At 36.3% G+C, this 130,216-nt stretch overlaps 10 protein-coding genes and 1 long non-coding RNA gene across 42 annotated transcripts; 5 read left to right on the top strand and 6 right to left on the bottom strand.

The window, feature by feature from the left end:
* Positions 1 to 7,854: 7,854 nt before the first annotated feature.
* On the bottom strand, positions 7,855 to 12,359 carry VhaAC45 (Vacuolar H[+] ATPase AC45 accessory subunit). Of its 2 annotated transcripts, none has more exons than XM_073992312.1 (5): positions 12,209 to 12,359; positions 11,979 to 12,151; positions 11,806 to 11,908; positions 8,959 to 9,217; positions 7,855 to 8,902 (listed from the first exon to the last, which is right to left on the bottom strand). In XM_073992312.1, exons 1-5 carry the CDS (start codon positions 12,296 to 12,298, stop codon positions 8,205 to 8,207), a joined length of 1,323 nt encoding a protein of 440 aa, XP_073848413.1. In that variant the 5' UTR covers positions 12,299 to 12,359; the 3' UTR covers positions 7,855 to 8,204. The 2 variants fall into 2 exon arrangements, with proteins under 2 accessions (XP_073848413.1, XP_073848414.1); XM_073992313.1 differs by having other exon boundaries at positions 12,199 to 12,312.
* Positions 12,360 to 33,796: 21,437 nt separating this feature from the next.
* Positions 33,797 to 36,498, bottom strand: Gnptab (N-acetylglucosamine-1-phosphate transferase subunits alpha and beta). 2 transcript variants are annotated; one of them, XM_073957315.1, is made up of 5 exons: positions 36,351 to 36,461; positions 36,113 to 36,290; positions 34,715 to 36,043; positions 34,468 to 34,658; positions 33,797 to 34,377 (listed from the first exon to the last, which is right to left on the bottom strand). In XM_073957315.1, the coding sequence occupies exons 2-5, from the start codon at positions 36,221 to 36,223 to the stop codon at positions 34,092 to 34,094; spliced, it is 1,917 nt and encodes a 638-aa protein (XP_073813416.1). In that variant the 5' UTR covers positions 36,224 to 36,290; positions 36,351 to 36,461; the 3' UTR covers positions 33,797 to 34,091. The 2 variants fall into 2 exon arrangements, with proteins under 2 accessions (XP_073813416.1, XP_073813415.1); XM_073957314.1 differs by having other exon boundaries at positions 36,113 to 36,498.
* Positions 36,499 to 52,259: 15,761 nt separating this feature from the next.
* DCP1 (decapping mRNA 1) lies at positions 52,260 to 54,834 on the top strand. Of its 8 annotated transcripts, none has more exons than XM_073955276.1 (2): positions 52,260 to 52,324; positions 53,596 to 54,834. In XM_073955276.1, the coding sequence occupies exon 2, from the start codon at positions 53,652 to 53,654 to the stop codon at positions 54,804 to 54,806; it is 1,155 nt and encodes a 384-aa protein (XP_073811377.1). In that variant the 5' UTR covers positions 52,260 to 52,324; positions 53,596 to 53,651; the 3' UTR covers positions 54,807 to 54,834. The 8 variants fall into 8 exon arrangements, with proteins under 8 accessions (XP_073811377.1, XP_073811380.1, XP_073811381.1 ...); XM_073955279.1 differs by having other exon boundaries at positions 52,304 to 52,328; XM_073955280.1 differs by having other exon boundaries at positions 52,310 to 52,367.
* A 381-nt stretch (positions 54,835 to 55,215) lies between these two features.
* Positions 55,216 to 61,214, bottom strand: cnk (connector enhancer of ksr). The gene is made up of 5 exons (XM_073955274.1): positions 60,909 to 61,214; positions 60,485 to 60,803; positions 60,259 to 60,422; positions 58,040 to 60,178; positions 55,216 to 57,964 (listed from the first exon to the last, which is right to left on the bottom strand). The coding sequence occupies exons 2-5, from the start codon at positions 60,540 to 60,542 to the stop codon at positions 55,577 to 55,579; spliced, it is 4,749 nt and encodes a 1,582-aa protein (XP_073811375.1). The 5' UTR covers positions 60,543 to 60,803; positions 60,909 to 61,214; the 3' UTR covers positions 55,216 to 55,576.
* Positions 61,215 to 64,749: 3,535 nt separating this feature from the next.
* Positions 64,750 to 68,509, top strand: LOC141386558 (Golgi-specific brefeldin A-resistance guanine nucleotide exchange factor 1-like). Of its 2 annotated transcripts, XM_073955272.1 has the most exons (4): positions 64,750 to 65,629; positions 65,692 to 65,753; positions 65,896 to 67,357; positions 67,417 to 68,509. In XM_073955272.1, the coding sequence occupies exon 3, from the start codon at positions 66,436 to 66,438 to the stop codon at positions 67,066 to 67,068; it is 633 nt and encodes a 210-aa protein (XP_073811373.1). In that variant the 5' UTR covers positions 64,750 to 65,629; positions 65,692 to 65,753; positions 65,896 to 66,435; the 3' UTR covers positions 67,069 to 67,357; positions 67,417 to 68,509. The 2 variants fall into 2 exon arrangements, with proteins under 2 accessions (XP_073811373.1, XP_073811372.1); XM_073955271.1 differs by having other exon boundaries at positions 64,750 to 66,046; positions 66,112 to 67,357.
* An 8,869-nt stretch (positions 68,510 to 77,378) lies between these two features.
* LOC141386559 (uncharacterized) lies at positions 77,379 to 77,854 on the top strand. Its single transcript, XM_073955273.1, has 2 exons — positions 77,379 to 77,653; positions 77,714 to 77,854. Exons 1-2 carry the CDS (start codon positions 77,404 to 77,406, stop codon positions 77,791 to 77,793), a joined length of 330 nt encoding a protein of 109 aa, XP_073811374.1. The 5' UTR covers positions 77,379 to 77,403; the 3' UTR covers positions 77,794 to 77,854.
* Gint3 (GDI interacting protein 3) lies at positions 77,796 to 79,744 on the top strand. Of its 3 annotated transcripts, none has more exons than XM_073955268.1 (6): positions 77,796 to 78,332; positions 78,394 to 78,488; positions 78,548 to 78,971; positions 79,028 to 79,176; positions 79,231 to 79,359; positions 79,449 to 79,744. In XM_073955268.1, exons 1-5 carry the CDS (start codon positions 77,796 to 77,798, stop codon positions 79,331 to 79,333), a joined length of 1,308 nt encoding a protein of 435 aa, XP_073811369.1. In that variant the 3' UTR covers positions 79,334 to 79,359; positions 79,449 to 79,744. The 3 variants fall into 3 exon arrangements, with proteins under 3 accessions (XP_073811369.1, XP_073811371.1, XP_073811368.1); XM_073955270.1 differs by having other exon boundaries at positions 79,418 to 79,744; XM_073955267.1 differs by having other exon boundaries at positions 79,231 to 79,380.
* A 6,145-nt stretch (positions 79,745 to 85,889) lies between these two features.
* Prosalpha5 (proteasome alpha5 subunit) lies at positions 85,890 to 87,205 on the bottom strand. Its single transcript, XM_073957399.1, has 3 exons — positions 87,056 to 87,205; positions 86,865 to 86,997; positions 85,890 to 86,545 (listed from the first exon to the last, which is right to left on the bottom strand). The coding sequence occupies exons 1-3, from the start codon at positions 87,164 to 87,166 to the stop codon at positions 85,950 to 85,952; spliced, it is 840 nt and encodes a 279-aa protein (XP_073813500.1). The 5' UTR covers positions 87,167 to 87,205; the 3' UTR covers positions 85,890 to 85,949.
* A 7,892-nt stretch (positions 87,206 to 95,097) lies between these two features.
* On the bottom strand, positions 95,098 to 96,250 carry LOC141387686 (uncharacterized). The gene is made up of 3 exons (XR_012408598.1): positions 96,129 to 96,250; positions 95,833 to 95,971; positions 95,098 to 95,760 (listed from the first exon to the last, which is right to left on the bottom strand). It is a non-coding gene; the product is annotated as an uncharacterized lncRNA (long non-coding RNA).
* A 4,021-nt stretch (positions 96,251 to 100,271) lies between these two features.
* Positions 100,272 to 104,593, top strand: Fem-1 (protein fem-1 homolog B). Of its 4 annotated transcripts, none has more exons than XM_073957677.1 (9): positions 100,860 to 100,873; positions 100,944 to 101,003; positions 102,129 to 102,396; positions 102,600 to 102,727; positions 102,792 to 103,604; positions 103,676 to 103,896; positions 103,959 to 104,061; positions 104,119 to 104,245; positions 104,304 to 104,593. In XM_073957677.1, the coding sequence occupies exons 1-9, from the start codon at positions 100,871 to 100,873 to the stop codon at positions 104,465 to 104,467; spliced, it is 1,887 nt and encodes a 628-aa protein (XP_073813778.1). In that variant the 5' UTR covers positions 100,860 to 100,870; the 3' UTR covers positions 104,468 to 104,593. The 4 variants fall into 4 exon arrangements, with proteins under 4 accessions (XP_073813774.1, XP_073813778.1, XP_073813776.1 ...); XM_073957675.1 differs by lacking the exon at positions 100,860 to 100,873 and adding an exon at positions 101,769 to 101,865 and having other exon boundaries at positions 100,975 to 101,678; XM_073957676.1 differs by lacking the exons at positions 100,860 to 100,873; positions 100,944 to 101,003 and adding exons at positions 101,590 to 101,714; positions 101,769 to 101,865.
* A 178-nt stretch (positions 104,594 to 104,771) lies between these two features.
* On the bottom strand, positions 104,772 to 110,246 carry Tsen15 (tRNA splicing endonuclease subunit 15). 17 transcript variants are annotated; one of them, XM_073957678.1, is made up of 5 exons: positions 109,971 to 110,246; positions 105,388 to 105,417; positions 105,250 to 105,331; positions 105,009 to 105,183; positions 104,772 to 104,947 (listed from the first exon to the last, which is right to left on the bottom strand). In XM_073957678.1, the coding sequence occupies exons 1-5, from the start codon at positions 110,013 to 110,015 to the stop codon at positions 104,875 to 104,877; spliced, it is 405 nt and encodes a 134-aa protein (XP_073813779.1). In that variant the 5' UTR covers positions 110,016 to 110,246; the 3' UTR covers positions 104,772 to 104,874. The 17 variants fall into 17 exon arrangements, with proteins under 17 accessions (XP_073813779.1, XP_073813794.1, XP_073813781.1 ...); XM_073957693.1 differs by having other exon boundaries at positions 109,831 to 110,245; XM_073957680.1 differs by having other exon boundaries at positions 105,388 to 105,790; positions 109,831 to 110,242.
* Positions 110,247 to 130,216: the final 19,970 nt, after the last annotated feature.

The raw sequence follows: 130,216 nt of genomic DNA, 5'->3' as shown, positions 1-130,216 counted from the left end.
GTAGGGTCTCTTGTGGATTGGTCTCACTCCATATGCGGCAATTTTGCTTATTAACAAATCCGTTAAGCCAAAAATGCGCCTCATCGCTGAACACAATTTTGCGATAAAACAACGGGTCATTTGCGAATCGACGACTGATTTTCAAAGTAAATTTGGATAATTTCGTAGCGTTGTTCAAGCGTGAGTCTATTCATGATGATTTGTCAGAGTATACTGAAACAAATAAAAAAAAAGTTTCATCAAAATGTAATTTTTTGTGTTACTTTTTACAATTTAAAGTTCTATCTAGCTTAAAAAACACCCTTTAGTTAACGATTTCAGGCGATTTTAACAGCTAAGTTCCTACTCAATGAACTGGAAACTGCAATGGAATACAATCCTGAGTCCAACTTTTTGCTTTCCTACAAGCCGAAGCCGAATTGCGCTTTAATGGGGTTTTTTCATTAACATACCCTTGTTGTTGGTTGCCACCGTGGTGCAATGGTATGCACACCCGCCTTGCACGCTTAAGGTCGTGTGTTCGATTCCCCGGCCATGCAACATCAAAACACTTTTCAACGGTGGCAAAATAACCCTCAGTAATGTTGACGACATTTCCTGAGTATTTCAGCCATGTAAAACTTCTCTATAAAAGTGGTGTCTGAGACACGCCGTTCGGACTCGGCGATAAACTGTAGGTCCCATATCATTGAGCTAATATGAATCGGGGTGCACTCATTGATATGAGAGAAGTCTCCCTTGTCCCTTATGGGATGTTTGTGGAACAATTATATATATACCCCTGTTGTTGGTAAAATGTTTATATACTTTGTTTCATAAACATATTTGCATTATGCATCTATTCTAGTCTTTATTTTCTATGTCTTTGACAATCTATAAATTTGCGCTCTGTCAAAGAAATAACTAAATATTTAAATTTGGAGTGGTTTATTGTTGGCGACTGCTATTTTGGAGATTATTTCTTAGAAATTACTTCTTATTGGCGCTATGGCGTGTTTTCTCATTTGAGTTTGGAGTGTTTGGCTGCTTCTTGGCTTAATCAAAATTTGCTTTCTGTTGTTTATATTTTTGGGGTTATTTGTGAAGACACACACGCACATCAGTTCTTAAGTTGCCGTCACAATTTGTCTGCAATAGGTGTGTCTTTTCACGTACTAAATGTTGCTGACACATTTTTTCAGCAACTTTTTCTTTATAGAACTGTCAAAATCTGCAACATTAGTAATAATTATTACTAATTATCACTTAAAAAGACAAAGCTAATGTGTGCAAAGAGCATATTTCCAAGTCTAAATACAAGGTTGGCTGCACGAGTTGTCCAAATTATTTCCATTTGGATTGTGTTGGAATCTCTGAGACTGAGGCTAAAACTAATAAATCTCTCAGATACACTTGTGTAGCCTGTGTTCGAGCTGCTGGTGGTAGTGGTGATTTGGGACTGGTGAATCATGGGTCTGGAGTTAATTCTGTTGATGATGAGTCCCGAGTTGATTCTGCTACTTGTGCTTCTTCTTTGCGCATTGCGGTGGAGTTTCGATTGGTCCTGATAACGTTATTGCTGATAACTCTGATGATCTTCGTAGGCTACGAAACGTTTTGATGTTGTCTATGAAGCAACATATGGAGAGGTGTTTGTCGGAGTTTAAAAGCAAAACCGATACCTTGTATGAGCTATACAGTACCCAACTGGCTGAAGTGAAGAATGATGTGTTCTAAGAAGACTATGGTTGAGCTAAAGAGGGATGTTGCTGAAATGAGAAATACAGCTGCTGCTACAGAAAAGAGACTTGCAAAAGGAATTTGTGAATTATAGGTCATTTAGATATGACATCATTAGCCAAAAAGTTGCAAGCTGGCACAAGAAACAAGGTAGATGCATCGGCGAATTGCTACAATAAAAATAATTCAAAATTTGTAAACAAGGCGGAGAAATTTAATTTGTTTTGATGCACAAAGTTGATTTTAATCAACCAAGACTAATATTTACGATGTCTAAACGATAAAATAATTCCTTATTTATTTTAGTTATCATTTATTAGCATAATGTGCTATCATTTTCAATATTAAACAATAAATTAGTAATTTGTCGCATGTATTTTGAGACAAATTCAATTTACAACAACTTCTTTTGACGTTTCAAATTCGATCTGATGGGCTGATGCATCTACCTTGATAATTGTGCTATGAACAAAAATCAGCTGACTGCCATTTAAATCCTCCAAAATATATATCTAAATGCAATGAGATTTGTACTGGATTTATTAAATCCAGTCGAGGATTTATGGCTAGTCTAAATGACCTATTAGAGTCTTATAGTAGCTTGCTTCAACGCAGGCCTCATAGAGCTGATAAAATTATACGGGGCTTTCCGGATAATATTAAGGATCGAAGAGGCAAGGTAGTTAGAGTTGCAGCGGTTGCAGCATTGTTGCTATATATCTGTTCGTAAAGCGGTGCTGGTAAAGTTTAATTCTATTCCCACCCGTGATTGCCTTATGCGTGATTTTGTGAAGAAAGGGAGTATTACTCGGAAGGAAGTTTTGGATAATTGCTGCATAGAGTCCAGAGGGTTACTCTGTATTGCGATGCGAAAGCAAATGCGATGCGAAAGTTAAATGCGCTAAGAGTACAATTTGGTACTCTGTATCACAAACGCAAACGCTTCCGCAAAATAAACTGAAAATATGGCCTGCTTTGTTGGCTAATGTTGGTGGTGCGGTTCTGTTTTGGTTCCTCTGTTATTTATTACGTTCATGAATGACATTGTAGATTCAGTTGTTGATGAAATATGCGGACTATTTGTATGCAAATGGTGCCCATATGTTTTTTAGAGTTTTTAGCGTATCTGACAGGGAAGCACTGGTGAATTCTGTTTTGCTGTCTATATCGATGTGGATTTCCTCAAACTAAAGCCGTGTTATTTAATCATCCTGGAGCTCCTACTCATTTTAACATCTGTGTAAACCTGTGTCTGTGGAGTTCGTTGGTAAAATGAAGTGTCTTGGTGTCATACTGTATCGCAAGTTGGACTTTAAAAAGCACATTGATATGCTGTTATCAATTATTTCTTGAATTGTTTATTATTTAGGGTACGGTAGCCAGATAATATAAGACATTGGGCTATGGGCTTATTTATATATTTCTTTGTGAAATAAATTAAATAGGCTAGATGCAGGAATGCAGCAAGAAAAAATACCGCAAAACCAAAAAGTTTGAGGACCTGGTGGCTTTTCAGAAGGCGGAAGTTGCCTTAAGCTGATATTAAACAGCGAAAGATACAGAATTTCGATAATGTAATGCGAGATTTATCGTCAACGACTTCGGGGAAGGAATTCTGGAGGATAATGATGAATGTTTGAAAATATAAACAGAACAAGCCGAGTAATCACTCCAGGGATGAGGATCAGAGACGTCAATACCTTCGAATACTTTCTGAACACAGCACGACGACTAGTGTTCAGGTGTCGACGCCGATTCAAAGTTCTAGCCTACTGCCATCGTTCACCTTCGAGGACTTTCAGGCATTCAGTAAGTCCAGGAGGACCGCATCAGCGCCGGGGCTAGATAAGATTTCGTACGAACTTATTCAGAGCTTGTCGTTGGAAGCAAAAAGAGACTTAAAGATGTTATGTGAGATATGGAACAAAGGAGAGATTCCAGAAGTTTGGAGGGATATCAAGATATGCCCAATCCCGAAGAGAGGCAAGGATCCCACGGATATCGCTAACTATTGGCCGATCTCCTTGCTAATTGTTCCCTTAAAATGCCTAGAAGCGCTTGTTAAGAACAGCTTGCAGGAACATGTGGTGGGTAATTTTCTACTGCCAGCAAGATCGTATGCTTTCAGACCAGGACTCTCCACATCAATGTGCATCAACGATCTGATCAATGAAGTTTATGCCGGAAAGGCTGCTGGTAAGCGCGCCAACCCCCATCATATTTCATAATATGAATAATTTTGGAATTTATAATTATTTTTATACCCTCCACCATAGGATGGGGGTATATTAAGTTTGTCACTACGTTTGTAACTACTCGAAATAATCATTGTAGACCCCACAAAGTATATATATTCTTGATCAGCGTGCAATTCTACATCGATATAGCCATGTCCGTCCGTCTGTCCGTCTGTCCGTCTGTGGAAATCACTCTAGCGTCCGAACGGATTGACGTAGGTTGATGAAATTTTGGGAAAATATGTTATATTTACGTAGGACTTTTGGTATTGAAAACGGGCTATGTAGGTCCACGCTTTCGTATAGCCCCCATACAAAATGACGCGTGACGCGTCGTCGTTTTAAGGAATTTTTAAGATATTTGGCCCATTTTACCGCCGAATTGATTGTAATTTGGTACTTTGTGTCTCCAGAGGCCAAAAAATATTCCTACCAAAGTTGGGTTATATAGGTCCACGTTTTGGTATAGCCCCCATATAAAGCCCCATATAAAGTACGCGTCATTTTAATATATTTTGAATGTATTAGACCCATTTGACCACAGAATTGGTTGAAGTTTGGTATTTTGTGTCTTCAGAGGTCAGAAAACATTCCTACCAAAGCTGGGTTATATAGGTCCACGTTTTGGTATAGCCCCCATATAAGGCCCCTTATGAAGTACGCGTCATTTTAATATATTTTGAATGTATCTGACCCATTTGACCAAAGAATCGCTTGTAACTTTGTATTTGTGTTTCCAGAGCATAAGAAACATTTCTACCATAAAATTTTTATATAGGTCCACGTGTTAATATAACCCCCATAATACGATATCTCCCGATTTTCGATATTTTGAAGGTTTTAGCCTCATTATCACACCGAGATGGCTGAAATTTGGTATTTAGTCTTCTTTAGGCGTATAAAACTTTCCCCCAGAAATTTGTAGGTATAGGTCCACGCCATCATATAGCCCACATAGAGCGGTACCTTCCGAATTTCGGTATTTTGAAGGTTGTGGCCACATTAATGGCTGAAATTTGTGGTGGAGGGTATAAAAAGTTCGGCCCGGCCGAACTTAACGCTTTTCTTACTTGTTTTAATACAAATTATTTGGATTTCTATTCTTTAGAAATTGCCTTTTAACGGTATAAAATGTTTTTTGGATATCACCAAAGCAAGGTATAACAAAATATACCTTCCATGAACTTTTTTCGCAATACCCTGAAAAACACAAAACTACTTGCATTCTCAATCATATCTTTTGAGATATGATAGATCTTCGCTAAACTCACAATTTTCCCTTTAACGGGTTTTTTGTAGCATTTGTAGTTTTCAAGAAAATCTGCGGTGGCAAAACCGCCCATGTTACCATACGTACATATGTATCAATGACGCAAGGAAGACCTAAATCCAGTTTCAGCAGGCCCAACATCATCGTTTAGTGGATGAAAGCATGGGCGTAGGCAGGTATGTTCCGGGGGTGCGGTGGGATGCAGCACAAACATTGCGGCAACTCAAGAAAATAAGTTACGTATCGTAAGTGTATTCTTTCGATAGCAAATTCAATAATAGATATTTCCATTTCCGCATTGAAATTCATACTTTTTTACAATTAAATTAATGGCTGAAGGTTCAAAACACTGATATTCAATGGATTTGACAAACATTTCTGTAGTTTCAGTTATTTTAATTGTATAATTTTCTCATCTGGCAACGCAACTACGGTTGAGTTGCTATCCATAATCGACCCCTAAATCTTTGTTTTGTTTGGTATTAGGTATAGGTAAGTCGACTTCATGGCACAATCATACAGGTAACCGCAGCTGATGTACTGTGAGCTGTCAATAAAGTTGTAATTGAAAACACAATAGCTATTATAGCTCACGTGGTGGGCACAATATCTATCACTTCCAAAATGGACTATTTCGGTCTATTCGTTCAAGTACATCTTCATTAACACTTTTGAACTTCAAACCAAATACAAAGACATAAATACAACAAGATAAGACATTTTGTTTGCTATCATTCTTCAGTGAATGGCTTTTGAATTTAACATAATGTTATATCACGATATGGTGATATAACATTTTTTTCTTTTATACATTTTTACGTATTTAACCGAATTTACCGATCCAATTGACATAGAATTATTCTTGAATAGATCCTTGAATTCATAAATTTCGTTTCTGATACCATTACATGAAATGTTCCTCCTTGGTTGCGATTTTGAATTAACTGCAACCTGTTAAGGGTAATGTTTCTATACAAAGTTTCGTAAACATTTTTTTGTTGCATGCATTTTGTCTAGTCTTAGTTGTATTTATGTCTTTGCCAAATATATTTTTTGTTGGCAAGTACATATTAATTAATTCTCCATACTCATCGATAATAAGGCAATCAGTCCTTCCGTTTTTGTCAACATCGAGTAACGTACATATATTTAATGTATATTTATATTTAGAAACAACAGTACAATTTCAAAACTACTTTTTATACCCTCAGCATTTATGCTAACGAGGGTATATACACTTTCATACGGCCAAATGTGCCTCATCGAAATAATGGTTTTAGACCCCAAGTATGTTTGGACGAAATGTGTTTCAGACAATTTGGAGTCGATTGAGCCATGTCCGTCCGTCTGTCTGGCTGGCTGGAGCGCACGATAACTCTCGAAGGGATGAACAGATTCGGTTCAAATTTTGGCTTTCGTAATATTTTGCCCAAACTTATTTTAAGTTCGAAGATGGGCTATATCGGTCCACTCCTTCCGGTACCTCCCACACAAAAGTTCGAAAATGTTCCGAAAATTTGTACGCACGATAACTTTTAAAGGGAGTAACCGATTTGGTCCATACTTAGCACATCGTGAAACTTGTACCAGACTTAGATAAGGTTTCAATATGGACTCAATCAGTCTACTCCTTCTGGTACCTCCCACACAAAATTTTGGAAAAGTTCAGTTTAGGACCATCTCTCGAATTGCTTTGATTTTTGTTCTAGCAACTTGTATTCACGGCCCCCTATACGGCGGTACAAGTTTCATTAGGGGCAAGTCCATACTTCCTGAGAAAATAGCCTGAAAGTTGCAAAAAACCCCTATGACACCACGTGTGTTAGTTGGAGCGCAAGATAACTCTAGAACGGATCTGCCGATTCGGTCCAAAATTTGGCCTTAGTAATATTTTGTTCAAACATAGTTTAAGTTTGAAGATAAGCCATATGGGTCCACTCCTTCAGGTACCTCCCCCACAAAAGTTCAAAAATGTTCGGAAATTTTGTTCATACGGTAACTCTTGAAGGGAGTGGCCGAATTGGTCCATACTTTACACATCCTAATATATCTAATAGATATAGATCAGGTTCAAATATGGACTATATTTGTCCACTCCATCCGGTAACTCCCACACAAAATTTCGGATAAGTTCACTTTAAGACCTGATATCGAATCACTTTGATTTTTGTTGAAGCAACTTGCATTCGCTACCTCAATTACGACGATAAAAGTTTTTTTTAGGGGCAAGTCCATACTTCTTGAGCAAACAGCCCGAGGAATGTAAAAACCCGCTATGGCACCATATGTTGTGGCTGGAGATCCACTTCCATAACGGTCAATGTCGATCCATTCCTTTTAGTATCTCCACCGCATAACTTTTGATCTTTAATCCTAATCAACTTTTTTGTCGATTCAAACGCCCAAAATTTTTAAAACCCACTAAATACATACGTGTTTTGGGAAAAAATTTTTCAATATACACAGGCTGAGGGTATATCTCTGTCGGCAAAGCCTTTTACTTGTTAACTTGTATATCCCTAAGAGGCAAATGATACTACAGACAAGAGTTAAAAATGTCAATATCTCACCTCTAATAGTTTCGCAATCATTTTGGTGCTTAAAATAGTATATTCAAAACTAACGTCGTACAATTTAATAGTAGAACAACCATTTTTTATTAATTTCAAAAAATTTTAATAATAAAAATAATACAACAAAGAAACTATTATTGAAATACTCATTAGAAGAAGTATGTGTTTTTACACTACAACACTCACAACGTGAAACCGACTACATTTTGTAAAATATTATATATTAAATGCGGCAATTCCATTGTATTAAATTTAGGATGCTGAACTAATTTTAATGCAATGAAATTACCGCAAATAGACACACTCATTTTTTGTATATAATTGGTTTTAAGGGAACAAGAGGAAGAAGAAGAACTTCAAATAGGGAATGAAAAGAGAAAGTATGTGGACATTTGTTTACATGCTTTACTCGCTGGCATTTATAGTAATGGTTTTTCCTTTAGGATCATCAAACCTGTCCATGGTGTTGATATCCATCATCCAGCATACTCCCACAAAAGTGATAGTTAACAATAAGGCAACAATTAAAAGTCCAGATAGAATTCCTCCGGTGAAGAAACCGACACAATGCCAGGCATCACCAAATACGAAATTTTCATTTGTAGTACTTCCGAAAGGTGCTTGGAACTGTAAAGAGTTCCAGTTTAAGGTGTATGTACTGGGTTCTTCAGCGGTACCTCTTCCATTGAGAGTCAAATTTCCACAGAAGTAGGAGAAATCAGTGGGAGCATTAACGTCATTACTACGGAAGGTTATTCCATTCCATTGAACATTAGTCATATAGAAATAACCACCAACCAAGGTCACGTCGAAAGTTAATGCAGGGGTTGATGTTAGAGTGACTGACAAAGCAGTTGTGTTTACTTTCTTTACTTCCATTGAAGTTGGGGTCAAGACTGTTGTGGATTGGTCTTTGCTGTTTACTACGGTGAGAGTTGTGTAATACAACAACAAATCGGCGCCACTTTGGAAAACAACACCATTGCTGTCGGCAGCTGCGCGACGTTCACGTTTCAAAGCCACTGATGATGTTTGTGGAGCAGTAGTGTACACGAAAATAGCTTTGCCGTTCAATTGATTTGAAATTGAAGTTATTATAGCATCTGCAATGTAAAAGATTAATAAAGTTGATATAGTCCAATGGTGTCATGTAATTTACCATGTGATTCCAAGCAAGCAGCACGGTTCGAATCCGATAGATCATCAAAAGTAACGAAAACGGTTTTTCCTTCAGTTAATTCATTACTCAGTTTTCCGGTAGTATCAACCGAATTGTATTCATATTCGCCAATCGATTTCAAAGCATCAACTGGATCTTCAACAGAGGCGTAGAAAGTTTTTTCAGGAACCTCTTGTAAATGGGCGTAGCATGATTTCGATGTAAGATCGTTAGTGCATGAAAAATCTTTAGTGGTCAACTAGGGGAAATTTTAAGATAAAAAGAAACATGAAATTAGTACAAAACAGTTCATACATACAATTAAAGATGTTGTAAAAAATAAGAATATAGATACAAAACTATTCTTCGCTTTATTTTAGAGCCAATGTATATTTATGAGGTTCATATACCGTAGAATTACGATAATGCCTACCACCATAAAAAGAAAGCCTCAATTCAAAATAAACTAACGGAACCTTAAAGTGGATTCCTTTGCAGTTTAATACCGGGAAATCGAAAAATCCGATAATTGTACCAATTATGGAAAGACCAACGTTCTGAAACAGTACATAAATTAACAAGTGAGCCAAGGCTATAGTCGAGTCGGGCCCGACTATGTGATACCCTACACCACTACCCCTGTGGATAAGCTTTTGACTGGTAAAATTCTAAATATTAAAATTGTTATAGCTTAGCGCCTTTGCTCTGAATGTCTTCATTAATACAGGTTAAATGCGTTAAGTGCATCGTCAGTTTAACTCAAATAAAAAATGGAAAAGTGGTATGTAAGCCTTATGTACGCCATCTATAGGCTTCTTTCTCTGTGAGACCCCCATCAACCCTCAAAATTTTGTAAGGAGCCGATCAAAATACCGACCTGTTGTGTGATTGCACTAAAAATGGAAAAAGGGATGCATTACCGACTATTGCGATATCTCTGTTGTGTGACCCCCCTATGACAACCTACTTCACATCGTTGTAAAGGTGATATTTTCTACTTTCATTGCCAGGCTTTGCTTTTAATATACCTCTTACAGAAGAGAGATATTCGCTTTGAAATAAAAAAAAAATATTATTGGCTTAACTCTAGTTTAGTAAAAACTCTACCCGGTTATTGGACCCGAATGTCCGGGTATAAAACCCGGGTTAGACCCGGCTCTACTGAACCGATTGCTACAAAATGGGTATCATTGGAAAGCTTATGGAAATACCTAAGTGGCGTTCATATGATTCATATTTTCAGGTGGTCAGGTGATATAACCCGAAACTGATTTTTGGATCCGGATTTTTCCATAAAACCCTCAAAAAGTCGAAAATGGGTCCATTATGGGTGCCCGCTTAATGTATGTCAGATTATACAGTCTGTCGCAAAAGTTAGTATACACCGTTGAAACCAAAATGTATTAGGGATAAATATCACTATAACTTATTGAAAACAACAAACAATTAGTTTTATTTGATAGACAAGAAGGTTGTCTTCCGTAATAATAATTAAAAGTGAGCAATATTTGCAGACATTAGCAAATGTACGGTTCGAATCCCAACAAGACCAAAATTTATGTCGCAAAAGTTAGTATACAACGGAGAATCCTCGTGGAATTGTGTAAAAAACTCTTGATATATTTGAACAAAATGAAACTAAATCTGAACTTAAGATCATAAAGAGTATATTAAATGGTTTTAATGGCAGTTATAGTACTTATAGTGACAAGTCCAACGTACAGTGGATCGTAAATTCCACAAAAATTGGTCATCTACAAATACATCAACTGTAGCGACAAAATTCCGGGTGTTATGTCCTGTTTATGGATTTTAATGTCATGAAATGCTCAAGAAAGCTTTAAAGTTTCAATATGGGGTGATCTTGATCGAGTTTCGACTTGTCCTGTTTGAAAAAACGGGAATTTCTTGAAGGAAACCCATACTTTTGAGGCCATTGTCCTTTTGAAACATGTAATAATCCTTAATCCTTACACATAAGGACTTTCCTTTTGAGTTAATTTCCTCACAAATTGTGCCCCTTTTCATATTCCCACCAAAAATAAATAGTAGGAGAACCTCAAATTCGCTAATACATTTTGGTTTCAACGGTGTATACTAATTTTTGCGACAGACTGTAGATCGCTCATTAAGCTTTCCAATAACTGCAAGAATAGCGTCAAAGACTAGTGTTGGGCAATCTCGTTCATTGAGCGGATCGATCTTTTTCATTCCGTTCACCAAAAAGATCCGGGTCGTTTACTTCGTTCGTTGGCTCTTTTTCGTTCAACAATACATTTGACTGTATTACTTTCTTTTGAAGTCGTTCGTTCTCTGTTGCATATGACTCCGTCGTTCTTTTCACCGAATCGTTCTTTTGAAAATGTTCGTTCACGAATGACACAACTGTTGTGTTACTTGCTTGTTTGTGTGCGAATGGGGGTGGTTTTGTTTCTGAACGTAGTGGTGGTGGTTTTGATATGAAAGAACCAGATGAACGAATGATGCAAAAGAAAGATATGACCGATATGTGCTACTGAATGAGGTGAGTTACTGAGCGAGAGTAGCTCTCTGAATCATTGTTTGTTTTGTGTGGAAATTTGTGCTGCTTGCAGCGTTTGTTTAGAGTTTGTTGTTAATTTTGTAAGCAGTAATGACTCGTCCATCGGGGATCTAATGAACGATATAAAAGAATGAGCTGGATACGAATCCGTTCGTTCTTTTCACGGAATCGTTCCTTTGCCGGTTCGTTCATGAACGACACAACTCTATCAAAGACTAAACGCTTCAAATTAATAATTACCAATGATGATTGATATTTTCGGTCGCAAACATTTTTGCACTTTATGTACTATATTATCTACTTACGCCATTTTCGAGGAACACAACCACTGTGTTATCTTTCTTCTGTGAAGCAATAATGCCAGAAAATTCCGATTTTGGTACAGTTGTTAAAGCGGGTTTAGCTTCGCTAAAATATCAGAGGAAAGATAGTTGTAATCATTGGAAGTCAATGCATTTATGACGCAGTTTAAACTTACCTGTTGACGCCCCAAAGAAATACGGGTGCTTGCTCGGCTAATGCCAGACTCACCAGACACAACACAACAGCCACAGTCTTCATATCGGTCGTTATTTTCTCTTTTAGTTTCCTCTTTTCCCAACACACTCCAATATTCCCACAAAAAATAAATGAGTATTTAGGAACTGAAAACTAATAGAAAATGGAATTGTATTCGTTTGTAAAAAATAAAAACACACAATTAAGTACACTTCTGTTCCATAAGAAAAAAAAACGACGTCGATCTACACTGTCTAACAATGAAAATTCTTCGTATTCATATGATCTTGAAACAGTCATGTGATGACATAGACGAAGATTGCCACCTGTTCAAACTGTCATGTGTTATGTCAAATAAAAGGTGAGATATCACAGAGTTGTGTTTGGTAAAGAAGTATTGCCATAAGTAAATAATCGACTATACACAAACAAAATTAAAGAATTTTATACCCTAGACAGACGGCAGAGTTAATTTGCATTACAAATTTCCTAATTTGAATTAAATTTTCACCCTGACAGACGATAGTTTCTGCATTTATGAAACAGCTGTTTGTGTTGTTTGTTTGCACCCAGCAGACCATTCCATAAAGTTTTACAAAAGTTCGCCAAAATAGGCGAAACAAATACACATTCTACCTTTGATCTTTTCACAGCGATGAAGCAAAAATAAATTTAATTTATTCGCGATATTTTTGAGTCTTTTTAATATAATAAAAATATTGCAAAACTTTAAAAAACATTTGAGGAATATATAATTTTCGAGAGAATTGGTATGGTGGGTAATGAAATTTTTTGTGAAAATTAAAATTTGAAAAAGAGATTTGTTAGAAGGCGTGAAAAACGATTAGCTGCTATTCTACTCGCGAAAGACCACTACTTATTTTGAAGAAACACGTAAATTGCTGATTTGCTTTCCTTTTTTATTGTCTTAAACATGGAAATTTGACAAAAGACAATTGATTTTCAACAGCATTGCCATATTGAAATTGCTAAATTCAGTTTAAATTTCCTTTGATTTTGTGCATTAAGAATGTGGATAATGCACGAATTAATTTGAATTAAGGCAGTTAATGCAAATTAACGCTGCCGTCTGTCTAGGGTATAAAGAATTTTTTTAGGTCTGTACGATAACCCAAAAGGTTGTACAAATTTGCACAAACTTTTACAAAATGCTGTTCGATAACAAACTTGAAAAGTAAAAGAGAGTGAATTTGGAGACAATAGGTTTGTTTGATAACTCAAAAGTTTGTACAAATTTGTACAAACTTTTACAAAATGCTGCTCGATAACAAACTTGTTCAGTTAAAGGGAAATGAGAAGTACTTGCAAGTACTTGCAAGTAGTTGCAAGAACTTACAAGTACTTTTTACTTGCGAAGTTATCGAACAGGCCTAATAGTGAGAGAATTTTGGAGAGCTTTGGAGAGTTTTGTTTACAAGTTTTTGTAAGGAAAATTTTTTTGTAAGAACTTGCAAGTTTGATCAACTGATTTAAATTCGAATGTTTTGTGGGTGACTTCTTGGCAAAAACATAAGCAAACGTTAGTCCCAATTTACATTAGGCGAGTTTACTTGCGGCAATTGTCAGTTTGTAGGTGAGAGAAGGTTCTGAGAGGCAAAGGGTTACCATATGCCTCACCTCTCTCTCCTACAAAATGAAAATTGCCGCAAGTAAACTCGCCCAATGTAAATTGGGACTTAGGTTATTAAAATAAATAGAAATAAAAAGGGACAAATTATTAAATAAATTATGGAAAACGATAATGTAAATAAAATATCTTATTTTGTAGCTTGTGGTGACTACTTTTTATTTATTTATTTAATCTTTTCCGCCAACTTCTTCTTCTTCAAATAACCTGACTTCTTGCAAGTTTTTGCAAATTGCTGTTCGATAACAATCTGCAAATTTTTAGCTTCGAGAGCGTAAAATGGTTGAGAGACGTTACTGAGAACTTGCTGAGTACTTATCCCTTGCGAAGTTATCGTACAGACCTATCATGTATTATACCCTAGACAGACGGCAGAGTTAATTAGCATTAAAATTCCTTAGAGGTAGTTTACACTATCTATCAATGTCATATGACACGAAAAAAAAAACATTCCATATATACCCACGGAGGCAATGTGGAGACGTAGTTTTTTACATTTTACTGGTCTGGGCCCACAGAGTAAATGGCGTAAGGAAAATCTCCAATATTGCACATATTAGCGAATATATAACGATGGCAAATTTCATGTCATATGACATTTACATATAGTGTTAATTTGAATTAACTTTTTACCCTGACAGACGATAGTTTCTGCCATGGTACAAATACACAGGTAGCCGCATCGGCAATTGTTGGCAACATAAGGGGTACTTTACACGATATGTTTTTTACATATGAGTTGTCACTTCTCCCATACAAAATGTATATGCAAAGTGACAACTCATATGTAAAAAACATATCGTGTAAAGTACCCATAAGATGTCAAAATTTGACATCAATTCAATGCAATTGACACATTTGGTCTGTTCCTTTTCTTTTGAAAATTGTAAAACTGGCAAAAGTAGCAAAAGTTGTAATCTACTTCCATATGAATTGTATAGTGTCTGAAGTAAAGGAACGCTTTTCGAGTAAAAAGTTGTAAAACTTGAAGATTCTTGCACGTAAAGGAACAGAGCTATTATGTTACTATCAGTTGGCATGATAATGCTACCTGTATTATTGTACCATGGTTTCTGCATTATGAAACAGCTGTTTGTGTTGTTTCTTTGTACCCAGCAGACCATTTCATAAAGTTTTACAAAAGTTCGCCATAATATGCGAAACAAATATACTTTATACCATTGACTTTTTCACCACGATAACTCAAAAATAATTTTAATTTTGTTCGCGATATTTTCGAGTCTTTTTAATAGTAAAAATTGTCGCAAAACTGTAATGAAACATTTGAAGAAGATATTATTTTCGATAGAATTGATATGGGGGGTAATGAAATGCTTGTGAAAATAAAAATTTTAAAGCTAGATTTGATAGAAGGCGCGAAAAACCATTAGCTGCTATTCTATTCGCGAAAGACCACTACTTATTTGAAAGAAACAGCATTGCCTTATTGAAATTGCTAAATTCAGTTTAAATTCCCTTTGATTTTGTGCATTAAGAATGTGGATAATGCACGAATTAATTTGAATTAAGACAGTTAATGCAAATTAACGCTGCCGTCTGTCTAGGGTATTAAACTTTGTGTTAAAAATTTGTATTTTTTATTTCATACATTCGATATTCATGGGAACCATAAAATTAATTTTTAGACCAAGAAAAGAAGATCAGTAGCGCGATTCTGTAACTCCTTACTTTTCGGTAAGTGCTATTCTGTATACCAATTTTAACGATTTTTGTCGGTAAATTTTGTCATTAATTACCGAAAATTATTGTTAAGTTAACAACCAAAAAAAAGTAGTCGTTAAGTCTTAACGACAGTACATTATTGCAATATTTTGCTGAATTCTTTTAACAACGGCGTTTTATATGAACATATGCTATGTCAATAAACAAGGTAAATTCCGCCTTATTGAGAAAATCTTCTTAAGGCATTTATATAAGGGTTAACTATGTAGGATAACAGGGGGAAGCCACTTTCCCTTGGAGGATCTACATGTAGCATCAATTAAATCGGCGCTGACGAAAGCGCAACAGTGGCGAAGCTGCCCATGCTACACTTTCCTTATTATTAAAGAGGAAACCCGTTAGCATAATCTTCAAAAGAACTCAAGTGAGGTACTGCTATATAAGTTATATATATACCTATATACCAATGCCCTTAACACTATTTTTCTACGGGACCAAAACGTGTATGGTGTTCCTACAATTTACTTTATTCTGTGGTAATATTATAGATTTAAACTCAGCATAACTAATAATCAGAATGCTAAAATGTCGTATATTCGTTGGGATTTCCGAACTTTTCATACTCTCCGCTATGAGAAATTCCATTTGATGTGGGCGTGAATTGATATGTGAATATATAAACTCAAACGTGGATCCACGTACATCATTGTAGGGGTTTAACAGCGTGTTTTTGTAAAAAGTTTTTGCCCATTCGTTCGTCGATTTCATGAACGAAGACACAATTTGGTTTTCATAGCGGTTGACGTTTGTATTCGTGTGACAAACAAATGAAAGCTTTTTATTTTCGTAATTTTTTTGGTTTTCGTAACAAAATCAGACGAACGAATACGTCAAAAATAAACGAATGGAAAAGACCCATCGTTTTGAAAGAAAATTAAATAATTTGAGTAATAAATGGCACAAAACACACGAAAACTGGAAGGGAATGCAATTTTATTTATTTCCATAGAAGCACACGCGTATATGTACATCCGTTTCTTCATATTATCACAATTATTTTTGGACAAATTTGATTACATTTTTTTCTTATTTTTTGTTTTTCATCTGTGTATCGGGGTTGCCATCAAGTAACACATTTTACGTGCAGATGCCTGTGCAAAATTCACAAAATAAGTATCATGGAAACCCTGAAAAAAAAACTTTTGTAAAATAGACGAAAGCTTTCAGATAAAAACGAATGGTTCGTAAAATTTTACAAGAACCAAATTTTGAACGTAGACGTTTTAGTACGAACGGTTCGTGTGACAGGCAAGCATTTTTACAAAAACACGCTGTAAGTCATGTCAAATTTCAAAGCTAAATATTCATATGGCAAAATTAACTCTTCGTTTTATTGGGGTGTTAAAAATTTATTTATCTGTACATTCATAAAATACAATTAACAGGGTGTTTTTGTAAAAATGCTTGCCTGTCACACGAACCGTTCGTACTAAAACGTATACGTTCAAAATTTGGTTCTTGTAAAATTTTACGAACCATTCGTTTTTATCTGAAAGCTTTCGTCTATTTCGTAAAAGCTTTTATATTTCAGGGTTTCCATGATACTTATTTTGCGAATTTTGCATAGGCATTTGCACGTAAAATGTGTTACTTGATGGCAACCCAGATAAACAGATGAAAAACAAAAAATAAGAAAAAAATGTAATCAAATTTGTCCAAAAATAATTGTGATAATATGAAGAAACGGATGTACATATACGCGTGTGCTTCTATGGAAATAAATAAAATTGCATTCCCTTCCAGTTTTCGTGTGTTTTGTGCCATTTATTACTCAAATTATTTAATTTTCATTCAAAACGATGGGTCTTTTCCATTCGTTTATTTTTGACGTATTCGTTCGTCTGATTTTGTTGCGAAAACCAAAAAAATTACGAAAATAAAAAGCTTTCATTTGTTTGTCACACGAATACAAACGCCAACCGCTATGAAAACCAAATTGTGTCTTCGTTCATGAAATCGACGAACGAATGGGCAAAAACATTTTACAAAAACACGCTGTTAGTTCAAAGTGATCATTTGACCAGTGATTCTGATTACACTGTCCTGCTCACTTCAAACTTATGTCTCTGTCCGACTGGTCTGACGAACTTTTTCCCGTCCTCTCTCTCCCTCTCTGAGGGGATTTTTCTATTTTCTCTTGTGCTGCTTTTGCAAAATTAAATGTAAATAAGCAGAGAGAAAAGAATTGTACATGTTTCTGTATCGGAGAACAAATTTGGTTTATTTTTGTTATGTGTGTCGATGCATACATATTTCTTTATTTTTATGAAATTAATAAAAGTAACGATTTTCTTCGTCAAACTTCAACACTATTCCGTGAAAAGTCATATGTTTTATATATGTATATGGCCAAAGTTAAGTTTCTTAACACTTTTATGTGTAAAATTTTTGCATGTGAAGTATGTATTTTTTCATATATTAATAACAATTGTTTTACATATTTCAGAGATCGTGTTGACGAATTTGTTGTTCTCCACAGTTTGTTTTTCCACCAAGTCGCGCATTTAACACAGCATAACATGATATTAAAACCTTTAATATTTTCATAATAGATAAACTTTTATAGGATATGGATATTTCACGAATTAACTGTGTATTTTCAACATATTTTAATAACAAAAACAAATTCTGGTCGAATGCTGGTAAATAAATCAGAAGTTCATACGATAGTTCATCTGTCTTCGGACCAAATTTGGTCCGAAAGTCGGCAAACACTTTCGAATTTCATAAGATTTTACTTCCGAAATCGGACCGAATTCAGTCCGAAAGTCGTCTAAAACGTCCGATTTTCATCCGAATTTCGGTCAGAGAACACGTCAACCACGCCATATGACTTTCGGTCAGAGTTCGGACCGAATTCGGATCCGAACTCTGACGTTTCATCCGACTTTCGGACCGAATTCGGTCCGAACTCTGATGTTTCTTCCGATTTTGGTTTGCTGGGAAGTTGAAAGTAGACTTGTGTTAAGCATTGTTGGAATACTTGCAGATACTTATGTTAGGCGCGTTTCATCAAAAAGCGGACCTTCCTCCCTTACGCGTTTTTTGCCTGTATTTGCGAAGAAACAATATTGTTACGGAATTAGATTTAACTAATGTCCGTGTAGACGTTGTTTTATTCCCCGATACGATTTGTACCAAATAAAACAGGGTTCGTTTTAGATTACGTTTCTACAATGCTTTATTTACTTTATTACACTTATTCGGAACCGACTTTAATTACTAAGCACACAGCATGTCTCTAGTTAGCACGCAGCTATTATTTATTCGATCTGTTCAGTTCAACGCTTAAAACACAACTACTCCGTCATTGCCAGTTCCCCTGTATTTATACCCCAAAGTCTCCCTGTTCTAGAGTCCTCTAGAACACATATGGCAACACCTCGAATCTGTACAGCGAACACACAGACGCACATTCGCACTAAGCGAACAACCATACTCACATACATACATGGGGAAATACAATTGGACGACAAGCACAGTAATGACGTAATTACAACAACAAACAAATGCAAGAAATCAAAAAGTGACAAACTAAACAATAATTACATGACTATGGCAAAACAAAATAAAAGCACATTAATGAAAGGTAAAGTAACATCTAGAATAATGAAGAGAGTTCTACGTGGTAGTTGTTGTTGCTTAAATAAAAGCTCTGTTGCTTTACGTGCAAGAATCTTCAAGTTTTACCACTTTTTACTCGGAAAGCGTTCCTTTACTTTAGATACTATACAATTCATATGGGAGCAGCTTACAACTTTTGCTACTTTTGCCGGTTTTACCACTTTTAAAAGTAAAGGAACAGACCAAAAGTAACTGCGTAATAAAAACTTTACGTTACAATTCAAATTTTTAAATTAACGGAAATTAAACTAAATTAACTTAAACCTATCAGTTACATTCGTAACATTGCCTCCCGCTTAAGCCTGTTCGTCCCGAATAGGCACAGTTCCCTCTCTGTGGTATGGACATTGGTAACACTGCCTCCCGCTTGAGCCTGTTCCTCTTGACTAGACGCAGTTCTCGTTCTGTAGTGGTGGCAACTGATTTAGATGTACCTTCTACTGCGTCAGCTTTGGACTCTTGCTCTTCTGGACGACGTTGCTTTCTCTCCAGGAATCGCGACGCTATACCTTCTTTCTCCGTGGTCACCTTCCTAAGTGCCACCTGGTCTTCCTCGGACTTGTCCTTCCTTGCTGTACGGCCGTTTTTCGATGGACCTTTCCTCGACGTACATCTTCGCTTTTTCCTCCTCGTTGCGAGATTTTTCCACTTTCCTACGGGCCATTTGTCGGCGGCTTCCACCTTCAGCGTACGGACATCGACAGCGATCTCGCCGGATTCTGCCTTTGGGCGATGTTTGTTTTTCTCGTTGTAGCCCACATTTATCGGTATTTCCACATTGGACCAAGTCATCACACGGTGCTTTATGTCCAGGTTGATATCGAAGGCAATCATGAAGTCTACACCAAGTATAACTTCGTCCACAATATCGGCCACTATAAAATCGAAATTTACAGATTTTCTACCCATGCTCAGCCTTTGGTAGGCCTTTCCATGAACCGTTGTAGTCTCGCCTGTGGCCGTACTCAATTTGACTCCATTTAACGGCAATACCTTCCCTTTTACTAAATCCGGTCTAATAATGGACTTTGCTGCACCGGTGTCCAATGTCAAGGTACGCAATACACCATTGATAAAGCCTTTAGCCGTTAAGTTGTGTTTCTCCTGCTGGACTATGGCTATAGAAATTGTGGGACCATCGTTTTCATCCTCTGCCAGCGGCGCCTCGTGATTGACGGAATTAATTTTATTTGATTCACCTGATGTCTCTCTTTCCAGATTCTTGGCCACCGGTTGGTCGTCGCTTTTTGAAGGCGGTGAGGTGGATCTGAGCCTTGGTCGTTGCAATATGCATTCTCGTGCAATGTGTCCAGCTTTACGACAGTTGTAGCAAGTCTTTCTCGTTTTACCAGCCCCTCGTTTCACACGCATTAGTGCATCCTTTAGCGGATCGACAACGGTCTGGGAATTGTTGTCCTCAACTTGCAGCCTCCTCACGTTGTAAGCTTTAGGTTTCACCAGCATCCTCGCGGTTTCTTGGGCCAGGGCAAATGACACGGTTTCTGCAAATGTTCCTATCGGTGCCGCATACGTCGCCAATTTTATCTCTGGATCACGAATACCACTTGCAAATGTCTCAATCTTTATGCGGTCCACCAATGGATGTGTCTCTCCTGGATATGCCAACTGCGCCAACCGCTCTATATCAGCCGCAAAGTCTTGTAAGGTCTCATTTGGCTTCTGGACTCTTCCCCTCAGTTCCATTCGGTAGATCTCTTGCTTGTGTTCACTACCGTACTTACGTTCAAGAGCAGCCATTATATCTCCATAGTTGTTCCTAGAAGCGGCGGGAATACTCTGTAATACGTCAGCAGCATCACCCTTCAATGCCATAAGGAGTGATACCGCCTTGTCGTTGTCGTTCCAAGAATCTCTAGCAGCCAATGTCTCGAACTGTAATTTGAACACATTTAAAGAGGTAGAGCCGTCGAACACTGGAGGCTTGATTTTTATCGTGTTATGAATAGCTCTCACTGGACCGCCTTTAATTTCCAGTTCCGACATTTTCTTTTCTATGCCAAAAATCTTCTCATCTTGAGACAGAATCTTTTTATCCAACTCTTTAATTTGTACCTCCACGTTTTCTACTCTCTTTTCAATCACCATCGTGATGTTCTAGTTTCTCTTCCATGCCCTTAGCGATTTTTCTAGAGTTCTCTTCTAACTTTTCCTCTAAGTTGTCGTCAAATTTGGCAAATCTTTCCTCCAATTTTCTGGAATATTCTTCACTCTTTCTGGAATTTTCTTCCATTTTAGCATCTAATTTCTCCATCATTTTACTGGAATTTTCTTCAACCATTCTACAATTTTCCGCTTTCATTTCCATCACAAGTCTGGAAGTTTCTTCATTCTTTCTAGACATCTCTTCTAACAACTTACAGTTGTCAGATTTCATTTCCGCCATCATCATAGCCAGCATTGATTTCAAATCGTCACCCCTGGCAGCTACCGACGAAACTTCCTCAACGCTGGATTCGCCCTTTGCCGATAACTCGACTTCCTCCTTACCGTCGAACTCATATTCATCGATGTTCATTCCGCGGCGCTCGAACTCCTCCAACAAGCGTTTTTGTAGTTCGGCCTTGTTGCCAGTAGAACACAACTCCAACTTACTTAGCTCCTTCTTCAAGTCTTCCACTCGTAGATCCTTAAACTTCATTGTAGGATGATCGTAATCCCACTGCTGACACCAATTGTTACGGAATTAGATTTAACTAATGTCCGTGTAGACGTTGTTTTATTCCCCGATACGATTTGTACCAAATAAAACAGGGTTCGTTTTAGATTACGTTTCTACAATGCTTTATTTACTTTATTACACTTATTCGGAACCGACTTTAATTACTAAGCACACAGCAAGTCTCTAGTTAGCACGCAGCTATTCTTTAACCGATCTGTTCAGTTCAACGCTTAAAACACAACTACTCCGTCATTGCCAGTTCCCCTGTATTTATACCCCAAAGTCTCCCTGTTCTAGAGTCCTCTAGAACACATATGGCAACACCTCGAATCTGTGCAGCGAACACACAGACGCACATTCGCACTAAGCGAACAACCATACTCACATACATACATGGGGAAATACAATTGGACGACTTGCACAGTAATGACGTAATTACAACAACAAACAAATGCAAGAAATCAAAAAGTGACAAACTAAACAATAATTACATGACTATGGCAAAACAAAATAAAAGCACATTAATGAAAGGTAAAGTAACATCTAGAATAATGAAGAGAGTTCTACATGGTAGTTGTTGTTGCTTAAATAAAGTAACTGCGTAATAAAAACTTTACGTTACAATTCAAATTTTTAAATTAACGGAAATTAAACTAAATTAACTTAAACCTATCAGTTACATTCGTAACAATATTTTTAATTCAAAAATACATTAATAAATATCAAATTTTAATAACAAATTTTCTTGGAGGATAGATCCGGTTATCTCAATTTCTGATCCGGATATTCCGACATTAAAACGGATTTTTGAACCGGTTTTAAGTAACCGATTAAACTTATATGTATACCGTTAAAAAGCTTATAGAGTTGTCAATCCAATTAAATTAATTCGCTTCTGAAAACTTTGTTAGTTGCAGTTCTAGAACAAGAAAACCAATTTCTTAAACTGTTTTTAAGGAAAAATATCAGTACGCGCAAATATGGAGATCAAAAGCTGGGGGGCGAACAATTCTTTTTGGCAATGAAAGTCGATGAAGATAATATTACGAACCCGGAAGAACACTCATGCCGTAGGTCAAACTTCTGAGTTATGGTGCGATCAAATTTCGCTTGGTTTTTTGTCATGTAGGTATGTATAGTTTGTCAAGAAAGAATTCATTTCGCTATAACTCAGAAGTTTGACCTACGGCATGACTGTCCTTCCGGGTTCGTAATATTATCTTCATCGACTTTCATCGCCAAAAAGAATTGTTCGCCCCCCAGCCTTTGATCTCCATATTTGCGCGTACTGATATTTTTCCTTAAAAACGGTTTAAGAAATCGGTTTTCTTGTTTTAGAACTGCAACTAACAAAGTTTTCAGAAGCGAATTAATTTAATTGGATTGACAACTCTATAAGCTTTTTAACGGTATACATATAAGATTAATCGGTTACTTAAAACCGGTTCAAAAATCCGTTTTAATGTGAAATATCCGGATCAAAAATTGAAATAACCGGATCTATCCTCCAAGAAAATTTGTTATTAACGTGTTCACCATTACAAGAGCTATTCGTGGTAAATATTTTAGAAGCACCCTAGATGTCTACATAAGCAATAATCAATTGTTATGTCTACATACCTATACATAACAATAACGAATATACAGAAAAACAAAACATAGTTTATTTCTGAACCCAAACCGATTAAATGTCAAAAAGGACAATGAAAATGTGACAAAATCGATTAGCTGTCAAAGAGAACCGTAGCTAAAATCTTCTGAGCAACATTTTTGTAGAATATTTGGATGCTGAAAAATCTCATCTTGTGGTACTTTCACTACGGTTGAAGAAATAAAGGACTAAAAGGACATGAAAGGCATTGAGTTAGAAGAATGAAATGGTCTACAAAAAGATTCGCCAATAAATTTGACTGAAGACATGTCACCTCAAAATGAAGCTACAACAACGCCAAATAGAGATATGGAGCTATTTTACCAAGTATTATAGGGAAAAAATCAAAAACTTCGTCGCGCGATATCTCAGAAACTTGACCTATGGCGAAAATTTCCTTTTGGGTTCTTAGTATACTCATCAAGTGCTTTCATATTCAAAAGAAATTTTCCACCCCCCAGACTTTGAGTTCCATTTTGTGTCACAGTGTTATAGAAATTATTGCTGTGTTCCAGAACCTGCAAGAAATTACTATTTTTTACTACGATAACATTTTTTCCTTTATGTTATCGGAAAAAATAGTAAAAATTAGTAGATTCTTGCAGTACTGGAACAGACCATATAAGAACTTTAGTTTTGCCGACAATTATCGATAACAGCAAAAATGAGTTACAGAATTTCATTACAGTAGCGCTATTTTATTTTTTTTTTTATTTTATTTATTTTCTTTGCAATTGAAGCCAATTTTGAGGCCAATTTATATAATTACAAAGAATCCACCTAAATATCATAGCTACTCTAAAAACAATTTCATATATATAATTCATCTTAAATCTAGAAATTGGAGATCTAATTATTATGGTTACAGTTATATTCTTTAATTTTTTATAAAATTCTTCATTACGTCATAGCTACTCCAAATTTAAAGCAACAGATTAATAATAAATATATCGTATAAGTTATTGGCTAAATTATGAAATGATCATTATGAGATGTATGATGTGATATGCAAATGATAATAAGTTTTCGCGCAGCGATAAAAACTCGTTAAAGCTAGAAAAAAATTCTTCATTACATCATAGCTACTCCAGTGTTAAAGCAACTTGTAAATTGAATACAAATTAATAATACAATATAAAAATTTAAATGTTGATAATAATTAACAGATATATGATGTGGTATGTATGTAAATGATAATCAATTTTCGCGCAGGGAAAAAAGTTGTTAAAGCTAGAAAATGGAGATCTAATTACTTTGATTACGGTTTGCTCTTGCGTTTTTTTAGAAAGTTCTTCATTACATCGTAGCTAATATTCTGTAACTCTCTACCGATGGAATTAACGACAAATGTCGATAGTTAGCGATATTTGTCGGTAAGTGCTATTTTGTATACAAATTTTACCGATTTTTATGTCGAAAATCATCGGTCAGTTACCGACGAAAAAAAGGAGTCGTTAAGTCTACCGACATAAAAGAATTTTAGTATTTTAAACAAAAAAAATCAATGAAAATCAATTTTTTAAGAAATGATTTTGGAATATTTTTCATGGAAAATAAAAAGTTAAGCTGAGATACATTTCTTTACGCATAAAAAAAATTCTGCGGCATATGGAGGATCCTTTCAATCTAAGTTATAGGAAGCTTATGACAAATTGGAAATGGATACATTTTATAAAATAATGGACGACATTGGGGGTCATTTGGAAAGAATTGCAGGAAAATCTCTGAGAAAATAATAACTATTTTCAGTACGAACTAAACATTTTTAAGGATATATTCCGTAACAGTTTCTACCCATATAAAAATGTATTGGTGGTTTCGATTAGCATCAACATTAAAAGAAAGAAGAATATCACCATGATCGTCATATTCCCTGATAATACGTAATTCTGAAATAACAGATCAATAAAAAAAAATTAAAAAATCCTGTTCAAAATATACATATTAAATGTTAGGATTCTACATCTTCTTTTTACTCTATATTCGATTGAATAATTTGTCGGGTTATGAGAATTTATACGTATACCCAATGAATTTGACACTGGAATAAATAAAAAATAAAATAAATATAGTTATATGTAAACGTACATTTAAGCCCTCGGCACATACGGTCCGTTTAGTGACACGTTGCGACACGCGTTGTCCCAAAACAGTTAAATTATGTTTAACTTAAATGCGTCAGCCATGTTGTTGTTTTTCAAAAAACTTGGCTCCACTTACACATTTTTCATGTGGTTGTTGTAACGCAACGCAGAACGCACCGTATGTGCCGAGCGCTTTATAGTTTTAACTACGATTTTTAATTTTTAGGTTCAATTTTTCTACATGTAATTTGAAACATAATCACTTTATATACAATTGTTATTTAAATAATTTCATTAGAAATTTGAATTACACTGTGCAACACTGGAAATACAAACAACTTCTAATGGGCATTTTCTGAAAGTACATATTGAGACTACAAAAACCTTAATTGGGTTTTGTGTTCTCAGTAGTGCGATTCTCTAACTCATTTTTTGAGTTACCGACAATTGTCGGTAAAATTAAAATGCTTATAATTTCCGTAATTACCGATGTTTTTCGGTAAGTTAGTCCCGGGCCACACTACAGTAATTTCACTGAAATTTTAATATGAAATTATGCGTCCCTAGATCGACGTCCATAGTAGAGTAAAATAATAAAATTGCTGTAGTGGGGAATTCGATTTAAGAACACCTAATTTCATGAAATTTTTTAATGAAATTCACGCTAGTGTGGACCGGGACTTAGCGACGAATAAAAAGCTGTCGCAAAGTTCTACCGATATCAAGAGTGTTGTCAACTTTTATTTCATTAATAATTTTGCGTTTTAATTTTACCGATTTTTGTCGGTAACTCAAAAAATGAGTTAGAGAATCGCACTACAGATCGGGTTTAGATTTTATGGCCTCATCTAAACCGAACTAAAATGAGCCTTTGTCGGTAAAATTAAAATGCTTATAATTTCCGTAATTACCGATGTTTTTCGGTAAGTTAGCGACGAATAAAAAGCTGTCGCAAAATTCTACCGATATCAAGAGTGTTGTCAACTTTTATTTCATTAATAATTTTGCGTTTTAATTTTACCGATTTTTGTCGGTAACTCAAAAAATGAGTTAGAGAATCGCACTACAGATCGGGTTTAGATTTTATGGCCTCATCTAAACCGACCTAAAATGAGCCTTTTTTCCAGTGATCTAAAAACAATTCACTCGTTTTGGGCAAATCGTTTTAATTTGGTCTGTTCCAGTACTGCAATAATATACTAATTTTTACTATTTTTTTCGATAACATAAAGGAAAAAATGTTATCGTAGTAAAAAATAGTAGCTTCTTGCAGGTTCTGGAACAGAGCAATTGCAAATCGATTCGAAATTCATCACATACCTGAATAATTTGGCACATACATATGTACGTTTGTGTGATCGTCGTGGTAGTCGTTGAGGATAATCTGACAGATTTTAAATAGAAAGTTATGCTTGGTTTACATTTACGAAATCCACTCGATTTGAACTGTCAATGGATTTCGTAAATGTAAACTAAGCAATAGTCATCTGGTAAAAACTCGAGCTTTGTTCCTTTACTTTTTTAATTGTAAGGGTGGTAAAAGAGAAAAGCGTCAAAATTGCTCTCTCATGAACATTTTTACCAGAAAAGTAAAGGAACGGAAAAATGGTATATCTGGCAGCAATGTCAAAAAGAAACATAAAAAATCAATTTTCGTCTTTTATTTCACAGTTTTTAATTTAGTTTTGTCAGCTTTCGACTTTTTCTTCTGTTTGTCGACCATTTTCTTTTTCATTAGGTGTGTCTTTTTACCTAATAATTTGTAATAATTATTACGAAATGTTACTAAATGCTGTATTTTTACACAAAAGTTCAGTAAAATAGAGCGAAATGAGAGAACAATTTTGACAGTTGTTCGCTGAGAAATTGCTAAAAGTTGCTGAAAGAATTTTTCCCAGCAACATTTAGCAAGTTCGGTCAGCTGTTTTTTAATCATCTTCTAATTTTCAGCTGCTCAATGTTTACCTTATTTTTGTGGAAAAATACAATAAATATTACGATTCAGCTATATTTATTATTTTGTTAATATATTAATAATTTTTTATTTATTTTGCTTAAAATTGAAAAACGTTTTCATTGCTTTGGAGTTAGTTTTCTTTCATGCATTGGCGCCAATGTTTTTGTTTTGGTTATCAACTGTTATCTTGCTAAAGTTTACTAGTTTTACTTTTAAAGTTTTCTCTATTTTCGTATCAAAGAGTAAAATCTCTCTTACTCTCTGAAAAGAAGTTACTGAATAATTATTACTGAAAAAGTAAAAAGACACAACTATTGTGAAATAATCGTCAAACAAAAGTCGAAAAATCAGTTCTGCCATTTTTTACCTGCAGAAATTTTGCTGGTACCCTGTGGTAGAAGAGAAAGCCATTTTCTCTCTCCACTCTCACTCTAGTTATTTTGCAATATATTTTAATAATTATTGCCTTAAATTCTTTTGAAATTGGATTGTTTTTATTTGCTTTGCTGTGTTTATAGAAACAACCATGACTCTTTTTCTTGTATTTCAGTACATACAAAACAAATGGGCTGACTTCCGGATCGTCATTTGCTTTGTGTTGTTTAATCTTCGTCAAAATATTTCTGTTGCACACTCATGAATGGTCTGTTCCTTTACTTCTGAAAATGGTAAAACCGGCAAAAGTAGTAAAAGTTTAAAACTGCTCCCATATGAATTGTATTGTGTCAGAAGTAAAGGAACGCTTTTCGAGTATAAAGTTGTAAAACTTGAAGATTCTTGAACGTAAAGGAACAGAGCTGAATTGTTCCTCGAAAACGCAACTAAATGCATCAGAAGTAAAAATGATACATGTTTGCATTTTACCTATGTTAAAAATACGTGTTTTTGACCGTTTGAAACACGTTGCTTCGCAGTTTTTCAGTACTATGACGTTAAACAAACATAATACCTCGCACATTTGCAGGCATTTGTTAAGCGGCCGACGATACGGACGTCAGCCATGCTCTTTTTGTCCCAAGAAATCCGTCCATTTCCATCAAATTAAGAATATACAAAATCCGAAGTCTTCTATTGACATTTTTACAGAACATTTTGTATGTTTTATTAAGCAAGCACATGCCATTTATAAATAGCTTCGTTCCAGTACTTTTTTAATGGTAAAATGTGCAAAAGAGAAAACAGTCAAAAATGAGTTCACCGCACACATTTTTTCAAAACGTACGGGAACGGTAAAATGGCAGAAACGTCAAAAACTCTGGAACTAATGTCAAAGTCGGCGTGTCAGCCAATTAGATGGCGGCAAACATTTTTGCTCGCTCTAATTTATCGTGTAAAAAGTTTCTAAAGAGAAAGCTATTCAGCGCCATTTTTGTTCAAAGAGAAGTGAACATTTTGCAACTTTTTTGGTTTTGGTGTACGGGAACACATTTCGGGTAAAAACTTTTTAGTTCTGGAACAGAGCAAATATTTGCAATACTTTTGTCTTCTAGATGTCTCAAAAAATGAAATTTCATAAAAATATGAAATTTCTTGAAACTTTTTTTTCAAACTCACATGCTGTTTGCTGGGGAGATTTTTCCCACAAAAAGACACCAAATTCTCCCACAATTCAATATAGAGGATGCATACTTTTTCCCATGGGAACAAATTCCCAATTCGAACTTCATTCAGAATGAGAGGAGATGGGAAATGGGAAAAATCTCCAACAAAAATTTTATTCAGAATATGAAAATGTGGGAATGGGAAAAAATTCCCAACTCCCATGAGTTCAGAATAGGGCTGGATAACACGTTTATCGACAACCCAGTTGGGTTGACACCAATAATACAACATTTCATCTCAGTTGTGCTGACAATTGACAACGCAACTCAAGTTTAGTGGCAATGCATATTCGACCCCTAAATTTGCCTTGCACCATACCATGGCAAATTTATCGGGCATGTTCTGGAATTCACCGTGTATCCATTTCACATCACACATGCACTTCACCTGTGAAAGCAATTGATGTTCTGTATTTCACGTGAAAAGAGCTTTCATATTTCACGAAAGAACTTTGGAAAGCTTTATTGCAGCTTTCAAACTTAATACCCTGCCAGCATTTGGAAGTGACTGTCTCACTTCCTCTATCAGAAGTAATCGCATTCTGAACTTCTATTCTAGAAAATAGCGATCCTTTATCATTTTACGTTAACAATTGCATTGCTGTCCTTTTTTGAACTTCTTGAATAACTACCTAGTGTCAGAAAAGGATATCGAAATTCTATTATTGCTTTTTTAACACTAACAATGCTACTACTTACGACTATCGCGTAGGCAGACACATTCTCTGGTCAATGCAGACACTTCGATTGTTTACGTTCATGTGAGGCGTGTACAACCTTGAACTAATATAATAGTCTATCAGATGTTTATATGGTGCGGTGATGCAGTGGTTAGCATGTTTGCTTTGCATTCTTAACGTCATGGGTTTGATTCCCAGGCCAGGCAATATCACATTTTTAAAATTACAACATTAATGTAGACGAATATTTCAACTAAGAATAGTTCTTTAAAACCTTGGGTACTATGGAAAAATAATTCGAATAATAAAAAAGTAAAAAGAAAAATAAAAAACAAAATAAATAAAATTTTTTTCGTCACAACCAATTTTATCGCTAAAAGTACTTCTAGGAAGTCTCGAAAGCGGCATTTACAAGTAGTGTCGTGGACGTGGTTCGTTTCTTCCCGAACGGTGTGTCTACTTCAATTAGAATGCGAGATCGCGGATTTGCATTTCTATCGCCTGGGAGTGACTGCTTCGGGTAATGGGCGATAAAAAATGCTTGCTGGGTAATTAACAATGAAAAAATATCAGACTGTGTTGGTGCATCAACGAATACACATGCGTGTGTGGGTACCCAGCAAACCAAATGTCGAATGTCCGACATATCGGAACAATTTCGGAAGCAAAATCGTTCAGATTTTGTTTCGATTTCTATACGATTTTTCGTAGGGGAATTCGTTCAGATTTCGGAGAAAATGTCCGAAGTAAATTTCCCTTCGAATATGCTAATGTTTTTCTTCCGATTTCGTTACGAATTCGGATCGATATGTCGGAAACAAATTTCTCTTCGCACAACAACCACCTTTTGTATATATCTAACAAGCAACATTTTAGTTTGTTGTCGAAAAACAAAATGGTTGGTTATAAAATTCACATATACAGTTTTTAAATATTTCAAATATAAATGCAACATATAATAATTCAAACATGTATTTTTTTTTTTGTTTGGCTTTAGGTCAGGCTGACCTAAAGCCAAACAAAAAAAAAATACATGTTTAAAACAGTCCAAAGGTCAACTATAAAAATAAGTCCCAATTTACATTAGGCGAGTTTACTTGCGGCAATTGTCAGTTTGTAGGTGAGAGAGGGTGCTGAGAGGCAAAGGGTTACCATATGCCTCACCTCTCTCTCCTACAAAATGACAATTGCCGCAAGTAAACTCGCCCAATGTAAATTGGGACTAACAATATAATAATTCAAGCTAGTGCTGATAGAGTCAACATATTCGTACACAAAGTTTACATTGTTCTACTATAACTACAAAATGATAGCAACAGTGAAAATCATTAGATGCCTTTGAAATTATAATCTTCCAATAAAAAACATAACAAAGAAAATAGATCAATAAAAAAGAGCCATCAGAGAAACATTTTTTATAATTATACAAAATTATTCCAAAATCGTTCAGAAATTTTTACGAAAGTTCGGAAGGTACCTCAGATTTTCCTACGACAGTATTCCGAATTCGTTCAGAAATCTGTACGAAAATTTTCTTCCGATTTCGTTCCGAATTCTGACCGAAATCGATCCGATTTCGCCCCGACATTTCGTTCCGGAATTATGTCAACCACTTCATACAACTTTCGTTAAGATATTGTTACGATTTCGGATCAGATATCGGACGTAGCGTCCGAATTTTGTTCCGATTTCGTTACGATGTCGGTACGCTTCGTTCATTTGATTGTTTACGAAACAGACGTAAACAAAGAAACGAACTTCTACAAGAGCGCGTACATGTTGAATTTAGTAGTTTAAGAAAAAATACATTTTTTAATCATATTTTGTTAAGAAAATTAAATATATTTTATAAATGCTAATAGAAAACACATTAAATTTTAGTCCTATGCAGTTTTTGTAGAAAATTTCAATTAGTTTCTTTAAAAAATAAGGATTCACTCAGCTCTCGCCATCAAAATTACAGTGTGAGGAATACACCCCAACTAGGTGTAAAGTGTGTTGCAGAGCAGCTTTAGGTGTGTTCGATACACGTAAGGTGCAGAGGTGAATGCCAGAACATGCCCGTATATAAGGTTTATGCATGAATTACAACAACTAATAAATTTACAAAAACAACTTTGCTGTTATTGAAAATTAAATGTCAAAGAAATTATTGATTAATAGGGTCGTTCTAAATGATCTCATGAAAAACATTTTGAAAATCCTCTAAAATAGAACAAATTTGAATAAAAATTTAAATATAAATCAGTCAGAACTGTCGTAGGTAATTTTTATTGTACATTTAGGATGGAAAGAAGTATTTTATGGTAGCAAATTTCGAAGTTTCAAATTTCATGAGAAGACCCTATTGCATTTTGAAAACTAAATTTACAAAAAAAGTATGAATACAGCTGATTGTCACTTCTACCTTATATAAGTATGCCTTGCACCATACCCGGGCTATGAAAATTTTCATGAAAATGTTTTCAGTTTTTGGCTAAGAAGGAAAAAGGGAGCTCCTTCATCTCCTCTCTTTTATACCCTCCACCATATGGAGGGTATAATTAAATTTGTCATTCCGTTTGTAACACATCGAAATATTCGTCGGAGACCCTATAAAGTATATATATTATTGATCAGCATAAAATTCTATGTCGATTTGACCATGTCCGTCTGTCCGTCCGTCCGTCTGTCTGTTGAAATCAAGATACAGCTCGCAATTTTAAAGATAGAGAGTCGAAATTTGGTACAGAAGTTTTTATTACTTGCAGGATGGTTGGTATTGAAAATGGGATATATCGGTCCACGTTTTGATATAGCCCCCATGGAACGGTACCTCCCGATTTTCGGTATTTTTAAGGTTTTAGCTTCATTATCCTACCAAAATGGCTGAAATTTGGTACGTTGTCTTCTTTGGGAGTATAAAACTTTTCCCCAGAATTTTGTCGGTATCGGTCCACACCTTCATATAGTCCCCATAGAACGGTACCTCCCGATTTTCGGTATTTTGAATGTTTTAGTTTCATTATCCTACCAAAATGGCTGAAATTTGGCATGTAGTCTTCTTTAGAGGTATAAAACTTTCCCCCAGAATTTTGTCGGTATCGGTCCACACCTTCATATAGCTCCCATAGAACGGTACCTCCCGATTTTCGGTATTTTGAAGGTTTCGGATTCATTATCACACCGAAATGGCTGAAATTTGGTACTTAGTCTACGTTGGTGGTATAAAACTTTCCCCCAGAACTTTGTCGGTATCGGTCCATGCCTTCATATAGACCCGATAGAACGGTACCTCCCGATTTTCGGTATTTTGAAGGTTTCAGATTCATTATCACACCGAAATGGCTGAAATTTGGTACTTAATCTACATTGGTGGTATAAAACTTTCCCCCAGAACTTTGTCGGTATCGGTCCATGCCTTCATATAGCCCCCATAGAACGGTACGTCCCGATTTTCGGTATTTTGAACGTTCTGGCCTCAATATTCCACCGAAATATAAAATATTCCAGAAGAGTATTATCAGTATAGGTCCACGTCTTCCTATATCCCCATAGAAGAGTACTTCTTCATTTTCGGTATTTTAAGTTTTAGCCACATTCTCTTACCGAAATATAGGAAATTTGGTATTTAGTCTTCTTTGAGCCTAAAAACTTTCCGTCAGAAATTTGTCGGTATAGATCGACGTTTTGAAATAGCCCCCATAGAATGGTGCCTCACATTGTTTTACTGAAATTGCCGAAATTTAGTATCAAGTCTTCTTCATACACGGAAGGAAACTAATTATCCTATTTTACTTCAATACAACTTGTGGTGGAGGGTATAACAAGTTCGGCCCGGCCGAACTTAACGCCGTTCTTACTTGTTGAAAAGCTAAAAAATGTTGATGTGATATTTTCAATGTCTGGCACAAGAGTTACTCTTGTGACAGACACTGAAAATAACACATGAGAATTTTTTAGCTTTTAGGAGCGGAGGTGAAGGAGCTCCCTTTCTCCCTTCTTACCCATAAGCTCAAAACCTTTTCATGAAAATTTAATAGTCTGACAACAAAAATAATTTTGTTGCAAAGGGATTTGACACTTCATGTTCACCACTGCCTTAAACCGATTGAATGGATTGATCGATTCAAAATAAAAAACATTATGCCTGTTCCAGAAATTGCAAAAATCTACAAATCTTTATTACAGCTATACCTAATTTAAGTCGTGATGTACAAAATATTCACCTACCTACCACAACAACGCTCTCTGAGCGTCCGTATTACCCAAATACGTTAAATCCGAAATCCCATTTAAAACACAGCGACAGAAACTTTTGCTCTGTTCCAGAACCTGCAAGAATCTACTAATTTTAACTACGATAACAATTTTCCCTTTATGTTATCGAAGAAATTAGTAAAAATTAGTAGATTCTTACAGACAGACCAATTTAGTACAAAAAAATTAACTTTTTAAGTAGGATTTAGTTTTGTGCTGGAAAATTGAATGAATAATGTAAAATATTAACATCATACATGAACCATATATAAAAACGTATAATATCCGCTGTTGCCAATGCCACTTTACATAATCTCTCCAATTGTCGAATCTGTTGCGATATTGATGATTTAATTCAAATTGGCTTCGATGTGGAAATAGAGATACATAGAAATCTTCCAGTAAGTTACGAATCAGTTCATTTTCTTCATTATATCGCGGATCCAAATTGTCATTAATGCAATTAAATTTCCTGCAATTTAAATTGAGAAGAATATTGACAAATAAAATATGATTTAATAATTCAACAAATGTATGCCTATTCGCATACATGTAAAAGTACCTTGTATTTCTTCTTATTCTGTCTAAACCATCCACAACATCCGTTACATTTGATGTAAGCATCATAAAATTATTGAATACATTTCGCCTTGAGTTTATTTTATACTTATATTTTGGTCTTTTTCCAAAATTGGATTTCAATGCTTCTACCAGCGGAATACATTTTGTAACCAAATTCTTGGTTATGGTGGGCTAAGAAGAATTCATATCTTAATCATTTTCGATAGTAATAAACCAATTTATCTTACCAAATGAGAATCTTCGTATCGTTCATATAATGTAGTAGTATGCTGATTTTTGTCCACACTTCCACTTCCATATTCTGAGGATAGACTACAATTTTGAATAACATCCTCAAAAAATCGAACCGCAGACCAATCTAAAGGCAGCGGAAATATTTTAGTCAAAAATGTTCTTATTTCTCTATCAGACCATGTATGGGATTTATCTGTGTCAAACTCATCAAATATTTTATCTACAGTTTCTACATATGTCTTTTCCATTAGGTAGGAGTAGTAGAGGAAAGCAAATTGCACGTCACTTGGCGAACGGAATCTATGACTTGCTGTTATCATAATTTCTTGGAAAAAGACTTTATGCATAGCTTCAATAATTGGCTTTTCCAGAAGAAAGCCTACATGACTAATGACGTGCCGCGGTTTAAATCCATACCGATGATTCAGTATCATATGTGTGTAAATTAGGGATTGGGAGAAATCGTCACTTATATTGGGAATGTATTTTATTTTTTTCGTAGGGCTTTGTATAAATGGAGTTTTAGGCCGTTTGTTGTACTTGTGGCGTTTATTGAAACTGTCTACGAGCGTCTTAATATCCAACTTGTGGGTTAAATTATACCCACTTAAAATATTCCAAAAGTTATTTGCTGTTATAACCGCATTCTTATTCCTAAATATTTGATTATTTTGAAGTGGTTTTGGATTCGGTTCATTTCTTTCTAAAGTGTATAATAGACCTCTGCGGGTAGCACTTCTCCCCTCATAGACACAGTCCCCTCCATCATATTGACATTCAGGAACGTTACAGTGATGATCACACGTTTTATCCCCAATATATGTCCAGGGACAATTTTGAAAACATTCCGGAACAAGCCATGCTTGAAAAATCCGTGTTCCTTCAGAATCAGTGTAAAGATCTTCCGGATATAGATGAGAACCCAGGAAAATGTCATCATTTAAGTAAAGAAATCGTTTCGATAAATTTGGAATACGATGGATAAATGTTTCTATAGATGCACTTGAGAAGACTGGCAGCCATTCTATATTCGGCGTTAAAAAGTCGTGGGTAATAATTGAAACCCGATTATTACTCAAATCCAGCCATCCAGGAATTTGGCCATTTGTAACGATATAAACGTGTCTTATCCAAGGTGCATATTTCTCCAACGAACGTAATGAATACTTCAACTCGTTTTTGTCATCGTATCTGTTTATGTTATAACTCACATTGTACTTTGATATAGCTTTATTAAACCAAGGGTCGCTACCATTTACCCATGTATAAACCACATCCATTGGTTCACAGGCAGTTGATAAGAGGTTAGGTGTTCCATGGCCCTTCAAATTATAAATATTTAAATGAATACATTTTGAATTGATTTATTGGATTATTGTAGAATTTTATACCGTGTGACAAATGAATATCATAGTTGTTAACAACAGAAAAGCCAGTGATAACTTCCAGATGCCTTTCTTACACACCCAAGGCAAATATTTGTATATTCTTCTCAAATTCATGTTTGTATATATTAACACGTTCCATCCATCATACGTTTCACCTTTAATTTGTAATATCGCAGGCCTTCTAATGTCGATATTTGTTAGAAACTGTGTCACAACCAATGGAAATACCAATGTTTAATACCAAATGTACAAATTAAATCGGCAAATGACAATCTCATTATGTTCTGCGCTTTTTTTTCAATGTAAAATTAAAATGACCAAAAACAAGACAGCTTTTTTTACTAACATATCCTTTATCACTGTATCCTTGATGCCAGCTGATGTCACATAAACATAAAGCGTGATGTTGCCAGAGTATTAGAAGTTCTTTGAAAGTTATGCTAAGTTTACATTTACGAAATCCACTCGATTTCAACTGTCAAATCCATAGCTCAAACGTCAAATGAAATCTCATCTGGATTTCATTTGACGTTTAACCTATGGATTTGACAGTTGAAATCGAGTGGATTTCGTAAATGTAAACCAAGCATTAGCATTAGTTCAACAATAATAACCAAAAGAATAATTAACATGTAATGCAAGGTGCCAAGAAAATATTTTCAAAATGTAATTGAGGTCCCAAAATACCCCATGTTTTCGGTAAATACTTAAAAATCATGACATTTTATGATTTTTATTCTTAACAATGATTAGTTGCTAACAAGTATCTACAATATTAGGCATGGAATATCCCCACTAAGAGGGTTACCATATGGACCAAGGGGGTACCAAATCGTATTACATGTAAACGATGTCGTATAGGTCTCAAACCGGAAATATCTGAAAACTAAGACTTTTTATGAGTATTTTGGTTTACCAAGACGGTATGACATGAATTACAATGAATATTACCTATAGTTTATCGAGTTAGAACGGCGTGTCTAAGACACCACTTTTGTAGAGAAGTTTTATATGGCTGAAATACTCAGGAAATGTCGCTAACATTACTGAGGGTTATTTTGACACCGTTGAAAAGTGCTTTGATGTTGCTTGGCCGGGGAATCGAACCCACGACCTTCGTTTCCTTACTTCGTAAAAGAGAAAACTGTAAACAATTTTTTCTCACACAAAAGTTTTTTGAGATAGTTCGGGAACGGAAAAATGGAAAAACGCCAAAAACACTGGAACAAATGTCAAAGTCGGCGTATCAGCCAATCAAACGCCGGCAACCATGTTACTATTTTTTACACACTCAAATTTGTCGAGTAAAAAGTTTTTAAAGAGAGCGCCATTTTTGTTTAAAGAGAAGTGAACATTTTACAACTTTTTGTGTACGGGAACGGTTTTTCGCATGGTATAACAAAAAGGTAGTTTCATGCTAACAGCTGTTTAAAATTTTTTTCAAATTTTGAATTTGAAGTACATTCATTGCCAAATTGAATTTGACACTGAGTGAAGGTATACATACATTGTATAAACATATGTATGTCATTTTCATTTGAATTTACCAAAAATACTGAAACCAAAAATGATTTGTTTAAAATTTCCTTTTTTCCGATCGACAAACAGTGAAAAAGAATAAATGGACAATGAATTGGTATAAAAACTCAATGATTAACTGAAATCATTGCAAAATAATCAACTGAAGATTGCCACGGAATCGGTAGACTATAAACAAATGTATGCTGTCCAATTACCCAAACAGAATTGTCTGAAGCTGATGTTATGTGCCTTTATGCCCGAGTCTTGATGGTCAGGATTCGATTGTTGTGATTTTATTAATTTCTCGCCTGGTCTTCCAATGTGACATTGTAGTTAGTCAAACACAACAACGGACAACGTGTTGATAATATCATTAAGGAGTCTATAACCCAAGGTCAAGGTGTCCAACAATTTTGAATTGTTGAAATCAAATCAATTGGACGAGAACTCCACCACCGACAACATTGAAAAACGTTTACTTGTTTTCAGAAATGTGTGACAAAACCGGTTCAGTGCTAAGCTATTCGCCGCCAGTTTGGAATGCAAATGTTAGCGATACGCGATGGAAGAATATTAAAAGTTTCCAGAATGCCGCCCTCAATTAAGACTGCAACAGATGACACCAGTGGACTATTATGATGAGGAGACGATGGTTTTACCGGTACATAAACACAACAAGATGTTGTCGATGCAATGCCGGCATGAGTGTTAATGCCGTGAGCATTCCTGACACGATCTAGTGGACAGGCTTCCACCACTCAGGCACGTCAGGAGAGATCTTCATGATCTGGAGAGAGGCAGGTCCTAAGATATAGGCGAAAATATCTAGATCAACGAGCCTATGAGGCAGGCTTGCATAGCATTCTGACTAATGCAGTTGCGCAGGCAGTATAAAGATAACAGTATGAATGCCGTACTTGGAGACCATCTTCATCCATCGCAGCAGAAGAACAGAAGAGCACCGACGATGCAGCCGCCTCATTTCATATTGGGCCCGAATTGATGACACGATACCCAACATATTCCCTGCTGAATTTGTTTAGCTGCCCACTAATCTCACTCACCTGTCTAATTCTGATACTGTATGAACGCAGCCAGTGCAAGTTGCAAAATTTTTCAGTCTGGACACAGAGGAATCAGAGCCAAACAACTAACTAAAATATACGAATGCGCATATTTGCGTTGCTACAGCAACAACATATTTAAGTTTTCCTCCTGGTTCAGTCCGATCGATCTTGATACCGCTTTCACTTCATTCCGGTTTACTCTGGGTCCTGATGAAACGCAGTGGTTTTCCACCCCAACTACATGTGGCCTACTACAATGCCATGAATTCTATGTTCTTGATGAAAATCGAATAAGGCTCAAATGATCACATATTGTGTGGCTGCTCTACAAGCGGCATGAGAACGGATTAGGAATGGATAAAGAAAAAAATTGTATGTCCAATTTATTACATATATGTACTTATACGTTTTATTAATAAAAAGACTTAAAATAAGATATTTTCAACAGATGCATTATGATGGAAATAGTCTTTTTTGTCAAAACGCCACACATCCTCCAGATATAAAGCTTTGATTAGGGTTAGGTTGTTAATCTTGGGGTAAACTTTGTTGTGAGGCCCAAACTATTGAATTGAAACAACAGACGTTGGTCAGTTGTTACTCTGATCATTTTGGATTATGCCAACCCCTTACTTTCGCGGAATCGAAAGACGTGCCAAAACATAAAAATTGCTTCCCATACAAAATTCCAAGGTCGTTGTTTCTGCTACGGATATGGATATTGTTGAGACATCCTTTTTGTTCCAACTAAAATGATAATTTCATCTGTGGGCCTTGCGAATTCCGGTTCATGCAGTTAAAAAGAGTTTCCAATACAAAGGCTTAGACAAGAGAGCATTTGCTGTAAGCACATATTTGGTCTGTTCCTTTACTTCTGAAAATGGTAAAACCGGCAAAAGTAGTAAAAGTTGAAAACTGCTCCCATATGAATTGTATTGTGTCTGAAGTAAAGGAACGCTTTTCGAGTAAAAAGTTGTAAAACTTGAAGATTCTTGAACGTAAAGGAACAGGGCTATTGTTGGTCATGTGGTGGATTCCTGCTCCATAGTATGAATGGGTGTTGATGGTGGCGAAAGAAGTTGCTTTAGATCGCCATAGCAGCCGGAAAATTAGTTGGAATATTTGATATGTATGTAATTGATTACAAACACAAATTTAAAAACAAACTATATTTGTTTTTGTAATTAAATGTCATTCGTGTTATTGTTGTTCTGTATTTGACATGCTCCCGTACAGCCGTACAGTGTTGTATTTACCTAAATCTGACAGATGCGACTACCTTTTATTATTCTACCATGGGTTTTTCGTGTAAAATGTGTAAAAGTCGTAAAAATTTTAAAAACTTTTTAGTTCTGGACCAAAGCTTATGTGTGCAAGGCGAGTGTGCATACCATTGCACCACGGTGACACCCACGGTTGGCCAATACAATTCTTCTTTTTATTTCACAACTGATGTCGTTTGTTGTGTTTACGGCGGTGCCGAGGTATACGAAGCCTTTTACTAGCTCAAAATTATAGGAACCAACTTCAACAGTTGGTCCGAGATATTCTTCAGCCGGTTTATTGCTGTCTCTACCTCATCTCGGCTGGGCGGTATACATTCCATACCATCTTCTGCGATTGGATCTGTGGTATCTTCGTCGACTTCGCTATTATTGGATACCAACAGTTTGGAAAAATGCTCTTTCCATATCCTTAGCACAATATCTGTATCAGTTACCAAATAACATTGCTGGTCTCAACAGGAGGATGTGCCTGTACCATCAGTTTGATGTCTTAATCTTTGGTATAACTTTCGGACTTCATTCTGACTCCTGTACATCTCTATTTTTTTCAAGGAAGGAAAAGACGTTTCTCCTCTCTTCTTTTCTCCCGATACTTTCTCGTGTGCTACGCGTTGCTACTGATTGTAGCGTAGCCCTATATGCCGCATTTTTGTCTTCGGTAGCAGCACGACGTAGGGGATGGAAGATACCAAGGAACGGTCCTGACCGGTTTTAACATGGCAAAGCCCAGGATTTATCTTGGTCCCTCGTCAGCGACGCCATAAATACTCAGAGCAGGGAATTGCTCGGTCTCCTGGAGGAGAATGAGACTTTTAGACTGAGTCAGGAGAGCCCCCCGCCGTGGGACTGGGAGGACTTCCCTCTGACGGACGACGAGATGGATGTCACAATCATTCCATCTCAATCGTCCAAGGAGGTAACTCCTTCAGCCACTCAAGGGGGTATAGTTCCAGCAGTCGAGAGACCTACTCCCTCAGGGGAAAAAGCGTCGGTCGTTACCGACAAGCCCTCCCTGTCTAGGCAAGATGCCTTGGTGAAAGGGGATGAAGAGGAGGAACTGTCATCAGACTCCTTATCCTCAGCAGCCAAGAAGAGCGGGCCCAGACAGAGGAAAGACAAGTATAATTATAAAAGGGCTATCTTCTACTGCAAGCGCTTCATAGGCGTGAATCCCGCTGAGGTAACTCAAGCGCAATTTCGGGAGATCGGATTGAAGCTTCGATTCGTGAGGCGTTTTGAGCGCAAATATCCTCACGTCGAGAAGATCTTCCTTCCGATCGACCAGCTTCCAACCCCTGGAAACGAAGCAGTCTCCAGCCCAACGGCTGTGATGAAGGCAGCGTCTCCAGGCAATAAAGAAAAACCGGGAGTTTCGGGCAGCTCGAACCCTTTGCGGACAACCTTGGTGTCTGCGGTAGGGTCAAGCGATCCGATACCCTCGGCCCCTAGGATGTCGGATCGGTCAAAAGCCGATTCGAATTTGGCGCGGAAAGAGAGACAGACGCAAACCAACCAACCGCACAGGGTGTCTCCTACTTCGGCTGGTTCGTCGGCGTCTGCCTCTGGATCTGCAGGGGCAAAGAAGAGCGGAGAGTTATCAGGAGCTCCGATTGTACAGAGGACTGGCTCACAGACCACTGTAGGATTGCCTGCCCCTGGTAAATCTTGCCCTTCTGTCGCTGTGAGGAAAGGCGTTGGTACAGCCAGGAGGATAGTGACTGGTACGTCCGATGGTCCATCGACCTCAAAGCAGGGTGGGAAATCGAAGACATCTGCGCAGGAATGCGTAAAGAGGGTTAGATCTTCTGAGGACCCACACCCGACTGCTAAAAGGACGGCGGAAAATCGGGCGAACAATCACTCGGCCTCCTTTGCTGAAGTGGCCGCTCGCCAGACGGTTCAAGGGGCTCAAACAGGGAAGACCACCCAAGTCGGCCAGGGTTTGAAACCCCCACAACCTTCAGGTGGGAGGACGCGGGATCCAACAAGATCCGCTAAGATGATCGCCCCGGATGACCTCCAGGTTGCGATCATCGATAGATCTGATCCGGACGGCATGATCGACGACGACCACTGGCTCCTGGTGGAAACTCTTCTGAGGAAGGTGATTACCTCAGACGAGGTAGATGCCAGGAATACCGGCTTTGGCAGGGCAGTCGTCCATATGGGCGTCAGGATCCTGAATTGTCAGGATGAGGAATCTAAGAAATTCCTCATCCAAACAATTAAGGACTCTGGTGCACTATGGGACGGCTGTAGGCTAGCCGCGGTTCCGGTGGGCGAGATACCTCGCAGGATCGCAGCCACGACATGGGTGCCACCGCCGGAATCAGACTTGGCGGATGTCCTGAAAATGATCAGGAAGCAGAACAGAGGTCTTCTGACGGACAGCTGGAGGCTGGTGAAGTCCTTCAAAAATGGTGGAGGAACCGTGATGAAATTCACGATGGATAATGAGAGCGCGAGCTATATTAGGAACTGTGAGGGAGTACTGTACTTCGGATCTGGAGGACTTCGGTTCCGGATTCCGCAGTTGCAGTAAGGAGGTTAGGCAGCATGGCCTTCGTGTGGTGCAAATTAATTTGCATCACTGCAAGGCTGCGGCTGCCGAACTCCTGCTCTCCCTCACAGAAACCGAAATAGACATCGCTTTGGTCCAGGAACCCTATTTATACAAAAATAGGGTCTCTGGACTAAACGATGGTCGCTACTCTGTCTTCTTTGCATCCAGTGAGGATAAGGTAAGAACCTGTATTGTAGCCAAGAAAAGTCTTAATCCTATTCAACTCTACAATTACAGCGATGGCGATACGACTGTAGTGAGGCTAGAGGAGGATACCGGAAGGGCCTTAGTGCTAGCCTCGGTCTACATGCCGTATGAGACACCTGACCCGCCGAACAGACTGGTACGTAAACTGGTGGAGGAGACCATGGGCAGTTGCAAACTTGTGATGGGCTGTGATGCAAATGCTCATCACTTCCACTGGGGAAGCAGTGACACCAATGTGCGAGGTGAGTCCATATTCGACTTTATTTTAGTTAATAATTTGCGAGTATGTAATAGGGGAAACACTGCCACCTTCCAGAATAGGGTAAGGGAGGAAGTCATTGATATTACCCTTACAAATTTGGAAGATACTTTTATAGCAGACTGGAGAGTATCGAAGGAGTGTTCCTTCTCGGACCACAGAGCGATACACTTTCGAGTCTGCTATAGTAGTAAAAGGCAAACGCCTCATCGCAATCCAAGAAGAGCCAACTGGGAAAACTACAACTCTCTCGTTTCTTCAAGGCTGAGTGAGCTTCCTGAGCCCCACACAGCGGAGGAAATTGATAGACAGGTTGAAGGTCTCACAGGCATTCTTCGAGGTTGCTATGAGAAGACCTGCCCATTAACATATCCTGGTAGGAGAACTCAACCAGTTTGGTGGAACAAAGATTTGGCCAAACTTAGGAAGAACAGTAGGAAAACTTATAACAAGGCTAGTAAATCAAAACTCAGTACCGATTGGGATCTTTACAGAGATGCCTTCAACAAGTACAAGAGTGAGATTAGGAAGGCCAAAAGAAACTCATGGATAAACTTTAGCGAGGCCGTAGAGTAGGTTAGTGCAGCAGCGAGGTTCCGCAAGGTGATCTCAAAGGACCCCAAACCCATTGGGAGCATTATGCGAAACGACGGTACCTGGACTAACTCCGCTTCGGAGACTCTTGACCTGTTAGCAGAGACCCACTTCCCAGGGTGTAAGGATGCCAATCCGGGCCCGCATAGGGTGGCTTTGAGCAGGACTTACACCTTGGAGGATTCGGTCCTTGTTGACGAGCTAATAAGTGATCACAGAGTTTCATGGGCGATTAGTACTTTTCAGCCCTACAAGTCTCCTGGACCTGATGGTATAATTCCAGCGATGCTTCAGAATGCACCGACTAGTTTGGTTACCATACTGCGAAGGATCTTTAGGGCCTGCATTCTACTTTCGCACATACCGGCACTATGGAAAGAGGTAACTGTGACCTACATTCCCAAAGCAGGGAAGCCAAGTCATTCGTTACCTAAGGACTATAGGCCGATAAGCCTTTCTTCCTTTCTTCTAAAAACTTTGGAAAGGTTACTAGACTTGGAAATTAGATCATACATGAATGATGACATCATGATGACATGGTCTGCCCCATTCTGACCTATGGATGTCTTGTCTGGTGGCAAGCCCTGAACATTAACGCCAACCTGTCTAGGATATCTTCAGTGCAACGGGCTGCATCAGTTCTCATAACTGGGGCAGCAAAAAGCACCCCTCAGGCAGCCCTGAATGCTGTTCTGAATTTCCAAACACTGGACATTCTGACACAGTACCAAGCATCCAGGAGTGCCTTGAGGCTTAAGGAGATAAATCAGTGGCGTTGGTCAGAGCTTGGACATGCTAGTATTCTGAAACGGATAAACAGCCAGATTGGACTATGTGACAGAGGGGGTGATACTGACTATATTTCACCATTCCTGGACTTTCACAAAGTGAACGTGTTTATCCCTGACAGAAGTGCTTGGGAACAGGACAGACCACTGCCCGAGCGTCTACCCATTTTTACCGATGGTTCAAAAATGGAAGATGGTACGGGAGCTGGTGTGTACTGTGAAGAGTTGAATATTAGCCGCTCATATAAACTTAGCGACGACTGCAGTGTCTTTCAGGCCGAGGTTTTTGCTGTTTTAAAAGCTTTAGAGCTACTAGCAGAAATGACACACAATGCAGATATAACAGCAACCATTTACGTGGACAGCCAAGCTGCCTTGAAGGCGCTTGGATCTTGCACCATCAAATCTAGGATTGTTCAAAACTGCAGGTCTCTTCTTAAAACAAGCAATTTGAACGTCAATTTTTGTTGGGTACCAGGGCATTGTGATGTTGAGGGTAATGAGATAGCTGATGAATTGGCGAGGCGTGGCTCCCAATCCTCGGACCTACGGGTAGAGGACTGTGTAAAGCCACCGCTCTGCTACTTCCTCGGCAAACTCAGGCAGCTCTACGCAGAGAAAACCGTAAGAATTTGGCAAGACACACCTAGATGCAGGGTATCTAAGTCAATCTGGCCGGCAATCTCAGGGCGTAGAACTGCGTCCCTTCTTTCACTTTGCAAGTCAGAAATCAGAATCGTTACAGGGGTCATAACTGGCCATTGCCGAATAAGATCTATGACTTGTAAGTGGGATGACAACAACATTGAGTATTGTAGGTTATGCGAGGATGAGGAGGAGACTGAGACAATCGAGCACCTTCTGTGTAGGTGTCCTAGACTAATGGTCAAAAGACATAAACTTTTTGGTGCGCATGTGATTGAATCTCTCTCTTTCTTCTCCACCATTGACCCTACAGTCCTGTTAGTTTACTGCAAGAGCTTAAATTGGCTCTGGGGCAGATCAACATAGGCTCCGAGTAGTCTTATATATACTCCTTTTAAAATCAATCCTCTTCTAAATCTGGTAATTTCCTCTACAATCACTCATTCTTTTTATTCCCCTCTACAATCACTCATTCTTTTTATTTCTCTCTCTCTCGTCTCATCACTCTCCACCTCCCTCCTTTCCCGTTTTTCCAACATAATACACCATCTTCTCCCATACAGCACACTTCATCATCATCATGTATCACCATCTGCAGGCAAAAAGCACAACATCACACTTCTACTCCACATCATCACCATTTACTTGCACACATCACCATATAGCCGGATCCGCAATTATTTCATTCATAGACGACTTACAACCCCTTCAAATCATCACCATTTACAACACAATAGTCAGGATGATCACAATGGACCTTAAGGTCTCCGAGTGGAGTGGCTGCCGACACGGCAGCTGCGCATCCTAAACCTAACCTAACCTTCATCCCAAGTGGACACTGACCTCCCCGTGGTGTCACCTGGGGAACTGCCTTTAACACCCGTTAAAGGTAGTGAGCTAACATGTGCCGCGCGTTCACCCATAAGAACGTTAAAAACTTGGGTTTGGGCGTCGGGTTAGTAACCCTCCCCTAGAAAAAACAGCCTACTATGAAAAAACGAAAGAAAAGAAAAACAAACCCCTCTAAAGTTGACGAACCCCGCAAACGTTTTAAGGACCATGATCTGCGAATCTGCACCTGGAATGTTCGCACTCTTTATAGAGAAGGTGCAGTCTTCGCATTGGCAGACGTACTTGAAAAGTACAAGACCGATATTACTGCCATACAGGAAATACGATGGATTGGGAAAGGCGTCACAACAACACCTAAAGGTGACGCACTGTATTATAGCTGCCATGACGTAAAGCATGAGTTTGGTTGTGGATTCGTAGTTAGTCGGAGACTAAAACATCTTGTATCCAGCTTCACTCCAGTGAATGAAAGACTTGCTGCTATTCGAATAAAAGCTAAATTCTTCAACATCAGCTTTATTTGCGCTCATGCTCCCACTGAAGAAAAGGACGAACAGACCAAAGATATATTTTACGAGCGCTTAGAAGAAACATATGACCGTTGCCCTGCCCATGACATTAAAATCATTCTAGGCGATTTTAATGCCAAAATTGGAAAGGAGAATATCTTTGGCCCAACAGTCGGGAAATTCAGTCTCCACAGTGAAACATCTGACAATGGTATGAGACTGATAGACTTTGCAGCTGCAAAAAACATGGTAGTTAGCAGTACCAGATTTAATCATCTCGATATTCATAAGGGCACCTGGCTGTCTCCAGATCAGAAAACAAGAAACCAAATTGATCATGTTGTGATAGATGGAAGACATTCATCGAGCGTGTTGGATGTACGATCGTTCCGAGGCGCAAATATTGATTCGGACCACTACCTTGTTGCAGCAAAGGTACGCACCCGCTTAAACGTAGCAAACAAAGTACGAACAGACACAACACGAAAGTTAGACATCGGTAAGCTGCAATCACAACAGATAGCCACAGCATATTCCACTCAACTAGCCCAATTGCTTAATCAAAGCCCTCCTCATCCCGATAACATATCAGCGCAATGGCAAAGCATTGCCCACTCCATGCAAACAGCCGCAAAATCCATACTTGGATACCAGAGACCTCCACCAAGGAATCCATGGTATGATGAGGAGTGTCGTGCTGCCACCGAAGAGAAAAATGCGGCATATAAGGCTACTTTACAATCCGTAGCAACGCGTAGCGCACGAGAGAGATACAGGGAGAAAAGGAGAGAGGAGAAACGTCTTTTCGCAGGAAAAAGAGAGAGATGGAAAAGCGGGAGTGTGAAAAAATTGAGATGTACAGGAGCCAGAATGAAGTCCGAAAATTCTACCAAAGAGTCAAGCATCAAACTGATGGCTTTGGTACAGGCACATCCTCCTGTAGAGACCAGCAAGGTAATTTGGTAACTGATACAGATAGTGTACTCAGGATATGGAAAGAACATTTTTCAAATATGTTGGTATCCAATAGCAGCGAAGACGACGAAGATACCACAGTCCCAATCCCAGAAGATGGTATTGAATGTATACCGCCCAGCCAAGATGAGGTAAAGACAGCAATAAATCGGCTGAAGAATAATAAGGCAGCAGGGGCCGATGGCTTACCAGCCGAGCTGTTCAAAACCGGAGGCGACACGCTGATAAGGTGTATTCATCAGCTAGTTAGCACCATCTGGCAGGAAGAACGAGTACCCGACGATTGGAACCTGAGTATCCTGTGCCCTGTCCACAAGAAGGGAGATAAGACTGTATGCTCTAACTATAGGGGCATAAGTCTACTCCCTATTGCCTACAAGATCGTGTCAGGGATATTGTGCGAACGACTAAAGCCAATGGTCAACGAGATTATTGGACCATACCAATGCGGCTTTAGACCTGGCAAGTCCACCATTGACCAGATATTTACCCTGCGGCAAATCCTGGAGAAGACCCAAGAGATGCAGATCGACACCTACCACCTTTTTGTCGATTATAAAGCAGCCTTCGACAGTCCGCTGCGCTCAAAGGTATTCCAAGCCATGTCTGAATTTGGTATTCCCGCAAAGCTCATCCGGCTTTGTAAAATGACTTTAACTGACACGAGGTCCTCAGTTAAAATAGGAAAGAACCTCTCCGAAGAGTTTGGTACCAAAAGAGGTTTCAGACAAGGAGACAGCCTTTCGTGTGACCTCTTCAACATCCTGCTAGAAAAGGTTATACGAGAGGCAAACGTCAAAAGAAGTGGCACAATATACACCAATAGTCACATGTTACTTGCTTATGCTGATGATATAGACATCATGGGTCGATCAGTAAAAGAAGTAACTGATACCTTTATAAAGGTCGAAGGAGAATCTGCTAAAGTGGGTCTGGCGGTAAACGGTGAGAAGACCAAGTTGATGGTGTCGACGCGCAATGCGTCCATTGAGCTCGGACCGACTGTGGAAGTTGGTTCCTATAATATTGAGGTAGTAAAAGACTTCGTCTACCTCGGCACCTCCGTCAACACAACAAACGACATCAGTTGTGAAATAAAAAGAAGAATTGTATTGGCCAACAGATGCTACTTTGGATTAAGTAAGCAGTTTAAAAACAAAGCCACATCTCGTCAAACAAAAATAACGCTCTACAAAACACTGATACTACCCGTGCTGATGTATGGCTCCGAAGCCTGGGTACTTGCGCAAGCAGACATGGCAGTGCTTGGTGTGTTTGAGAGAAAAATTCTTCGAAAGATCTACGGACCAATCTGCGTTGACGGTGAATATCGACGTCGCATGAACCACGAGCTGTATCTGCTATACAACGACATCAATATTGTTAAACGTATCGAGAAGCAGCGATTGCGTTGGCTAGGCCATATCAAAAGAATGAGCGATGATGAACCCGCTAAAAAGGCGTATGAATACATGCCACATGGCGGTGCACGCAGAATTGGCAAGCCAAGGAATAGATGGCGCAAACAAGTGGATGATGAGATGAAAAGGCGCGGTATTCCAGAGTGCAAAGCAACAAATAGAGAGGAATGGAGATCTCTTCTTAGTTCGGCCTATAGAACAAATGTTCTGTAATGGACCAGCTAAGTAAGTAAGTAAGTAAGCAGCACGACACTCCTGGTTATACCATGGATTCCTTGGTGGAGGTCTCTGGTAGCCAAGTATGGATTTTGCGGCTGTTTACATGGAGTGGGCAATTTTTTGCCATTGTGCTGATATGTTATCGGGACGATATGCTGATATGATATGTTATTGGGCCAGTTGAGTGGAATATGCTGTTGCTATCTGTTGTGTTTGCAGCTTACCGATGTCCAATTTCCGCGTTGTATATGTTCGTGCTTTATTTGCAACGTTTAGACGGGTACGTACCTTTGCTGCAACAAGGTAGTGGTCTGAATCTATGTTTGCTCCTCGGAATGATCGTACATCCAACACGCTCGATGAATGTCTTCCATATATCACAACGTGATCAATTTGATTTCTTGTTCTTTCATCTGGAGACAGCCAGGTGCCCTTACCAACCACATTTAGGTGTTGTTGTGACGCCTTTCCCAATCAATCGTATTTCCTGTATGGCAGTAATGTCGGCCTTGTATTTTTCAAGTACATCTGCCAATGCGTAAACTGCTCCTTCTCTATAAAGAGTACGAACATTCCAGGTGCAGATTCGCAGATCGTGGTCCTTAAAACGTTTGCGGGATTCGTCAACTTTAGAGGGATTTGTTTTCCTTTTCTTTCATTTTTTCATAGTATGCCTGCTTGCCTTCTGATAAAGGAATAAAAAAGAAAAGCTCGAAATTTGCTCGGCCTTCTTTAAGCCTTTACCTAATTAACTGCGTGTTGCGTGTGCGTTCAAAAATACAAAAACAAAATACATGTATTTCAAATTGAAAACAAAAACAAATACATGTATTTTGTTTTTGTATTTTTGAACGCACACGCAACACGCAGTTGATTAGGTAAAGGCTTAATTCTTTTATTTTTATTATGTCAGAAATGAAGCAGGCAAGGCAATCAGTAGTGCGATTCTCTAACTCATTTTTGAGTAACCGACAATTGTCGGTAAAATTAAAATGCTTATAATTTCGGTAATTGCCGATCTTTTTCGGTAAGTTAGCGACGAATAAAAAGCAGTCGTAAAGTTCTACCAATAGCAAGAGTGTTGTCAACTTTTTTGAACTTTTCATTCATAATTTTGCGTTTTAATATTACCGATTTTGGTCGGTAACTCAAAAAATGACTTAGAGAATCGCACTACAGGCAAGGCTGCTTATGTACCCAGGCCTTTATGGGTGAACGCGCGGCACATTTTAGCTCACTACCTTTAACGGGTGTTAAAGGCAGCTACCCCAGGTGAAACCACGGGGAGGTCAGTGTCCACTTGAGATGAGAGAGGGACCAAGATAAATCCTGGGGCTCAATTCTTGTTCTATGAAAATTTGAAATAAAAACTGTTATAAAGGAAATAAATGTCAAAAGAAAAATGTTATAAAGAAAATATTTTTCATATCAAATTTTCATAGAACAAGAATCCAGCCCCTGGACTTGCCATGTTAAAGCCGGTCAGGGGCTGGATCCTTGTTCTATGAAAATTTGATATGAAAAATATTTTCTTTATAAAGGTTTTCATTTCACATTTATTTCCTTTATAAAAATTTTAATTTCAAATTTTCATAGAACAAGAATTGAACCCCAGGACCGTTCCCTGGTATCTTTCATCCCCTACGTCACCCATATTTACATTAGGCTATTTTCCTTTTTTCCCACTAATAAATTAAAGTTGTTTTAATAAAATATTAAAACAACGACTATGGGATTAAGACTGACTATTTTGAAAAACGAAATAGAAGTCGTCATCCAAAACAAAAAAAAACGCCAACCCTCCTAATTGTGAGACCGGGCACCGTCGAAATGTTGTTTATTGCTGTAGTATGCAATACCAACAAATCAGTTGTGTTTTTTCGTTGAGAATCGACGAACGCATGGTATAAGTAAAGAGGTAGATTTAAATGAAAAAATCTATAGAACCCTTGTTTCTCTTGAATTCCTAAAACTTCAAAATAAAATCAACAAGCGAGGTTGTTTACAATGCATTTTTTGAGCATTTTATAAAAAACGAGAAAAATGAATGAAGAGTTATGTTTTCTCCACATAATCGAATTGTGAATATGATTGATAAACTGATTGTTTCAATACAAATCTGACCAATCTCTTCCATACAAATGGTCTAAAAACAATTTTAAAATCATTGAATTCGATTGTTTTTTAAATTGTTTGGCATATTTATTATTCAAACACCACACACACATACACAGTTTGTTTATATTTGGTCTGTTCCAGAACTGCAAGAATCTACTAATTTTTACTATTTTCTTCGATAACATAAAGGGAAAATTGTTATCGTAGTAAAAATTAGTAGACTCTTGCAGGTTCTGGAACAGAGCAATTGTTTTGAAGTTTTAGGCATATTCGAATGAAAAAATTTAAATTGACATAAAGCTTTGGATAACCTTTATTAGCTCTGTTCCTTTACGTGCAAGAATCTTCTTTACAACTTTTTACTCCAAAAGCGTTCCTTTACTTCAGACACCATACAATTCATATAGAAGCAGATTACAACTTTTGCTACTTTTGCCGGTTTTACCATTTTCAAAAGTAAAGGAACAGACCAATTATTAAACCATGGACGAACGCATTGCAGTGGGAAAGATTTGGTTTTGTTTGCAAGTGAAGTTGCTCGAGTTTGGGTAGTGCCAAAGAAATTCTCGATCAGAGTGTTTCTTTGCGCACGTATCTATTTGAGCGAGCAATTGACATTTGGGTATAAAAAGTTTATTCTTGGAAAACAAGAAACAAGGGAACTGATGAAGATCTGTGGCGAGATCTGAAACTATAGTCTTCCCTGCCTTACCCCTTGGTAAACATCGCCAATTTTTCCCACAAATAAATTAAAGTTGTTTTAATAAAATATTAAAACAACGACTATGGTATTAAGTCGGACTATTTTGAAAAACAAAATAGAAGTCGTCATCCCAAACAAAAATCGTCAACCCTCCTAAAATCGCCTAATGTAAATATGGACTATGTAAATATGATTGCACTGTTCCAGAAACTGCAAGAGTCGACTATTTTTTATACATATTTTGAGGATTCTTTTCTTTATACATTTTCAAAAATTCAAAAATACTAAATATTTGCAGGTTCCGTAACATATAAAATTGACTTACAGAGCACTACGAACAAGAAATTCGGCTCATAAAGCCCTAATTCTAACGGCCTTTTTGTTTTGATTTTTCATCTTTATTGTCGTTTTCTTCATCTTATCTTTCGTTTCAGAGATGCCATATTGCGAGAAGAGAAACGTCATTTCACACTGTTCCAAGGCGTCGGGTTGGTAGTATTGTATTTTACTATTTAATGTATTTAATAAATAGTAATAAATAATGAATTTTTAATAATTATTCTTCATAATATAAGTAATTTGAAATATTAATATTAAGCGGGTGTAGAGTGTGTTCAGACAATGATGAAGGGGCTGTGAAAATAGAGAAAAGTTTGCCAAGAAAAAGTGAAAAAGTCATTGTGGAATTGTGTGTGTAATAGATGGTGAAATGAAAACGAGCAAAACTTCTTCTCAGACGACCTACCTCATGGACTTCATAGATCAGGAGGTTAATCAGAAGGACTAAAACATTTTAACCCGACCCGAGGGGTGTCCAATGGATATAATGGACTTAAAGTAAAACTTTTAAGTCACTATGCAATGTGTTTGGTTATGTTATCTATTTAATTTATTTATTATTCTTCGTATTCACGAATTTATTTTGAGATATTTCGATATTTCAATATCTTATTTATTATTGATTTGAATTTGTCAATTCAATTCTGAGAGTGAGATGTAATAGTTTCGTGTAGCTAAAATAGAGAAAAAAAGATGGGCCCTGAGTACATTCATTCGGAGTTTTGGTCTAAGCCGCCTTTATCCCCTTTATTCCAAACACTAATCACATTGAAACTTCTGTATGGAATCAAACAATAATTTCTTACAAAAATTCTTGACCCGCTAAGCTCGAATTGCGATGACATTTTTGTCGCAGATATGTATGTCTCGTCACTCTGATCAAAAATATACATACTATATACCATTTATGGATGGAAGACTCTGACGTTTTTTTTATAAAAACGGGTTTAGAGAAAAACTTAAATTTAAAAGAAAATTTTGTTCGCGAAGCTTTTCAGCTCAACTTTTTCCTTATTTTTTTATATGCCAACTAATTTTTGGGGATGTGTTCGAGCTGATCCACAAAATTGATAGATGACACTTCATAATTGTTCGTATTCTTAATTTTTACATTACATATAATTTCAAACCAGGGACGTAGCCAGAAATGCATTTCGACACAATTTCGGGGGGCCGAACGGACAAAATTTGAACATTTGCAAGTGAAATTTGTAAAAAAAATGTCTAAAGTTGACCATTTTGGAAGTGGCCCAGGCCAATCTCCCCCTGAGTTTTGTCTTTCTGCCGTTTTAACTTAATGGATAAGATGAGAAAACCCACGGGGATTTGATATTCATGATTGGGCTGTATATAGTAGAAATTTCACAATTTTTTATTTCAGTCATTCCTTTTTGTGACCCAATTTTTATTTATTTTTCAGAGACAGCATCAGCAAGAGTTTGAATACAGTATCTTGGAACTCTACTAACAGAAGCAATGATGGCCGATAAGAGTAAAACACGCATGAATCTAGCTGCTATTAAAAAGGTTGACCCTTACGCCAAGGACATTGTGGATACGTCATCTCATGTGGCATTTTATATATTCGATTCTGAGCAGAATGAGTGGGAGAAAACAGATGTGGAAGGAGCATTCTTTATATACAGCCGCAATGCCCAACCGTTTCACAGTATTTTCATAAATAACCGCCTAAACACAACTTCATTTGTGGAACCTATCACACCTCATCTGGAACTGCAGGCGCAGGCCCCTTTTCTCCTATACCGCAACGAGAGATCCCGTATACGAGGTTTTTGGTTTTACAACAGTTTAGAATGTGATCGCATAAGCAAATTGGTTAGTGACTTGGTGCACACTGTAGCCAATAATACTACTACTACTGAAAATGGTTCACACGCCAGTGATGTAAAGCCCAACAATGGTAACAACAACAATGTGAACATATTTAAAATGTTGTCCAATGCACAGCAAGAATTTAATAACCAAAACCAAAAGAAGCAACAAACTCCTCTAAAGGCTTCCGGAAATGTTTTGAAATTTTTTGAAGCAGCAAAACCAACTTCTGATATTGCTTACACACCACGGATATTGCCCAATACGTTGTTGGTAGAGCAACTGGAGAAACAACAAAGGGATATTCAGCCATCACAACAACAACAACTGGAAGATGTAAATGCTACAAAACGTCTATCATGCTCTTTGTTGGAAAGCTCAACAAATTCCTTACACAACCAATCCATACCCCGACCGGGTAGCACATCAACTTTGGACAATACGGCCGTTTACAATAGAGGGCCCGATTTTGGATTTACACAAGCACTTACAGCAGCGACGTGTTCATCTACATCCAACATTGGAGAACAGATTTCTCTTAGCAAAATCTTTTCCAATCTGAATTTCCAAAAAAGTTTGTCGCAGGCAACAGAATTAACAAACAAGCCGGCTCTTATGCCGCCAACAATGTTTGACAAGCCATCATCGACTACATCGTCCCAAACTAATTTTGCAGAGCCGGAACAGAGGGATCCCCTTAATAAACAACAGTTTATTCAAGCCTTTAATTATCTGATACAAAACGATGATGATTTTGTAGATAAATTGCATGAAGCTTATCTAAAGACCTATCAATAAAACATTGATAAAAATTGAAGACAATGAATCTTTTGAATAACATGTTTTTGCTTTATAAGGAATGGTCGATTTGTAAATTAATGTATTGTATTAAATCTTCCTGAGTAAAATTCCAATCAATTGTGTACATTAGATTCGTAGCACAGGTTGACTTCCAAAACGAGTATCCCACAACGGCAATTTCATAAAATTACTCTAGTATGGAACTCGATCTAAGAACCCCTAGTTTCATGCACGACTACAAAGCAACTGACGATCGTTCTTATTTGAGAACGGTTTGCAGCGACAGTACTTTTACAAATAGGGCTTGGGTCGTTTGGATAGGTTCAACGAACAGCTTCTGTTTCTCTAAAACTGGATTCATGTATTGTTTAAAATATGACCACTTTTGAAAATAGCACCAAAACGCTTGAGTTTTAAATCTATTTTTATTGTGTGTAAATATTCTTGATATTATTTATTTGTATGCATAGGTATATATTTATGTATGTATAATATGTACATGATGACCAGTATTTTTCAAATAATATTTTAGGCCAATTTTCGACTACTAAACAAAAATGAATAGAAATACCTCTAAATAATATATATTCTGAATATATGTGTATGTAGTTGTAACTAAGGGGAAGACTAAATTACACCATGATATTAATGCTGATCGGCGATCAAATAATACAAATCTGAAGAATCGTGATTGCACATTTCTGTCGCTATATGATGATGATGACGATGTTTTGAAGCTAAAAAGGATTAAAAGTAATCTGATTTAATCAGTTGTTTTCGTTTTCTCGACTGCTGTGGTTGTTGTTATTATTTCGCCTCAGCAAGAGGCTCGCATTTGGATCCAACGAATATATATCCGGTTCGAAAACTGGCGGACATTCCATATTGGGATATTCGGTAGTGGTGGGCACACTGGAAGATATTTGCGGTATATCATTTGCATTACATACTTTAGTCGGGGGAGGCGGTGCCGTAACGTCTGGTGCTGTAATAATATCATTGCTAGCAATTGATGTTATAATGGATTGCTTGCGGCTTGAATTCTTTTTGGGGAATACAACTTGAGAAAATATTTCTTGGTCGTAGTCCCGGCCAGAGTATGTATTGCTCGTAGTTGAGTTTTGTTGTTGGCTATTAGCATTGTTTTGGTGTCCGAAAAGAGCCCGATGGAATAGAGGCGAATTGCAATTTTTCTTGTCCTTCTTATTATCATTCTTGTTATTTGCATTCGGCGCCGAAGTCGAAGAACTAGAAAAGCTCAGCTTACCAAAAATTGGCATTGGAGCGGAATTCTTACGTTGAGCATCGTATTTACCTGCCTTCTCTTTTAACTCGTTATTGTACGTCTGGCTTTTCTTAATACCCGATGAATTTACACAGGCATCACTGGTCAAGTTACTGGACTTTTTGTTAAGGGGCAAAGTCATAGTTGTTCCTGCACCACTGCTTGAGCCATGTTTTCCAAATTGGAAAATTTTCTCACTAGAGGTTTTAAAGGTTTCCAGCTTTCCTTTCTTTTTGAAACTTCCGAGTCTTCTTTCGCCTCCAGGGCCAAGATTAAAATCGGCTGATGAACAGCTGCTACTAGTCGAGTTTTTTTTGAGTTTGTTCGAAGACAAGAGAAATGACTTTGACTTCATAGCAGATGTCCAATTGCTGCCACTGCTCAAGGTGTCGTGCATATCAGGGTGTTGCGACAGCTGACGACTAGTTTGTAGATATTGTCGTACTGAACTTGATGATGCTCCCAGCGGTTCATCCCCAGAGATAAGTTCATAGCCAAAATCTCTCAATTTCAATCCTTCCTTTGTACGTGTAAGCTGAATGTCCTCATCGTCTGGCTTGAAGCTAATTTCGTAATCGGGCGGTTTGGGTAGACTGCGGCTCTGTGTCTTCGACACTTTTACATCTTCACATTGCTGGTTGACGCCGGCGCCTCCGCCATCTTCGTTCATTCCGTTCGCTTGATTATGTGACTTCTGCGCCATAATTCGTTTGTGATCTTCCTTCTTTTCGACGCCGAGCAAAACACGGTTATTGTACATGTCTTGGGCCTCCTCCTCCTGTTTTTGTAGCATCAGGTCCTTCAGAGTAACAAAGCCCTGTATGTTAGTGGGGATGGCATCCCAGGCATTAGCTGAATTTATTTTCGGCATATTGTAATCCAAAGTTCGAGATGTTTGGAAATCAAACTCAACCAAATTGGGATTCGATGCATGGATAAAGTTGTATGGTATTTTCTTAACGCTTTTTGTGGGACTAGTCACACCCACTTGTCGCTGTTCCTCATCATTTAATCGGGTTTGAGGAATATTAATTTCAGTTGAAGCAATTTTTGGAGAAAGCGATGTCACATCTTTTTGGGTAATGGGTACGGGTGCCGGCGACGAAGGTGGTTCTAAACTCGTCATTGTTGAGTCCCACCCACTAGACGTTTTTCTCGAGTGCGAAGGTATTGGTTTTTCGTTTAACGAAGTCGCACTTTGGGTATGTTGTTGTGTCGGGTGATACTGCTGCTGTTGGTTTGATTGTCTTGGTTGGGTTGATTGAGTTTGTAGATAATGTTGCATCGGCTGCTGATGCTGTTCACAACTGGGAACATTAACACTCGACACATTAAACGGGTGTAGAGAAGAGTCGTGATATCCGGGAGTATTAGTTCCGATCTGCAGGCCGAAGCTACCACCAGGTACTTTACGGTATGATCGGAATTGTTCGGTAGGCACAGGGATATCGTTGGACATCTTCTTTTCGTTTGTCGAAGAACTTTTGAACTGCAACGAACCCTTAGTGAGTTTTCTCAAGGAACCCAAATAGCGACGATCACTTTTAGATGATATGGGCGTCGAAGTTGGTGTTTTCGTCGAAACTAAGGCCGACGACACTGATGGATCTTTATTGGCCTGCGGGGAGGGTGTACACAGATTTTTTATCACTATAGACTCATTTTCTTCACTTGAGCTATCATTTTCCGAAAATAATGTGCGTGCATTTATTTCCGCTTCTGGTCCGTTCAATGTGTTGCCATTTTGGGCCAACGTAGACTGCCGTATAAACTCAACCCATTGGTTTAATGCGTCTTGGGACTCGGCTGCAAAATAAAAGGTCTTGGCAGAATGGTAGACTTTGAATGCGAATGGCTTAGAGTGAACTTCCTAAAAATATGTTAAAAAAGGTAGATATTTATTACTGAGTACGGGAAGAAAAAGTTTTTACAAAAAATAGCTCACCTTTGCTAATGACACAGTAAACCCGGGTAAGAAAATTACACAGTTCGCCTTCGAAGCTTCTTTGGAACGGAAGCCATACAAAATCGTGTCCAACATAACGAAGTACAAACGTGCCCAGAAAGTAACGCCTCGCTTGTCTTTGGTGCGCCGGAACAAATACCCTTGGATATCGCCAGTGCCTAAAATTTTCAGATTTACATTTCGTCTCTTACTGATCAGGCTGTGCTTCTTTTTCAGTGTCAATGTTCTGACTTTTGTAGGTGTGTGAATTTCACTTCCTTCCGCTGTGGCATCGCTGGCCGCTGCCAGGGACAGGGTGCTACTGCTGCAATTGCGCGTGGCATTGAAGTCATCGGCATTGTGTGGGGATACATTTGTGGTGTTAGTGGCCATATTAGGCGGCTGTGACGATTCTTGTGCAACAACATTTTGTATTTGCTGAGGTGCTGAAGATGAGGCTATGGCTTGCATAAGACCAGGAGGCTTCGGTGGAGGAATGGGGACTGTCCGCGGATTCATTTCATGTTGCTTTTTTGGACGCGGAGGTGGAACGGGTGGCGTTACTAAAAGAAATTCCTTTCGAGGTTCAATGGCGGGGGGTGTATCTGATTCTTCGCCAGAGTTGTCGTATGCCGGGGTGCTATGACTTTTATCAAGCCTACCACGTCTTACCACGACGGGTATATTTATAGTCTCCACCAATGAATCGTTATTACTGCTGTTTTCGTTATTTGTATTTCCTTCTGCTGCATTATCGGATTTCTTTTGTGCAGAACCCAAAGACTCCACAGCATCTTCCTCCTCGTCAGCAAACGGAATCGGTTCAAATGTCTCTAATATTGTATTCTGAACATTACATGTGTACTTTTCGTCAAGCGGGTAATCCTCAGCTTTCATGGTTGCATCGAAGCGCACAACTTTACACACTCCTGGTTTAGATGAGAGAGATTTTTCACTGGATTGCTCGACAATTTGTCGCAACTTCTTATCGCTAAACTCACTAACATATTTGGAATTTGGACCGCCACTTATCCCAATGCATGTCGTGGGCCTGGGATTTATTTCCAATCCAAAGCCAAACGAAACGGATTTGTCGCGTAGACTGGGCGATGATGGGTCACCACCAACACCAGACTTGCTTTCTATCCAGTGAGGTACCACGCCCAAACTTTTGTGTCTTAAAACTTCATCTCCACAGATTGTATTTCGCCTTTGCAACATTGCCCTAGGCTTTGGATAATACAAACGACTCTCCTTCTCCAGAACTTTGGCGTCCGTAGGAGTTAGAATATCGCTGCATATGGAGTCGGTATCAGCATCGTCATTCTTTTCATTTTCCACATTTAGTGTGAGAGGCGGAGGCATTTTGAAGGTATTCTCGGGGACAGCAAGAAATCCGGGCCGGGGGCTTGGTACATTTTCTCCCCAACGCGTTCCGATGGTCCTCTTCTTACTCGGCAGGCGGTACGGTTGCATATAAATTTGACCATATATCTTTGTGTGCTTAGGGCGCTTCTTTAGAGTAAGTAATACATCTGGCAATGATTCCCTTAACTGTAAAAGAACTGTCTTGTATTGCCACCCGACCACCGTCTGATAGTTTATCTGAACAATTTCATCCCCATCTTCTATTTTGCCAGAGTTATGGGCTGGTGAGTTGTGTTTAATATCTGTGACCCGATGAACTCCGTGGTAGCTGGTTTCAATATTAAAACCAAGCTCAGACTCTCTCTTTTTCAGTGTGACCAAATTAAGTGATGCTGGTTGTAAAAGCATTGGATCAGTGATGTCCTGAATGATGTAGTTTGCTAACCGCTCTAATGTTTCTGCTGTAGCTCGAATCTGTTCCACCGGTCGCTCCACGAAACGTTCTCTCTGTGCTATCGTTGCCATTTCTAAACCAAGCCTAAGCATCTTACGACAAATTTCGGTAAATTGAAATTGTCCCTGGAAAGGTGATCGATCAAGCCAACAAATTAGAGGTTTTATGGTGGCAATTGTTCGCGTAATATCATTGAGGACCTGTGTCTCAATCATTGTCTCCCCGGTCTTCATAGACAATTGCCGGTGCAAACATCTAGCAGCAGTCGCAACATGTAAGGCCATAAACTGCAGGTTCTCTTTATCCAAGTTAAAGTGCTGGCAAATAAAAAACAGATCATTAGTAATGTCCAATGGCGCCCCACCTCCCAAAATCCACTTCACCAATGTAAACTTACAAAGTTTCTCAAATTCTCCACCGCTTCCAAAACTATTTCCTGGTGGCCAATCGAGTGCATGCCTAACTGTTCCAGCTCATAAGGCCTAATATTCAATAGCTGATGACCACCTACACCATTATTAATAAAGGAATACACATAATTGTACATCGAGTCATCCAGACCTGCAACAAAACCGCATAAAATGATTCACTTAACAAATACACTCATCGCTCTGGGCAAATACCTTTTATCCAATCGGTCACTTGGTCTGGTGACCACTCCGCTACATTAATATAAGCCATTACGATTTATCCTACTGAATCCTAATATAGCCATTACGATTTGTCCGTCCTACTGAATCGTGAATCGTTTGCAAGTCACGAATTTACGTAAATACTTGGCAGTCTTTTGTTTATAAAAATGTCGATAGGCTTGCCCCACACACAAAACTTTTAGGGCAGTAGGCTTCCAAATTATCCAAATAATCGCTTCACATTCGCTCGTATCTTTCCTATTTTTTGGAACGAAAACTCCAATGTCAGTCAATGGGCAACGCCTTCATACTACAAAACAAACATTGGCAACGCAAGACAATATTTTGGAAAAAGTGACAAAAAGTGGTTTTTACACTATCCATCAATGTCGTATTGAAATGTCAAATTTGCTACCTGTGAATGTTGTACACATAGGCCCATTATTACCCAGCAAAAAAAAGGAAGTTATGCAATTGGAGTTATGATTTCACAACATCTTTCGATGTAGTCCAACAGAGTTATGAAAAATGCACTCCGCTCGATACATTTTATAAGCAGTTGCTTTAGAGATCCCTACTAAACAAAAACAGTTGGTTGAGACCTACCCGTCGCTGCCGACATAATTTCTTCAAAAGAGAAACAAGTGTCAATATATTTCGAAGAAATTGTTATAAAATAAAAAAATACAAACTAAATTTTGCTGGGTATCATGGCCCAATTATAGGTCCTCCAGCAAAATCAGATGATTTCGATTTGAGCTGTCAAAATTCGTATTTGTCATTTGAATTCGCTGTGAGGTATAGAAATGTCAAACTGTACAGAAACAGGTAGATGTATCTCGAAAACAGAAAACAAATAAACCTAATGTTATACATGTAAAAAGTCAGCATTTGTTGTGTTTTGTATGAGAATTTAATTTACAATAACTTATTTTAGCATTTCAAGTTCGATCAGCTGATATTTTCTTTTTCGTCAAACAATAATAACTACGGGAACAACTTTTTCTCGGAAATATTTTGTATGTATCTAACTGAATTGACAGAAAAGAAATTCGCCTCAAACATTTGTTCGCCTCCATGGTACAATTACTTTGGTAGAAACATCGGCGAATTGCTACAACAAAGCAACTTTTTTTGTAATGTAAACTGTCAAAATTTTCGCCAAATGGTTTCTTGTTGCCTCTTTTTTTTGCTTGTGTTTGTACAGTGAAATGAACACATACTATCTCTTACTTACCGAATCATATGGTTTTTTGTTTTGATTTTTCATAGCGAATTCCTAGTTTTTTGACGTTTTAGATTCGATCAGCTGGGCTGAGGCATCTACCTAAGTAATTGTACCATGTTCGCCTCTGTTTATAAATTTTGACATTTAAAATCTTTGTTTTTCTTTGAATTCGCTTGATGGAGGACCTGTAATTGGGCCATGCTGGGTATATAACCAAAGGTCGACATCGATTTTTAGACTTTTCAAACCAAGAAGTCGATTAACCGAAAGTCGACTTGCCTATCATTTGGTCTGTTCCTTTACTTTTGAAAATGGTAAAACCGGCAAAAGTAGTAAAAGTTGTAAACTGCTCCCATATGAATTGCATTGTGTCAAAAGTAAAGGAACGCTTTTCGAGTAAAAAGTGGCAAAACTTGAAGATTCTTGCACGTAAAGGAACAGAGCTATTGTGTACATACTAGAGTTGCGTCGTTCATGAACGAACCGGCTCAAAGGAACGATTCCGTGAAAAGAATGAACGGATCCGTATCCAGCTCATTCTTTTATATCGTTCATTTAGATCCCCGATGGACGAGTCATTGCTGCTTACAAAATTAGCAGCATTGGTTTTGCAGTCAAACTCTAAACAAACGCTGCGTTAGCGGAAGCAGCACAAATTTCCACACAAAACAAACAATGATTCAGAGAGCTACTCTCGCTCAGTAACTCACCTCATTCAGTAACACATCTCGGTCATATCTTTCTATTGCATCATTCGTTCATCTGGTTCTTTCATATCAAAACCACTACCACTACGTTCAGAAACAAAACCACCCCCATTAGCACACAAACAAGCAAGAAACAGTTGTGTCATTCGTGAACGAACATTTTCAAAAGAACGAGGGAGTCATATGCAGCAGAGAACGAACGACTTCAAAATAATACAGTCAAATGTATTGTTGAACGAAAAAGAGCCAACGAACGAAGTAAACGACCCGGATCTTTTTGGTGAACGGAATGAAAAAGATCGATCCGCTCAATGAACGAGATTGCCCAAGACTAGTACATACCCAGCAAAAAGTTTGCATCCGCGGATGCAGTTGAATCACTACAAGTGTACGGTACATTTGCCGTTGGAGTACATTTTTTCCTACGAATTCACTTATGAATTTTACAAGAGACGAAAGACGAAAATTGATTTTTTTATGTTTCTTTTTGACATTGCTACCAGATCTACCATTTTTCCGTTCCTTTACTTTTCTGGTAAAAATGTTCATGAGAGAGCAATTTTGAGAAATATTGACACTTTTCTCTTTTACCACTTTTACCATTAAAAAGTAATGGAACAAAGCTATAAAAATAGACATTGCTCTATTGACAGAAACTTGGGTTCGTGACAAAACTGTCACGAACATCTGCAACTACAATTTCTTTGGGAAAAGTAGAGATGATGGTTTTGGGGGAGTAGGAATTTATATCCGAAGGAAAATCAAATTCTCTATTATCGACTTACCCCCAGTTTTTGTAAAAACTTTTATTCTTCTCACACGAATTGTCAAATTTTGTAGATCGATTTACTCGCTTTAGCGGAAATATAGAGCGCTGATTTTTAAATGAGGAATCCTTAACGATATATGGAACGGGTATACGAAAAATTAGATGTGTGTGTCATCTGGGGGCTGAGCTATGAATGCCTAAATTATTACGAATATAGACGAACGAACAAAAATAAGTTACAAAAACTGGGGGTTAAAGCTGAAGCATGAGGTTACCCAGCAAAAAGTTTGCATCCGCGGATGCAATTGAATCACTACAAGTGTACAGTACATTTGCCGTTGGAGTACATCTTTTCCTATGAATTTTACAAGAGAGAGCGCCGCTAGGATGCACTCTATTTTACTTCCACAGCACACAGCTAGGATGCACTCCGTTTTCGATCCAAATCACAGCTTTCGATGTAGTCGTTTGGATTGAATTTAAAGTCACTCTTCGGATTGTGTTTTTAATCAATCTAAAGATGCAGTAAAAATGCAAGCTATTGCGAAATATCCCAGAATAAATAAAATGCATTTATAATTTGTGTAAAACAAGAACAGAAAGAACTTTATTATATAAACACAAATTAAAAAAAGTTTCCATTGAATTCAATCACATTTGAGCTTACTTCCTCCGTTCCCGATTTAATCCAAGCGCATCTGATTTTCTTCATCATCCTAAATTTTTTATGTTGCCTTCCCATCACTAGTTCAGCTTTCGACATGGACTCCAACTCCACTCCATTAAAAATTTCCGTCTCATGAATTACCGCAAAAATGTTCGCAACTTAACTTGTTATTTCTTTATTTTATAACAAATTCTTCGAAATGTTTACAATCTTGTTTATCTTTTGAAGAAATGTAGAGATCAACCAACTGTTTTTTTCTGTAGGGATCTCTACAGCAACTGCTTATAAAATGTATCGACCGGTGTGCATTTTTCATAACTCTGTTGGACTACATCGAAAGATGTTGTGAAATCATAACGCCAATTGCACAACTTCCAAAATTTTTTGCTGGGTATAGACATCAAAACGCTGAAAAAATATAAATATAGTCGTAACCTATATTCCACCTGGTCTAAATAGGAGCGAATATAATTTAACAGTTAAATCCATTTTTGATGCAGCTTCAAAACTTAGTAATATTACTCTTTTAACTGGTGACTTTAACGCGAAATGCATCTCCTGGGGGAATTCATACACAGATTTTCAAGGGGAGACTGATGGAGTTCCAAGGACGCTTTACGCCGCCGAGAAACACTAAAATTATGTGCAAAAACAAGGTCTATCAAGATATTGCTGTCGGTGTCGGTAATACTATTAATGATTTACAGAGTAATTTTCATGCTGTAATAAAAATAAATACAATAACTGTCGACAATGAAAATAGGTATGTACCAAAGGGTTGGTGGAATAGTGCGATACAGGAAACGATTTCATGAGACGAAGAAACATGAAGATGCTTTAACGACTGCAGCACTAGAAAGAAGACTCTACAAGCAAATTGCAAGATTGAAAAGGAAAAACTTTAGTGGTTTCCTTGACGAGTTATCTGAAAACAAAAACCCAAAAGAAATGTGGAACAGTCTTAAAAATGTTAAAAAATATAAAAAGGAAAAATCAGTCAATAACTCCTGGAATGATGCTCAAAAGGATCAATACCTAAACACCTTGACAAGCTCGTCGCACATTGGCGATGCTCCCTCTCAGATTTCAGTTGGTACCATACTGGACGAGAAGCCAACTTTGGAAACAGCAGAAATGGAACGTTTTAGGAACCAAAATTCTGAGGCTGGCCCTGATTTAATCAGTTACGAAATGATCACTAAACTCAATTCATCTGAAAAGAATAAATTCCTTGATATTTTGAACAAAACTTGGGTAGAAGGACAATTCCCTGAGGCATGGAGACATGTGAGAATTGCTCCTGTACATCATGGCAGAATAAGAAGGTAATCTCATTTGAAAAAACCGTCCTTGAGCTGTCAAATACAACCATGCATGAAACAATAGCTTCGTTCCCGTACTTTTTAATAGTAAAACTCGTAAAAGAGAGAACTGCAAAAAATTTGTTTTCACACACAAGTTTTTTGAAATAGTTCGGGAACGGAAAAATGGAAAATACGTCAAAAAAACTGGAACAAATGTCAAAGTCGGCGTATCAGCCAATAAGACGCCGGCAACCATGTTACTATTTTTTTACTCGCCCAAATTTGTCGTGTAAAAAGTTTTTAAAGAGAGCATCATTCAGCGCCATTTTTGTTTAAAGAGAAGTGAACATTTTACAACTTTTTTGTGTACGGGAACGCTTGTTCGAGTAAAATGTGTAAAAGTCGTAAAAATTGTAAAAACTTTTTAGTTCTGGAACACAGCTAATATGAAAGTTGTTTTTGTATGTTAATGACAACAATAACAAAATTGTATTTGTTTACGTTTTCAAGAAATTGATTTCAGATTTCAATTTTATTGAAGCAGAATAAAATATTCGTTATTTTGAGAAAAGGACAAGAAAAATGGTAAGCAAAAATTAAGCAGACAACGCGGTCTATGTGGATATATGGAAATTCAGTGAAAACTGCAAAATAACTGTGAAAAGGCAGAGATCAATTTTGATTGATATAACTTCAATGTTTTTTATTGTTATTCGTGTTATTGCAGAGTTTAGCCAACGCAAGACCACTGGAAAATAATGGCAAATCATGAATGATGGTCAGCAAGCAGTGTAAGCAGTGTTAAGGGCACCCATTCGCCCTGATGACAAAATATCTACCAATTGAGGCGTTGTAATAAGCGTGGTACCACTTGGACAGTAAGTCATTGGGTTGCAGCGAAAATTAATGAGTTTATATTCAGAATGTGTGCCTTTTGTTACAGGCCCGTATATATGGATTCTGCAAATGTTATGCGTGTGTATTGTTGTTTGTAAATAGTATATGATGACTATTGTTTGTTTTTGTATATGAGTGAGTGTGATGATGAAATTGTTTATGGACCTGAAACAAGTTCTCAATCGCATTGAAGATTTGAGATTATTAGATCCAAATGTGTTCCTGGCACCATTTTTGGAGATTATACGTACCGAAGAGACCACGGGAGCTGTGACCAAATTGGCATTGTCAGCCATAAACACATTTTTTATCTTATGGTTTGATAGGTAATCACAGAAAAATACCTCTTCTCCAAACAACTTAAATACCAATGAACATTCTTGCAGATCCCACCTGTCCAAATTTGGCTGTGACCATCGAAAATATTGCCGATGCTGTTACTCACGCCCATTTCATTGGCACTGACCAATCTTCAGATGTTGTTACCTTGTTTCGTGTTGAAGAAGTCTTACATACTTTAATGCGCAGCCCCGAGGGTTCCATGCTCACCAATGAGTCGGTGTGTGAAGTAATGTTGAGTTGTTTTAAAGTATGCTTCGAACCTCGCCTCAATGGATTACTGAGCCGTTCCGCCGAACAGGCATTAAAAGATATGGTGCTTTTGTTGTTTATGCGTTTGCTACAGTTTGCAGATGATCGCAAGATGGCGGTTCGTCAAGAAAATTTAGTACGCAGCCAAAGTTGTAAAGGATCCGATTTATCCAATGTCGGTGTGGAAGAACAAAGGAAAATTTCCACACAATCAGCTCCAGGTGATGAGGTGCAGCAACAAAATTCAGCAACACCGGGCCACTTGCATCAATTGAAAGCACCACCACTGGCTACAACTCCGGCCACACCAGCTGGTAATATTGTTGATTTGCAGGGTAAAATAACCCAAACCCCAACACGGCTAGTGTTGTGGATAGCGAGGTCAAGGAAACCACTCCAACAACGAACGTAGAGACAAATGCTCCTTCGATATCGGTGGAACCAGCTTCACCACCCACAAACACCACTCAAGATGAAGGTGTGGCACCATTGGTACTATACGGTTTGCCCTGCATTCAAGAACTCTTTCGTTTCTTGATATTGCTTTGCAATCCCTTGGACAAACAAAACACCGATACCATGATGCATATGGGTTTGAGTCTGCTGACCGTTGTTGCCTTTCAAGTGGTAGCCGACAAATGCTGAAATATGACTCATTATTGCAATTAGTCAAGTATGATTTATGTCGCAACCTATTTGCGGTAGGTTTATAGCTTGTCAGTTACAATTTTCTTTATTAATGTGACATTTTTCTTTACAGTTCATGAACTCGGAACGTTTGGCCATATTTGCAGCTGATTTACAAGTCTGTTTCCTCATGTTTGAATCAATGAGAGGCCATTTAAAATTCCAATTAGAAAGCTACCTCAAAAAATTGTCGGAATTGGCTTTGGACAAATGGCGGCGCATTCCAAACTTTGTAACAGAGCTTTATATCAACTATGACTGTGATTTGTATTGTATTTGAGAGTCTATCAAATATGTTGTCCAAGTATACCTTGTCGGCCACAAATGCAATTTATAAGACTCACATATTGGCAATGGATACATTGATATCGGTGGTGGAATAAAAATGGAAATTAATTGTGTGGTTGCCAAAATGGTGGTGGCCAACAGGCAAATAATACAGCAGGTGGCGGCGGTGGCTCGCAAACATCCTCTTCGTCACTACGCCATTCACGTCAAAACTCCGGTTTAGAGGGTATTGTCATAGATGATCCCAAGACATCCGAGGAGAATTACAATGTGGAAAAAATATCCAGGTTTACCGTTTAACCGAAAAAGCAATTGCAAATTCGATGCAAAAAGCTATGAGTGTTGACAAGATTAGTGTGTGGAAATTGACCCCTGGTGCCTATGATGGCGTTTCCTCATCTGGACCGAATCTGCATTCGCCTTCTTAAATCTAAAGAAAACAGCGAGTTGCTGCGTGACCCACGCAAGAAGCTCTTCTGTCGAATCCATTGTCCAATGTTTGTCAACTCAGCACGTTGAATTCTGATATTTTTGTAGCAGTATAGGTTTGTTGGTGCGTTAGCAGCTGCTGGGCGAAACTCTATTCTCGCTGCCGTGGGATTTGTTGATTCCTAATGCTGAGGTTCTCTGACGACGTGCTGCTGACAAGCGTACCATTGCCAAGCTATCGTCAAGGAAAACAACGTTGAATTGGGTAACCCACCAAAGCTACTGCCTATAATGCTACAAAAGGCCTTTAAAGCCAGAATGAAGAATACCACAGCTGCCCCCAGAAGATGCCCACTTTTGAAATCCTTTTAACTTTGTGAGAACATTGTGTCCTTTTACATTTACAAAATTTATGATTTATTATAATATAAAAGAATATATAAACTTAAGTTTTGCAGCAGTATCGCTTACAGTATATATATCATGGGGAAAATACATATAAAATGTTGTAGTCATGATTGTGTAGTCCTCGTAATCATGACTATCTAATTTGGGGGAGACATTTCGACAGTTGTCCTGCCAAACAAACATTTTAGTTAGTCTCCGTTGCATTTTTTGAGATTTGGGTCATTTTGTCGGGAATCGAGGACTTGCCCATGTTTGAAAGGAATATTCCGATGTGCAAAAGTTGGACCAATGTCTCTCACTCTTTCAATTATTGTGACCACCAGCCATTTATACTGGGCACTGTAATATCTTTAAAGCTTTTGGACAAATATGTCTAGAAGCTTGCACTTAATCACGAAACACATAATTTCACGGTATAGCCCAGCTGCCAAGGAATTTAAAAACGATTCCCTAACAGTCAAACGAAATTTTTTGTGTGGAGGCACTCGAAGGACTGGATCTACATATGTCTGGAAAAAATGACGAATATTTTTTAGACAAAGTCAGTCATTCCTCTCGTGAGTTATCATACGCACCATTTTAGCGAAAATCTGGGAACTTTTATGGGGCAGGTATCGGAAGAAGTGGAACCCCTCTTTCTCCAAATTGATTAAATTTTTGAAAAATATGACGGGGACCAATTTTTGAACTACATCAGTTGATCCGTTCGAGAGTTATCCTTTAGACGGACGGACAGACAGTGCAAAATCGACTCCAAATTGTCTGAAAAATTTAAGTTTTAAAAATTTGAAATTAAATTTGTTTGGAATTGGAAATATATGTAAATAAACCTGACATTTGTGTGTTTTAACATATACATACAAAGTTTGTCAAAATCATTTTGCCAATGAAGGGACGGCAAAGCGAATACAACTCTGTAAGCTGTGAGCGTGAGGTTACCTTGTATCATTGTATCATGCTGTACATAAAAAGGGTAAAAATCCAGGGAACATTGCAAACTATAGACCGATTGCTTTAATGTGAACGTCACAAACAAATTTTGGAAGCTACAGTGAAAAAACTTCTAAATAACCATATTGAAGAGAACCTAGTAATTCTTCGCAGATCGTATGCATTCAGTCCTGGGAGGTCGACGACAAATTGCATAAATGATTTAATCAACTCTGTTGAACTACACAAAAGAGCTGGCAAAGTGGTCGTAGGTGCGTGCTTGGACGTGGAAATAGCGTTTGACAACACCGATATTGGGAAACTCGCTCTAGTAATGTTTAAAAAAGGTTTCAATGCGCACATTATAAAGTGGCTGTATGATGGCATGGCCAAGCGAACACATATGACCTGTTCCCGTACTTTATAACGTGGTAAAAGTCGTAAAAGTTGTAAAAGTCGTAAACGATTTTCATATAAATTTTGTGTACGGGAACGCAAAATGTGTAAAAGTGGTAAAAATTGTAAAAACTTTTTAGTTCTAGAACAGAGCTTTATTCTTGGAAACAGCAGTGTGGTAGTTAGAAACGGTTTATCTCAGGGTAGTGGGCTCAGCCCTACTCTTTTTAATATTTGTACTGCGGATTTGTACAACATTAACTCAGAGCGGTGCACGCCTTTTCAATACGCAGACGACTTTTTCATACTTTGTGTTGGCAAGGACTGCTCTTCGCTCGAAAATAGTGGAGTTTAAAGCTAAATGCGAGCATCTCAGTTTGAGCTTCAACATGAGCAAGACCAATGTGGCACACTTCAATAGAAGACCAAAAGATCTTGAGATTACAATTGATAATGAACAGTTGGTACAGGAAAGGAGAATCAAATATTTGGGTGTGGTTATTTCCACAAATGGGTCTGCTAAGATTCATATAGATGAGGCCACTTCAGCAGTCGAGCATAGCGCATCATTTTTAAGGACATTAACAGCCAGTTTCTGTATGTCGAAAGAAGAATGTGTGCGAATGAAACACGCCCGAACTTTAGTTTTCGAAATAATTTTACCTTTGCTTTTGATCCAAAACAAAAAACAAATTTGAAAAACACACAAGAGTTTGGGCGTGTTTCATTCGCACACATTCTTCTTTCGACATACAGAAACTGGCTGTAAGTGGTTGTAAATTCGGAATTAGACCTTCCAGGGCACTTCAACTATATAAATCGTACGCCAGATCTAAGCTTGAATATGGAGCAGCATCTTTGTCTAATTTAACAAAGCAGTCCGAGAACAAATTGAAAACGAGTGTCCAACTAAGTCTGAGGAAGGCATTAGGTCTTATTAAATCTACACCATTACCGATAATTTATAATTTAGCCTATGAAATGCCACCGGGTCAAAGATTTCAGTTGGTGACAGCTAAGGAAATGGTTAAATGTTTTGCATATGACCTTCCTGGAGTAGAACTCATGAGAAATGGTGTAACTGTGAATACCAGCTACTCTGTGGTTTGGAATAAATTTTTTGATGTTTTTTTAGGAAGTTGCGCCAACAAGGTTATTTGGGGTACGGCCAGCAAGCATAGTTACTTACACTGACTTCTTTCAAAATATTGTTCACAAAAAAAGTGAGGCCAGCCGTGAAATTATTGCGCAGTTGGCCAAGGACAAAATTGGCAAACTTAAGGATCTTGGGTTTCAATTTTTTTTCACTGATGGTTCTGTTTGCAGCGATATATCGGGAGCGGCATTTCGTCATGTGGATGCGAATGCAACGAGGTCTTTTTTTGTCAATAAACGTCGGCAGAAATCCAATGTCGACAGAAATCCTGGCTTTTCTCCAGGTGGCCATTTATGCAGAAAATAATAACATCAGTAAATTTGCTATCTTAACTGACAGCTTGTGTGGCGAACAGGCCTTAAACAACGGTGGACATAAAAACTTCATTTTGGATAAATTTATAAACAAAGTAAATATGCAAACAGCCAATGTGGAAGTTCATTTCATTCCTGGGCATGGGGACAATTTTTTAATGAAATTGTAGACCAAGCGGCAAAAGATGCGCATGCAAATGGCGAACAATTAAACATCCCTTGGCCTGTCAATGACGCTATCAACAAAATTGCAACAGCTCTCTGGGAGGAATGGAGGCAAGAATACGAGGACTCTGCATTAAGAGGTAACTCTATTATAAAATTTTTCCTACGGTAGTTAAAACACCTTGGTTTAAAAACTCTGCATTTACCCCGACAGAACAAAAAATGATAAATAGGGTCCTGAGTGGTCATTGCTTCTGCAACAGTACGCTGTTTAAGATGAATGTTGTTGAGTCAAATTTGTGTGACGATTGCGAATTGGAAGATACTGCTTCCCATATTATTTTTAACTGTAGAAAATATTACTTTATAAGGATATTATTTCACCAACTGTACGACTTCTTCACTGTAAAAAATTTCGTTAATTCCAAAGGGTCCGATGGTTGGAAGGTTATAGTGAGTTTCTATAATGCAGCTAAAATCGAGCTGTGATCGATTTATTATAATCAATAAAATTTAATTTCGTAACAAGTAAACTTTGTTTACACAATATGTCATGGCCTTTAACTCCTAACAACACCTTGGGGTAGGCCAACGAGTAACACTCAATGATATTACGCGAACAATTGCCACCATAAAACCTGTAATTTGTTGGCTTGATCGATCACCTTTCCAGGGACAATTTCAATTTACCGAAATTTGTCGTAAGATGCTTAGGCTTGGTTTAGAAATGGCAACGATAGCACAGAGAGAACGTTTCGTGGAGCGACCGGTGGAACAGATTCGAGCTACAGCAGAAACTTTGGAGCGGTTAGCAAACTAAATCATTCAGGACATCACTGATCCAATGCTTTTACAACCAGCATCACTTAATTTGGTCACACTGAAAAAGAGAGAAAAAATCAATTTTCGTCTTTTATTTCACAGTTTTTAATTTAGTTTTGTCAGCGTTCGACTTTGTTTTCTGTTTTTCGTCCATTTTTTCTTCATTGTGAAATGATCGTCAAACAAAAGTCGAAAAATCAGTTCTACCATTTTTTACCTGCAGAAATTTTACTGGTATCCTGTGGTAAATGCTGTATTTTTACACAAGAGCTCAGTAAAAGAGAGCGATGTGGAGAACAATTTTGACAGTTGTTTGCTGAGAAATTGCTAAAAGTTACTGAAAGATTTTTTCCCAGCAAAATTTAGCAAGTTCGATCAGCTGTTTTTTAATCATCTGCTAATGGTCAGCTACTTAATGTTTATCTTATTTTTGTGGAAAAGTACTATAAATATTACAATTCAGCTATATTTATTGATTATTTTAATAATATTTTATTTATTTTTTATTTATTTTGCATAAAATTGAAGACTTTTTTCTTTGCTTTGGAGTTTATTTTTCTTTCATACGTTGGCGCCAATGTTTTTGTTTTGGTCATCAAATGTTATATTGCTAAAGTTAACTAAATTTTGTCTTTTTACTTTTTTCTCTATTTTCGTATAAAAGAGTAAAATATCTCTTAAGGCCTGCGTACATAAGCTGCCTTGCCTGCTTACCTTGCTTACTTCGGATAAAAGAATAAAAAAGAAAAGGGCAACCCAGTTCGAAATTTCCTCGGACTTCGTTATTCTCTTATTTTTATTATGTCAAAAATGAAGCAGGAAAGCAAGGCAATCAAGGCCTGCGTACATAAGCTGCCTCGCCTGTTTACCTTGCTTGCTTCTGATAAAAGAATAAAAAAGAAAAGGGCAACCCAGTTCGAAATTTGCTCGGGCTTCTTTATTTTTTATTCTTATTATGTCAGAAATGAAGCAGAAAAGCAAGGCAACTAGGCAAGGCAGCTTATGTACCCAGGCCTTCAGACAGAGCGGCTTATGTACGCAGGCCTTTACTCATTGAAAACAAGTTACTGAATAATTATTATGCCAAGTTTAAACTTGCGCTCCAAAATCCACTGGATTTCACGAAATCCTGAAATACACCCCGGTGTTTACATTTATTTTTTGTTGATTTCAAACATATCACAATGATAAAGGTAGATGCATATGCGCAGCTGATCGAACATGAATTTTCAAAACAATTTATTGTAAATTGATTTAATCGTCAGAAATATACGACAATATAGAACTTTACAACTTTATTTGGAAAATTATCGTAAAATTATCTATATATCGTATTAATTGAGTATAGTACTAACAATCTTTAAACAAAAATAGCGCCGAATAACACCTTCTTCTCCTGTTTTCTGCCGTAAAATTTTGGCCTAGTAAAAACTAGCAGCAAGCATGTTCATATGTTCATTGGTATCTAATATTATAGCTGATACGTTGATTTTGACATTTCTGCTGGAGTTTTTGCAATTTCCGTCATTTTTCCGATCCCGTATTTTTTACGAAATTTGTATGGGGAAGCAATTTTTGACAATTCGGTCTATTTTCTAACATTACCATTAAAAAAGTACGGGAACACAATGAAAAATAGCATTGTAACAAAGTAATTTAATATTTTTTTCCACATTGTTTACAAATTTTTATACTAAAATTTTTTGTTGCAGCAATTTACCATCTACCTTGTTTATTGTGATACGTGAAAAGTGTTGCAACTTTTGGTACTTTTTTAGGCAAAAGCAAGGTTGTATATCATGTGTACTGTGATTTCGATGTTGATTTCGCTGAAATCACAAAATGAGATGATTTCATTTTTGTATGCGAAATCATGATAAATTTTGCTTGATTCCGCGCGAAATCACGAAACGCCTTCGAAATCACGAAACGACGTCGAATGTAAACAAAGCATTACTGAAAAAGTAAAAAGACACAACTAATATAGAACTTTACTGCTTTATGTCAAAAATTATCGAAAAATTGTCTATAATAGTACGTTTATATATAACCGGATTTAACAAATCAACTGGGTTTCAAATGTCAATTCCATTGCTAAAAATCCTCATAAGGAACGTTAACCCTGCAAAAGGCTATAATACATGGTACAAACACACAGGTAGCCGCATCGGCAATTGTTGGTAACATAAGGTGTCAGAATTTGACATTAATACAATGCAGTTGACACATTATGTTACCATCAGCTGGCATGATAATTCTACCTGTATTATTGTACCATGCTATAATAGCTCTGTTCCTTTACGTGCAAGAATCTTCAAGTTTTGCCACTTTTTTCTCGAAAAGCGTTCCTTTACTTCATACACCATACAATTCATATGGGAGCAGTTTACAACTTTTGCTACTTTTGCCGGTTTTACCACTTTCAAAAGTAAAGGAACAGACCATATATAAACCATGGTACAATTATTACAGGTAAAAGCAAGTGCCAGCTGATTTGATTTTGCCGTAAGACTAGTGTCAAAGTCAATCTGAAGTTTTGATATTTTTGCTTTTGTTTCTTTGTCAAATTACTTATTTTGTTTTTTTTTTTTTTCTGAATAGGATGAAAATATTTTTGTTTCAAACATAAATGTTTGCGTTTTATAATTATTGGTAATTGATTAAAATAACAGTTGAACATTGATGGCTGTGTTTGCCTCATGCTGAAATCTCATCTAGATTGCATTTGACGTTTAACCTAAGGATTTGACAGTTGAAATCGAGTGGATTTCGTAAATGTAAACCAACCATCAGCCTCATAATATCCAAATTGTTTGAAATTGTAAAAAATGGATGGAAGAATAAAGCCCTAATAAACGTGTGATGTTTTGATTTCAGAAATAAAAGATTGAAGCAGCTTCTCCTTTTTCGATGAATTACCAGCGACCCCAAACATTTTTGCAAGAATTCTACTTTCTGTGAGAAATTATGCATTTAGTGGAATGATATGGAAACATTCAAATTGAAAATCTAACGAGTTTTCATTCATGATTTTCAAAATATTCAATCAAATGCATGGTAGAATAATAAAAGGTAGTCCCACCTGTCAAATCTAGATAAATACAACCCTGTATGTCTGTACGGGAGCGTGTCAAATACAAAATATCAATAATACGGCATGACATTTCATAACAAAATACCGTTTGTTATTTAATTTTGTGTTTATGAAAAATAATTATGAAATATTTTAACTAATTCAAAAAAATTACTTTTGACGCCATCAACAACTATGTATATGTGCAGTGGAGCTGGGATCCACCGATCCACTACAATAATAGCAGCTGCAACGGACGTAACAACATGATGGTTATCCAAGTTTCCTTGTTCCTTCAAGAAAGCGAATCGGATCCATTGGAACCGAATGTACAAAGCCACATTCAACCACAGATGAATTCAATTTTTGATTTGGAACAAAGAAGATGCTATTACAAAACCCTATCAGCAATACCAACAATATTCTTTGGAGTTTGTATGCAATTTTGGCATGACTATCCCAACAACAGTTTCAACAAGATTTACTACACCAATAACAAGAACAGTTGCATCATATATGAAAAACCGATTACGTCAAGGGATGATCTATTTTAAGAACTACTAGTTCCTCACCTTTGTCAAAGCTTTGACTCTGGAGGACACACCTGTTTTGGCAAAGAGGACTATCCTCATTTATTGAATAAAATCTTATTTTCTGTGTTTTTATTTTTTATTAATAATACACATATTTAACAAATTGGACATTCAGCAATTGCTCTCGATTTTTATTTGGCCATTTCTAAACCTTTCCCATTGTGTACCATCCGCCGTCTTTTCGCTCATTGATTGTAGCAACTATCCAATTTGTTCTGGTCCCTGGATCATAATTGGATTACCATCGTTTCTGTTTGGGTCTGTATAGAAAATTTGTCTAATTCCATTTCTTAATGTTGTTCGCCTCAGCAGCTTCTGCTAAAAGTTGTTGCTGGTGATGTTCTGCAACGTTGCTGCTTCTGTTACCGCTGGGTGTGTTGATTGTGCTTGTAGTTGTTCTACCACGTTGGATATGGCTATTTGTATTCTTGCCAAGCTTGTTCGTTGTCCAAAGCGCAACAGCGGAGGATACAACCACACCAATGTCCGCAAATTATTTCTATGTTAGTCGTTTGTGCCTTATGACACCGTAAAATAATATTTTTGTAAATTTTTTTTATTTCAATTCAAATCGAAATTTTATAGTTACTGACATATGTGTGTACACATTAGGTATACATGTACACACATACACACATAAGTCAAATTCACATTGACAATGAAAGTACTTCAAATTCAAAATTTGAAAAAAAATTTAATCAGCTGTTTGCATGGAATTACCTTTATTATTTTACCATGAATCAAATGTAAAAAATTATTAGTTTTTTAAATTCCAATAATTTATAGACATTTCCTTATTATGTTTAAATGTACGTTGACACTTACGTTTACAAACAAAAACAAATTTCTATGTTGAGTTGTATTTGTTGTAGTATTTACGGTTGTCGGAGACTCCAAATCACAACCAACGTTGTTAAAACTCTCGTCGTAGTCATATGGTCTGTTCCTTTACTTTTAAAAATGGTAACAGTGGCAAAAAATGGTAAAAGTGGTGAACTGGTCTCATATGAATTGTATGGTTGTTGAAGTAAAGGAACGCTTTGCAGGTTAAAAATGGTAAGAAATGGTAACCTCAGGCAGGTAAAGGAACAGAGCTATAATGACATTGCAAAGTGTTGGTGAAAATCACATGCCAAAGCATTGGTGAAAATGACATGTCAAAGCATTGGTGTAAATGACATGCTTTGGATCCAAATATGAATAGCAACGCTCATATAAAATTCATCGATGAAGATGCTAAAAAGATGACATGCCAGATCACTTTCACCCATGATTGAATAACATCTTTGGCATCGAACATTTTGCTGGGTTGAGTTATAAAAGTGCAAGCGTTACCATATCAGATTTTTCTAATAACTCTACCTCTCTATTGTGAAATTTAGGTGTGGCACCACTAAATTAGTCCGTGTTTTTCAGTCCGGCATCCCAGTATCAGCTGATCAAATTTTTATTTTTTAAATTATAATTTCGCCTATGCTGCGGAGAAATGCATAGTAGCGATTCCTTCCGAGAACATCTGATCAAAGCTGTCCAAGCTTTTGCATTGCAAGTTGAAAAAATTAGCCAGTCCTCAGCAACGTTATTCAAAGAATTCATTGGACAAGCTGAACTATTTACACCTTTGCAAAGAACACTACTTAATGTATTGCTAGCTTTGTTATTGTGCACAGTTTTAATAATTGTCTACAGCTGGAAAGTGTACGGTAGAGTAATCAACGAGAAGTTTGTGCGGCCAAGTAAGTTTATACATTTTTTTACAAACTAATATTTAAACTGATGAAATGTTTCTCAATAAGGCACCCTTAAAGAAATAGAAGAGCTGAAACTATCCGTAGATAAACTTAAACTTCCGAAAGAACATTCACCAAGGATTTAAGTATGTCCAAAATCAAGCAGTTCTTCAAGAAGAAAAAGGACGAAGCTGCATTCAAATTCAAGTTGGGTGGTGGTAGTTTAGGCCAAGGTCACTCCTTGAGTTCTTCAGAAGCAGGCACGTCATCTTCGCAAACAAGAAGACCCAACTATGAAGAGTACATTCCACCAAAAAGGAAAGAATTAAGCAATGAAGCAAAGGCGGCTGCAGAAGCCGCATTAGCTCGTATCGAGAAAAGGGGAGACCCTAAAACCTTGAATACATCACTTGCTGCAATAAAAGCAAGAGCAAGGCAGGAGCTACAAGCGGAAGCTGCGGCTCTTAGGCAGGAGGCAGCAAGTGCAAATATAGAAAAAACTGCAGAAGCCAGTACAAATGTGGCTTCGATTTTCTATCGTTGTCCTCTGGTTAGTGAAGAAATACTACCCAAAAAGGAGTGGAGAAACAAGATCAAGGAATTTTTGTATCAGCAATTGGAAACAAGTGACGAGAAAGCTCTGACTTCATGTTTAATAATTCAAAATTGCAATACTAAGGAGAAGGTAAGCGTAATGCAGCGTAAGGATCTTGCAATCTTTTATATTGAAATATAAAATTCTTCAGGCTGAGGCATGTGTTCAGACAATCTGTAAATATTTGGAGAATATTATCAATCATCCCAATGAGGAAAAGTACTGTTCTATACGAATGTCCAATAGGTAACGAAATGTTGTTATCTTTGAAATGAAATTGAAATTTCTATTTACCATGTTTGTAGGATATTCTCTGAAAAGGTTCGCTATGTCGAGGGAGCGCAAGATTTTCTTAATGCATGTGGTTTTCGTGAAATTCTATTGGATAACGAACAATTTCTGATATGGTCTAAAGACAATATAGAAAAAGACTACGATTTGCCATCTTTGTTAGAGGCTTTGAAAAACGCTGAACAGATACATCTTGAGCTGGATCGCAACATAAAAGTTCTTTTGCCTTCACAAGCAAAGAGTGTTACTTTGCCCGACGACTTCTATCGCATTTCTCCCGAAGAACTTAAGCGAGAACAACAAATGAGAACTGAAGCAATCGAGAACGCTCAAATACTAAAAACAAAAGCGATGCGCGATCGCGAGGAGCAGAGGGCCATGAGAATGTACAAGTATGCTCTAATCAGAGTAAAATTTCCTAATGGACTTTACATACAAGTAAGTAAACGTAAATTCATATCAAAACACTCTCTTTAATGTTCATTCCACAAAAGGGAACATTCAACGTTTATGATAAACTTGCCGATGTGTATGAATTTGTGCAATCCTGCTTGCAAACTGAGTCTATGGATTTCAACTTATTGTTGGCTAACGATGGCAAATTTTCTGAAAGCGATATGGATAAGACATTATTTGATCTAAGGTATAAGAATAATGAATCAAAGGAGATCAAAAATAAAATTAATTTACTTCACAGGCTTATACCGAATGTGGTTTTGCTATTCACAACCGTGGGTGAAGTCGATTCAGATTGCAACTTTTTGAAGGAAGACCTGTTGCTGCTTGTACAAGATATGTAATAAACTTGAAAGGATATAATAAAATGGTAAAACACACAAAACAAAATGTATGGGTTTAAATTGAAAATTAAGAGAACCACATAGAAATTTCTTACAAGTTTATTTTCACCTATAGGACCCAAAGTGCTAATGTTTGTCCAAGGTTTTAAACCATGAATGCTTGATATTCTTTTAAACGCAGCAGGAAAAAAATACTAAAACATATTTTTCGCGAAGATCTGGCTTTCACTTTTGAACTTTGGCTACAGTACATAAACTTAAAAAAACGTGGAAAGAATTCAGTACGACGAAGCAGCAAGGACATGTGTTTTATTATTATTAATAGTATTGGCGGAATCATGTAGTTTATTTCTAATACATACATATTTAATTTTGGAACTTATTAAAATATATTGAGCATTTTAAAATTAACAACTAGCGATACACCACCGCGCAAAGTATGTCTATGTTATTTCAAGAATACAAATACTGTAAATAAATGAATTTTTATGTGGGATGCTTTTTGTTACAAAATGAGGAGGGACGATTCCCTAAACATCCCACTAAATATAACTCATGTCACCGTCGAAGACACGTCATTTGATTTGTTTAGAATTAGTGTGCCAATATTCGATCATTTAAGAGTTTTATAATTCCAATTGGATTGAAAAAATTGTTAGTCTGCTAAAAAGAATTGTAATTTGAAAAGCAGTACTATAAAACTAAACCTGTTTGCATTTTTTTTTGTAATTATGGCAGATTCGTCATTGTTTATTGTTAATATGACGGCATTTTTATCTTAACTTTATCACATTCAATGATGTTAGCCGCAAAAGTCATAAAAATGCATAATGACTAAACAAATTTGCAAAAAAAAATATTAGAATGAGAGTGTTAGTTTTTTCGACCTTTTTATTTTGTGTTTATTTAATTTCCAATTTCATCATCATGGAAATGTTCTGCAAAATAGAACATTTTCATTTCCCTGATGATGAAATAAACAGAATTTCGATATATTGGAAGTTAAAGAAAGCTCGAAAAACACTTCTTTTGATTAAAAACTTAATTAGTTCTACGTTCTACGCAATGCATCTATTTTTGTTTTTTGTCATCCTAAAGCATGTGGGTATTATGTTTGTCCATATTTATATTAGGCAAATGACCTATAGTGCAGCGTTAAGAAAGTCCATACATATTTACATTAGGCAATTTTCCTTGCGGCAATTGTACAACACAGAACCTGCAAGAATTTACTAATTTTTACTACGATAACAATTTTTCCTTTATGTTATCGGAAAAAAATAGTGAAAATTAGTAGATTCTTGCAGTTCTGGAACAGACCAAATATTTTTTTTTTTAGTTGGCATTGAAAAAAGAACATGCCAAAATTTATTAATATGAATGACATTTTTCAAAATAGCGCCATTATCGCGGTTTAAATTGCCGTCAAAGTGAGATTTTCGAAGAAAAACTAAAAAATATATATTATAAGGATATTTCAATGTATTTAAAACCGCGGAAAAATAAACCAAATATAAATTTATGTAAAATGGAATAGATTGGCAATTACGAGAGGAATTCATTTAATACATAATATAGCTTAAACATTTTAGGTAGCGATCAAAAAACACAAAAAGTCAGAAATAAATATTTTATTTTTCTTAAACTCACTTCATATAGAATTATACTAAATTGGCCGTGTTTGGTCGTGATTTTGCCATCTAGAACACATTACTGAAAGTCTTCTGCATTGGTATTACTAGGTTTCAAACCCCGATTTTGGCTATTTATCTTTTTGATATTTATCTGATTTTGTTAGGTTACTTCTCAATAAAAGCTATTAAACTTGTGGACGTTTGGTTTGAGAAAATAAATAACAAATATAAAAACATTATTCAGCCCAATTATGAACGGCATCTCACCGTGAGTTTTCTCTTTCTCGCCTCCTCCCCTATTATAAACATCATATCGCCGTGAGTGCTGTTATGTTCTCACTCTTCCCTTATTATAAACAACAAGAGGGTAAGCAAAACTCACGTTCGTGAAAAAATTAGCTATTACAAATGTAAAAAAAGTGAGAAAAAGAGACAAATTTGTGCTGAAATTTCTCACTACCGAAATCAAAGTGAGTTGAACAAAAAAATTTAAGTGTGGTCATTTATTTTAAAAAATACGAATATTTTGTATCTGTAATGATAATTAATTGTATTTTAGGTTGAAAGCAACAAAAAATAATTAGAAATTTTTTATGTTTTGAGGTTATTGTTGACCTTTGGGCGCTTTTTTCTTTGGTTTTAATTTTGGCTTGAGGTCAACTTAAGAATTAAAATTTTTTGTTTTTATTCTTATAAAAAGAAAGAAATATCATTGTTATTATAAATTTCTACCATATTGTTTATAGTTGCATAAAACAAATGTTCTTGTTTTTGAAAGCCAATCCTGAGGATGACCATCAAAGATGGTTGAAATATTGGAAATGTAATAGATTCTACCTTATTGTGATAAGAGTTTCTTTATATTTTTAATCGCAATATGTTTTCGACAAAAACAAATATTAGGACATTTACCGCTAACATTTTTTCAGAGTTCTTTACGAATTCGGTCTGAATCTCTGAATTCTTTCAGAATTTGGTACAAAATTGGGTCTAACTTCAGTTCCAAGAATGGGATGTAACTATCCACTGAAGTTAAATGACTAGGTTTGGTCTCGCACCTTTAAAAGACGAAGAGTGCTATGCATGGTGCTATCAACATTTGCCCTATAAGAATTTAGACGACTGCAATATCCCGAGTATAGTTGAGCAAAAACTACTCTGGTTTGTGGTGGACTTTATTCACACTATATTTGTTTACATTAGAAACTGCGACTATGTGAAAGCTATACAAACCTACTTGAAATGCTTGTTGAGCAAGGGGTTCTCTCCTGTATCGTTGGGCTTTCCTCTCTAGAAAGTGAAGATCATTCTTGATGGACCTAGTGTGTCGGGCCAACCTACTAGATGGTGATTGGGATGGCTCTCACGGTAACGCCCAAGCAAGTACTGTAACTAAAGCGTTCCCCGTTTTCAGGTATGGACAGATCAAAAAGGTGCATACTGTATAAAGCGGTTCACAAATATACAAGGACCCAATCTGGAGCAACCCATGTCTGCGATTGTTGTTCCTAGAGAGAGTAATGTACACGATTTGGAACTTTTGGGGTCGCAGTCTTGGAAAAAATGGGTGCTGGTGCTAAAAAGATGACATGTCCAATCACTTGCCCCCAAGCTTGAATAGAATCAAATATTTTGATGGAATATAAGTCCAGACCGTTGCCCCAAAAAGATCCAAACCATTTTGAGATCTTAATCACGTCATCGTCGATAACCCACTGGAATGGTATCTACACCAAGCAATTTCCTGGAATAGTATTTTAAGTACCGGTTGTTATATGCCATGAACAAAAAAAAATTGGAATTACAATTGAAATTGTATTTAAAATTCATTAAATTGGTTTAAGTGTTGAAGAAAGCATTAGGTATTATACTTAGCATTCATAGAATTGGTTCTTATACTGGAGAAAATATCGGATGTTTCACGAATTGTATTTACAATTCTTGGAATTGGCTAAATGCTGAACCTCATTTGAACCAATCATTGATCTCCTGTGATGTCCTAACATCGCTGGTACAGCTTCCACTCCATTTCCTTGGTATTCCTCAGAACTTGCCATTTCTGTTATCACCCAAAATGCAACATTAAACATTTACTTATTGTAGCCATTTAATGACGTTTTTAAACGACATTTGTTCACTTTTTTACGATTTTCCAATAAATTTCACGAATTCTTCAGTGTAAATAAACAATTTTCACATATCTGTCAAAACAAAAGAACAGCTGTTACAGATGTTGCCATGTTGTTTCAATGTTGTATTTTCTTTTACCAATATTCATGTTCTTTTACAGTGGATTTTTAATAACCGATATTTTTCTTGCTAGCAATGTTTATTAATTTGAAAATTTATTTACTTTTTATGCAAAAAATAATAATTTAATAATCCCAAAGTTATTTGTGCAAAAAATGACGGTATGGTAACACAAATTATTATTTCAAGGGTTCACAAGTCGCGCCATTATTTCCATTTTCCGACTTGTCAACCCTTGTTCACTTTTTGTCAAAGATGTCAATATTACAAGATAGGAAAAGTCAATTGTTAAAAATTAACTGTAGAGGGAGTTAACCTCTGTTGCTACGACATCATAGCAACATTCTGTTAAACGAAAACTGTTATTCATTGGAATATTGACAAGAAAAACATTAAAACTCAAATTTTACGGCGTTGACTTTTGTTTTTTTATTAAATAAAAAATAAAAAATAGTGAAGAAATAAATTTCAGCCACAAAACACGACGTTAATGTTTTCTGCCGCGAGAAATGGGAATCAAAAACGATTGGCATTGCTGTTATCAATTCCAGTGAGTTGTGTAGCCATCTGTAACCAAAATGTGGAACTATTAGCATATGTTTTTGGAAAATGCATTTGTTCGGGTCTTTATTGCTATACGTCTTTGTTTTTGTGCTCCTCCCTGCCCAATCGTAATAGCTCGAGCAGGTGAAAGTGAACTGCAACTCACTTGTGAGTTCGCTATGATTGTCTACAATTGCATTGCAAGTAAAATAAGTAATGACGACAAATTGTTCGTTAAATATATCCGTGGTTTTCTATAAACGGTGCAGTAGTAGTAAGCTTTATTTTATCTCTCTTTTGCATATTAATTGTTAATACCAAAGATGTCAATATTATAAGATAGGAAAAGTCAATTGTGAAAAATTAACTGTAAAGGGAGTTAACCTCTGTTGCTACGATATCATAGCAACATTCTGTTAAACGAAAACTGTTACTCATTGGAATATTGACAAGAAAAACATTAAAACTCAAGTTTGACGGCATTCGCTTTTGATTTTTTCATTGAATGAACAATAAAAAAAGAAAAGAAATAAATTTCAGCCACAAAACACGACGTTAATGTTTTCTGCCGCGAGAAATGGGAATCAAAAACGATTGACATTGCTGTTATCAATTCCAGTGAGTTGTGTAGCCATCTGAGACCAAAATGTGGAACTATTAGCATATGTTTTTGGAAAATGCATTTGTTCGGGTCTTTACTGCTATACGTCTTTGCAGTCTTTTATTCTGAACACAAGAGAGAGTTTCTAAAATTATAAGCATTTGTTTTAAAAAAATAAAGAAATACAAAATAAAGATATGAAAATTGTATTAATTCACGAGACGCAAATTATTTTTGAAGTGGAGTTGGAGTTATATTGTCAATCTGAGCTGGAGTAGGAGGAAAAATGAAAAACCATTTGGATGATGGAGCAAACTCAATTACGGTGTCAGAAAATGCAGAGCAGAGGAAGTAAACTCAGTTACGATCAAATTAAATGGACAATTTGTATAATTTGTGTTAATGTAATAAAGTTAATATTCTTGTTTTACACGAATAAGCAATGTATTTTATTTATTTTGGGATATTTGCAATGGCTTGCATTTTATAGCATATTTAGACTGCATTTAAATTCAATCCAAAACACTACATCAAAGGCTGTGATTTGGATCGAAAATGGAGTGCATCCTAGCTGTGCGCTCTCTTGTAAAATTCATAGGTGAATTCATAGGAAAAGATGCACTCCAGCGGCAATTGTTCTAGTGATTTAACTGCATCCGCGGATGCAAACTTTTTGCTGGGTTCATAAATTAATGCACGGTTTTTGAATTAGGCACATGTACGTTTGCTTAGCTAATTCAAAAACCGTGAATTCGATACAAAGCATTTTGTATTATAAAACAAAGCCCCCAAAGTATGCTATACTAATTTGGTGTAACTAATTTCGAAATATTTCCCACGTCGTTGGGAATACGGAATTCGTGGGAGTGGGAAATTTTCATCCCATGGGAATGTTCAGAATAGGGCAGTTTTTTTGTATGCACTTCGTGGGAATGGGAAATTTTCATTCCACGAGAAACAGCTCCCATGGGAATGTTCAGAATAGGACAGTTTTTTTGTATGCACTTCTAGCTTTCACAAACATTCCAAAATGACTTGCAATTTTCTGGTATATTTTTATTGTCTTAATAATGCATTGTCGTATTTGAGTTCGTTGCGTTTCCTGGCCTGTTCCCGTACTTTATAAAGTCGTAAACGATTTTCATATAAATTTTGTGTACGGGAACGCAAAATATGTAAAAGTGGTAAAAATTGTAAAAACTGTTTAGTTCTGGAACAGAGCTTAAGTTTTTTTTGGTGATCTTGGTCGGCTTAAAAATTATGAGAAATAGCATTGACTCGTTAAAGTCCCAAATTTCGGGAAGTATGGACTTGTGCAAAAAAATTTCATATTATTTATATCATTATATTCATACAGTGGTATTTTAAATCACAAATATGCAAACAATCAGTTGTATGTACGTGTAAATGAACAAAATGAATGTACTTTGCATATTTGCACACATAGGCATGCCTTAAATTCGCTATTTGTAAAAAGTTCGATAAATTTCCCAAAAACATTTTTTCAGTACAAAATAACACAAAAGAGTTACATATTAAAAAACTTATATTCCATTGGATGTTTATGATATATAATAAGCGTATAATTTTAAGCCAAATCACTTATGATCTGCTCGACTTCTTCTTTTGTATGCATGCGGAACAATTTCTCAGGGGTCATGGTCATCACTTCAACATTGGTCGAATTTATTTTATCCTCCATTACCTGCTTCAAGGTATTTAGTGCCAGTACTATAGCATCGTTAAGGGTCATTTCAGCAGTATAATTATCCTGTAAGTTCTGCTGGGCACCTTCACTTCCCGATCCAATGGCTTTCGCACCATATCTAATGTAAGTGCCAGAAGGATCCATGTGCCATAATTGTGGTTTACCTTCCTCTATGCCAGCAAAGAGAATGGCTACACCAAATGGTCGACTCATAGCTGAACCGCCATCACCACTATCGCCAAACTGTATAGCCAATGCCGATACGGCCTGGGCACACGACTCAATCGACATGCGTTCATTATATACGAACCAGTGATTTTGACATTCTACTCTTGCCCTTTCGATTAGAGTTCTGGCATCTGCCATTAATCCAGATGTGGCGCAGCCAATGTGTTTGTCGACCTCAACAATTTTCTCCACTGTGCTTGGGACCATTAGTGTTGAAGTTATTCGCTTCTCTACAGCCAACACAACGCCTAATGAAAAGAAAGTTGCATTATTTATTTCGTACAAATCATTCGGCATATTTTTCCTTTACCGACCCACCGCAGGAAATTATGAAAAAATTACCACAGATAGTGCTTTTCATGCCGATTCCAACGATGTATGTCTTTGGTTGGGGAAATGTATACTTACCGAGATATAGGCCTCCGAAGTTCCGAAAATTCCCTTGTTTACTTGGGAAAAAAATTTACGATACTTAAGAAAACTTGCGATTTAAAGGAAATTTTTGTATTTTTTTCTGCGAAGGGTCGGTAAAGGAAATTTGTTCCAATCATTCTATACCAATCTTACCTTCCGTGGTACAAATACCAATAGCGGTTGAACCCAGCTTAATGGCTTCGATTGCATATTCCACTTGGAAAAGTCTTCCTTCAGGAGAAAATGTATTTACTCCACGATCATATTCCGAACGGGTGAGAAACATCTACGGAAACATGTTAGTTTCCAAATAAATACAAAAGATGAATTAAATATATACTTACAATTATATATTTAGCGGCACCAAAGTTTATGCACAATTTAATAACTCTGAATTCGCAAAGCAAAATGACAAACACTTTTGAGGTACCAGATGGATCTATAGATCGAAACATAAAGGAAAACCGATGAACGTATAGATCGAAACATGAGATGATAACGCATCGGAAACGGCAGTCGACTTTCGAGTAATCGACTTTTTGCGTAAAAAAATAGGGGTGTCTTTTTACTTACTCTTATGTTACACGCTAAAACTTTCATACGAAACTTTCCCATTATTTTGGCGTTCATAGATCGAGTTCCATACAAATGTAATTTTATGAAATTACTGTAATGGGGAACTCGACCTAAGAACGCCAAAATAATGGGAAAGTTTCGTATGAAAGTTTCAGCGTGTAACATAAGAGTTACTAAATATTGATGAAACATTTTTTTCAGCAACTTTTCCTTTATACAACTGTCAAAATCTGCAACATTAAGGGCTGTTTACACCATCTATCAATGTCATATGAGCTGTCATTTCTTTCACCCATTCGACATTCTCTATGTTTGTCAAAATTGACGTCATCCATACAACTTTCAATTTGTCCGTTCATACCTGCAAGTGTTATTTTCGTATGACATAACCTAACAATATAAAAACAGCTGTTTTTGTCATTATTTACATTTATTGTTGAGTTGCAATTTTGCGCAAATTTTAATTTTGGTGGAAGGAAACTGAATTGGTAGAATTGGTGTTTGGAGTTATAGAGGCATTCATATTTTTGCCACCAAACAATCATTTCAAAGACTGCTTCTTTCGACCAATCGATCTGAAAGTAACATTATAAACGCCATTTATTTACTTTACTGAATATGTAAATAAACATACCTTTCCATTTTCTTCTTTTAAAAGATTTTGTTTTTCATTTTTTGTTTGAGAATGTCAGAAAACAGCTGATAAATTTATGTTTACATACGAGAATGCCGTATCAAATAGAGCGCTCCCTAACTCTTATGTTACACGCAAAAACTTTCATACGAAACTTTCCCATTATTTTGGCGTTCATAGATCGAGTTCCATACAAAAGTAATTTTATGAAATTACTGTAATGGGGAACTCGACCTAAGAATGCCAAAATAATGGGAAAGTTTTGTATGAAAGTTTCAGCGTGTAACATAAGAGTAAATGAAAAATTTACATATGAGTTGCCAAATCATTTTGATAGATGAAAATTTTCATAGTGGTTACACTATGTGTACAGCATTCGCAGGTAGAAAATTTGGCATCTCATACGACATTGATAGATGGTGTAAACAACCCTTTAGTAATAATTATTACAAATTATCACGTAAAAAGACACAGCTAATCTAAAGCTGGGTACACATTAGGCCTGTTCGATAACTTCTCAAGTACATTTCTCTTTAACTGAACAAGTTTGTTATCGAATAGCATTTTGCAAAAGTTTGTACAAATTTGTACGAACTTTTGAGTTATCGAACAGACCTATTGTCAGTTCTGGATGACAGCTTTGTTGTTGCTTGCTAGCGTGGCCGTTCATTTTTATCATTCATCATGCAACCGCAAAATGTTTTGTGGTTGCTGGATGGTTGGACAGTTATCGATACTTGAGAAATATCGACATTCAAAACTGACAATTGCTTTGTTCCAGAACCTGCAAGAAGCTACTATTTTTTACTACGATAGCATTTTTTCCTTTATGTTATCGGAGAAAATAGTAAAAATTAGTAGATTCTTGCAGTTCTGGAACAGACCAAATGTGTACTGCTCTTAAAATTCAATCCAAAACACTACATCAAATGCTGTGATTTGGATCGAAAATGGAGTGCATTCTAGCTGTGTGCTGTAAAAGCAAAATGGAGTGCATCCTAGCTGCGCATTCTCTTGTACAATTCATAGAAAAAGATGTACCCCAACGGCTCTTGTACTGTAGACTTGTAGTGATTAAACTGCATCCGCGGATGCAAACTTTTTGCTTGGTAATAGCCTGTTTATGGTATAGCCTTTTGTAGGGTTAACCCATGGTAGAATAATGTACAGGTAGGCCACAGATAACAGCTGATTACAATTTTTTTCTTTTTATGGCCTATTCTGTCAAAGCAAGATGAAATTAAATAGATCTTGTGTCAAAGCATGGCACAATGATACAGGTACAAGGCCAGAAACAGCTGGTAGTGTGATAAAATGCATTATCGTAAATAATATCACATACAGAAGGTAAACAAGCAATTCACAGTAATGCGTTATTGTGAACAAATTTGACGTTTGGTATGATTTGATGCAACACCTTCTTATACTTTGTTTACATTTACGAAATCCACTCGATTTCAACTGTCAATTCCATTGCTCAAACGTCAAATGAATTCAAGCGATTTCAGATGAGTTTTTATTTGACGCATACACAAAGAAATTGACAGTTGAAATCGAGTGGATTTCGTAAATGTAAACATATGGGCTGTTCCCGTACTTTATAAAGTGTTAAAAGTCGTAAACGATTTTCATATAAATTTTGTGTACGGGAACGCAAAATGTATAAAAGTGGTAAAAATTGTAAAAACTTTTTAGTTCTGGAACAGAGCTATAGTATTATTCCACCATGGTCAAAAGCATTGTGCAATAATAAAGGTAGATGAATCGGTAAAATCATGGTACAATAAAGGAGAGGTAGGCCAGTTATGAAAATCACTGAGAAATGCCACCCTGCAGCCATGGCTTAAAACGTCAAATGGCATGGTACAATAATAATGGTAGATGTACCTGTATAGCTATCCCGTATTACAAAAACATAAGGAACTTAGAGCTTCACTTTTTATATGTTAAAAATGCCATATAGTGTAAAAACATTTCTTTAGCTAGGCTCCAGAATATTCTTGTTGGTAAAGTGTTCCAAAAATAGCAAAAGTTCTTCCCAAACTTATGACAGTGAAAAAATTTCATTCACTTATTTTCTACTTGACAAGTTTGGCTAATCTGACATCGTGATTGCTGGCATCCGATTTGCAGATAAATGTCAGCAGAATTTTTACAAAAATTTTAATTTTTACATTCCCGTACTTTTGGAACAAATATAAATTAATATCAATATTTGATAAAACTTTCATTCGTAAGTTTTGCTAAAAAATCAACAATTTTATTTTGCCACGCGAATACACATTTTTGTCCTTGTTTTCAATTTTAAGATGTAGTGTTACAGCAGAAGTTTTTTGTTGGAACAATTCAGCGATACATCTACCTTTATGATTGCATGATGACAAAAACAGTACAAAATGTCAACACTGATTTTGACAGACTAGGCCATAAAAAGAAAAAAAATTGTAATCAGCTGTGAGCTGTGGCCTACCTTTACTTTATTCTACCATGGGTAAAATGTTGCAACAAAAACTTCTTCTGTAACAAATCTTAAAATTGAAAAAAAGGACAAAAATTGGTATTCGCGTGGCAAAATAAAATTGTTGATTTTTTAATTGTAATACTTGCTTGTCAAGTTGAAAATAAGAGAATGGCGTATGGGGTGCGCCTCTTAAGGGTTAACCTGTTCAAAATAAGATGAAGAATACATGTGGTCTGTTCCTTTACTTTTGAAAATGGTAAAACTGGCAAAAGTAGCAAAAGTTGTAATCTACTTCCATATGAATTGTATGGTGTCTGAAGTAAAGGAACGCTTTTCGAGTAAAAAGTTGTAAAACTTGAAGATTCTTGCGCGTAAAGGAACAGGACTATGATTGATAACATTGATCGTTTAGCAAAACAGCTGTTTGTATAACAGTCAGTAACACTGACTTAAGGGGGGAAGTAAAAGAAAACAAGGAGAGAAAGGAAAATATGGGTTGACATGAAGATCTCTTCCTTGTAAAAAAATACAGGAAGATCTGCCTTTTTTGAATTGAGGAGTGAAGAAGATTGGATGTGTGGCTCCAACCAACAAGCAAAAAAATAGCAAGTCAGTTTTTGGTCAAAAAGAACTTTATTTATAAATGAATACCAATAAATTCATTTATTTAACCTGTTGTGAAGATAAATAAAGAAAACAAATACAAAATACAAAGCTATCTACACAAAATTTTAAGCCTAAACAAGTGAATTCAAACTAAATTAAAAGACTTAAAGGCTAAAAGAAGGAATAGCAAACTGAAAATGAATTGAAACATGAGTAAAAATATTTGAAAGATAAAATATAAAGACTTAAAACTAAACTCCACAAAATTTAAAGCTAAACAAGTTTTAAAACTAAACTAATCGGAAAACTAAATACATCTAAAAACTAAATCTGTAAACTAAATACATCCTAAAGCTATACTGCTGGAAGCCACACCATCGACCATCCAATCCAACGAGGGAGGCGTAGATATTCCTTGCATTGCCAGTCCGGCATGCCTCGGTATAATCCTAATTGACGTATCCAACTTCATACTCGGACGGACAGACGGACGACAGCATCATAATTAAATTCCGCGTAGTTCACATGAAAAGAAATGAATCAGCAAAAGGTTTATTATTAGAAAGGGAAAAACAAGCTAGATTTATAGTTAATACTTACCTTGGTTTTGCGGGTACAGACATAAAACCTTGCATTGAGTTCACTTCAGGGTTAGGAAGTCGTTGTTCATAATTTCACCGCCAAGATTTGGAAGGCGGTATTCTAGGTTTGTTGCTCCTGTTTCTACATAAAGAAAAGAACAATCAGCTTGAGTACATATCGAACACGGAATATAATTATCCAGCTAATACTATATACATAAAGACATACGTACATATTGCGATCAAAAATAGCCGTTACCACATCACCACACTACCGCTAGCAGTCCGAAAACCTGGAAATAGAAGGAAGAAGAAAGGCGAAAGACGAAATTATATTAATTGATCAATTTGTCAATCCTTTGAGCCCTACTGTTTTCTTCAGTTTTCTTATTTACTTTTTTTCTTTTTGATTAATGCTTGTGTCCATGGTTTTGATTGTCATTTACATAGCTGGTAATTGCTTGGATAAATAAATAATGTATTCTGAGTTGAATTTGAAAATCATGTTTTCGGCCTAAAGCCCTATTAAAAAGGTGGTGGGATGGAATAAACAAGGTAAGTAAAGGGTCAAACTTGGGACGTCGGAATAGCATAGACGTCATGGCGAGAGGTGTTCTCGGTGGGAGGGCTAAATCTCCTGGTTGGTCAGCCGCCAGGAGAGCTGTTTCAGTAGGATATATTAGGTCAGGGTGAGTTCAGATATTAATGGTCTGTTCCAGAACTGCAAGAATCTACTAATTTCTACTATTTTTTCCGATAACATAAAGGAAAAAATGTTATCGTAGTAAAAAATAGTAGCTTCTTGCAGGTTCTGGAACAGAGCATAAGTTTTAGCTTAGATTAATTTTTTTTGCAGGCGTATTTCAGGCTTCATATTAATTTCCCCTCTTTGCTTTTTGAAAGACCGGTATGATTTTTTTTTTTTGTCAACCGAACAGTCAACGAGTGGCAAGAACCACCCCTCAGCCGACGCCAGCCTACCGGCAATGCCACTCAATGACAAAACATTGCGAATTTTCGCTCATTTTAGAACCCCGGTTGCTACAGGCGTTTTGTTTTTAATGTTAATTATTTTGTGTTGTTTTTTAGTTTATTTATGTTTGTTTTGTTTTTATTGGCATGAGATACACAACAAACGCGAATGGTAAATAAAGAGGGCACGCAAAAATCTTAAATTTCTCGCTAACGTGTGTGGACACTAACTCTTATGTTACACGCTGAAACTTTCATACGAAACTTTCCCATTATTTTGGCGTTCTTAGGTCGATTTCCCCATTATGCTTGGTTTACATTTACGAAATCCACTCGATTTCAACTGTCAATTCCATTGGTTAAACGTCAAATGAAATCCAATGGATTTCAGATGAGATTTCATTTGACGTTTGAGCAATGGAATTGACAGTTGAAATCGAGTGGATTTCGTAAATGTAAACCTAGACTTACAGTAATATCATAAAATTACTTTTATATGCAACTCGATCTATGAACGCCAAAATAATGGGAAAGTTTCGTATGAAAGTTTTAGCGTGTAACATAAGAGTAACGAAACTTGAAAAGAAACTTTAATGGGTACTTTACACGATATGTTTTTTACATATGAGTTGTCACTTTTTATATACAAAAGGTATGTGCAATATGCCAACACATATGTAAAATAACATACCGCGTAAAGTACCTATAACGAAATTGGTTTCAAGAAACCCTGCCTGTCCGACCATCGACTTAAATTTTCTTATATATAAACGTACTATAAGTTTTAGTACGGTTATGCTTGGATTACATTCGGCATCGTTTCGTGATTTCGCAGGCGTTTCGTGATATCGCGCGAAATTAAGCAAAATTTACCATGATTTTGCATACAAAAATGAAATCATCTCGTTTCGTGATTTTAGCTAAATCAACATAGAAATCACAGTACTCATGATATACAACCCTGTTTTTGCCTAAAAAGTACCAAAAGTTGCAACACTTTTCACGTATCACAATAAACCAGGTAGATGACGAATTGCTGTAACAAAACATTTTAAACTATGTGAAAAAAATATTAAATTACTACGTTACTATGCATGATACAATGATACAAGGTAACCTCACGCTCACAGCTCACAGAGTTGTATTCGCTTTGCCGTCCCTTCATTGACAAAATTATTTTGACAAACTTTGTATGTATATGTTAAAATATACATACATATGTCAGGTTTATTTACATTTAAAAACCAATTTAATTTCAAATTTTTTAATTTAAAATTTTCAGACAATTTGGAGTCGATTATTCCTGTTCGTCCGTCCGGCTGGAGGTATCAATGGATCAGCCGATGTGTTACATATTTTGGTCGTCGTAATACTACGTCCCAACTTTAATCAATTACAAGGATGATCCATATCGGTCCACGTCTTCCAAAAAAGATCAATATTTTTCGCTAATATACTCGTAGGGCGCACGAAGTGAGTAGCCGGTTTGGTCCATAATTTACACATAGTAATATGTATTTCTTCCTGACATAGATCAAGTTCGAATATTGACTAAATTGTCCCATACAAAATTTTTGGCAAAAATGCAGTTTGGACACTTTGAATCGTCATGAAATTGTTTGCAGCATGCAGTGTATGCAATAACATACTTCTGGAGATAATGGGCAAAAAAATCTCTGACTGATGAGCACAAATGCGAATTGAGTATTCAGTCTGGCCGAAATTTGCACGCCGAAAAAGTTCTTCCAAACGAACAATTAAAATAAGCTTTTTTTTTTTAAATCGAACAAATATATGTCAACAGACATATTGGTCTAAAAGTTTTAAAAAATCCTACTGGTGGTCACAATAATGTAAGGAGTGACAAAGCTTGCACATCGTAATAGCTATATTACATTACGTGTGTTTCATGTGTATGTTTTGAATTTTTTTGTCCTCGTGTAATTCTTTGTGTGTGCGAAAAATGACATTTTGCATAGGATTTATAATGTTTGCTATTACACCAGTACATGTTTTTTGTGTGACATAACCTATAAATGTAAACAAATTCTTTATCAAATCGATTTATTTATGTTTCTTTAAGAAATTCTTTCTTTTAGCAAATTTTGCAAATTTCTGCTTTCATCAAAACAAACAAATCAGCTGTTTTCTATTTATTGTACATACAAAAATAGGAAGGGCTCTAAAACGAAAAAGTTACACATGGGTTCACACATCATTTTGATAGATGAAATTTTTTATATGGATCACACTATGTGTACAACATGCAGATGTAAAAAAATGGAAAACATACACATGAAATACACGTAATGTAATATAGCTATAATATTTCTGTCAAACATGGACAAGTCCTTGCTTCCTGAAATAATGACCCAAAAGCTCAAAAAATCCTGCGGTGACCAACTTAAATGGATGTTTGGCACAATAACTATCGAGAGAAATGGCTTCCAAAATTAGATCCAGTTGCAAGATGGACTATAGCGTTGAGGAAGGTTTTATCATACTTCAAGGTAGAGACAGATTTTTAACTATCCCAATAAAAAATACTTAAAAATATAACATTTTACAAATTTTAAAATAATTTTTATTCATATCTCGTTGGAGATAAGCTGAATGGTCAAGATGTTTTACAAAACAAAATAAAAATATCAAATGAAATAAAAAATAGGTTTTCTTTTTTCGTTTTGTATTCAGTGCAGTTTAGTCCCGGTCCCCACTAGCGTGGATTTCATTAAAAATTTCATGAAATTAGGCGTTCTTATAATGAATTCCCCACAACAGCAATTTTATGATTTTAATCTACTATGGAAGTCGATCTAGAGACGCACAATTACCATTCAACGTTCATGGTTTCAATGGCGGGGATGTTCGGAATTCACGGGGAAAACCTTAATCCTTGAAGTATTGATGAGGGGTCAACAAGGGGTAATGCGGCGACGATGGCAAATGGTACAAGGCCAGCACTATGGTTTGATAACGAGCAAGCAATTTTTTGCGAGTGATGAACACGCAATAGATTGGACAGGGTTGGGATGCCAATAGCAGCAATAGCAAAGACCAAAGACTCACTGGTTTGCAGTGACGTTATGGAGTCAGCGGCGGAAAGTCTTAGTGGGGACGAACAACCGACGACCACCGCAAATGCTAACGAAAGCACCGTGACCACCACCACCGACCTGAGAAATGCGACCAACCATGATTCAACTGAGGCTTGATGACCTGCAACAAGCAACAAACATTCAATATATGTACATATATACAAACCCATTCATCTTCGCTCCAACTACTTACGGACTTGTTCTCTGACGCTTTTTGCGGCACATCAGGGTGTTCAAGGGAACACGGCTGGTCAGCAAATGCCGTTTTCTTTATTTCTTTCATTTTTTTAAAATATGTACATGGAGACCATTGGTTTAACGTTGGCAAAACTCTGCAAAAAGGCGGATAACATTGGAAAAACATTCAAGTTAGATTTTTTCACGTTATTTCCCAGTTTACTTCCGAGAAACAGAAAAGCGAATTTTCCCAGTATTTCATATATTCGCATTGGCCGCTATGTCTGTTTCTTTCGCGCAAACACTACTTACCATTTTCTTTTAGCAATTATTCGCAAAATTACGAAAATTTTAATCTGCTCCAATAAAATTATATAAAAAAATTCATGAGAACGTAAACAAACAGTATGTTGTTATTGTTGCTATTGACATACAATAACAAAAACAACTTTCATATTGTTTCGAATGCATGGTTGTATTTGGCAGCTCAAGGACGGGTTTTTCAAATGAGATTACCTTCTTATTCTGCCATGGTTACTATGCTATTTTTCATTGTTTTCCCGTACTTTTTAATGGTAATGTTAGACAAAAAGTGTGAATAGTCAAAAATTGCTTCTTTATACCAATTTCTTAAAAAAACACTAGATTTCGGAGTACTGGAATACATTTTTAGCACTAAATGGGAAAACTACAGCATGTAGTAATATTTTGAAGGTTCTGAACACAACTTTTAATATATCAAAATTTATTATTATTATGATGTCGATGAAATAATTTTTTATGTTTTCATTTGTTAGTACTATACACAATTAAAACGATATATAGATAATTTTACGACAATTTTCGAAATAAAGGTATAATAGTACGTTTAGACTTACAAATCCACTCGATTTCAAATGTCAATTCCATAGTGTATACGTCAAATAAATCGTAGTTCTAAATCCACTGGATTTTATTTGACGTATATTGTATGGGATTGACAGTTTAAATCATAGTATAAGTTCATAGTCTAATAGGCGTTTAAGGTTCTATATTGTCGTATATTTTGCATATAATGATGCATAATTCAATTTACAACAACTTGTTTTGAAAATGCACGTTCGATCAGCTGCGCATATGCATCTACCTCGATTATTGTAATATGTTTGAAATCAACAAAAAATAAGTGTAAACACCGGGGTGTATTTCAGGATTTCGTGAAATCCAGTGGATTTTGGAGCGCAAGTGTAAGCTTGGCAATACACTAGATTTTTTTGCCGGGTTAACCCACGGAGCAAGTTGAGTTCAAGCATTAAGCTCGGATAAAATTATACGGCCTGTTTCTGTATGTCGAAAGAAAAATGTGTGCGAAAGAAACAGGCCCAAACTCTTGTGTGCTTTTAAAATTTGTTTTTTGTTTTGAAGCAAAAGCAAAGATAAAATTATTTCGAAAACTGAAGTTCGGGTGTGTTTCATTCGCACACATTCTTCTTTCGACATACAGAAACTGGCTGATAATTTTTCCTATATAGTCTGCCTTCGGCCGGGAATTTAAGAATTTCTCCTATGGACAGGAGCCAACATTTTCTTTTAAATTAAAATTTTTCTCTAAGTAGCCGACATTTAACAAGGGAATTTTCGGAACTTCGGAGGCCCATATCTCGGGAAGTATACCTGTGGAAAGAATTTGGTCCGATCCGAGCTTAATACCCCGGTTACACTATTGAAGGTTAACCCACTGGGTTTAATAGATCCAGTGCGTTAATCTTTGCTGGTTACACTTAGCTTTTCGAGGATATAAACTGTCAGCTGATGTTTGTTTACGTATACATACAAAATAACTAATAAAGTGGTGTTTAACACTTTTACAATTTCTCGCATGAGATATCGTCCCCTCTTTGCTCATATTGGTATATTTTACACACAGGGATACATTTTTGTACCAAGGTATCAAGCGCACTTTTTGTTAAAAAAGTGTCTAATGTAAAAAAATAAATAATTTTATGATTTTCAAATAACTTTAGATTTGTTAACTCCATAAAATCTCATGCGACCAATCGTAAACGTGTAAAACACGACAAACTCTGTTGCAAAAACAGTTGCAACTTTTGGTACTTTTTGAGTAGAGTTGGATTTTTTTGCACAAATACCGAATACAACACTGTATTTTTGGTGGATATGTGCCGGATTTAAAATAAACCCAGTCGTGAGAGGATTTAATTTTTGTATGGCAAATCTGGTCAGATTTGAGCAGATTAAGCAATAAATCCTCATAAAGTGGGTTAACCCGGCAAAAAACTGTAGTGTAACCGCACTATAATGCTTCAACTCATCTTAAGCCAATCCGGTTAAGTGTAATGCTTGGTTTACATTCGGCGCCGTTTCGTGATTTCGAAGGCGTTTCGTGATTTCGAGCGAAATCAAGCAAAATTTATCATGATTTCGCATACAAAAATGAAATCATCTTATTTCGTGATTTCAACGAAATCAACATCGAAATCACAGTACACATGATATACAACCCTGTGTTTGCCTAAAAAAGTACCAAAAGTTGCAACACTTTTCACGTACCACAATAAACAAGGTAGATGGTCAATTGCTGCAACAAAAAATTTTAGAATCAACATTTGTAAACAATGTGAAAAAATATCGAATTACTTTGTTACAATGATATTTTTCATTGTGTTTCCGTACTTTTTTAATGGTAATGTTAGAAAAAAGCGAATTGTCAAAAATTGCTTCCCCATACAAATTTCTTAAAAAAAACGGGAACGGAAAAATGATGCAAATTGTAAAAACTCCAGCAGAAATGTCAAAATCAACGTATCAGTTATCGTGTTTAGATGCCAAAGAACATGCTGCTAGTTTCTACTAGGCCAAAATTGTATTGCAGAAAACAGGAGAGGAGGGTGTTTTTCGGCGCTATTTTTGTTTAAAGAGAAATGCAAGTCTTGCTAGATTTCGGAGTACGGGAACGTAGTTTGAGCACTAAACGAGAAAACTACTGCAAGTAGTAATATTTTGCAGGTTCCGAACACAGCTTTTATCTATCAAAATTTATTATTATGATGCCTCAACGATAAAATCATTTTTTATTTGTTAGTACTACACACATTTAATACGATACGTAGATAATTTTACGATAATTTTCGAAATAAAGTTGTAAAGTTCTATGTTGTCGTATATTTTTGATGACTAACAGCCTGTTTCTGTATGTCGAAACGAAAATGTGTGCGAATGAAAAACTACCAAACTCGTGTGTGTGTTTTCAAATTTGTTTTTGTTTTGAAGCAAAAGCAAAGGTAATAATATTTCGAAAGCTAAAGTTTGGGTGTGTTTCATTCGCACACATTTTCGTTTCGACATACAGAAACAGGTCCTAACAGTCTGTTTCTGTATGTCGAAAGAAGAATGTGTGCGAAAGAAACACGTCCAAACTCTTGTGTGTTTTTCAAATTTGCTTTTTGTTTTGAAGCAAAAGCAACGGTAAAATTATTTCGAAAACTAAAGTTCGGGCGTGTTTCATTCGCACACATTCTTCTTTCGAGATACAGAAACTGGCTGTTAATCAATTTACAACAACTTGTTTTGAAAATTCATGTTCGATAAGCTGCGCATATGCATCTACCTTGATCATTGTGATATGTTTGAAATCAACAAAAAAATAAGTGTAAACACCGGGGTGTATTTCAGGATTTCGTGAAATCCAGAGGATTTTGGAGCACAAGTATAAACTTGACATAACGGGGTATTTGTTACAAAAACGCCTAAAAACGCAATCCATCTATCAAAAAGGAGTGGTAAAATTGCAGCAACTGTTGCGTATAGCTCTGTTCCTTTACGTGTAAAGGTGTGAACAGAATGAAATACGCCGCTTTTTTCGCGCTCATTTTCATGTAAAAGATTAAAGGCCAAGTACTACCTAATTCAAATGTTGCCTAATTCATTTGAATTAGGTAGTACTTAACCTTTATTCTTTTACATGAAACTGAGCGTGAAAAAGCGGCGTATTTCATTGCGTTTCTACCTTAAGAATCTTCAACTTTTACCACTTTTTACTCGAAAAGCGTTCGGACACCATACACAAATCATATGGGAGTAGTTTTCAACTTTTGCTACTTTTGCCGGTTTTAGCATCATTGAGTAAAGTTTTGTGTCATTTCTCGTAGAAGAACAAAAGACAAAGTGCTGCCAAGTTTAATTTTTTCTTTATTCTTCTACCAGAAATGACACAAAACTATATTCAAACGTTGGATGTGTTTTCAGCTTAAGTCCGTGTTTAGACACACAAATTTCTCGGGAAAGTAAATTCAGTTTTTAGTCAATAGGGGGTAGGAAAGAGTATTGAGGAGCTCTTTCCTCTCCGCTCTCTCCCAAAAAACTCAATTTACTTTCCCGAGAAATTTGTGTGTCTAAACATAGACTTAAGGAACAGACCATATTTACCATGAAATTTTGGTGTGGCAGCACTAAATTGCATTCCGCAATCCGGCATCCCACCATCAGCTGATCACGTCTTCTCAAATTAAAAATAATAACTTAACGCTAATTTATTCGTTCTGTTCTTCTCAAAGCGAAAAATAAAGATTCTGCATCATAAATTCAGTGAATTTTTATACAATAGTAAAACAAACGCATGTGCTCAAATTCTGAAGACAGGGACTGGGAAGAAAAGCGAAGAATTATGATGGAGGAACTAACTGAAGAGCTAAACCAACTTTTTCCCTTGGATGATGGGAAAAAAATATCAACATCTCTGCTCATTATGCTATATTCCACAGCCAAACTCAATCATGCCAAGCTGTTGGTATCTACAATGAATGAGATCCGCAACGAGGAGCTTCGAAGTTATCTACTGAATATGGTAAGGAAGTAAAAAGTGTGAATTGTGATATTCATTCTTGGATGAATGATTCAACACAAAAATGGGCTACCAGCCATTTAAATTCCTGTATGTGCCTACATATGTATGTACATATGTTTGTATGATCATTCTGATGTAGGTACAAACGTGTGTATGTAAATATGTGTATTCGCTTGTCATTTTTTGCGTACTTTGTTTCTATTTGTCCGTTATGGTGAGAACATCTCTTTGTTTTGGCATCTCATATAGACATTAACGAAATTATATACTACTTAAAATTATAGGCCAAGAATAAGTTAACACTAAAGGCGGAGATAAAAAATAATTGGCTGAAAGAGGTTAAGGTAGTTCCGTAATTCCTATTTTATATTTACCTATTTTACTTGCTTACATTCGCCTTACTCACTCACCAACAAATGTCAGAATTATTGTAATAACAATTGCCTAGAGTGAATCCTTGTTCAGCCTACCACTCGATCGCTTAATTTTTTGTTTGTTTAGTAGACTTACTGCACTCTTAACATTACTGTTCTTAAGCGGTTGGGTTCAATCGTAGGTGACGTATCTTCAACGTACGTTTTGTTTTGCCCTTGTGCTGGCCCTGTATTTCTATCAATAATTTTTAATGACGAAAGACCAAGCCATATCCTCCCACTACATACATCCATAACATTATATGTACGTTCATACATATGTTTCTAGCTACAGGATTCATAGAGTAGAGTAGCTGAAACATCTGTTGTAATGCTAATCCATATATTGCATTACTACGTGAGTCGGTCTAATATCCGTCTTTATACGTTTGTGAGAAAAAGAGAGAAAACATAGCAAACAAGAGAAAAATTAAATGTTCACTGGCAGCTGCATAGGGTTCGAGCCTTCACACATTTGCCTCTTTTGTAAAGGATGGCATGTGCTACAAACACTCAGTCGCAAATTATATCGAATGACGAAGAGTCCTTTCATCCCCAATTAGTTATATTCCAACCATCGTCACCACTGCACACATCTGTCTGTCTGTAAGTTTTGTTAATATTTTCCATTAGGATGTTTTTGTGAGTATTATAAAAGTGTGTGTTAAATACCAATAACTAATACTTTACATTTAGAAAACGTAAACGAAATTTCAATGCTGCATGGCCTGGTTCAAAGTTTTGGAAAACTCCAAAAACTGTGTTGTCCCCATACTTGACCGGGGATACCCCGGTGAGTTTAAAAATGCCTTTCTTATTTGAGTAATACTTGGATCGATAAGTGAGTGACTGGAATTCATATCAAAAGTGTTCTCCCCATATGCTTAAATTGCACAAAATGAAATAAATACAAAAATAATTTATTAATACTTTTTCGGGGAATAAAGTTTAAAGTTTCCCATTTTTACCGATGTAATATAAAATCGTTTTAAGATTTTGATCTAACTTAAAAAAAAAAATTATTTTAAGGAGAAATTTTAATATTTATTATTTTAGAAATTCGATGAAATCGATGGCCAGTCCATTACACCCCTAACAATGGCTGCAACAGCTGGAAATGTTATGTATGTAAAGACATTGCTTAGTCAGTATAAAGTTGATTTGGAGTGTGAATGCAATGTGATATTTGATGGATTGGTTGTGTATGGAGCAACAGCTTTGTGGGTAGCTGCTGGACTCGGACACTTGCAGATTGTTAAGTTATTGGTGAGACATGGGGCTAATGTCAATCACAATACCAAAGCACAATCGTCGCCCTTGAGAGGTAAATGTAAATGCTTATATTTGTCATGCATATAGTCCAATATTGGACTCATTCAGAACGCATATCGCTCATTTACTCAAAGGGCGGCATAACTCAAAAAGTGCGTTTTCTGAGTTAGCAATTTCTAGTTTATCTACTAAACATAAAACAGCACAAAGTATTATTCAATTTCCATTTTTAATTTCAATATTTCCCATTTTTAGCTGCATGTTATGCTGGCAGATTGGACATAGTAAAATATCTTATAGAACATGGAGCTGATGTTAACCTTGGAAATAAGTACAACAATACATGTATAATGATTGCAGCCTATAAGGGGCATACACAAGTGGTAAGTCCAGAAATACCAACAGTTGGTTATATTTTTGGAGCAATAAGATTGTGTCCATTTTCAGGTTGATACTCTTTTAAAGAACGGCGCTAATCCAAATGAACAAGCGTTATGTGGTGCTACCGCCTTACACTATGCTGCAGAATGTGGACACTTTGAAGTATGTCGGCTATTACTCGATCACGGTGCTCGTTTACAGGAAAACGAATTGGGATTAACACCAGTGCTAACAGCTGCTGAACGTACACAGGAAGAAGTTGTCAAATTGTTTATCGAAAGGCCTGGACTAATGCAAAAAGAGGATATCATCACGGCTTTGGAATTATTGGGGGCTTCGGTCGCCAATGACAAAGACAACTACAACATCCAAAAAGCTTACGATTATTTACACCAAGCAATGGAATTACGTTACTCCGATTCTAATAATGTTATACGAAAGAGTGTTATACCTCCCATCGCAGCGTATGATGATTGGCTTGAAACGGAAAATATACCAGAGTTACAGGCAATTCGTTTAAATCACCATTCTATACATATGGAGTCTCTAACAATACGTGAACGTATTTTGGGCAGAAACAATCCCGATTTGCCACAGCCCATTGTTTATAGGGGCGCAGTTATGGCTGACCAAGGTCGATTTACACAGTGTCAAGTGCTTTGGAATTACGCCATGGATTTGCGTATGATGAATAACATTTCTGTAGACAGAGACCTGTTGCGTTTTGCACAGCTTTTCTCACAGATATTGCGCATGGAAAATGTAAATCTCGACTTGGGCCAGGTTTTGTCCGTCCTAGTTAAGTGTCAACAAGAAATCGAACGGAATAAATGCAGAATGTACCATCCAGGACCCAAAGATGTGCCTCAAATGATTTCAGTAAGTCCTACATTTGATACATTTTTAAGATGCTTTACAAAAATCCAGCTCACTTTTTGTCCTTCTTCCAGGATCAGAATGAGCAAAACGTAGCCACCGCACTTTATCTAATTAAAATTATAACCAGACTCTTAACTCAAAACGTAACCAACGACCAAAAACATATGCTCTACTGTACAATAAAAAAGATTATTAAATGTGATATCAGGTTAGCCGATGGTCAAACCCTACTCCACATGGCTGTGAACGCTGTCACTCCTGTTGATGACTTCTATACAAATGATATTTGCAAGTATGTAGATGTTGGTTTACCCTTTGTCGGTGTTGGCTATTTATTGCTATACTCACTTTAAGGTTCCCCTGCTACAGGACTGCCCTACTTTTAGTTCATGGTGGAGCCAATGTATTGGCTGTTGATAATATGCGCAACACACCGCTCCATACATTGGCATCTAGTGTAAGAAGGTCTAAAAAGAATCAAATCAAATTCATTGCAATTATTTATTTTCTTTAGTTTCCCAGAGAAAATGCACATGTGATTTTGCAGGCGGAAAAAATTGTTCAACTTTTGGTAGATGCTGGAGCTCATCTAGATGCAGTTAACTCTCAAGGTTTAACTCCAGCCCAGATGAGTAATATTGGTGAGCAGAATAAGACACACAACACAAGCACTGTATTTCTAAATATCCTTTCTTTTAGGCTCTCTGAATGCCATAATACAGAATCATGCGAATTCTTCTTTATCATTAAAATGTATTGCATCGCGTTGTGTAGCTGTAAACCGATTAGAATATCGAGGATTTGTTCCCACCATTTTGGAGTCATTTATAGAATTGCACTGTACGGACAAATATGTGTCTTGAGGAGAACGTTTCCAAATTATTCCAAAGAAACGACTGAGTTTATACAAATTTTGTAAAATGTTCATAGCCGAATAAAACGAAATAGAATAAGTGCAAAAGAAAATGAAAACTGCATAGTTTCAACAATTTTTGTGTTTTTGTTTTGTTTAAAATTTGTGTTGTTCTTTAAAAGCTTGAAGCATTACCACAGCATATGTATGTTTTAAAGGTACGAAAACCTGTAACTATTAAAAGGTTGTCCTTTTCAAACAACAGTTCTCCGCAATGGCTTCTTTCTGAAGTTCGATTCAAAGGTTAAAATTGATTTTCTTTAAGAAATTAATTTTGAATTCTCCCTCATTTTATTGCTATTGTTTTAACAAATGCATTTTATAATAAATTATTGTAAGAAGAAAATTAGTTCAAAATTAAGTCTGCTCATTAAGATTCAATTGGTAATACAAAATATTGGATGATGGGTCACAAATAGCAAGGACCAACCTGAAATTTAACCATGTATTTTAGTATATTTTAATTTAGAAATGTGTTCTTATTTGTTTACTTCTGTCCTGAATCACAGTATTTTTTCTGGAATTTGGCGATTGCTTTGAAGTTGACTTTTCCATTATCAGGTAAAGGCAGAATTATAGATGTAGTATTATTAGAAGCAATCGCACGCAAAAACACGATTTCAAGAGATGGATCGTAACATTTATCTGTAGACAGATAATTTGGATCTAAAACAAAGCGAGAATCGATTGTGGAAAAGTAATTTATAATGAAGAATCAAAACAATTTCTCACCTAATTTAATATCTTGATATATTCGTGCTGCAACTGAAGCTTTAAGTTGTTCTGTGCATCCCAAGGTTGCAAATTCATGTATCTACGAAAAAAGAAACGGTAAAAAGTTTCGAAGGGATGTGTCTAATACGGGCTTACCAAAGGAATAAAATCCATATTTGTGTGTTTCTTAGAAGATGAATGATGCAGAATACAACATTTTTAAGTAATTGTTAATCAGTTAGGGTATTGCAAATTAAATACAATAGCAAAATGTTTCCCGTCGGATTTTATATTACAAGTTGTGTAGGTATACACTTTATGGCTGACCTCCGAAATATCAGTTGCTTTGTATTCGTGCATGAAACAAGCGTTCTTAGATTGAGTTCCATACTAGTCATTTTATTCTAAGCAATTGAAGATTCGGAAGTGAGCCTCTCTAAGCCAAAAACTTTCAACTGAGTATTTATCGGGTATGTTCTGAGACGCACTTCACTTCTCACTTCACGCCTCAAGCATTTTGTTCACTCCATTTCTCCTAGTTTTTGCGAATTTCTTGGGGCTAAGAAGGGGTAAATAGGTGAAAAAAAGTGTGTCTCAGAACATACCCGTATACCTATAACAATGATGTTTATTATATCTAGCACTACATTATTTCATAGCTACTCGGCTATATTGCCTACTCATAGTAAAAATATTATTTATAATCACCCTTATTACGGTTGGCGTAGTCGTATGCCTTCTAATGTTGTAGGCGTAGTCGTAGCTTACATTTTTTATATGATGAAAAATGATATACTACGATAATTTTATTTTATAGCATCATAGATCCCTAAAATGTCGAAAGAAACACATTCATCATTCCCTGGACGGATTTCTTAGGTTATAAATAACATTTATTTGTTTAAACGACAAATCGGTATCACGTATGGCGTTGAAATACGACGAAAGAGTCGTGGCCGATTTTTTTAACGACTGCATATAAAAATAAAAACAAATCTATTTCTAAAGAATTGTTTGCAATGATTAATGAAATATATTGGAAAATAACTAAGATAAATAAAAATTTTACTTCTTTTATTCATTTTCGTATGGCAAATTTCGTGTTTTTATCAGATGACAAATTTCTATTGAAAATCTGTTAGAGTCCTCGTATAACGATTCAAGTAATGCAAATTTCTTAGTTCTTGTTCAGAAGATGATTTCGAACGAATTGTTTTACCATTAAAAAATATATATGTATATTAAACACCTGCATGGATACAACTGAATATATCAGTTCCGACATTTTTCAACATTGAGTGAGTATGGATATGTAGAATGTAGTTTCAGTTACAAGTTGATACCGATACTTTTTCAAACAGGTATGATATGAGTGATATAGACAGAAAAAAGGAACATATTTGTTTATATCTGGTTTGTACAAACTGATATAAATGGATATTGGTGTGATACAATAAGTATTTATTGTATGTAGCCCAAACAAAATAGGTATTGAAATAGAAAAATTCCCACAGAGCTGAATTTTGGTGGAAATGTAGGATTTGTCATTACAAATGAGGTCCTAAAAATCTCTGTTGTTCCCATGCGTGCAAAGAAACTTATTCATGGTCATATGTCATATTTTTGGGTTTTTTATATATCTCAAAAACTGGTAAGGCTCACACCAAAAAGTGACCAAATCAAAAGACAACGACCGTAAAATTCGCTATAAGATATCGCGTTCCTAAAAGTGACATAATAATGATGTGCACATATAAAGCACCTATAACTTATTTGACCCGAAAGCCAGGATACAAAATCTGGTTAGACATGGTGCTACTGGACCAAGTACTACAAACCAAATCAAAAATGTGAATTTCGAATTTCTTCAGAATCATTCCATGGACCAATAACAAATTCTGCATTATGAAAACCATTAGGAATAACAAAATCGTTTAATTTGTTATGTAAGGTATATTATGTTTGTCATTCTGTTTGTAACTCCTCGAAATAATAATTTAAGATCATATAAAGTGTATATGTTCTTTATCAGCCTGCTTCTACACCGATATAGCCCCATGACTGTACTTCTGTGGAAATGACTTTAATGTCCGAAGTATGTAGGTGGATAATACTTCGGTAAATATATTGTAGGTCCATTCAGTTTGGAACAACCCCTACCTTACGAAGTGACGCGTCGTTTTAAGGGCTTTTGAAGGTATTATTCTCTTAAGGTCAATCCCCGACCAGAACAACAACATTTTTGGCGGTGGTGGCCTGAGTATTTCAGCCATGAAAACTTATTTACAAGTTGTGTCGTAAGATACTCTGTTCGGGCTCGGACTTGATATGGAAGAAGTATCCCCTTTCCCTTCCATGAAAACTTATTTACAAGTTGTGTCGTAAGATACTCCCTTCGGACTCGGCGATAAAAGTAGGTCCCATATCATTGTGCCAATATGAATCGCTGTGCACTCATTGATATGGAAGAAGTATGCCTTCTCCCTTCCGGGATGTTGTAGGCACATATAATATGTATGTAAGTATTTGTTTAAACTAACCATAGGAAAGCAAATATGTTACTCTCTCTATCTCCCTCTATTTTCAATCAGTACCACACCAAATTAAAAACTTTTCTGCGGGAAATAAATTGGTTTAAAGGTATTTTAAGCCTAGTTTTGAAATAACCACAAAAACGCTTCAATATAACAAAACTGTTTGCAATAAATATTTGGAATATAATAAAACTATTTTTGATAAATATTCGCGTTTTCATTATTAGGTCGGAAACTTTTTTGTCGGAAACTTTTCTGTCAGTTATAACAGTTTATGTCTTTAATATTTATTTATCCCCTAAATAATAAAAATGTTATTTTTATGAAATTTTCCTTAGAAGTTATTCACACAAGCCTGTTACACCTATAGTATCTGTTGGTATCTGTAGTATTTGAAAAATATCTGTTGTACAACAGATACTTGAGAACGAAAAAACAAATAAAGTTCTCACTCGTTCATATACAACACAGAACTGTTTCTAACACTACGACTACTGTTACACTCATCCCAACATTTATATCACATTATATCTGTTATGGGCCATTATTACATGTGTTCTTTTACAATCTGATGGATTTGAAAACGCAAAATAGACCAATTTGGAGGCATTAAAGATATAATTTTTACATTGAAAGTTAATGACAAGAAGCTCCTCCTTGAAATTCAATCATCACTTTTAATTTTAAGTTAAACGGAACGCTATAAATCTGTTCGGTAAATCCATACTATAACAAAAGAATACTTATAATAATGGGGGTATGTATATGATATATCTGTTTTGTTGATATAAACAGTTATACCATTGCACGTGTTTAATGTATATTTTTTTTTAATTTTGTATGAGAAAAAAAAAATGTCGTTGTCGTAAATTTTTCGTGATACCATAAAATAACCCTACGACAACGACTACGCCAATGAAAACAAAAACGTCTCCGCCAAACAATTAGCTTGATTATAAAAACTGTAGGGTTGGTTTTTCTTCTGGATTAAAAGTTTAAACATGATCTACTAACAATTCTATTATTTTTTACCAAAAGAATTCTTTAAAATTTGATATTTTAGCTTTTAAGGACGAATATATTCATAATACCAATCAGTCGACACGTCAACTTGCAATTTTTGATACGACTACGCCAACCGTAATAAGGCTGAATAATTTCCGATTAATTTTAAGGCAAAAGACGTGGTAGAACAATAAAAGGTAACAGCAACACCAGGGCTGTAATGTTAGTGTCAAATTCCATACGACATTTTATATAATTTGGTCTGTTCCAGTACTGCAAGAATCTACTAATTTTTACTATTTTTTCGATAACATAAAAGAAAAAATGTTATCGTAGTAAAAATAGTAGCTTCTTGCAGGTTCTGGAACAGAGCATTTATTTCTATGTTCGATGTATATTAGGGATATAACAAATTTATTCATCAGAAAAAATGTATTTCCTATAAAGACTTCTTCATATCATTGACATGTAAAGGCCTGCGTGCATAAGCTGCCTCGCCTGCTTGCCTTGCTTTCCTGCTTCAATTCTGACATAATAAAAATAATAGAATAAAGGAGGCCGAACAAATTTCGAACTGGTTGGCCTTTTCTTTTTTATTCTTTTATCAGAAGCAATCAAGGTAAGCAGGCGAGGCAGCTTATGTACTCAGGGCTTTACCTCCTCCAGGTCCGAACGACGTGCCGCACACTAAAACACCGCTTATAGAGGCGGCACAATATTTGTTAATATGTCTGGTATTTTGTTAAACTTGAAAATAATAAGCCCTAATAAACGTGTGATATTTTGATTTCAAAAACAAAAGATTGAAGCAGCTTCTCCTTTTTCGATGAATTACCAGCGACTTTCTGCGAGAAATTAGACATTTAGTGGAATGACATGGAAACATTCAAATTGAAAATCTAACGAGTTGTCATTCATGTTTTCCAAAATATTTAATAAAATGTGAAAAATATTAGTTTTTTTAAATTCCAATAATTTATCGTTGACACTAACATTACAAACAAAAACAAATTTATATGTGGTTGTTGGTGAGTTGTATTTGTTGTATTATTTACTTTACCTGGTTTGTTCTACCATGGGCAAAAGATGAATCTAGTGGCTGGCCTATTTCCGACAAAAATTTAATTTTGAAAATCAGCCACTAAGTCCAACATGCTCCTCCTCCCCTACTCATAAATTTGGCGTTCTTAGATCGAGTACCCCACTACAGCAAATTTCATGATTTGACTTGGTTTTCCTCAACATTTGCCTTATGGCAATGGAACTCGATAAATTCTAGAGTGGTGTTTCATGCACGAATACAAAGCAACTGACAATACGGAAGTCTGCCACAGTCTGCGATTAAGCTAAAAATAGATAGAAGACGTTGTATTTTCAATTAGACACTTTAGACCAATGGTGAACACGAAGAAAGAATTTGTGTGGTGAATCGTACGAAAACGTAAAGGCGAGTGCTCATCTTGTTCATCTATCCTTTATAGTAGAGATGTGTAGTTCCGTAACGAACTAGTTCCAAGGAACTATTCCGGACAAGGAACTATTGGAACTATGTCCAGCTCTTGCGTTTATATAGTTCCTTTAGTTCATATAGTTCCTTTCGTTTTTCTCGTTCCTTCAATTTAACGCCTACGTCGATCTCTCGTTGTTGCTGTTTGTTCGCTTTAATTTAATTATTTTTATGTCAATTCATCCACCAAGCAATGAAAACATTTCGGTCTCGGAACTATTTGGAACGAAAAACAAAAAGAGCGACGAAAGAGAAAGATGCGTTAAACTATTCCGGTCTCGGAACTATTTGGAATGAAAAGAACGATGAAAGAGAAAGATTCCTTGAACTATATCGATCTCGGAACTATGGAACTACTTTAAGGAACTAGTTCCTTTTGGGAAAAGGAACTAGAAAGATCGATCCGTTCCGGGAACTAGATTGCCCAACTCTATAAAGTTTATAGAGTTGGGCAATCTAGTTCCCGGAGCGGATCTATCCTTCTAGTTCCTTTTCTCAAAAGGAACTAGTTCCTTAATATAGTTCCGAGAGCGATATAGCTCAACGAATCTTTCATCGTTCTTTTCGTTCCAAATAGTTCCGAAACCGAAATAGTTCAACGAATCTTCCTCTTTCGTCGTTCTTTTTGTTACCTTTGGTTCAAATAGTTCCGAGACCGAAATGTTTTCATGGTTTGGTGGATGAATGACATAAAAATAAATAAATTGCAGCGAAAAAATAACAATGACGAATGATCGACGTAGGCTTTAAATTGAAGGAACGAGAAAAACGAAAGGAACTATATAAATGCAAGAGCCGGATGTAGTTCCAATAGTTCCTTGTCCGGAATAGTTCCTTGGAACTAGTTCGTTCTGGAACTACACAACTCTAATGCTTTAGACACTACGAAATTACATGTGCTTTCTCACCATGGCACAATTACCAGCCAACAACTACAACAAAAACCATTAGTGGAATTCTGTAACTCATTTTTGCTGCTACCGACAAAATCGGTAAAATTAAATCGCAAAATTATGACTAAAAATATAAGGAAAAGTTGGCATCACTGTTTGTGTCTTTAGAGGCTAGCGACTACTTTTTATTCATTCCCAGCAAAAAAAAAATGGAAGTGGTGCAAGTTGGAGTGAGGATTTCATTACATGCATGGATGCGCTTCCAGTGGACTAATGAAAAAGGCAATCCTTTTCCTCACATTTGGATTACATCCAACAAGCACTTTTATGTATAAACGATAAAAAATTCAATTTTCATTCAACAAATGAAATTAAAGTAATACGGCGTTTATATTATAGTTTTTTGCAGGGTTAACCTTCTTTATGAGGATTTATTGAAGTATATACAATGGAAATGACATTTGAAACCCAGACCCACTGGGTTAACCTTGTTATATATAAACGGCCTATAAGAATAAAATTAAAATGTCTTATTAATGGCCTGTTCCCGTACTTTACAAAGTGGTAAAAGTCGTAAACGATTTTCATACAAATTTTGTGTACGGGAACGCAAAACTCGTAAAAGTGGTAAAAATTGTAAAAATGGAGTGCTTCCTAGCTGCGTGCTGCGGAAGCAAAATGGAGTGCTTCCTAACTGCGTGCTGCGGAAGCAAAATGGAGTGCTTCCTTTCTGCGCGCTCCCTTGTAAAATTCACTGAGGAATTCATAGAAAAAGAAGCACTTCGTGACACTTGCACCAGTGATTTAACTGCTTCCGTGGATGCAAACTTTTTGCTGGGTTGTTAAGTCGATGGTCAGACTAGCAAGGTTTCTCGAAACCAATTTCGTTAAAGTTTCTTTTAAAGTTTCGTCTGTGTCCACACACGTTAACGTGAAATTTAAGATTTTTGCGTGTCCTCTTTATTCTACCATTCGCGTTTGTTGTGCTTCTCATACCAATAAAAACAAAAAAGACATAAATAAACCAAAAAACAACACAAAATTATTAACATTAATAATTAAATTAATATTAATATTTAAATTTTCACTATTTCATTAATTAAATGTTTTTATTAAATCTTTTTATGTTTGTTTTGTTGTTAACGTTTGCTTGAGAAAATAAAAATGAAAGAAAATGGAAGAAAAAATCTTGCAACGAAAAACAAGAAGAGGCAACATAACAAACACAGAAAACCATGTACATGGGTTTCACTACTTCATACCCCTCGCCTATAAACTTGACGTCGCCATGTTGAAATCGTGCTAGTCTGACCATCGACTAACTTACCGAAAAATTTCGTTAATTATCGAAATTATAAGCATTTTAATTTTACCGACAATTATTGATAACAGGAAAATGAGTTAGTCCCGGTCCACACTAGAGTAAATTTCATGAAATTGGGTGTTCTTAGACGGAATTCCCCATTACAGCAATCTCATGATTTTACTCTACTATGTAAACGCAATCTAGAGACTCATAATTTCATGTTAAAATTTCAGTGAAATTATTCTAGTGTGGCCCGGGACTTACAGTGTTTTTTGTAAAAAGTTTTTGCCCATTCGTTCGTCGATTTCATGAACGAAAACACAATTTGGTTTTCATTGCGGTTGAAATTTGTATTCGTGTGACAAACAAATGAAAGCTTTTTATTTTCGTAATTTTTTTGGTTTTCGTAACAAAATCAGAAGAACGAATACGTCAAAAATAAACGAATGGAAAAGACCCATCGTTTTGAAAGAAAATTAAATAATTTGAGCAATAAAATGCACAAAACACACGGAAACTGGATGGGAATGAAATTTTATTTATTTCCATAGAAGCACCCGCGTATATGTACAGTGAGTGTCAAAAATATTCGGTTTTCAATTTCACCAATAATAGGTGTGTTCGTTTACTCAATAATTTGTACAAATTTGTACAAGTCCAGTAACTTCTTGTAAACGACTAAGGTCTTTTGCATTGTGCTGTAGAGTAAACGAACAACATCCAGTAACAATTTGTACGAATTTTGAGTAAACGAACACACATAATAACACCTCAGTATTTTAGAAGCTCATACCCAATATCCAAAAAAACCAAATACTTAAAAAATGTAATGCAATAAAAAATATGCTTAACGTGGATCCATGACAACCCTACAAGCGAGAATAACAAAGAAAACTTTGAAAACTTGAACTAGATTTTAGGTTACGTAAATAAGCCGATTGTTTGTGATGTGTTACAAGGCCATGAAAGGCTTTATCTTTACGACTTTTTTGGAATGTAAGTGCATATTTTCTATCTTCTGAAAGTCATTTAGGACTCGGTGATCAATTTCAAGAAAATTAAGGGAGGTTTAGCCGTATTTTTTCAGGAGATTCCTCTATCTTCCCTCCCAGTCCTTGATTTTGGCCGGCTTATGTGTTTCACGAAATCTATTATTCCTATATTTTCGTGATCAGCAAAAAAGTTTGGAAGTAGTGCAATGCAGAGTTATGATTTCAATACATCTTTCGACGCAGTCCACACGGAGTTATGAAAATGCACTGCGCTCGATACATTTTTGGAAGCACTCGCTTAATGATCCCTAGCCAAGCAAACCAATTTTTTGATCCCTACAGTCGCAGTCTTTTTTTCTGAACACAAGAAAGAGTGTTAAAATTCTAAGAATTTGTTTTATAAAAAATAAAGAAATACAAACTAAAGTTATGAACATTGCTGTAATTCACGAGACGCAAATTATTTTTGAAGTGGAGTTGGGGTTTTTTTGGAAATCTGAACTGAAGTAGGAGGAAAAATTAAAAACCATTTGGATGATGAAGCAATATCAATTTCGATGTCATAAAAAGCAGAGTAGAGGAAGTAAACTTAGTTACGATGAAATTTAATGGAGAATTTTTATAATTTGTGTAAATGTAATAAAGTTAATATTCTTGTTCGACAAGAATAAGCAATGTATTTTATTTATTTTGGGATATTTGCAATGGCTTGCATTTTATAACATCTTTAGACTGCATTTAAATTCAATCCAAAACACTACATTAAAGGCTGTGATTTGGATCGAAAATGGCGTGCATCCTAGCTGTGTGCCATGGAAGCAAAATGGAGTGCATCCTAGCTGCGCGCTCTCTTGTAAAATTCATAGGTGAATTCATAGGAAAAGAGGTACTCCAGCGGCGATTGTTCTTGTGATTTAACTGCATCCGCGGATGCAAACTTTTTTCTGGGCCCAGCAAAAAAGTTTGGAAGTAGTGCAATGCAGAGTTATGATTTCAATACATCTTTCGATGCTGTCCACATGGAGTTATGAAAATGCACTGCGCTCGATACATTTTGGAAGCACTCGCTTAAAGATCCCTAGCCAAGCAAGCCAATTTTTTGATCCCTACAGTCGCAGTCTTTTTTTCTGAACACAAGAGTGTTAAAATTCTAAGAATTTGTTTTATAAAAAATAAAGAAATACAAACTAAAGTTATGAACATTGCTGTAATTCACGAGAAGCAAATTATTTTTGAAGTGGAGTTGGAGTTTTTTGGAAATCTGAACTGAAGTAGGAGGAAAAATGAAAAACCATTTGGATGATGAAGCAATATCAATTTCGATGTCATAAAAAACAGAGTAGAGGAAGTAAACTTATACTATGTTTACATTTACGAAATCCACTCGATTTCATCTGTCAATTCCTTTGTGTATACGTCAAATGAAAACTCATCTGAAATCGATTGGATTTCATTTGACGTTTGGGCAATGGAATTGACAGTTGAAATCGAGTGGATTTCGTAAATGTAAACATAGTACAAAACACAACATCAAAGGCTGTGATTTGGATCGAAAATGGAGTGCATCCTAGCTGTGTGCCGTGGAAGCAAAATGGTGTGCATCCTACCTGCGCGCTCTCTTGTAAAATTCATAGGTGAATTCATAGGAAAATATGTACTCCAGTAGCAATTGTTCTAGTGATTTAACTGCATCCGCGGATGCAAACTTTTTGCTGGGCAATAACACATTTTGACAACTGGTATGAAGATCAGCTGTTTTTGGCGTTATGTTTGGTTTACGTTCAGCGTCTTTTCGTGATTTCGAATCACGCGGAATCAAGCAAAATCTATCATGATTTCGCATACAAAAATGAAATCATCTCATTTCGTGATTTCAGTGAAATCAACATCGAAATCACAGTACACATGATATACAACACTGTTTTTGCCTAATAAAGTACCTAAAGTTGCAATGTATTTCACGTATCACAATAAACAAGGTAGATGGTGAATTGTTGCAACAAAAAAAATTAGGATCAACATTTGTAAACAATGTGAAAAATATTAAATTACTTTGTTACAATACTATTGTAACATTGTGTTCTCATACCTTTTTAACGAAAAAATTAGAAAAATGAGCGAATTGTCAAAAATTGCTTCCCCATACAAATTTCTTAAAAAATACGTGAACGAAAAAATGACGGAAATTGCGAAAACTGCAACAGAAATATTAAAATCAAGGTATCAGCTATCGTATTTAGATGATAACGATAGTTTCTACTACGGTAAAATTGTATGGCAGAAAACAGGAGAATAGGGTGTTATTCGGCGCTATTTTTGTTTAAAGAGAAGTACAAGTCTTGATAGATTTCAGAGTATGGGAACGCATTTTTAGCAATAAACGGGAAAACTACTGCAAGTAGTAATATTTTGCAGGTTCTGAACACAACTTTTATCTATCAAAATTTATTATTAATGTCTCAACTATAAAATCATTTTTTATTTTTTCATTTTTTATAGTACGTTTATATATAACCATATTTAACAAAACCCACTGGGTTTCAAATGTCAATTCCATTGCTTATATTTCAAATAAATCCTCATAAAGAAGGTTAACCCTGCAAAAGGCTACAATTAATACGATATATAGATAATTTTACCATAATTTTCAAAGTGAATTTACAACAACTTGTTTTGAAAATTCATGTTCGATCAGCTGCGTCTATGCATCTACCTTGATTATTGTGATATGTTTGAAATCGACAAAAATAAGTGTAAACACCGGGGTGTATATCAGGATTTCGTGAAATCCAGTGGATTTTAGAGCGCAAGTGTAAACTTGGCATTACACCTTATTATTCCACCATGGTTGCCAATATTGGTACAGACTGCAATATTTGCATTTTTAGGAGCAAAAAAGCAGTGTTGTATATCAAAATATTTCGATTTAACATTTGATTTAAAACAAATCCAAGTTTTGAGTTGATTTAATTTTGTGTGGTAAATCAGGGTGGATTAAGCACTTAAATCGAGATAATGCCCTTAATCATCGTATAAGGGTATAGTCTAAACGGGCTATAATTAGGTTTGCACACAAAATCTACTTACACAAGCTGCGTTAGCGCAAGCATCACAAATTATCACACAAAACACAATCATTGATTCAGTATCCTGGCGTTTACACAAGACAGACTGTCTGCAAATACAACTCTGATTTACTAATACATACAAACATTTGGCTAGTTGCCTCGGAACTGTCTGGTAATTTTCGTAGAAAGTAAACATGGACATTTTTGAACAAATGAAAACAAAATTATTTCAAATAACAAAAAGACAACGGGACTGGTATGCAACAAAACAAAAACAAAATATGTGAACGGAAAACAAAAAGAAATCGACGATTTTCATTCAAAATTTTACAACTGGTTTTGCAGTTGTCTAGACGCCTACGTCACATAGGCAAGTTTTGGGTTTTTGACAACCAATACATGTACTTAACTGTCCTGTCATGTGTAAACGCAGGGTTAGGTTAGGTTCAGTAGCTCGTGTCGTTCAGTAGATCATACAAACAAACTCACAAAAGCTGCGTTAATAATATGTTTTTTTTTTCTCAACGCCCAACACAAAACTTTACTCAAACGTTGGATGTGTTTTCAGCTTGAAATGTTTTAGTCCCGGGCCACACTAGAATAATTTCACTGAAATTATATCATGAAATTATGAGTCTCTAGATTGAGTTCCATAGTAGAGTAAAATCATGAAATTGCTGTAATGGGGAACTCGGCCTAAGATCACCTAATTTCATGAAATTTTTTAATGAAATTTGAATGTGGTATCCGATGGAATTGCAATTTTCGAATTTCGAAAAAAAGTTGAGTTGTGCTGAATTGTGCTAGGTTTGTGGCCATTTGTGCCGATTTTTTTTTTGCTAAATTCGAAAAAATGGCTGAGATATTCGACAAAACATTTTTTTCGAAAAAATGTTGCCAGAATAGCAATTTTCTCAGTTTGTGCTCATTTCGATATCTCGTACCATTTTCGAAAAAAACTGATATTTTCGAAAATACGATAGAATTGCAATTTTCGAATTTCGAAAAAACAAAAGTTGTGCTGAACAGGGACGTACGCAGGATTTCATTTCGGGGGGCCCAACTTGACCAAAAATCATGACAATTAAAAATGTTATGTATCGTTACGTAAAGCTATTTTAAAGGGTTTTTTGATGATTTTATGCACTAGGGGCACTAAAAACCTTCTGGTCTAGGCAGCACGCAGTGTCGCCAAACGTCATTTGACATTTTTTTGGAAAGTTTGTCAGTGTTTAGTTTTAAAAATATCGTCACTAATACGGATTTTGGAAATCCGTTTGGTGAAAGAACTTCCATGCAAAATGTGTGAATATGTCGAATAGATATATACTGTGTTTGGAGGATATAAACAGTTTGACCCGAACATAACGCCGTTTCTTCTTTAAAGTGCATATATTACACACTAATTTCCGTGCCATTAAAAAAGTTTTGTATTATTGCATGGTAGAATAAGAAAAGGTAGCAGCAATACACAGCTGACTGAACTGGGTTGTAACGTTAGTGTCAAATTTCATATGACATTTTATACATTTATTTCTACTTCGATGTACATTGGGGACATATATTTTTTGAGAAAAAAACATTTCCCAGAAAGACTTCTTCATATCAATGATATGTAACCTCCTCCAAGTTCGAACGATAAGCCGCGCAGTAAATCCCCGCTTGTATTTTGTTAAAATTTAAAAAAATAGAGCCCTAATAAACATGTGCTTCTTTGATTTCTAAAACAAAACATTGAAACAGCTTCTCCTTTTTCTATGAATTTACAGCGACCCCAAACTTTTCTGGGGGAATTTTACTTTCTGCGAGAATTTATGCATTTAGTGGAATGATGTGGAAACATAAAAATTGAAAATGTTACGAATTTTCATTCATGTTTTCCAAAATATTCAACCAAATGTGAAAAATTATTAGTTTTTTAAATTCCAATAATTTATAGACATTTCCTTGTTTTGTTTACAAATACAACTGGCAGTAACGTTATAAACAAAAACAAATTCCTTTGTGGTTGTTGTTCGAGTTGTATTTGTTGTAGTATTAAATTTACCTTATATTTGTTCTACCATGGTATTATTGTAAGAAAATAATATTCGTTACTTACAAAAAAACACCAAAGCTTTACTATTTTACCAGAAGTGATAGAGTCAATGAAAGCCAACTAAGCTATATCCCGAAAAAATAGGTTGAGTCGAAAACCTCCGTCTGATACATCAATGGTTTCCAACAACCAATCACTTCTGTCGGCACAGCGAAGGCAAAGTTATGAAAATTCATAATTTTTGATTTCTGGAAAACAAGAAAAAGTAGCAGTCGGGTTTGCCTACATATGTATATAGGCATATAGAATACGGACTACATAGCCAATTTTTGTTCTGTAAATTGTAAAGCCAGGAAGTTTCCGAATTTTGTCTCCATTTTTGGACGTATAAATTTTCCGACATTACTTCGAAATATTTGGAGTGTACAACACCTCGATTATTGGTGTTACGCAGCAAAATTTATTTGAAGTTGTTCTATGTGAAGTAAAGATTGAATAGCTTTTTTAGAAGCAGTCTACGCAGAGTCATGAAAAATGCATTCCGTTCTTCACATTTTGACAATGTCCGATTTGAATCCATTTCATAAAATTTGCAAATTTTAGCAATGTTTAGATTTATAATAACTTTTTGCAAAGAAAATGATCAAGAACACAAGAATCAATTTATTTCATGGTATTTTAATTATTCAGCAAAATGTTTGTATCCAAAAAGATAATCATAGGTGCAAGAAATATCAGACAGTATATTTGTTTGTAGCCAAAACTAGTTAAATCATGAGTGCAAGTAACTATGTCTTTTTAAGTGAAAGAAGTCATGATTTTTACAAGGGCATGGTGCAGCTAGGATGCATTTAATTTTAGATGTTTATCACCTATTTTGCATGACTCTATGCAAGAAGCGTTTTAAGATGTTTTTGGGTATTTTTATACCCTCAGCCTTTAGGCTAAAGAGGGTATTTACACTTTGATACGACCAAAAATGTGCCTCATCGAAATAATGGTTTTAGACCCCAAGTATGTTTGTACGATATCCGTTTCAGACAATTTTGAGTAGATCTAGCAATGTCCGTCCGTCTGTCTGTCTGTCTGGCTGGCTGGTGCGCACGATAACTCTCGAACGGATCAATCGATTCGGTTCAAATTTTGGGTATCGAATTATTTTGTCCAGATTCGATTTAAGTTCGAAGATGGGCCATATAGGTCCACTCCTTCAGGTACCTCCCCCACAAATGTTCAAAAATGGTCGCAAAACTTGTGCGCACGATAACTCTTGTAGGGAATAACCGATTTGGTCCATACTTTGCACATCGTGTAATTTCTACCAAACTTAGATGAGGTTTCAATATGGACTCAATCGGTCCACTCCTTCGGGTACCTCCCACACAAAATTTTGGAAAAGTTCAGTTTAGGACCTGGTCTCGAATCGCTTTGCTTTTTGTTTACGTAAGTTGTATTCGCTGTCCTCTATACGACGCTGTAAGTTTCATTAGGGGCAAGTCCATACTTCCTGAGGAAATAGCCTGAAAGTTACAAAAAGCCCTATGACACCGTGTGTAATGGTTGGAGCGCAAGATAACCCTCGAACGGATCTGCCGATTCGGTCCAAAATTTGGCTTTCGTAATATTTTGTCCAAACTTAGTTCAAGTTCAAAGATGGATTATATCGGTCCACTCCTTCCGGTACCTCCCCCACAAAAGTTCGAAAATGTTAGGAAAATTTGTGCGTACGATAACTCTTGAAGGAAGTTACCGATTTGGTCATTACTTTGCACATTATGAAATTTCTACCAGACTTAGATGAGGTTCCAATATGGACTCAATCGGTAAACTCCTTCGAGTACCTCCCACACAAAATTTCGGAAAAGTTCAGTTTAGGACCTGCTCACGAATCGCCTTGGTTTTTGTTGTAACATCTTGTATTCACTGTCCCCTATACGAAGGTACAAGTTTCCTCAGGGGCAAGTCCATACTTCCTGAAAAATAGCCTGAAAGTTGAAAAAAAAACCCTATGACACCATGTTTATGGGTGGAAGCGCAAGATAATTCTCGAACAGAAATGCCGATTCCGGCCAAAATTTGGCCTTCATAATATTGTTTCCAAATTTAGTTTAAGTTCGTAGATAAGCCATATCGGTCCACTCCTTCAGGTGCCTACCCCACAAAAGTTCAAAAATATTCGGAAAAATTGTGCGCACGATAACTCTTGATGGGAGTGACCATACTTTACACATTCTCATAATATCTACCAGATATAGATCAGGTTCGAATATGGACTATATTTGTCCACTCCATCCCGTACCTCCCACACAAAATTTTGGATAAGTTCACTTTAAGACCTGCTATTGAATCACTTTGATTTTTGTTGAAGCAACTTACATTCGCTGCCTCAATTACGATGGTAAAAGTTATTTCAGGGACAAGTCCATACTTCTTGAGAAAACAGCCCGAAGGGTGTAAAAACCCCCTATGGCACCCCCATGGTCTATGTCGGTCCATTCCTTTAAGTACCTTTTCCGCAAAAATTTTGAACTTTAATCCTAACTACACAAGTTTTTTATGAAAAAAAATGTTTCAAATTGCCCATGCTGAGGGTATATCTCTGTCGGCTAAGCCGACTGATACTTTTTTACTTGTTAATCTTGTGGGGATTTAAAGTCTATGATGTTCCCTATCAAACACAGAAAAAATTATATTTCTAGCTCTTCGCGAAATGATTTTTTGATCAATTTTCAGATAGTACTATGAAAAATAGACATTTTTTTGGTCATCAGGATAGAACAGTCACTTTATTTTCGCGAATTTTTGAGATATTAACGCCGAGATTTCTTTCAGTCGATATAGCAAGGCTTTCTAATCATTTTTCATCAAAGAAAACCTATAAATTATTCCGCGGACACCGAAATAACAGCGTTAAAGGGTTTAAATTGACAGATATTTGAAACATCTCGGAATATCAATAGGAGTCGCGCAGTTATGTCATATTTCTTCACAATAAGATAGAATATGACACAGACAACCTCGACGGATACAATCGAGTGCTTCGGATGCTGATAAGATGGAACATTTTTAAAATAATTATGAAAAACGTCAAAATTTCTTATAAAAACCATGATGTTTTGTTCAATAAAATGGCTTTTCCGCGAACAAGTCTGTCGTTTAAAGGTTTGGAAATATGATCCACATTTAGGGGAATATAATCTGATATGAAAACAACCGCTATTTTAATACACTGAAGGAAATTTTAACACATTTTCAAATTGAACACTCCATTTGGACTTTGAATTTAATATGTGTTCTTATTTTGGTGTCAGCGACTGTTCTGAACAGTGTTATGCTCCAATATAAATGGACCAGGTTATGCTCTCCATACCGGATTTTACGAATTAGCAATTTTTTTAACTGAACTCGCGAATGTAAAAGCCCCGTTTTCGCGGAAAAACACAGTCATGGAAATTGAGGTTTAAGGTTTCGTATGTTGTTTTAAAAAGTACTAAAATTTCTCTCAGTGTATTAAATAACGGTTGTTTTCGTATCAGATTATCTTCCTCCAAATCTGGAGCATATTTCCAAACCCTTGAGCGGCACACTTGTTCGCGGAAAAGCCATTTTATTGAACAAAACATCATGGTTTTTATATGAAATTTTGACGTTTTTCATAATTATTTTAAAAAATTTCCATCTTATCAGCATCCGAAGCACTCGATTGTATCCGTCGAGGTTGTCTGTGTCATATTATATCTTATTGTGAAGAAATATGACAGAACTGCGCGACTCCTATTGATATTCCGAGATGTTTCAAATATCTGCCAATTTAAACCCTTTAACGCTGTTATTTCGGTACCCGCGGAATAATTTATAGGATTTCTTTGATGAAAAATGATTAGAAAGCCTTGCTTTATCGACTGAAAGAAATTTCAGCGTTAATATCTCAAAAATTCGTAAAAATAAAGTGACTGTTCTATCCTGATGACCAAAAATAAGTGTCTATTTTTCATAGTACTATCTGAAAATTGATCAGAAAATCATTTCGCGAAGAGCTAGAAACATAATTTTTTCTGTGTTTGATAGGGAACATCATAGACTTTAAATCCCCACAAGATTAAAAACGCAGATTCATTCCTTTTGGGATAAATAAGCTAACATTATCAAAAATGTAGGTGTTCTATTCTACTGACGTGGAGTGTAAATCATTGAAGCGTTTAAAATGTGAGTTTAATTTCCGTTATTTATTGTCACATCTTAAACATCTGAAGATTGCAAAATGCTTAATCAAAAACAAATCATACATGTGTTTGAAAAGTGATTATAGTTATGTATCTTCTGATCATATTTTGAACAGATAAGTCATTAAACACTGATTTTGTTTTTTTTACGCATAACTGTTTGGTTGTATATAATTCTCATATACAATTTCTACATAACTTTGATATAAATGACACCTATAATATGAAGGTGCCACCGTGGTGCAATGGTATGCACACCCACCTTACACGCTAAAGGTCGTGGGTTCGATTTCCAGGCCAGGCAACATCAAGTTTTCAACGGTGGCAAAATGCCCCTCAGTGATGTTGCCGACATTTCCTGGGTATTTCAGCCTTGTAAAAATTCTCTACAATTGGTGTCTTAGGACACGCCGCACATAGGTAGATATTGAGTAATTAGGCGGCCAAAAGTCCAAAATTCTAAATACTAGCTAGGCGCCAAATATTGAATTCTAGGTATAGTAAACACTTCCGCGAATTACCCCCCACCTTTTTTTTCTAAACCATACGTCACCGCTTCCGTGCATTTAGACGCAATTTGATCGTTGACTTGATACGTATTTCTATTTAGGCGCCCAAATTATATCAAATTTCGCAATACGCATATATTTATACCCTCAGCCTTTAGGCTAAAGAGGGTATTTACACTTTGATACGACCAAAAATGTGCCTCATTGAAATAATGGTTTTAGACCCCAAATATGTTTGTACGATATCCGTTTCAGACAATTTTGAGTAGATCTAGCGATGTCCGTCCGTCTGTCTGTCTGTCCGTCTGTCTGGCTGGCTGGTGCGCACGATAACTCTCGAACGGATCAATCAATTCGGTTCAAATTTTGGGTATCGAAATATTTTGTCCAGATTCGATTTAAGTTCGAAGATGGGCCATATAGGTCCACTCCTTCAGGTACCTCCCCCACAAATGTTCAAAAATTGTCGCAAAACTTGTGCGCACGATAACTCTTGTAGGGAAAAACCGATTTGGTCCATATTTTGCATATCGTGTAATTTCTACCAAGCTTAGATGAGGTTCCAATATGGACTCAATCGGTCCAATCCTTCGGGTACCTCCCACACAAAATTTCGGAAAAGTTCAGTTTAGGACCTGGTCTCGAATCGCTTTAATTTTTGTTTACGCAAGTTGTATTCGCTGTCCTCTATACGACGCTGTAAGTTTCATTAGGGGCAAGTCCATACTTCCTGAGAAAATGGACCCGAAAGTTACAAAAAACCCTATGACACCGTGTTAGTGGTTGGAGCGCAAGATAACTCTCGAACGGATCTGCCGATTCGGTCCAAAAATTGGCTTTCGTAATATTTTGTCCAAACTTAGTTCAAGTTCAAAGATGGATTATATCGGTCCACTCCTTCGGGCACCTCCCACACAAAATTTCAGAAAAGTTCAGTTTAGGACCTGGTCTCGAATCGCTTTGATTTTTGTTTACGCAAGTTGTATTCGCTGTCCTCTATACGACGCTGTAAGTTTCATCACGGGAAAGTCCATACTTCCTGAGAAAATGACCGGATAGGTGCAAAAGCCCCTATGACACCTTGTGTAGTGGTTGGAGCGCAAGATAACTCTCGAACGGATCTGTTGATTCGGTCCAAAATTTGGCCTTCGTAATATTTTATCAAAACATAGTTTAAATTCGAAGATGGGCTACATCGGTCCACTCCTTCAGGTACCCACAAAACTTCAAAATTGTTCGGAAAAATTTTGCGCACGATAACTCTTGAAAGGAGTGTCCGATGTAATCTATACTTTGCACATCCTAATATATCTACCAGATATAGATCAGGTTCGAATATGGACTATATTTGTCTACTCCTTCTGGTACCTCTTACACAAAATTTCGGATAAGTTCACTTTAAGACCTGCTCTCGAATCACTTTGATTTTTGTTGAAGTGATTTGCATTCGCTACCTCCATTACGACGGCAAAAGTTTTTTCAAAGCCAAGTCCATATTTCTTGGGAAAACAGCCGGAAAGGTGTAAAAAACCAATTTCACCATATGTGGAGGTCTGAGAGCACGATAACTCTCGAACTGTTCAACCGGTTTGGTATTCGTCATATTATATCCAAACTTAGTTTCATGGGCAATACCGGTTCACAACTTTCGGTACTTCTCCCCAATATTTAAAACATGTCACTAAAATGCTAGGACGATATCACTTGAATGGTGCAACCAATTTGGTCCAAACTTTGGATCTCCTAATATTTTATCAAAATTTAGTTTAACTTCTAAAATGGCCAATATCGGTTCTTCCTAAAGGTACTTGCCCTAAAAAAGTTCAACATTTGTGTATTAGTGCGGTTAATTCCTAATCCACGTTTTTGTCGGAAAGTTCACATGTCTAAAAAGGGCCACCAAATTCTGAAGAGACCTTAAATACATTCGATCTGTCCGGAGGTGAAAGTTTGGCTTCACATTGGCTGAGGGTATATATCTGTCGGCAAAGCCGACTGACACTTTTTTACTTGTTAAGTAATAAAAGCTAACTTTCTAGAATAAAATTATTTGATTTTTATTTGCACCAGTCGGTTAAAATGATTTATTTGAGATATTTTATTGTTTTATATTCATTATATTTCAATTTCAACTTAGCGCCGTGATTTTTTTTGCGAGAAAACTTAAAATTTTTTATGAAAATTATATTTTTGAGATTTTTTCCAAAAACTTTGGAGGGTAATATAGGTGTATCCTTACATGTCAATCCCTTGGTTTTTGATTGAGACAATACTCTTAATATATTCCTAACAAATCCCTGACTTTATATGATTCTAACATTTTTGGTTAAATTTTTATTGCATATTTAAATTTTTCATCAAAAGTCGAAAATTACAAAAAGTCGATTTTTTGAATACCTTGTGTTTTTGACCAATTTCGTGGAAATGCGTAGGTAAAATGAAGCGCTATCAGCGTGAAATTACAGATAACAGACAATACTATAACAAAATGCAAAACAACCCACAAAAATATTCGAAAAACCCAGAGTTTTACGTCAATTTTTGCAACCATTTTTTTGTGGCGTTTAAACGACCAGTGGCTTTATCTGGGTTAAGACTATCGAACTATTATCAAACAACTGTTTTTTCAAACAAAAATGTTCTACAAAAACATGAGTTTGTTAGTAATTTGAAAGAAATTAGAGAAAGAGGCCATAAATATTAATTAGAAGTTACCACAACTCTTTCAAATAGTTTTTTCCAAATGGCCCTGAGGTCTCAAATCAATGAAAAATCCCCACTTAATAGATTTTAACTTCTCCCATATCCTCGAAATGCATTCTTGCGAATCAATTTTTAAATTAATCGAAAAATCAATTCAAAATACATACCATGAAATGTATATTTGTCCACTACACAGAACTAATGCAAAATGTGTGCTTAAGAAGCAAATTAGGCAGTATCCTCAATGCACCATGCCCCTGTAAAAATCAAGACTTCTTTCACGAAAAAAGATGTAGTCCGAAATCACTTGCACTCATAATTCAACTACTTCTTTGGCTACAAACATTTTGCTGGGTATGATCAAAAATGTGACTTCGATGAAAGCGCAAAAGTTTTGCACTTTTGTACAGACGATACCTGAAAGGATAGACTGATATAGTCCATTTTGGTAGTGGAGCTAGTTTTGGAAGTCAAACATTGACTCACCCACGAAAAATACAATATCGCTGTAAACAAGACCTCAAGTGAATCGATCTATATTCGAACCTACTGTAGGTCTCGAAAAAATCGCATTGGACTTTGCTCATGATTTTAGAGAAATATTTTTAAGTCTGGCAAATTTTGGGCAAAATCTGTAGATCTGTTCGAGAGTTATAATGGTTTGGGAAATTGCAGTCATGAAATTGTTTTATAAGGAGACAATACAGTTAGTGAATTGCCCAATTTGAATTTCTATATCTCAAAAACAGTTTTCACTGCTAAAACATTTTTTTAGTTCCATTTGGATAGGGCTTGTGGTTTTCCTGCAAAACGGCCAAAACCTGAAATACCCTAAAAATGCGTTTTTTTTATTTTTTTCATCTATGAACCTAGGTGTAAGCTTCATTCGTTTAAAGTTATTTCAAGAGCACCGTGATACACAATACAAATAACTGCAGATTTTAATACAATACCAAATAACCAAAGTTTGAGCATTCATTTCGTTTACGGTTGTTTTCAGCTACAAATATCATGTCATGTATACAAATTATTTGGCCTTTAAGGCTTTATGTTATACAAATATGAATAAATAAATAAAATAAATACTGATGGGAAAAATTCAGATGGGCATGCTATTTATAGCAGATATTATGTGTGTTCGTTTACTCAAAATTTGTACGAATTGTTACTGGATGTTGTTCGTTTACTCTCCAGTACAATGCAAAAGACCTTAGCCGATTACAAGAAGTTACTGAACTTGTACAAATTCGTACAAATTGTTGAGTAAACGAACACACCTATTATGTGTGTTCGTTTACGCAAAGTTTGTACAAATTGTTACTGGATGTTGTTCGTTTACTCTACAGGCCAATACAAAAGAGCTTGGTCGTTTACAAGAAGTTACTGGACTTGTACAAATTTGTACAAATCATTGAGTAAACGAACACACCTATTATCACTTTATGATGCACAACAATACATTTTTCTCCATTATTTCTCCCACTATTTAGCAATAAGTTAATATAAAATAGGAATACAAAATATTGATTAAGGCAGTAAATCAATTTTCTAATTGGTTTTCGAGATATACTCCACGTAAAACCCTTGATATGTCGTACATATTGTCCAATAGACACTTAATTTTATGTACTTCTAATCCGCACGATAATGAATTTGTAATCCTTTTGAATACGAATTCCAAAAAACAGGCATGGCATAAGGAAGGAATTCAGTTTTACTGGAAGTTTCTCTCAAAGAGCGTATTCAATCAAAAAATTTTAAATATTTCTTCAGACAGCTTGTTGATAAAGTATATTTTCAGTACAGAACCTTCAGAACAATATCAGTTTTCATTTGAAATTAAAAAAAAAAATGTAGAGAAAAAATCGTAATAATTTGGGAACAACTCTAGTTTAGTAAAAACTCTCCGATTTTTTTGAAATTTTTTCCAGAGGTAGATATTGTTACGCTGATCACGGAAATGTATAATTTTCTTGGGGGACGGACCCGGTTACCCGGTTATCATTGGAAAGCTTATGGAAATACCTATCCAACAAGTGGTCATATGATGGGGTTATTTTCAGGTGGTCAGGTGATATAGCCCAAAAACTGATTTTTGGCCCCGGATTTTTCCATAAAACCCTCAAAAAGTCGAAAATGGGTCCATTATGGGAGCCCACTTTATGTATGTCAGATTATAGCTCGCACTTTAACCTTTCCAAAATGGTGATATATGTTGTAATACCTTCTCTGTAGCAATCGGTTCAGTAGAGCCGGGTCCAACCCGGGTTTTGTACCCGGACTTTCGGGTCCAATAACCGGGTAACCGGGTCCGTCCCCCAAGAAAATTATACATTTCCGTGATCAGCGCAACAATATCTACCTCTGGTAAAAATTTCAAAAAAATCGGAGAGTTTTTACTAAACTAGAGTTAAGCCATAATTTGTTAAAGTAGCTCAAAAAATTTTGTCGGACCAAACCATATCGGGGGGGGGGGGGGGGGCGGCCCCCCGTGCCCCCACCCCTGCTTACGTCCCTGGTGCTGAATTCTACTCAATTTTAAATTTTTTCAATATCTAACCGTTTTCAAGATAGTGTAATTTCGAAAAACCAGTATTTTGTATGAAAAATCACTGTAATTTCTGCAATAATGCACATATCGAGATGATCTTTTTTGTGCTGAGTTCGACTCGCTGAGCACAATTTTTCGTCCATACATTGGAATTTTCCAACTTTACTCGTTACTCGCTCAAAATGAAAAAATCCTATGACTTCCGTTTAAATAGGATTTTTTAATTCTGTAAATTGTGCTCGCCTAGCACACATTTTTCACCTTATATTGCAAAATTCCATCTCTACTCGTTACTCGTTAAAATCTCAAATATTGTTTTTCAACGAAAAATCACTGTATTTTTTGCAAAAATGCAAATATCGAGATGATCTTTTTTGTGCTGAGTTGGATTCACCGAGCACAATTTTTCGTCCATACATTGGAAATTTCCAACTTTACTCGTTACTCGCTGAAAATGAAAAAACCTTATCATTTCGAAAAAAAAATTTAATTTTGTAAATTGCGCTGAATTGTCCTCGCCTAGCACAGAATTTTCGCCTTACATTGCAAATTTCCATCTCTACTCGTTAAAATCGCAAATAATGGTTTCAACGAAAAATCACTGTAATTTCTGTAATAATGCAAATATCGAGATGGTCTTTTTTGTGCTGCGTTGGATTCACCGAGCAAAATTTTTCGTAAATACATTGGAAATTTCCAACTTTACTCGTTACTCGCTGAAAATGAAAAAACCTTATCATTTCGAAAAAAATATTTAATTTTGTAAATTGCGCTGAATTGTCCTCGCCTAGCACACAATTTTCGCCTTACATTGCAACATTCCATTTCTACTCGTTAATCGTTAAAATAGCAAATAATGTTTTTCAACGAAAAATCATTGTAATTTTTGCAAAAATGCAAATTCAGTTTCAGCGAGTAACGAGTAAAGTTGGAAATTTCCAATGTATGGACGAAAAATTGTGCTCAGCGAGTCAAACTCAGCACAAAAACGATCATCTCGATATTTGCATTATTGCAGAAATTACAGTGATTCTTCATACAAAATACTAGTTTTTCGAAATTACCATATCTTGAAAATGGTTAGAGATATTGAAAAAATTTAAACGGCACAAATGAGCACAACTTTTGTTTTTTTCGAAATTCGAAAATTGCAATTCTGTCATGTATTCCAAAATATCGGTTTTTTTCGAAAATGGTACGAGATATCGAAAAAATTTTGCGGCACAAATGAGCACAACTTAAATTTTTTCGAAATTCGAAAATTGCAATTCCATCGGATACCACATATAGAACTAGAAAAGATGCATAATGCAAATATGTTTATGAAACAAAGTATATAATCAACAACAGGCGTATGTTAATAGGGGTGTCTTTTTAAAAAGATTTAAATACATTAAGATTGGAAATCTCAATTGTTGACATTTGTCAATAAATGGAGTTAAGCTCTGTTGTTACGATATCATAACAACATTCTGTTAAGCAGTTAACCATTTCAGGCGTTTTAGCCGCCAAGTTCATATTCAATGAACTGGAATCTGCTATGGATTACAATCCTGAGTCCAACTTTTTGCTTTCCTACAATTTGTATAATGTTTATATACTTTGTTTCATAAACATTTGTGCATTATGTATATTTTCCAGTCTTTACAGTTCTAT

Source organism: Musca autumnalis, unplaced genomic scaffold (assembly GCF_047663935.1).
Source record: "Musca autumnalis isolate F117 unplaced genomic scaffold, ASM4766393v1 scaffold_5, whole genome shotgun sequence".
NCBI classification, from domain to species: Eukaryota; Metazoa; Arthropoda; class Insecta; order Diptera; family Muscidae; genus Musca; species Musca autumnalis.
Note: the sequence above shows the minus strand (reverse complement) of the source record. Positions and strands in the feature narration are given on the sequence as shown.

Coding starts and splice junctions, on each gene's coding strand:
- DCP1 (XM_073955276.1), top strand. CDS start 53,652: ATGATGGCCGATAAGAGTAAAACACGCATGAATCTAGCTGCTATTAAA.
- Fem-1 (XM_073957673.1), top strand. CDS start 100,432: ATGTGCTCAAATTCTGAAGACAGGGACTGGGAAGAAAAGCGAAGAATT. Junction 102,397..102,599: donor ACAATCGTCGCCCTTGAGAG/GTAAATGTAAAT, acceptor TCCCATTTTTAG/CTGCATGTTATGCTGGCAGA. Junction 102,728..102,791: donor ATAAGGGGCATACACAAGTG/GTAAGTCCAGAA, acceptor GTCCATTTTCAG/GTTGATACTCTTTTAAAGAA.
- LOC141386559 (XM_073955273.1), top strand. CDS start 77,404: ATGCATAGTAGCGATTCCTTCCGAGAACATCTGATCAAAGCTGTCCAA. Junction 77,654..77,713: donor CGAGAAGTTTGTGCGGCCAA/GTAAGTTTATAC, acceptor TTTCTCAATAAG/GCACCCTTAAAGAAATAGAA.
- Gnptab (XM_073957314.1), bottom strand. CDS start 36,223: ATGAATTTGAGAAGAATATACAAATATTTGCCTTGGGTGTGTAAGAAA. Junction 36,044..36,112: donor TGATATTCATTTGTCACACG/GTATAAAATTCT, acceptor TATAATTTGAAG/GGCCATGGAACACCTAACCT. Junction 34,378..34,467: donor AGAATAAGAAGAAATACAAG/GTACTTTTACAT, acceptor TTTAAATTGCAG/GAAATTTAATTGCATTAATG.
- VhaAC45 (XM_073992312.1), bottom strand. CDS start 12,298: ATGACTGTTTCAAGATCATATGAATACGAAGAATTTTCATTGTTAGAC. Junction 12,152..12,208: donor TTTTCTTATGGAACAGAAGT/GTACTTAATTGT, acceptor ATTTTCTATTAG/TTTTCAGTTCCTAAATACTC. Junction 11,909..11,978: donor TTTCTTTGGGGCGTCAACAG/GTAAGTTTAAAC, acceptor CTGATATTTTAG/CGAAGCTAAACCCGCTTTAA.
- Gint3 (XM_073955268.1), top strand. CDS start 77,796: ATGTCCAAAATCAAGCAGTTCTTCAAGAAGAAAAAGGACGAAGCTGCA. Junction 78,489..78,547: donor TCTATACGAATGTCCAATAG/GTAACGAAATGT, acceptor CCATGTTTGTAG/GATATTCTCTGAAAAGGTTC. Junction 78,972..79,027: donor CTAATGGACTTTACATACAA/GTAAGTAAACGT, acceptor ATTCCACAAAAG/GGAACATTCAACGTTTATGA.
- cnk (XM_073955274.1), bottom strand. CDS start 60,542: ATGGCTTATATTAATGTAGCGGAGTGGTCACCAGACCAAGTGACCGAT. Junction 60,179..60,258: donor TGGAGAATTTGAGAAACTTT/GTAAGTTTACAT, acceptor TTTATTTGCCAG/CACTTTAACTTGGATAAAGA. Junction 57,965..58,039: donor TTACTGTGTCATTAGCAAAG/GTGAGCTATTTT, acceptor ACATATTTTTAG/GAAGTTCACTCTAAGCCATT.
- Tsen15 (XM_073957678.1), bottom strand. CDS start 110,015: ATGTTGAGGAAAACCAAGTCAAATCATGAAATTTGCTGTAGTGGG. Junction 105,332..105,387: donor ATATGGATTTTATTCCTTTG/GTAAGCCCGTAT, acceptor CTTTTTTCGTAG/ATACATGAATTTGCAACCTT. Junction 104,948..105,008: donor TACTGTGATTCAGGACAGAA/GTAAACAAATAA, acceptor GTTAAATTTCAG/GTTGGTCCTTGCTATTTGTG.
- LOC141386558 (XM_073955272.1), top strand. CDS start 66,436: ATGAACATTCTTGCAGATCCCACCTGTCCAAATTTGGCTGTGACCATC.
- Prosalpha5 (XM_073957399.1), bottom strand. CDS start 87,166: ATGTTTCGATCTATAGATCCATCTGGTACCTCAAAAGTGTTTGTCATT. Junction 86,998..87,055: donor GTGCCGCTAAATATATAATT/GTAAGTATATAT, acceptor ATGTTTCCGTAG/ATGTTTCTCACCCGTTCGGA. Junction 86,546..86,864: donor TGGTATTTGTACCACGGAAG/GTAAGATTGGTA, acceptor TCTTTTCATTAG/GCGTTGTGTTGGCTGTAGAG.